The 121,896-nt window shown below is 36.4% G+C and overlaps 1 protein-coding gene and 1 long non-coding RNA gene across 2 annotated transcripts; one reads left to right on the forward strand and one right to left on the reverse strand.

Annotated features, from left to right (window-relative positions):
• The first annotated feature begins 4,125 nt into the window (after positions 1 to 4,125).
• CPS1 (carbamoyl-phosphate synthase 1) lies at positions 4,126 to 120,883 on the forward strand. The gene is made up of 38 exons (XM_077154986.1): positions 4,126 to 4,453; positions 20,922 to 21,031; positions 24,338 to 24,482; positions 25,793 to 25,882; positions 27,718 to 27,774; positions 30,599 to 30,691; positions 36,522 to 36,611; positions 38,315 to 38,443; positions 39,009 to 39,115; positions 39,959 to 40,097; positions 40,882 to 40,959; positions 42,777 to 42,875; positions 43,763 to 43,858; positions 46,109 to 46,298; positions 47,347 to 47,504; positions 49,161 to 49,289; positions 51,897 to 52,041; positions 53,589 to 53,799; positions 55,196 to 55,394; positions 58,771 to 58,947; positions 62,441 to 62,559; positions 79,864 to 80,005; positions 81,321 to 81,386; positions 81,848 to 81,911; positions 84,261 to 84,442; positions 91,346 to 91,540; positions 91,952 to 92,019; positions 93,684 to 93,759; positions 98,202 to 98,279; positions 100,725 to 100,832; positions 102,461 to 102,550; positions 103,884 to 104,054; positions 106,068 to 106,142; positions 108,783 to 108,881; positions 116,641 to 116,700; positions 117,380 to 117,492; positions 118,883 to 119,012; positions 119,728 to 120,883. Exons 1-38 carry the CDS (start codon positions 4,328 to 4,330, stop codon positions 119,824 to 119,826), a joined length of 4,503 nt encoding a protein of 1,500 aa, XP_077011101.1. The 5' UTR covers positions 4,126 to 4,327; the 3' UTR covers positions 119,827 to 120,883.
• Positions 92,746 to 101,663, reverse strand: LOC143678052 (uncharacterized). The gene is made up of 4 exons (XR_013173026.1): positions 101,633 to 101,663; positions 99,941 to 100,050; positions 98,793 to 99,255; positions 92,746 to 93,311 (listed from the first exon to the last, which is right to left on the reverse strand). It is a non-coding gene; the product is annotated as an uncharacterized LOC143678052 (long non-coding RNA).
• Positions 120,884 to 121,896: the final 1,013 nt, after the last annotated feature.

Here is a 121,896-nt window from a genome sequence, read left to right on the forward strand (position 1 = left end):
TGATCAGGAATTCGGTACACAGGAGTCCCTTCATTCATTCACTCAGTTTTTCCAGCAGCATCTCTTGAATACTTGCAGTATTAAAGACATTTTGATAGATGTATCACTTTCACAGAGTTATTTCTGATTCATTACTGAGCAAAACACTTCTAGAGGGCAGTTGACAGTTCTGTAACTTTTTAAGAAAGAATTACTCACTAACATCAGTATCTTCTCTTCATTCCAAAACCTGAGGCCTTTATTCTCCAGGAAGATTTGGTCCAATTTCCCTCAATTGGTATTGGGCCTCCTCTTAGTTGTATCAATGGACTTTCCCTAAGAAGAGGATATTTGGTATCAGTACATGTACAGGCTGTCAATCAGTGTTACTTTCTATCCCTTTGAAGAGGTTTTCTTCAGCATTAATTTAAATACATTAATGGGGACAAAAGTAGGTAAACAACAATTGACAAAAGAAGAAATAAGACCAATTAAAAACATGTGAAAGTGTTCAGCTTCACTAATAATTTAAAATGTAAATGAAAGCCGAATACCATTTTCTGCTCTCAAATAAGCAAATAAAACATGATACAAGTTGGTAAGGATCTATATATGGCAACTCGTATATTGCAATTGGTATGCGGATGGGTACAAAGGAAATTTGGTAATGTTGATCAAAATGGTAATATTGATGTGCATTGTAGCAAAAACAATGAAAATGGAATGTTTTGCAGACATTCTAATTACAGATTTTAAAGAAGAGGTAATGACATTGAACAGACTTTCAATATAATGTTAACTGACAAAAGCATAGTGCAAGCTGATCACAGTTTTCAAAACTATGACCTGTGTATAGAAATAAATGCTCAAAGAAAATGCACTATTATTATCAGACATTATGTTTGAAGTATGGGCTGAAGGTGGTTACTGTTTCTTATCTGATTTTTTTCTATTTTCCAAATTTCTTTAAATATCCAGTAAAAATAAATTCCACTAAGTACTTGATATATTACTGTTTTCCATACCAGAGACCCCAATGACAAATTTATCAAATTAAGTGCTCTGAGGGACATAGAAGGCTAAATGCTTCAATTCCTCTTAAGAAGCAGTGAATAATTGTATGATTTAAGAATATCTTTATCTGTTTATCTGATCATCTCTATATCCATCTATACTTATATTCAAACATCTTTCCAATTGGTAGAGGAAAGAAAATACTTTCTCAGCATTAAATTAAAAAGTACTAAAATGTTGCTCACTTCATCAAAATTATAGCTTTTAGTTTTAAGTTCTCTATATAAGACTGTAGAGAGGGAAATAGCACAGTGCTGTAAACATTGATAATTGTGATAAACGTACCTAATTGGAAAAGAAGGGCTAAATCTGTATAAAATATTTTGTTTTAATTAGTGAGAGACTTATTGGATTGGAGGACGCTTAATGAAATGGTTCACGCAAATTACATTTTCCAATTCAGATTCCGCCTGGCAAACATGCATGCCTGTTGCTCTGCTCAGTGTGTGCAGAGAGTTTATGTAAGGAGAGGATCCTGTAAATGTGCTCTTAGAGGGGAAAAAAAATCATTCCAAACTGAAAAACACTCTCTTTAAAATGTTTTGGAAAATAAATACCTCTCATAAAAGTGTGACATTTCCACTAAGTTTTTCACATCTGACTTTTATGGTTTCTACCAATCATGTCTTATCACCTCCCCCCTTTGATTGATCCTAATGCAAACTCCCTCCCTAATGTAATATTTTTTTTTCAGTTCGGTTGTACATTTCAGTCTATCTTGAGCACTCAAGTCTCTGAAACTCTGCACCACTTTATTTATTGACCTTTACAATCTCCAATATGATTGTGGAATCAGAAAGGATGAATTTCCCAAGTCTTTAATATAGAACATTTAACCAAATTTTCCAAATCTTATGCTCTCTTTCCCTTATTCTGGTGACAAGAAACATGTATCATAGCCTGCAATACAGGACAATTTAATGACAAAAATAAAAGCCCTTTACAGCTCTTGTGCCTGCATTTCTTTTTAGGTTTTAAAGTCATAGAATGATAAGAGTTGTTGACCTCTCTCTGGAAAACCACGTGTGGCTCATCATGTTCTTTGGCAGCTTCTGGAAATGGTTATGAAGTCACTCACTAATGTCTTTTGCTTGTTCAAGTTCTGAACTCCTCCATACTTTAACCACCATCGTTAATTAAAACACAAGGAATGAAGAGAATGAATATATAAAGTAGTTATTGCATGGCTACCCTTGGATAATGGGATGATGACTGATTTAAATTTATTTTGCATTTTAAAAATTTGCTGTAATGAACATGTCATTTTATTCTGATTAGAAAAATACGACCTTAACTGTATATTACACACACACACATATAGACAAGGGAAAGAGACCAAGGCCTAAGCTAAATGTGGACCAAGGCCACTAGCCAGTAAACACTGCTTCCAGGTCTCTAAGTTGGAAACTTCACCCCCTCAAGGTTCATTCTCCTATTCATCTTCCATGAGCTTTCTTTAACACAAATTTCACATTTATTTCTTCCTTAAAACACTTCCTGAATACCATGAATACCATTCACAGGTTAAGGCTAAACTTTTGAAGGCCCCCAGGCTGATATTTTTCCTGCTCACCGTCCCACCCTGTCCTCTGCATTCTAATCTTTTCCTGACTGTTTCTTTAAAACACACACACACATATTAGACTGTGATGTTTATAATACATATAAAAGTCTACATATATTTGTATACTTTAATTTTATACTACAATATTTATACTATATAATTTCATACCTCTGTGCCATTGTACGTGCTGTCCCTTCTGTGTTATAGTTTTCCCTCCATCTACCTGATGAGCTGTTTCTTATACATCCTTCAGCATATCATGAGTCAACATAATCCCATACTTAAATTTTATGGCACATGCAAAGGTGGAATTTAAGTTTCTTTACTTATTTTAACTTGTTTGTTCATTTGTTTTGCCATTGTGTTAATTAATTAAATACAATGGACACACTACTGTGACATTGCTCATTTTACTAATTACTTATCTACCCTGGACTCTTGTTCAGCTTTCTGTCACCATGAGCCATGCAGTAGTAGTTTGATCTCAGAAAATGTCTATACATGAATACGTTAAGTAAGATAGTAAAAGATCCAGTTTAAACTTCCTTCCTTTTTAAAAAAGTCCCTTTCTCCCTCCCATACTCCATCCAATTTTGGTCCATGTCAGAGAGATTTACAATCTCTGCGCCATTTTGTCATCTTTCCTGTTATGGGAAGCCCTTGAATAGAGACTTTGTTTCTTGGCCTCCTTTGCAAGGACATCAAAAGAGAACCACAAGACTCCCTGTCGTCATAGACTGTGACTTAAATGAGAGCTTCTACCCACCAATGGGGCCCTTTGGTCGCCTGATTAAACATGTCGAATTGAACGGTTAAGTGAGTCCATTTCAGTGCAGATTGAAACACAAATGCTCAGATTTGGGGAACTTTATATATAATACTTTAATAACTAAGTTTTAGGAATAGATTTAGGCATAATCCTTATATTAAAGTCAGTGCTTGCCATTGTTCATCTTATAAATTTTAAGAGAATTAAGAGGGATATAATAAGCCACTTTGCTACGGTTTTGTTTTACTTGATATTACAGATTTCTTTAAAACTTGGAGTGCAAAAACAAAGCAATATCTAGTGAAAATGTAATATACTGCTTTAGTAACCCAGAAAAAATAGCGTAGCTAGATCTACTCTGAATTTGTGGAAAAAAGTTTCCTTTAATGTCCTGTTTTACTCTGTGTGGTTTCCAGTGTCTTGGCACTGCTTCACGGTTCTTTGTGGACCCCAAATCTCTTTTGAGGCAAAGTAGGCATCACATCTAATGCAAGTAAGGACTTTGCTTCTTACCATTATTAGCAAGTTGCTACTCTTTATTGTAAGTGATAATCCTAAGAGTGCCCACTGAGTCTAGGTCATTCTATTCAGTTGCATAAGCAATTCCTTTGATGGATGACTGGTTTTCTACAACACTAGCATTATTTCAGCAGGAGTAGGTAATATTTGATATGTTGCAACTTGTATTACATGTCCATGGAACATCTCTGGACATTACCTCAGGAGGATGGGTTAAAGAGAAGGAGGAGCCATGGTTGGAGAATTTAATGACAGAATGAATGGAAATTCAAAGACCTCTGTGCAGTCAGCCTTAAACACCCGACTGTACCTCCTCCCCCACCCCTGGCTTTCTTTCACATTACTTAAAAGATCTTATAACAAAAACTTCATCAAGTATATGTGATTTTATTTAATTTTAGTTGCAAACCAACATCTTCAAAATGACGAGGATTTTGACAGCTTGCAAAGTGGTGAGAACACTCAAGGCTGGTTTTGGCTTCACCAGTGCAACTGCACATGGTCAATGGAAATTTTCGAGACCTGGCGTCAGGCTCCTTTCTGTCAAGGTAATATTCCCATATTCACTGCTTTTGATAAAATTATATGGGGTACCATTTAGTAGTGTAGCAATGATAACACTTACCACAAAACAAATATAGATTTGAAGGTGGCTCTGAAGTGCTAATTTATTAATACTTGCTTTCCTATGGAATTTACTGATTTAGCAAATGTTCATTCTGACTTACAATCAATCGCAGCAATTTTCATCCAACATAAAGAAGATTAATGATATATATATACAATAGAAGTGTACTGTTCAGAGTACAAGTACTTTAATAAGCTCTCAGGGCCCTTTCAGTGCCCAGACACTATTGCTCACAGTTTGGGTTAGAAATGAAGTTGCTTATACTTGTGTGAGCCACAGAACAGTCTCTAGCATAAGTTCCTGTTCTGTGTTGGTTCACTGGAAAAGTTTCTCTTTTGAAATTGGCAGTTTTTTGAAAAAAAAAACTACATTATTTTGATATTTCTAGGTCATATTGGAGATCCTACCTTACTTTTCCCTTCTCCTTCTTGTAATCCCCCACTGATAGGAGTACAGAAGGAATGAGGAGTAAAAGGAAAGGAAAAGGTTGGGGAGAGAAGGGGAGAAACAAAGACAGAGAGGGAGAGGGAGAGCAGGAGAGGGTGCTAGTTCAAGGCCCCTGAGATAGGAGAGAACACACATGGTAGCATTAGCGGCTGGGACGTTTAAAACTTCAGCTTTTCACATTCAGATGAACCTAACAGGAGCCCTGGAGATGACTATTTTAATTTAAGACACTCAGAAACAACCATTTTCTTGGATTCAGTTCAATTGTAACAAGAGAGCTCAAAAGCTGATGTTTTCTATACTATCATTAAAGTTACTGTGGTAGAGCGAAACTATGAGGGTGACTCTTTAGTTTAAATTTAATGCTAGTCATATTTCGGTGATACTCACACATCACCTCAGAGAAAATAAATAGTCATGGAAATAATATTACTTAGGGTTAGATGTGTCTTCTAAGGCTTCCAAGTTGTGTCACTTGGAATATGTGTTTCTTCACATTAAATTGTCTAGAGAAGGTAGGGATAGGGGTATCTCCGTTAGATACCAGAAACAGAGACATTGAGTGACTACTTAAGGTGTGACTGAGAGTAGAAGCTAAGACTTCAAGAGCATAGTCGGTGCCTGGTACAACAAACACAACTACAACCACCACAAAAAAGGTCTAATTATGAGGATGAACCACACTGAAAGTAATTCTTCCATCTCAGAGTGGTCGATCTGCTTTAAGGGTCTGCCACAGTGCACAGAGAAGACTGACAAATATGAAGAAGGAATAAGCCATCATCGTGGGGTGGAAAAGCCATTACTCATACCCAGTCATTACTGGCCAGAGATTTGGGGGAATGCCTGTCATGAAAAATAGAAGCTGGAACTTAACTGTAGTGAATTAAAATTCTAGACAGCAGTCCAAGGGAGTTTATGTTATTATTCACTTATTTTGAAACCACCCTCTACCTAGTTTTCTTCCTGCCTTCATTTTAGAAACTCAACTCTCTCAGAAAGATATATCCAAAGGTACTCTTTTTACATGGGCGTCTTAGTTAAAATCATTAGGATGCAGTTACATAATGGTCAGTGAGGGGCAGGGCGAACAGTCACTAAAGGTTGTTAGCATTATAGCTAGTTAGAGATAGTGCATGGATTGTGAAAGACACCCAGTGATCTGATCTATAAGCGTTGCCCTGTAAATCAGTTTACTTTTTCAAAGTCTTTGGAGGTCACTCTTCCTCTCCCTTTGGCGACAGATAGAGAGGGTAGGCTTGACTCTATTGGTGACGCACTTATACTTTTGTGGTCCTTTCTTGTGTATTTGTTTGTGGTTAATATTTATAGAGTGCACTGGCAAATGGACTCAGTTGTTCACTTTATAAGAATGAAATCAAGCTTGGTACTCGAAAGTTTATATCGAGCGTATAAATGATCAAGAATAATAAAATATGGAAGTTGCAGAGGCTGTAATCTTTTCCTGTTAGTATTGAAAAGAGGGCTCACCATTATGCCTCGTCAATTGGATTTGTGTTATGGGAAATAATCTGGACTGGGAATAAAAAGTTCCGGAGTCTAACCATTTTTCTACATTTACTCATGCTCTGACCTTTGGCAAGTCAGATCTTCTCTCTGCATCTCCAAATTGCCATCTGGAGTGAGGAAATAATTCTCGATTTACTCAAATCGTCATATGTGATTGATGCTTAGAAACTTACAAGACACTTTAAAAGCATAAACTGAATACTTTAAAAAATTTCCTTTCTAGACATTTTAGTCAAGAAAGATTTAGGTGAAGGGTTGGATTAGAGTTTCCTCAGGTTTTCATGGACTACAGTGTTAAAATATCTGATCAGAATTTTCAAGTATCTATAATGGTGATTCTTTCACTTTTGCCCTATTATTAAGCCTATATCTAGGAAGATACTTCTTCTAATGAATTAGACTCAAGAACCATGAAGTAAATAATCCTTTTTACCATGGTGAATTCAATTCCAAAAGTCAGACTGTACACCTCAATAGCTTATTTTATTCATGCAGTCATTTATTTATTCATTCACTAGATTCAACAAATCAATATTGAAACTCTAGAAGGGAGTATATAGGGAGACTGATAAATGGAAATAAGTGGATAAAGAGAGGATATCTCTGAATTTGAGAAACTTAGATTTAAAAATTCTGAGTTCACAAGTCTTGGAAAGTCACCAAGACTAAATAGTTTTATTTTACTTCCAAATGGACTTGAAAATCAAAGGTATTAAATTGAAAAGGTTAAGTTCCCTATGAATAGGAATGGTTCAATAAGTACTCCTTTTAACATTAATTCACTCATTTTAAAAAATAGTAACCTGTGTTACAATTAAGCCAGTAACCTAACAGCCCAAGAGGACTTTCTTTGGTACTTCAGATGCTAGTGAGCCCCAGGGGGTCATTATTCTCTGAAAGGTTTTTATTTTTTAAGATTTTATATTCTGATTCCAACATAGAAGCATCTATCTAGCTGAATCTTGAGGAGCTATTGTCATTTGATTAGTAATTGGCAAGTACGAAAACTCCTGCGATTAGAATCATTAGGTGTAGGAATTAGAAATCATTATTATCATGGCGTTTCTTTGTACATATTAGAGGTGGGAGCAGAAATAGGGTCATTGCACACTCTTAAGTATACTGCATTAGACTTTTACTGCCTAAGGAAGTGTTTTAAGACGGGGTTTTATCCATGGTAATCTAAATTTTTCAAGTAATGAATTATGTTCCAATCCCAAATAAACTGCCACTGAGTTGGTTAGGATGATTGACAGCTCAACATATTTTTGGTGGACGAAATTTCTCTAACGAGAGGTAACATCTCTTTTGAATATTTTTGTTGCTTTTTCTCTACTTTTTATATCCTCCCCTTTTTAAAGTATAGACTCATTTCCTTGTCATGAACAGTGCCTTGAGATTATGAGCTACTTGACATAAAACCCTTGAAAAACCTAAAGGTCAAATAGGGCCATGAGTGGGTGAGGTAAGTGAGAAATCTAGAGTTCAAATTTTAAGAAAGCACAAACCAGGGTTGTGGTTTGCTCCCTTAAAATTTGCACCCTGGGTGCCCTCACTTACCTCTCCCTAATCCAGACCCTGGATTAAAAAGGTAGGAAATGCCTAGGAAAGTCCCAAAAGAATTGGTCCTGTTCTTGGCTTCATGCATCCTTCTCCCTCTAATGGCCAATGGAGGTCCAGTTGGCCCCTATTTAGCCAGATTTTCTGATGGTTTAGGGGTGAGATTAGGTCCCAGTGTGGTGGAAATGGAGAACATTCTCTAACCTCACATTTTTGGTAGACTTTCCTTCATATTTCAGAGTCATACGAAGGGGGAGTGTAGGAGAGAGTTTTCAGTATACCTTATGCAATGTTTGAAAACAGTGTTCATGCTAGATTTTGCCTTAAGGTTTCAGGAGGATTTTCCTCTGAGGGTTGACTGTTTTGATGTAACTGGTATTTCCTAGGATCTTTACAATGACAGGGGATTGAAGAAGGCTGCAGGGGCCAGGGTCAAATATGGCTCAGATATCCAGGGCCCCAGTGATGCCTAGTTTACACCTGATTTTCTCCATCTGATCTAAGATGTTCAACTCATGCAAATATTTTCAGGAATACTTTTTTTGTGTCATTAAATGCCATGTATAGATCTTTTCAATTGATAGGGAGGTTACTGACTACATGAAGTCTTTACAAATAAATGGATAGTGTTGCTAGATCATTAATGATTTTATTTAGTGAATGTCTTCTATGATCTAGAAATAAGTATAAGACCGTATTAATTTTTCACCATAAAGTACGAGTTAGCTCAGAGATGGTAGCTCACTCCCAGACTCAGAGAAGTATTCCATGGGCAGCAGATGCTCAGTAAGTGCTTGTTAATAAATCTATACCTGATGAACATATTTTGTAATGGAATTTTAAAAAATTTTATATTTTATTCCTAATAAGAAACCTAACTAGAATCAAGATTTCTCATGAATCTGATTCTTTTGTTTATTCATGTCTAGAATAGAAGCATTCATGTAAATTAACCTTGTGATTTTTCCACCCCCCCCCACCATTGGCTAATGTTTAATCAGAGGCAGATGACTTAATATTAACTTAGGATGTTGTAAAGCTTAATTGATGACTGCTGTTACAGTCCTTGAAAATCTTGAAATGTCAAACATTGTAACTACAGGGGAGTTGTTAGAGAATGTTCTAAAGACATCACAAATTGTGATATAATTCTGAATTTTACATATCTATAACTCCAAGAATGAAAATAAAATTTCATATAATTATTAGTAAAAAACATTCCAACTTTTTCTCATGCTATCTCTGTAATCGTTATCTGAACTAAGTTCTGGCTTTAAGCTTCCAATTTTTCAAAGTTTGTTTCAGATTTATTTTATTTCTTAAGAGGGTGAGTACTGAGGTAGGCAGGAAATCAAGTATATTATATAGCTTTAGGCCCTGGTGAAAATGGAACTAAAGGCATAGGGCCTCTATTTTTTCTGATATGCAAATAATTTACGTAGATAAATGGTTTAACAGCAATACTGACAAATTCCCAGAGTAAATCATTTTCATTTCTGCTACCTAGCTTAAGGGGATTATTGTAGCAATACTTATATTCAAATCTTTTATGAAACTTATTGCTACGTTACCTTGAGGCGTTACATTCAGAACATTTTATTGGTAATGACACCAGGAGAAGAAATAAAGCTGTTCTTCCCATTTCATAGATGGGTAAGTGCTACAGCTGACATACAAAGTGAAATGTCCATGTAGCAAATTTGTTTAGAATTTAATTAGGCCTTAAATACCAGACAGATTTTTAAATTTGGTGTGTTGTTCTTGGTTCACATAGCGAAGCCAGTCATTGTTGAATCTGGCTTCATGATGTCTTAAATTTCGTCTCCTGCTGAATTTTATTGCTTACTTGGGGGCCCATTTATATGTTTATACCTCACCCTTCATCTTAATACATTATAAATTAAAGTTCTTTTTTTCCTACTTTAAGAATCGGTTGCTTAAATCAAGAATCACTAAGGATTCATGCTTAATATGACTTAGTAATTCTCTAAGTAGGATATTGTAGACAATTCTTGCTTCTAGTTGATGTAATTCTTCTGCTTCAACAAAAATATTGTCATGTGTTTGTAACAAAACATGATGTTTTTCAACTTGTCTCTTTCTCATGTATTCTTTTAAGCTCCAAATATGCAAAAGGTTACCATGGTAGGTGTACACCAGAAGCAGTTTTAGACTACAGGAAAAGTCTCATTTTGCCTTGTTTCCTGTGTCTTGAAATAAAAGATTCCTCCCCCAAAATTGGTTCAAAGTAAAGTATCAATATCCTTACAGCACTGAATGGTGTGGGGATGTGGAACCATAAATGAACCATGAGCTGATGAATTTTAAGGACACGTACGGATATGAAAAAAGCCTAAATCAGTAGCAAAACACTAGGCTGTTTCAAAGACTTCTATAGGTTAAATTATAAATTATGTCTGAATTTTGGTTTCTTAGTTCCTAAAACCAAGCCTTCTAAATCATCTTAGCATAGCACCAGGGACACGCTTTGAAAGCTTTTCGAGGGGAAATTTAGCTGATGACTCCATTAGTAGTTGTTGCATTGTTTTTACCCTGGGAAACGCTTTGAAATATTTACTCTTTTTAACTTGGTCTTAGACTGAGAGTATTACAGTGTAAAATTCGGGCCATTTACTTGTGGTCCTATAAAGCTAATCAATAATCTTACTAAAAATGAAAACAGATCTGTAAATGTATGTTTATGAGGAATTTTAAATTTCAGGGAAATGAAAAACCCTAAAGAGATTAGCTGTTTGGGAGAAAATATCATATCTGCTTGCAGTGTCACATTTTTGTAATGTCATTAGAGGATAAAAAATATTTTATGATATAGCAAAATAGAAATAGCAATGCCTATAATAGACAAACCAACAAATAACCATCAAGAAATTATTGGGATTTCCATTTGTCTGTAAAACCTCCTTATAAAAAATGCAGTTTCATCAATGATTACTTACCTTTTGTAAAATAAACTCAGTTTTTACAAATATTGGAAAGCATTGCATCCAAAGAGTGTCCAGTTTATGAAAGTCTGTTTAAAATAAAATGCCCATTTTAAGAGTAGTATAAAAATGGAATCAGACTTATGTGATTTAATTTAATTTAATTTAGAGAATAGAATATTAACATAGTAGAATAGAAGATTAAAAAATAAAGTAATTACGTTTACATAGGAAAATTCGGTTTTAATCCCTACCTTCTATTGATATGAATGTGTGTGTAGAATCTACAATCTTATGGATAGTTCTCCTATAAATTTGCTGGTAAAAGTGACATTTAGTATTCCTGGGCCATGGAGACTACTCATTTCAATCTTTAATTCTCACAATTATGTATAGTAACTAGGAAACAAAATTTTTGACTACTTATTTTATAATCTAACTGGCTTCTAGTATCACAATGTGCTAATGTTCCAGGCTAGAAGAAGTAAACATATGAGTATAAACCAGCTTTAATGCATTTTCCTTTGTATTCTTATTGACTACAGACCTTTGGTTTTTTGTTGTCGTTGTAGCTTGTTCGAATGCTTTGAAAACATAATTACAAGTGTTGGTGAAGACAGATATAATTCCGAAGAGATGGAGATAACATTCGATATTAAAAAAATGTGTGTGTGTGTGAGCTTGTGAGTGAATTTCATTTTAGGTTGTTGTGTGCTAGACTCATGCTTAGTGGCTCAAGTTAAATAAGTGGCCTATGTGGCATCCACTTTTGAACAAATGGGAACTTGATTATAGCATTAATTAGCTTTGACCGAAGTACCTTCACTGACGTCAGCCACTGTGTCAAATACACCCAGAGTCTGGTCCATTTAGTAGAAAGAGAATGCTAATCACAGCGTTACGTTTTAGGGGCACCCAAAGGAAGGGGCCGTCCAGGTGCCCCACGGTGTTCTACTTACATCTAGTAGTCTTTGAGCCAGAACTTCATTTCTTGAGGCTCTCCAAGGCCTTTGGATTCTGATCCAGGTTTGTTTGGTATAAACACCTGTCATGAGTTGTGTTCTCTGAAAGTAGACACTAGGATGGCATTTGGAGGGCAAAATATCTAGTTAGGATCAACCTCTGAGAAGGGAGGGTTTAGGAAGGGAACAAGTCAAACTGCAGTGCAGGCTTGACAAAGCCTCGTTCAATCTGCAGTGGGGGTGGAGCTCTGGCCATCAGAGTGCCCAGTGTTGGGCCCAAAATGGCGAGTCAGGGCTATAACTGGCTTAGTTGCCATCTGCGGGTTACCCCAGGAAGAGAATGAGGCCAAGCATCACCCGGCAGCTGAGGAGACCTGAAGGCCTTGGCATCTGCAGCTGTCTGCTGAGTTAACTCCAAGCATCTGGGCAGCGAGTCCTTCCTGGAGGGGTGCTGAGCGGTACATTGCCATGTTTGTGACAGCAGCCACCGGCTCTAGTTTTGTATAGATAAGTATTTTTGTAATTATAAGGCTGCACCAGTGAATGAAAACAAATTGACCGTTGACACAGAGTAAAATTTGGCAAGCACTTTATGTGAATTGTAAAGGCAGAAAAGAAAATGACTGGGTTATATACACTGAGCTGAGTTTATTCCTTTTCCCCAGGGATGGAGGGTTAGATCTCTGTTAGGGTAAGATAATTATTGATATTACTAATCGAAACAATTCATGAGGAAAACAAAGAATGGAGATTAGAGATAAGCTTCTAGACCCCTCTTCTGCAGACATTAGCTAAATGATACTTGGTTGGTCTGGAAAGTTGAGGGTATCATTAGGCAGTCATCATTCTCTAGCCTCAATTCAATCTTTACCTTCATCTTCCATCCTATGGCAGGAACTTCACCCATCTAGAATGTCTGTGATTGCTTTCAAAGAGAGAGGGTGAAAATTAATTAAAGAAAAAATAAGCAAAAGCCAGCGGGCATCAAAGAATCATTTTGTAGCACCATAGTGTCAGCATTGTGGACAACTTTCTAACACCCACCATGGCCCATATTCACCAGTTTACTATGTGAACGACTGTAGGCTATTTGGGTGGGGATACAAAGTTGAATTAGCATCAGGCCTTCTGTTCCACAGATCACAATCTGGGAGGGTAGAAGAATAGCTTAAGCAAGTAACACACAGGTAACATTAAAAGTACACACTGAATGCAGTGGGAGCTAAGCAAAAGCAGCAATTAATTCTGATTAACTCAGCAATTAATTCTCACTAATCTGTGAAAGCATATCATGATACTATGAGAAGGAGCAGGAAGGGTGGCTGGGACATAAACAGGCAAAGAAGAGGACACATGCGCAGAGATGCAGGGAGTTGGAGGTGTTTCACATAAACAGAGAGTGGCCCAGATGAGGGACCTTGAGCACTGATTGAAGATTGAGGGAATTAGTGTTGTCCAGTAAGTCTTTTAAAAAGAGCTTGAACTGCACTGCATGGGATGGATGGAAATGGAGGCAGAGCAGCCAATAGGAGACAATAACAAAGACTTAAGTTAAGTTTTCTTTGGAGTGGTGGCATAAATTGATAAAACAGAGCAAATTCTAGAAGCAAATAGATGACTATTAATTATTAGTAATAATTAGATTTGTGTAATGAGATAGAAATATTATATTGGAAGGAATAAGTATTTAGGTAACTTTATTATCTAGCCAGTATGACCAGATGTGACTGGAAAGTCTTTCCTTCTTCTTAGATGTTAGGAAAGGATGCCAAAGAAAGAGAATGTAAACCTCCAAAGAATTTCGTATCTTAGGGTTTGAAATATCTGTAGTACTTACACTGATAGAGAGCTATTCAACTGGATATCTACCTTTTAGAAAGCATGTAGTGAAAAAATAAGGCAAACGAATTGATTATTAGTAATTAATATTATTAGTAATCATTATTTAAGAATTTTAAATTAAGAACTTAAAATGTTTAAAATAAAAATGATATCAAGTATAAAATGAAAATTAAATGTTTAATAGTTTCAGAAATAATGGGAGGTTAGAGATGGAATAGGAGAGCATATGCTTATGTTTTTCTTTCTAGTAACTTCCTTTTTTATTGAATTCATTATTTTATCATTTAGGAGTACTCTGTTACACAGTAGATTATCTGATTAACATGATTTCACTAAAGTGTGAATAAAGCTTAATTATGATGCAGTGGCTTTACAGAAAGGAATTGCTCCACCCACTTACGTCTGTATCTGGTGGAATATGGAAGAGAAAAATATTATTGAAAGAGCTGTTCTTTATCCTCTTATTCAGTCTTCCAGGAAATCAGCTACATGGAATTAGATTTGGAGCTATAAATTGCCCATTGCTTCTCACCTTCGTGAGCAGAGCCTAAGAGGAGCCGTCAAAGAGTGACTTGGAACAAAGCAGGAGTGGGATTTGCAAGTCTGTCTATTGTATCCCAGAGAAACACAAGTAGAATTATACAGCATCTTTGTGTCTTTACAGCATTCATTCATTCATTCATTCAACCAGTTTTTTCTAGGTATCCACTACTGGTAGAGCTTCAGAGGTAATAATCATATCTTCTCTCCAACCTCTGATTTTATAATCAATTGAGAAATAAGACTTAGGAGACAATTAGAGAGATCTAAGCATCAATTTTATTACTGTTAAAAACTGTTTGGAAAACAGGCACTAGATTTATAACTAACTTCTTAGAATGGCTTCCCCCGCTCCACTACTTTCTGACCCCACCATAAATTTAGCTACCTCACCCCAATGTACAATTGAGAATAGGAGGGATGAGCCAGGCTGGTCCAATCCCTTTTGCCAAAGTCATCAATCTCTCATGTTACTTCCCTCCTTGTGGAGGGAAAACAGGGGTTGACCTTTCCAATATACCTGAAAACTTACTTCCTAGGCCAATGTATGAATTCAAGGAGATGCAAAAGTAGTTCCCCAATCATCCACTATGTACTAGACATTGTTATGTCCTGATGATGCCATGTTGGACAGAGCAGGCAGGCCTTCTGTTCTTGATGTTGTTTTGTATACCTTATGATCTAATTGGAGAAATTAGTCATACATCTGGATATGGGGTAGGGCAATAAATTAAACATACCAATTTTCGTTTAACCTTAATTTTGGAAGGAAGATGCTCCTTATTGCTTATTTTGGTTAATATACAAGGTGATCAAGCTTGGGTTTATAACAGAGGTAGGATTTAGATAGGTGGAGTGAAGAGAGGGGCTTAAGAAGGATAAGAACTTGGACATCCCTGGGTCATTATACCTCGTGGCGCCGCATGGGCTTTTTATTTTTTTAACCCCCAAGGTCTCCAAAGTCACCTGCAGAATTTATTTTTAATAGCTCACATTTGTGCGAGATTATAAACTCAAAACCCAAAGTAAACAAAGAAAGAACCAACTAGACAAAAAAACGAGTGAGATCCATGTTTTACTAATAATGGGAGGGAAAGAGAAAGCCAAATGGCAAAGGGCAGATGGAATGGTCAAAAATTCCTTTCTGTCCATCCCAACCCTATTTATCCTGTCTCTTCTTACTTTCCACAGAGCAGGTTGTCAAACCGTTCCCAATGGATAGGGCTATGCGTGGATTGGTTTGGAGGCAGGGTAGAGGAAATGATTGGCCACAGGCTATGAATTCTCATTTCTCCAGAAAGCATCTGCTCTTCTCACAGCTTTTCTCTGGAGGTCTGCCTGTCCATACTTACAAAGTTCCTGAAGGTTGGGTGAAAAATTAGGCTCTGCTCTTATCCTCAAAAGTTTTTCTAAACTGGTTTGCAAGTTAGATAATGTGCATGTAAGCCAATTTGCAAAATAGTTATTTTAGGGACAGTGTAAAATATAATTTTTTTCCCCAGAGACTTATTTTGCCTTTCAAAATCTGCGATCTAAACATTTGCTAAAACCAATGTGTTTGACCTTATTAAAATGAGGTTTCCAGATAGAAGCTTCATGTTCTGCTGACTTTTGTGGTAAGGCTCCCCACTACTTTACTTTTTTGTGAACTATGTGTATTTGGGTTGATAAATAATATTGAGTGGAGAAAAAGCCTTGATAACATTTGATTAATATGAGCAATTTAAATATATATTAACATGTTGAAGACTAATGTAAATACAGCCTAAAATTTTGTTATATTTCACATTTTATCATCATCTTGGTTGAGTCAATACAAATAAAAGGTAAAAGCAGTAACAACAACAACAATAAAATCTAAGTAGTCCTTTGACTTTGAGGCAATTAAATCTAACATAGTTAATGAATTAAAAGTTAAAAGTTTTTTATTGGTAAAATCTCAAGAGTTGAAAAAAGTTCTTGTCATTTCATATCCCATGCAATTGTTGATCAAGAATTGTAGTGTAATGAAAATGAATGTTTAATTTAAATTAGGCCACGAAATGGATTCTGTCCCGCACGGAGTTTAATATTCATGAAGGTTTTACTAAGAAAAGTTATTGGAATATTAGTAAAAGACCCCGAGCGTGAAAAGTAAAATGAAGAACTGTAAGGAAGTATTAAAAGAATTGAGACTGTTTATCTCAGGTCAAGAAAAAGAATGAAAAGTGATTCAGTAGTCTTCTGCAAGTAATGCTCATATAAGAAGTCATATCCTGGAAGGAGAACAATTTTTCTCCATGTCCAGTGAGAACAAACCAAACTGAAATCCTTCTCAATTCTACCAAGAGGGAGTCAGATTAAACTCACTTTAGAATTTTTGGTTTCTAGTAATTCTCTGTGATGGCTAAGAGACAGGGAGCAGCTACTCGCACTCAAATTTCAAATTCAGGAAGGTGAATGATAGATCACATGCATTCAGCAAATTTCGGTGATTAAGTAAATAGTTTTCAGGATTTGAAATAATTTTTGATCTTTTTAAATTCAACTTAGACCTTTTAGTTGAATTTGCCGTGGCAAAAATTTTTCAGAATAATTTGAGAGACATACAATAATTTTCCTACAAGATTCATTTATGGAAGTCATTCCAAAGCTAAATAGAAAAATACAGTATTTTCTTTCCAGACACTGGTTTTAGAATGCATGGGATAACGAGAGCTTTCTCATTCTTGTCTATATTTTCAAATTGAAATAAGGACTGAGATGGTTTGCTATATAATTCAGGAACAGGTCCGCTCTCTTCCATGTGAAATGTTTAGTAAGTTCTTGTGAATGAGCTTTGCTTAAACTTTGTATTTTGAAACAATGTCAAAGTTACATGAGAATTGCAAAAATAATGCAAAACTAATTCTAGTGAATCTCCTACCCAGATACCCCCATTTACCAACTTTTAACATTTTGTCACATTTTTATAACTATCTATGTTTCTATTTGAATTATTATGATATTTGTCTTAATTCTACCAAATATGTATTTGAACACTCAGATACTGCACACCCAAGGTGCATATTTTGGTGTAACCTTTCTCTTCTTCACCACTTCTCACCCACTCATATTCCTTCCCTGTATGAGACCATAAGATATTAAAGAAAGGCACTACTGGTTCAACATACAGAAAAGACAAATCGGTTACTTGCTTATTTTTAAATTCATGTCTAAAGAAATCTACAAACTGCATGTAAAGTAATGCTTTACAGTATTTCTTTTTTATAAGTTATCTTCTTCAGATTAACATTCAATGTATTCGTTTATTCATCCAACAAAAAGTATTGAACTTTCCATTCTGTGCCAGTCACTATTCTAGGTGGTGGGGACACCTCAGTGAATAAAACAGACTCAATTCTCTGCCTTCATGATATTTATTTTCTAGTAGGATAAGGTAGATAATAAAGAAGACTTTATATAATACGTTAGAAGGCAATGAGTGCTTGGGGGGGGGCTGCATATTGCAATTTTAAATTGATCTGGGGGCAGTCATCATAGACCTTGCCTAGAAGATGACATTTGAGCAAAGATGTGAAGAAGTCTTCAAATTTTGGATTTTAAGTTCAAAATTTGACTTGAGTTATTTAAAATTTTAACCTTTCTACTTGAAGCACATATGGAAAAGATGCGGCAAGTCATTTAATGAAAGAACAAGGGCCCAAAGGAAAGGATGATGTCTTATTTATCTATGTATCCTAGGGTGTTTCAGAGATGCTTAAATGACGCTCTTTAAGTCTCCTTAAATGTATTTTACAATACATGCACATATCTAGCATCTTTACGAAACAGGACTGGAAACATTTACCCATTTATCTTCAGAACCCAGAAAGGTGCGTGGCACATGGTAGGAGCTCAAGGATGTTCATGACTTGACTGTCTAAAATTTCCTATTACCACATATCTATTTTTAAGCACAGAGGACCCATCATTCACGATAGAGGTCTTGTATTGAGTAGAGCTCACATTGATATAAAACTTTAGTTACTTTTCCTGGCACTCTATAAAGTATACACACTTCTCTTCATTATGGCTTCCTTTGCACGCTCAGGTCTGAAAGTACCAAAGTGTTCTGGAAGCAGGCCCTTAAATTGTAACTTAATGTTGTAATCTAATTCCTAGTCTATGGACCACTTTCTCTATAACTGAGGCTACTTAAATATCTTAAGATGATAACAAGGTGATTTCTTTTGGACTATCGAACGAAATGGCATTTGGGGAACTGTTAGCTCCAAGAGGGTATTCCAAATAATAGCTCTTTGTTCAGAGCTCCTCCATTATTTCATAGATAAGTCAATTGGCCTCATCATTTTAAACTCATCGGAGGCCAATGTAGTTAAAAGGAATATAAAGGGTAGTATAGACAATAAACAGAAGCCTTGTAACAATATAATGTGTTGTGGGAAAGAGAATTGGAAGATCTATAAAAGCTGCCAAAAAGAACAAAAAAAAATAATTAAAGGAAAAAAAAGACATATTGAACACAAGCTCAGGGACTATTTCAGGCAACAGTAAATGCTTCTCAAGTATATATTTCAAAGACAGAAAGCAAAGTACAAAACTAGTTCCATGAAGAGAGGGAGAAAAATACCAAATAGAATTGTAGGAGTAGGCTAATAATAATTGGATTTGTTTATGTTAGTTTTTACCTTTCTTTAAAATAATTACATTGTGTTTAATGCAGAGATCAGACAAATTGAAATTCCTACACGAGAAGAGAATAGAGAAAAATCAAAAGAAGATAGAAACTAAGATGATATTTTAGGCAGGTATGGCATAGAGTAGGATAGGTAAACTGATGTACAGAAAACAACTGAAGTTTTCAGTTCACATCCAAGTTTTCCAACTAAATATAGTTATTTTAGATTCTATCACAGTTACATATTATCTTAAGAAGATACTTCCTTCCTTTCGTTTTATCAAAACATATAGGTTACACATGACTCCCTCAAGAACAGAAAATAATACGTTCAGTAAAAAATATTTTGTTGACAGTGTCTTTTCATTATTTGGACAAAGGAGTTTCAACTAGTGAGACTTGACAGAATTATGTAGTGAGTTTTTCCAGCAAGCACATCACTTTTGAGAACTGTCAACACAGGTATGTGAATAATATACGATAATCTTTGGAAATACACCTAACATGATTACTCTTATTTCCTAAAGTCTGTGATCTCTTGATGAATGACATGTAGATGAATAATGTACAAATTAAAATACCAGGTTATTAGAAGAAGTGACATGCAAAGGTCACTGGAATTAGGAGCAGAATTCAGAACTTGGCTGTTGAGTCAAGTTCTGCCAGGGAAACTTTGTCTTCAGTCATATTCAATTAATGAATTGTGAGTTCCTTTGTGCTGAGTGATTCCAAAAGATTTGTAATTTAATGGCTAAGAAGACAAATACTAACTTCTTTTTTTTGCATGGGCAGGCACCGGGGATCGAACCCGGGTCCCTGGCATGGCAGGTGAGAGCTCTGCCTGTTGAGCCACCATGGCCCACCCACAAGTAGCAACTTCTAAAAATAGTCTCAAGCTTGAAATCTCAAATACTGGTTCCAAGGCTATAGTTAAAATAAAACTTAACCTTAAGGATAATTTGATAAGCCAAGTAAAGAGGCAAATTATTTTGGTTAACCCTGTCCATGGAAAACACACAAACACACATACACACACAAAATGCAGTAAAAGACTATGTTTAATCTTTTTCAGAAAGGTAGATCTAAATAGTTTTTTCTATAGAATTTAGAGAATTTATGAAGAGTACAAGATGCCTGCTTCTTAAGTAAATTCCTGTAATTGTCCCTTTTCTCAGCCAAGACTCTTATAGAAGCTGGCCCAAAGATTAATATTGCAAAGTAATTGAACTCAGAATGCCTGTAGTCTAAAGCAGGAGCCAGACGTGGAAATAATTAACCACAATAAAAAGCTTTTAGAGTGTTACACAGTGCTTGCTTTTGTATCAGTATTAATAGAGTGATAAAATTTCAGTTTCCTCATGATCGTAAAGCTGGTGTGGAGAGGGCAGCCTTTGGGACAGCGCTATCAAACAGAACAATTCTGTGGAACACAATTTGATAGATAATCTTGAAGATTTCTTCTAGCTCTAAACCTCAGAGTGGTGATGAGTTGTATGGTACAATTCACAGTGTTTTTGCAAACTCATGACCTTCCCTTAAAGCTATACTTGAGCAAAGCTATGGAATATTATGGGGGAGGAAAGCCAGACACAGCATTTTCAGCTAAATTGATGTATTTGGAGCTTGTCAATAACTCTACAATAGACTTAAAATAGATAATGTATTGATATACTTCAGTTCCTCTCTCAAGCAAAGCAAAACAAAATACTTTCCAGGATGAAAGCTATTCTTTGGAAGAAAAGTGACATGTAACAGGAAAGTGACTCTAAATTTGGACATTATGGTTTCATTAAATATACTGCATATTATTTAATATGCCTGTGATTTGTACATTTGAGATTTTTTTTCAGGTAGCACTGCTTCATATTTCATATTCTGCTAAGATTCATGCAACTTCTTCTTTAGGCACAGACAGCACACATTGTCCTGGAAGATGGAACTAAGATGAAAGGTTATTCCTTTGGCCATCCATCCTCTGTGGCTGGTGAAGTGGTTTTTAATACTGGCCTGGGAGGGTGAGTAATACTTCTATTCCAAGATTATCTGCTTCTTCTCTAGAGAATAACTGGATGATATTACTGCAGCTGAAATCACCCAAACATAATATGACTCCATATTGGCCTACAATTGCACATGCTTTGAGTATAGACTAATGCAGTTTTCCCAGAAAGGGGGCACAGACATGACTTCCTGATGCTACAAATGAAGAAAACATGGCAGTCTAATGGGTCTCTGAAAAAAAGAACATAATTCTTGAAACATGTTGAAATTGCCAACTGGCTTTTGCAAAGGAGGGGTGGTGAGCAGGTTAAGTTAAAAATTGGAGCAAGGGAAGGATGGTGTTCTGGTTTGCTAAGCTGCTCAAAGCAGATACCGTGAAATGCATTGGCTTTTGCAGTGGGAATTTATTAGCTTGCAAGCTTACATTTCTGAGGCCATGAAAATGTCCAAATGAAGGTATCATCAAGACGATCCCTTCTTCCTGAAGATTGGTTGCTGGCGATCCTGGACTCCTCTGTCTCATGGCAAGACACATAGAGGTGTCTGTTGGTCTCTCCCTTCTTCTGGGTTTGGTTGCTTTCAGCTTCTTGCTTCCATGGCTTTCTCTCTCTCTATGTCTGAATTTTATTCTCTTATAAAGGACTCTAGTGGGAGGATTAAGATGCCCCCTGAATGAGGTGGGTCACATCTTAATGTAAGCTGAGATCCTACTCACCAAAAGATCCTACTCACCAAAAGATACTATTTACAATGGGTTCACACCCACAGGAATGGATTAACTTTAAGAACATGCTTTTCTGGGGTGCATACAACTTCAAACCATCATAAATAAGTAGCACTTTCTAGTGCCAGTCCATTAGTAATCCATCAGACTTGTCCATCTGATTTGAAATACCATAAGGAGATAAAACATCATTGCCTACTTGTATAATTTGCACTCTGATAAGAAAGGGGAAATAACAAATAACCTTATTGTCTTAACATAATCAATGGAAGAGAAGTTACGTAGATCTGATGTTTTCAATATTTGTCATTGTGACCTAACTTGGTATTTAAGATCTGTTAATAAATGTAGAACAACTAAGACGAGAGTCGCTACAGAAATTTTGCATCAGGTTTTACCCAGTCAACACATTTCTGTTCATCTGGGAAGCTGGAGGCTGAAGTTCTGTTCTCATTTCTAATGATACCTGATTATGTGATATTGAGAAAGTCGTTTAACCTCTCTGAGTCCTAGTTTCCCCATTTAAAAAGTGAAGGAGCTGGATTGGATAGTACTTTACAGCTGGGGATGTAAAACATTATGAGTCTTTAAAAAACAGCTAAATTAAGTGTTTCAAGGGGTTTCAACTAGTTATTCAATGAAACTCCTTGCCTACAAGTTATTGGATGGGTTCTTTAGGGAATTCAAGTTCGCCTTGTAAAAACATGAAGGCTGGCGTTGAAGATATTGATTGAACAAACCTCTATATATTATTCATGTACAAACTTCTCTAAACTCTTGGCTCTCTGTGTGAAATGAAGAATATTAGATGTTTTAAAAAATAGTTCCACTGGGGAGAACATTAAATTACAGTGTATGAAACCTGTTTGCAAAGTTTTGCTTCACCAGGCAATTATTTAAGCTTTTCGACAGCACTAATTACTAGCTGTGTTAATATACCTGCCAACAAACAACTGTTTAATATAGATCAGAATGATGGAGGGCACTAGAGTTTTCTTCCCTGTGATAGATGACGGGTAATAAATCTTGTCACATCACAAAAGTCAAACAGGACCTGATGGATTAATTTGCCTTCAACACTGCAGTTCTCTAGGACAAGCTGTATTTATTCATTTCCTGGAGAGAGTATTATGAGCATATGTTGAAAAGGACGACCAGTTCTTTTATGAAGATAAAGAAGAAAGAGAACTAAAGTTAAATTAATTAAAGATAGTTTTTGATGTAGAAAAAGGCATTCATTTATTAGATTAGCCCATAGACGCTGTTTTCCACGGAGAAATATTGCTTTCATTCATTGTACAACTCAGCCAGTAAGGGAATTGATAATTAAGGGGGTCATCTTGTTTTTCATCGTCAAGAAGTGCATTTATATTGTGTTTCAGATGGTAAAAAAATGATGTTCCTGACAGGTGAGAGGCATCTGAGAAATTAGCTGGTGGAGACTGTGGATAAATACTACAGCACTTTAGTTACCTTAGGGAGAGCTGAGCTGAGAGACTTAGTATTCTATTGACAAATTTAGTTCTTTTGTAGGAGCTCATCTGGAAAGGGTAGGAGAATTTACGTTGACTACTGCCCGAGCTGAATGTTATTGGTTTCAAGGTTGTCGATTTTGTCTCCCTCAGCACTTAATTCACTTCCAGCAGAAATCCACCAGAAAAGAGTTGGTTTAATTCATTCTGCAGAATTTGAATTGTAAGAGGAGATAAAAACTCACTTGAAATCTATTCCAGTGTATGGAATATATGTAGATAGCTCCTGGTAATTATGGAAATGTTTCATAAATTTATAAACTAAAATTTTTTTCTAAACAATAAAGCCCTTCTGGATTCCTCCCTGGTTCTGTATCATTACTTTTTTTTTTTTTTTTTGTATCATTACTTTAAAATAGCTATTCAGAATCTTTTAATTTTGAAGTTAGAAATGTGTCTGGTCATATTTGCTGGGGTGAATTTTTTTCTAAATTGCTAATAACTCCCAGACCTATATACTGCTTTCTAAAATGAAAATATTTTAAAATTCAACTTTATTGGGGTGTATTTTTATATAATTTAACTCACCTATTTTAAATGTTCAGTGAATTTTGAATGTATGCATATACTCATGCAATTACTGCCACCACAATCAGATATTCCTCAGTATCCTAAAGGATATTTTTTTCTAAAAAACAACTTTCCTATTTTTGACAGACTATTTTGGTGAAAATGTAACTCTTGACAGACCCATCAGTTTGGATTCACTGATGATTGGTAGACCAGGGGAAACTCCTGGTCTGTAATCTGAGTAATAATTTAAAAAGTATGACCCTATGAAAGATGTTTTGAAGGGCTTAAAAAATTTAAAGAAATTGAGAAAATAGAAAATCTATGGGAATAGGGCCAAATACAGTCATATCTTCATATCAGTCATAGCATGAGATAAGTTTCCACGTTCTATCATAAGATTTTCTAGTTTGTTAAAATCTGGAGAAAGACTTGTAGGATTTTAACCAACTACTCTCTTATTTGCAAGGGTCTAATAATTTGGAGCATGCCCATAGATTATAGTTTTGTATTTAAATAAATTTTTGTGATGATTATTTGCCATCTTTCCCCAGGTACCCCGAAGCTCTCACTGACCCCGCCTACAAGGGACAGATTCTCACAATGGCCAACCCTATCATTGGGAATGGTGGAGTCCCTGACACTACTGCACGGGACGAACTTGGGCTTAGCAAGTACTTGGAGTCTGATGGCATTCAGGTAGTAATAGTGATGACAATTTTTTTTTATTAATTAAAGAATAAAAAGAAATTAACACAACATTTAGAAATCATTCCATTCTACATATGCAATCAGTAATTCTTAACATTAGTGATGACAATTTAAATAGCATGTTTCAATTTTGGGATGATATTGTTGATGCAGATTTTTTTAAAAAATTAGAAACATTGTGCATTTACCAAAAAATCATGCCTAAAACCTAGGGAAGCCTGCATTAGTGTGGTACATTTGTTACATTTGGTGATAGCACATTTTTATAACTGCACTGTTAATAATAGTGTGTGATTTTCCTTAGAGTTCACTGTTTGTGTTATACCATCCCATGGTTTTTTTGTTTAAAAAGTCTTTATTCTAGGCACATGTACCCTTTTAACTACATTCAAATATATAACTCAGTGCTGTTAGTTATGCACACCATTGTGCTACCATCAGAATCTAGGATGGGAAAATTTTCTCCCTTGATATTGTAGTTCAAATCATTAAATTCATGTTTTCCACATCATTCCCGGCTCTACAAGGATAGTATTTAATCTGACAATATTTTGAGACGAATTTCTCAATGTACTTGCATTTGTTCCTAATGCCTTCGAAGAAATTTGATTTAATCTGTAGAAATGAAATAACTGTGCTATAGGAATTTGGTGATGGATCACCTTTTGTTCAGTGATGAATCCTGTATCAATTATTTGCCTTTGGATGGAATCTTTATTGAATGAATAAAACATAGTTAAATGAAGGTCTAAAAGTAAACATATTAAGTTTTCCTAGTCAAGATACATTTGAGTACTATCTTAAGAATGTGAGCCAAATAGCAATTTTGGAAATTTACACTCAAATTCACTGCTATTTTTTCACCCATCTTTTTTTGAGTGACTTGGATTGATCATTCAGCTTAGCTCTCTCTCAGTATTTCCCCCAATTTTTCCAAGTTGCTCAGATTTTTAATTAAGTGTAGATTTTAAATTTTGTTATTTATGCATATTAAATAAATATTTTTCCATTATATTACTGACAAATTCCATGAAGGGAAAGTACAGGGTGCCAAGAAAGGGGATCTACCCTACTTAGTTGGGGAACTGACAAGTCATGTAAGCCTGCTCCCTCACATGATAACATAATAATTAAGGGAGCAATTGATCACTTTTTTTTCCCTCAAGTCTCCCAAATTTTAAGCCTCATGTCAGCGGATGAAATAAAGATTTTTGAAAAAACGCAAATAGATTCTTAAAATGTTGCAAGAATGGGCTGTTTTGTGATCATCTCTTTGAAATGATTGCCTATCTTTGTAGGTTGCAGGTTTGCTGGTGCTGAATTATAGTGGTGACTACAACCACTGGCTGGCAACCAAGAGTCTAGGGCAATGGCTACAAGAAGAAAAGGTGAGAGCCACTAAGGACAGGTCGACGGAAAGTTGGAAAGATGAATATAGACTCAAAAAGATGAAGCAGATGAGTCAGATTGTGCAGCTTTTGAGTCAAAGTTGTTAAATTCAGATGATAGGTTTTACTTTATTATTTTCATTTGGATGTCTCTTTTTCAGAGAGATTTACGTTCTCTTATTCCAGGCTGAACTGTCCAGACTTTTCTTACAAATGTTCAGGACCCCATGGTCTCAGTTTGACCACTAGGTGGCACTCTTACACACTTGGTAACATTTCTCATCTGGGAAAGGGGGTAGAGAGCATTTTAGAATCATGAAATTATTTGCTTGAGCGACTTAAACCCTCCCGCACATTACCCAGGATCTATTTATGTACCTTGCTTCATGGGTTCCAGTACCAGCTCTACTGTTAACAAGCGTGTGACTTTGTGCAGGTCATGTAACAGTGTCATACTGTATGGATATAAGCAGATTACACTGAGTCTCTTTGGGCTCGAACATTATGATTCTATGATAAACAATTAGCTAAAATTTTATCTGTTAAAACCTTATACCTTCCTTAGTATTATTTTCTCATCAAATAAAGATTTCTCCTGGTTTGAATGGTAGAAGTACTTGGAGTTAACTGACATACTGTATTTGGGTTTACCTCCGGTGTCGTTGTAGCTGCTATTTGTTGCATTGCTGTTGGGTCAGTAACTGAAAGGATATTATTCAAATAATTTTCTGCTTCTCCAATGAGTATCGATGTACATTGCATCTAAATATTTTCTCTTCCTGCCAAATTAAATAAAAAGTCTTGATCTTGGATTCCTAATTCTTACTCTCTATACATTTTAAAAAGGAGAAAAAGGCATCTTTATCTTCTCCTGAGAAATTACTATTTTCTTCTCAATCACCATCTGAATTTATCCCCAAGAGCCTAATTTCTATGGTGTTAATTTAGGACACTCCTATTTTTTTCTTTTTAATGTTCCCTTTGTGCTATTTAAGGCATCTAATGCTATAGCTGCTCCATGTGAGACCTACTAGCCTTAGTGAGCCCCACCCAGTTTTTTCTTTATTCATAAACCTTTTGTTGTTAGTTTTCTTTGAAAACGTGCGTTGAATCTTCATCCATATTCATAGAGGCATAGAGTGGAAAAGGGTCTAAGATATTAAACAGTTCACCTCCCTCTATTTAAAGGTGAGGATAAACAACTTGCTCAAACATCACTCATGTAATGGGGGCTGAACACAAATTAGAACTTAGTTTTCTGACTCCTAACCCATTGCTCTTTCACTATATTGCATCTGTCTTTACCTAACCTAGTTAAATAAAACATTGGTGCCACCTGATTGACTAGTAGGATGGGCAAGCTTTAGTATTGCTGGATTGCTTGACGAGGTCCTTTGGAAAAATTTGCTGAGTACTTACTATATGCCAAGAACATTTGGTTCAAATCATTGATTTGCATATGATTTACATAGCATAGCTTATGAAGTTCATTTTAAATGTATGTATGTATAATATGTAATATTATATAATATTATATTACGATATTACTTACTTAAAATCCTGGGTTAAAAGTAACCAAATTGTAGCAGAAGATTGATGATCAGAGTTTCTCATTTTTCATTCTCAGAAAGGGTCTGAGTATAAAGAGTACCCTGCCCAATTGAGCAGCAATTTCCCATACTCTGAAACACAGTCATTCTGGGTTAGAGAAAAGAAGGAGTGGGGAAATTATTTACTGCTCAAGAAGATAGATGAGGCTAAGTTTAAAACTTGAAAACAATATGCTGAATTTAATTTCCTCCAATTGCACTGTCACTATAATTTTTTTCTTGTAGGTTCCTGCAATTTATGGAGTGGATACAAGAATGCTGACTAAAATAATTCGGGACAAGGTATGATCATCATTGTTGGCCAAATCTATGTGTCTTCATGTATGTTTTTCCTCCATATCTGAGAGATCCATTAGTAAGTAGAGGAATGGATTGCATCAGTTTCTGCCACAGTGTTCTCTGTCATTTTGCTTTACTATTTCCAACGTAACTTTCCAGACTGAATTTTTGATTAATAGGTTCATTGCTGGATAGACTTGCAATTTATTCACACTGTAGGAGTTTACTGAATACCCACGATGTGTTCACTATTCCAGCCAGCTCAGACCCAGGGAAATAGAATACATGGTCATGGCATATTTAAGTCAGCTCATGTGACAGGACTTACTTTAATGAAACTAGTGGTAGAGGTGATTAAGTGCATAACAACCTTGCATAAATTGAAGCCCTACATGCTGTGAAAGCAAACCAGGAACTGTATAACATTGGTGCCATTATTTGCTTTGTCTCTCTTGGAGGAGTTAGCTGTGAAATTAGTGAGTTATATTTTGTGAGTACGTCAAATGAGCACTGAGTGGGTTCCCTCCATGACAGATTTTTTTGAGGCTGTACCAACGACCAATGACTGAGGTATAAAAAGAGAGTTTACTTTTGCTTTCGTATCCGATTGCTGCAACATCTGAGCCCTCATCAGAAAATATCCCATCAGCTTCTACTTGCTTGCTTGTTTCATTATAATATGACAGTATTTTTTTTTCTCACTTGAAGCCTTCATATCCCAAATGAGAAAGAAACTTTTACCACTCTGATGTTAAATTCCCCAAATGCACCCAAAGTTTTCTCATGGAATTATATCACATGAGAAAAAAGAACAAATGATATGATTTGAAAGTACCTATGTGAACCATTCTTGAAAAAAAATCTGTCATAGATTCCTCGTTAGAACATATACTGATGCAGGGTGTTTGTAAAGAGAAAGAACAGCTTTGAAAATAAAGAGTGGCCACATGCCCATGACCAGAAGAAAGACACTGAATGTTTATGAAAACGTTCTTATTCCGCTTCTGCTTTTATTCTTTTTCCCATGATTTTCCTTAAAATAGAAAGAGTGAGGAAAAAAGAATAGAAGTAGTCAGAATATTTATCTAGTAATTTATCCATCATTATTTATCTTTGCCTAATGATGTGTTGGGAGAAATAAAAAATGATGAGACTTCCTGGATGGACAGGTAATGAAATTGGAAAATTAAATTCAGATTGCGGATTTGGCAGGCTGAATGGAGTGTAGTTACACGTAGCGATATGAGAGAACTCTTTTTTTTTTTTTTTTTTAGAGAGAGGGAGGAAGGGAAGGAAAGAAAGACAGAGAAGGAAGGAAGGAAGGGAAACATCTTTAAACATTTTCGTATTTTTTATTATATTTTGTTTGTTTGTTTTTTTTACATGGGCTGGGGCCGGGAATCGAACCGGGGTCCTCCGGCATGGCAGGCAAGCACTCTTGCCCGCTGAGCCACCGCGGCCCGCCTATGAGAGAACTCTTTACAAGACCACACTGTGTCCTTTCATGTGATATGTCAGTTTAATATGAACCTCTACTTATCAGAGGCAATTAGGTTTTCAATATTTGGCCGAACAGATTAGCACAGACAAAAGAGAAGTATTGCCTATTATATTTGATTATGAGTGATGCTGGTTCACATTAAAAAATATAGTGGCTTTCACTTCTCTTAATCTTATGTTGAAAGAGTAATATCGTATTTCTGTCACCCGCTTTAATGAAAAGAGTATGAGTACTGGGAGCCAAATTTCAAAACTAGGGATCCATAAATACGGTCATAGGGATTCTGTGCCTTGGATTCTAAAAGTAAGCAGAGACTACCATGAAATTTAGCAATTTAGTGTGGAGGTGAAAGGTGTTTTTAGTTCAGTTTCCCAGAATTCGAGGCAGCCCTAAAGTTTTAATAATACACTTACATAACCATCATGTCTGAATGACATTCTGGAACTTTTTACCCTCACTTACTGCATCCCAAGCTACTACTCCCCTGAGGAACAAGTTTAAAAAGGAAATGAAGCCTTCTTTCAATTTCCTTCAATGCAGAAAGGGAAATCAATGAATTGTTTTAACTTTTCCCTCAGTAAAGTCTTCATTACTAAATATAACATGACATTTTCTTAAATAGATCAAAATAGAATTACTAACAAATAAGTAAATCTCAAGACGTAGCTGATTAAAACAAAAACAAAACAAAACAAAACAAAAACATTTAGAGTGTTTAAGCTAACAAGGCTAATTTGTGAAAACTTCACAAAGAGCAAAACATTCTTTAAAGTTCAGGTCTTTCAGAGAACCTGGACAGTTTCATGTAAACAGTGATTATTTTCATTGCCACATTTCACACTACTTGACTTATGTAGTATTTTACATTTTTGTGAATTAATTTTACTGTCATAATATACTGAGTTCCCATTCTTTTCAACCTCTTTAAATTTTTACATATTTTTTCTTCTCAATGGATTGTTGTGTCTACCTCTCTCATGAAATATCTTTAGGTCAAATGTATTAAGACATGGATACCTAAATGCTCCGATTTGCACCAACCTAGAATCTGGAGACCTAACTTCTGATGTCTTTTGACTTTTCTTACCCCATGCAATTGTCTCAGCCCTAAAAAAAATACTGATTATATTTCCCAAAGTGTTTCCCAGAATGTACTGTGCAAATTACTTTGTCTTTCTAGTTTAAGATGAAGTTCTTCTGCTGATGATTATGAGTAGATAGAAAGACATCTAAATTTTTGAGCAGCTGTTTAAGTCCCTGTGAGTTTATTCTGTCAGCACCTTCGTCATTACTCCCTTTGTCTAATTTTTTTCTTTAATTTAATAGGGTACCATGCTAGGGAAGATTGAATTTGAAGGTCAGTCGGTAGATTTTGTGGATCCAAACAAACAGAATCTGATTGCTGAGGTTTCAACCAAGGTGAGAGATTTTCCTTCAATTTTTGCATTTTTTATTTTATTCCCTTTAGATTTTCCTTTCTACGAATAGCAAAATCTTCATTTAGGCAGAGATCACTTTCCAAAAACACCAGAGTCGAAGAAGAAAGGAAAAGGTCTCATTGCAGTTAAAATATGTATTGCAAAATCAATGCATTTTAACTTAGTAACTTTTACTTACAGGTAAATCATCATGCTCTGATCTAGCTTTTTTTCTGGTACCCCAGCTTAAGGCTTTAACAACATCAAGGGGGCATTAAATTGCCAGAGGTGAGCACAGGAATCAGTAGTCAGAGCTAATAGTCTGTCAGAGAGTGAAGAGACTGACACGTTATAGAAATCCAGCACAGTAATCAGAATCTGGGATCATTTTGTGCAGGGAAAAGTATTCCTACACCCACACAGAAGATGTATTGCATTGTAGCTCAGCTCAAGAATTAACATTCATGATGATGACAGTGTCACCCCAAAGTGAAATATGTTTAGTGTATGTGTGTAGGAAGGTGTAGAATACATTTAGAAAATATCCATTGGTTTTGATTGAATATCTAGGAATGTGGCCTGTGTTTTTGGGCTATTGTTCCTGTCCTTGAGGAAGATACAGCCTGGCGGGTCCAGCACACAAGTCAGTCATCAAGTACTGACTCCTGTGATAAATGCAGTCCTTGGAGAGTGTTCAGGTGCCTCAACGGCACACATGGGGCAGCATCAGAATGGGATGGGTTGACCAGGGAAGGTGCTGCAGAGGAGGTATAGGCTTGTTCTGAGACTGAAAGGTCAGGTAGTACTTCAGTAGCGAGAAAGCTAGGGGAACTGTGTTCCAGGCAGGAACAGCAAGTGTTGAGAGACATCAACATGTGAAACCTCATGACATGTTTGAAGAGTTATGAGGGTTTGAGATGGCTGAACCAAAGGGCTCACAAAGATGAATCCAGAGAGATGTACTGGGGCTAGATCTAGAGGGTTTACTATGATTAGCCAGTCAACAACATTGGAAATTATTGGGAACTCATCCCCTGTCACTTTGGAGCAAAATATAACTGGATGAAAGAGAAGTAACTATGAGGTGATTGCCACTAATCAGGACAGAACTCATGAGAGGCTGAAGTGAGGCACTGACAGTGGGAAAAGAGACAATGAGGCAGGTTGGAGAAATGGGAACAGGTGCTAGATGTGACAGGTAAAAGATTGTCCTATTTCCTTAGGTAGAGATTTCAACTAGTTTGTGTATGTGGGAGTCTGAGATGCCAACGGGATATGGCTATGGGTGTTTTGTTTGCTTGTTTTTTACAAAAAGCTTTTAATGCTCTCTGAACTTTGAAGGGTAGATTTTAACTTTTGCTTTTACTACACAAATGTAGATAAAACAGTTTTCTTTTCCTAGGGTCTATATTTGACAACCATAGTGCTTTAAATGTGGAGAATATGGGCCTGTTGTAATTTATTTGAGTCATTGCTAATGGTTGTCTCCAGTATGGGTGTTATTTTCGTTGTAGGAGAGCTGGATGCAAACTTCTGTCATCGGTTGGCAACCACAGACTCTCTCAAAGGAACTCTATACAAGTAGAAAGTGAATGTCATTTCTACAAAGGTGCTGGATGTAATTGGAAAGGAAAGATTAGAAAAATTACTTGTGGATGCAGAATTTGATTTTAAATATATTGATTCACCACAAAATGCTATTCCTACATATAACAGACACCTTCTTGGCTAAGATGGTTTATGGTCATCACGATCAATTCAAAGCAGCAGCTCTCTTCTTGGGGGAAAATAATAATAGTGAATCTTCTTTTGAACATTCAGTTAATTTTCATGAAAAATTCCATTTCATAACTGAGGAAACTGAGGCTTAGCAAAAAAGTCTATTGAAAAGAATTCGTAATTTGCCCAATTTGTCAGAATATCATCTCACATTTTTCCTCTGCCTGGGACACCTCTCTCTTCCTTTCCTTCTTGCCTTCTGGAAGTCAGATTCAAGAGTCAGCTCATTGTTTCTCTATAAACCTTCCCTGACCTACCTCACCTTTATATTCTGTTAGTTTTAAATAGCTTTATCATAACAAGGTTCAAATTGTATTTAACTCCTTGGAAGGATATCTAACTAGTCTGTGGTTAGCCCTTTTAGAGAGGCCATGTGAACTTATGATAGGGCATGTCATATAGTGCATGCTCAATAGATACTGAATAAATGGATAAAGGAATGGACAAAGCCAGTATTAGAGTTGGTAGGAAAAAAGTTTCAGATTGCTTAATCCCCTTCAAATCCTGATTATTTTAGTTGATGTTTCTGATGGTTCTATCTCCATTAATAATTTAAAAAAACATTATTACCAATAAATATTATGAGTTATAGTAATAAAAATAATAATAGAGGAGATGCATTGAGTACTTACTATGTACTACATTTTTTTTTCTTGGAGACTTCCAGGTTGCCATGGTATTTCTTTTTTTTTTTTTTTTAACTTTTTTTAAATTGTGAAATATAACATATATATAAAAAAAGCAATAAATTTCCAAGTACATTTTAACAATAGTTATAGAACAGATTTTAAAGTTTAGTATGGGTTACAGTTCCACACTGTTCGTTTTTTCTTCTAGTTTGTCCAAGACACTGGAGACCAACAGAAATATCAATGTAATGATTCAGCAGTCATACTTATTTGTTAAATCCTACTTCTCTGTTACATTCCTCCTTCTCTTTAAATAACATATATACATAAAAGCAATAAATTTCAGAGTACATGACAACAATTAGTTGTAGAGCAGATTTCGGTTTGGTATGGGTTACAATTCCACAATTTTAGGTTTTTATTTCTAGCTGCTCTAAGGTACTGGAGGCTAAAAGAAATGTGAACATAATGATTTAGCAATCATACTCATTTAATAAACCCCACCTTCTCTGTATAACTCCACCATCACTTTTGTTCTTTCTCCCACTCTTTAGGGGTATTTGGGCTATGCCTATTCTAATTTTTTCCTGTTGAAAGGGGCTGTTGATATTATGGGGTAGGGGGATGGAAATAGTTGATGTTCTGGAAAGACTGGCCCTTCTGCATTTCAGAACTTATCTGGTTCAGGGACCCATCTAGAGGTTACAGGTTTCTGTAAAGTTACCCTAGTGCATGGAACCTTTGTAGAATCTATTATGCCCTAGGTGTTCTTTAGGATTGACAGGATATGTGCTAGATTTTATTCTAAATATTTTATCCTGATTAACTTATTCAATCCTCATAGCCATCCTATGAATTAGATATCCTATGAAATAGATATTAATATCTCCATTTTCTCAAAGAGGTAATTGAAATATGAGGAGATTAAATAAGTTTCTCAGGGTGAACAGCTACTAGGAATTACATTTGGAAAGTTTGGCTCCAGTGTGCTCTTCTTAATCATCATCTCATACAACCTTCCAACATGATAACAGTAATTACTATTAGTAACTGTGGCCCTTATTATTATGTAATGGCATTCAAATAAGTTTAAAGTTGTGGTACTGTGTCTACTTTTTGCATTATCAAAGTGTGGATGCAAGATTTTATAATCAGAAGCAATGTAATGTTTGATGAGGCAGAGGGTGAAGGTACTTGAAACTTGGCTCAGGTGCATTGAGTACTCCACTCCCTTCTGTGATAATGCTGCCTCATTGAGGGGCTTTGGAAAGGAAGCTTCCCCCTTCTCTGATCACTGTTCGTCTATGAAATGATTCATGTTGCAATCTAGCACTAACCAGAACGAGTATGGAGAACATTTCATTAGGAAGGGTTTCACTGGGAGAGCTTTGTTGTGCCAGGGCATCATTTTTTAGAAAAGTGTTATTAAAAGAGTAAAGCAACCTGATTAGTAGCATGTCAGACTCGGGAGAAAGCGCATATGGTTAATGGAAAATGATCATCTCGGTATTTGGCTCCAGTCACATGGAAACACCAGCACGAGGATTTTGGGTTCCTTGGAATCAGTACTAAGTCTTGATGTTTGTGCTGGGAATAAACATGCATTCATATGTGCTAAAGCTCATGAATTGTGTGTTATTAAAGGAAATTTTAAGTTAGAGATGTAATTATTTCTGTCTCTGGAATTTGATCATGTTATACCCAACATCCACTTCTGATTTTTACTTTTAAAGAAAATGTCTATTCTATGTAAGACTATTTTCCCTTTTTTTTTTTTTTTTTTTTTGGTTTCTACCTATTTCTCTTTTCAGGTGATCTAGTTTGAGCACTGTTTTCTCTTCCCCTTTCAGAATTGTAGAATTTTAGAATTCAGAACTTACCTTAGAGATCTAGTCTAGCCTTTTCAAAACGTGAGAAACTTTGTTTTGAGAGATTCAGATTTAAGGAATTCTGTGGTCAAATAAGATTGAAAAAACACTGCATATTATATTCTTCTCTTTGAGAGTCCTGCTGCAAATTTTTATATTCAAGCGTCTGTGAGATCTTATGATGTGCTTGAGTGAAGACCAGCATAAAGGAATATATGTGTATTTTTATCTATATCAAATCAAAGGAGAGAGTGTAATGGTGAAAGCTGGCTCTGTCTCTTAATGACAGTGCAATTGGGTAATTTCAGTATAGCTGTGATAGTCTGTGTATTTCTATAAGGAGGTTATATATATTGTGTAATTTTTGATAGGTTATATCTGTTGGAAAAAGTGATAACTGAATTCATTGACTTGTAACTGCAATTTTATATAGCCACAACTAGATGGTGACATTGCTTTGTTTTACAGCAGAAGCCTAAAGCTAAGAATAAATCTCTGTATGGAGTTTTCAAGTTAGTTAATGAGTGAGATTACTGTAGCATTCATGGATCAAATCAGCAATAGTTCTCCCCAAATCATGGGAGGACTAGCGTATTTTTTTTCACCAGACTAGACAGCAGGAGAAAAACACAACCAATCCTTTTTACCAATTTTTTCCTCAAATACAGTCAAAGAGTTGGGTTTTACATTTTATAGACTTATAGAGAGGTACACATTTCAGTTAAAATAAAACACTCTTTTGGATATCCAGACTGCAGCTTTCATCCAAAACTATAAAATCAGCCTAAATTCAGTACGTGCTAGCTTACTCTCAAAATAGGAACAAGTGTTGTGCCCAGCTCTCTAGGTTTTCTCTCTCTTCGTATTTCTATTATTTCTTCTGGGGAACTGCTTCTTGGGTAAAAGCCTGTGAAAATGGATCTGCCTCCAAACAGTGCTTAAAGATATAGGTAATGATTATGTGCTCTGAGATCCTCTTAGGAAATCTACTATTGAAATGCAAATGATTGCATGGGAACCTAAAAGGACCAGTGATCTATAATAGTTTAGTAATTCCCAGGGCTCCTACACAGATTTTATCCATTAGGACCCACTGACTAAACCTAATGCTCAGTAATTCAGCTCTACCCCATTTGATCTTTATCGTAAGTTGAGGATCAAGTGGTATTTAAAGCGCGGTGTATCTATGACCACATCTGTCTAGTGCTGTATCAGGCAATAATGAGTGAAAATTCCAATGCTACAGGTTGTTAATGAGACAAAACATGGGGAAGATGGTGGCTCACTATGGAGACAACCAATTTTGTAAGGATCATTGTTATTACTGTAATCAACTGTACATAAAGAACAGCAAATTACTTTTTTTCCTGAAAAAAAATACAGTCTGTGGTACTTGCTATGCCTTTCTCACAAATTAACTGCCAGTCGCTCCCTAGTAGTTAGCAATCAATCTGTTGCCAATCTAAGTGCAAAGCACCCTCAGATGTGTTTATGATCCTGATGTGGCGCTCACAGCTGCAACTTCCCTCTCACGCTCTGGATTTTGCAATGGCAGGATGTCAAGGTATATGGCAAAGGAAACCCCACAAGAGTGGTGGCCGTGGACTGTGGAATAAAGAACAATGTCATCCGCCTACTAGTAAAGGTAAGTGATTTGTTCCATATCAAAGGTAAGCGTCCATGATATTGACCGTTAGTGTTAAGCCGATCTCCTCTATCTGTTTCACAGAAAACTTGTGCATCTCTCAGACCGTCAGGGGACCTTTTCTCTCCCTGTTGTCTTTGATTAAAAAAATACATTTGTCTCTGTTCAAATTAGCGACGTGGAGTATTATATTTTAAAAAACAAAGCAGAAAAACTCAATGGCCACTAAAAATAGGAAGAAGGTGATGCCTGTTTTTTCCACTTGTCACTGATGTTCTGAGATCTGCCAGTCACTTTCTTTCAGGACTAGAGATGACCAAGAAGCTAGAGCCCATCTATTAATTCTTCCATTGGGCTACATTTATTATGTACCATATGTTTGCAGGGATCATACCCTGACATGGCATCATTTATACAACTGCTTTATGTTAACTCTATTAGACCCAGTAAAATTAAACCTTAAAAATCCTTAGGAGAGTTTGACCATCATAACGATGTTTTTTAAAGCTTGTTTTGTTGGGATTTCTCTTTTTCTCCCTCTCTCCAATCTTTCTCTCTCTTTGCTTCTATCTTTGTCTTTCTCAGTCATGCATACATACAGATACATTCAGATTTGCGTAACATCAAAGAGGAGGAATTCTGCAATTCTTCTCCTTGTTAGAGAATATCAGCACTATCCAAATTTGTGTCCATTTTATTAACATGAGTTTGCATGGACCCTTCTGTAGCAGATGCTGTGGGTAGCCTAGCTGCACCTCCCCCGCTCTCCCCAGTTTTACCATTTTAGTGCATGTTGCCTATTTTCAGACTGCAAATATCTGCATCTCTTTGCTTGTGGGCCTTCTTTGGTTGGCTGTAGCCTTGCTAGACACAGGAAATGACACAGAATTAATGATCCCTGGTAGCAGCCCTGAGCCAATGCCTAGTGAGAGTCATGACATGCATAGCCCAGCTTCTTTGTTCTGTGGTGGGCTGTCTTAAAGTCAGCGTTCTGCATTTGCATTTATGGTTTTCCAGTGGGCTTAGCTCCTGTAGTTTATGAAGATAATTGCTTGATAATGCATGCTTTATGAATATTCTCCCTTTATCCTATGGGTATTTCCTAGAAATGCCTTCCAAATAAACTTTTCTCTCCCAAATTCTTGTCTCAGGTATGTTTCTAGAAAAACCTTGAATGACAGCTTCCTAACCACTTTTATCTAGAAGAGTTCATATTTTCCTATCAGAATATCAACATTATAGATAATGCAAGAACACTAGGAAAGAAGATTGATTGATATTTAGAGAAGTAGGATTGGCTAGAACAAAAGACAAAGCTGAGAAAGGTGAGTGGTGGACCAACTTTAATTTTGCAAGAAGATGGATTTCTCTTCCTTTGGCAACTCTCACTCCCGTAGCCAGTGAAGCTAACCCATATTCCTGTGAGTGCAATTAGGAGGTCTTAGGTCCATCACTCTCCTGAAGTGAAGAAGACTCTATCTCTTTTTCAGGATAGAAACTCTAATGGAGTTTCTTCCCCATCTTCTATTAACCATTGTTTTTATTTATAGCATACAAAATACAGTGAGACACTAAAGAACTTTTTGGTCACCATTATTCGTGTGACGTACTATTTTTCCTTCCCTTTAGGAAGAGGTTAGTCAATAGAAGTTCCAGCAAAAGAAGGTGTCATTAAATTGTTCGTTGTTGCGTTTCTTTTCCAGCGAGGAGCAGAAGTGCATCTAGTTCCCTGGAATCATGATTTCACCAAGATGGAGTACGATGGGCTTTTAATCGCCGGAGGACCTGGAAATCCAGCTCTTGCACAACCACTAATTCAGAATGTCAAGCAGGTGCAGTGAGCCTGGAATGGTCTGTGTCTGTGGGGGAGGGGGGGAGGCTGCTCTGTCCTGCTGAAAGGGCTGTAATACATTTCGTGTGTCCAGGGATATTTTAGCACTCATCTTCATGACCTCGGAGGCCATGTCGCCCCAGATATTCAGTAGAGACTCAATAGTGGACCCAAAAAGGAGAGAATACCAAAGAAAAATAACCCCTTTTCAGGCAAAGTAGCTTTGAGGTTATGCCTTTGAGGTGAAAGGGCTAAATTCTAATCTTGAAAAGTATCATCCTTACAACTATAAAAAGACAACTGATGTCCCCAACTATCACCCTGGATGGAACCTAGAAGATCTCCCAGTTTTTAAGAAAATGTTAAATTATTATTGGTTTAGCCGAATGTTCAGTATATTTTATTGAATTTTAATGCTATGAGTTGGTCAGTCATGTTTTTATGCAGTTACTATTCTCTCACCATGTTGATTAAGAAAATGAGTGCTTTATTGTTATTCCTTCAGGGGCCACAGGTCTTGGAACTATTCCACTAAAATGGTTTAATGACATTTTCCCCTGATTTAGGTCTTGGAGAGTGATCGCCAGGAGCCACTGTTTGGAATCAGCACAGGAAATGTAGTAACAGGACTGGCCGCTGGTGCCAAATCCTACAAAATGCCCATGGCCAACAGGTAAGGCAGTTACGCCTTCTGTATACAGGTCAAACTAGATCTGAAATATTATTGGGAAGTAAACACATGGACTTAGACAAGTCACATGCTGTTTTCTTCAGAATCAGTAGCTTACTGTGCTATGTTACATGGTTCATAGTTGTATGACTGCCTGATACCATTTTTATTGCATTTTTGAAAGGCAACCTTCTTTAATGATAACTTTACTATAAAAAGTTTGTTATTTTCCTCCGCTTGGTATAAACTGAGGTCATCAATACTCAATCGAGTGATATTATAAGGGAAATTGTTCTGATTTTAAGCTTGATTTCAGAGCATCGATAACATTTTAAGAACCTAGAGTGACTTAAGATCCAAGGAATCTTTAGATCCTTTCAGTTTCACTTCTTTGCCTTCAGTGATGTTAATTTATTCAACATTGAGCTTTCCCCCGCAGCTTACCCTCTACATAAAGCATAATTCAGAATTATTCATCTCTTTATTATCTCCCAAGAGCTATCCTCTGGCTTTGAAAGGACTGTGGCTCCCTTAAAATAAATTGCTTATTTGTTTCTTTGAAGTTACTAAATAACCCTTTAAGCTTTTTGTTATGAATGCAATTCCCCCTTTTCTAAAACCAGTAGTACAAGCTTAATAGACCCTATATTTAACACAAAACAAAGCTTCCTGAATTGAGTTTTTGTTACTAAAATTATTGGGATTAACAATCTGTGACTTTTCTTACCGAGTGATTTTTCACTAAGCAGTTGAAACTCTCGAAGTTTAATAGTCTTGTTCACTACTTATATTTGTCTCTTCCCTTTTCCTTTTTCCCCTTATTTCTTTCTCTCCTTTTCTCTCCAGGGGGCAGAATCAGCCTGTTTTGAATATCACAAACAGACAGGCTTTCATCACGGCTCAAAATCATGGTTACGCTCTGGAGAACACTCTTCCTGCTGGCTGGAAACCACTTTTTGTGAATGTCAATGATCAAACAAATGAGGTAACACTCTCCATAAACCTGTTCAGCTGGATATGAGAAATGCAGGCCTTTTTAATACTCTACTCTACACACATCCTTCCCTAGTTTATGTGGGAATTGTGTGTGTATGTGTGGCATGGGGACTTTTTTGCAGGTCATTTTCATAGCCCTCTGCTCTTTTTTTCTTTTTTTTATTCCACATGGGCAGGCTCCGGGAATCAAACCCAGGTCTCCAGCATGGCAAGCGAGAACTCTGCCACTGTGCCACCGTGGCCTGCCCCTGCCCTCTGCTCTTAAAAGTCATTTCTCTCATTACTCAACTCATGAGAAGATGCTATTTGGGTCATTACTCAATGGACCCAAAGGCTGTCTCACGCATTCAGTGTAACTGGATGGCAAGTCCAGGCCTGTGTGAGCACTCAGTGGTAGTCCCAGTGTAGACGGGTCTCAGGAACTCACACAGGGCTGGGGTAACCTTTCAGAAGACTCTGGGTCATGGAGGTCAGGAGCCAGAGCTAAGGATTTAGAGTTTAATCTGAAGAGAGCCCAGAGAGGCCCAAGGCTGGAGAAGAAATCAGATGTTTTTTCTTAAAGGTACAACATTCTGCTGGACCTTCTTTGCTGTATTTTCTTTTCTTATGTCAGTCCTTATGATCTCCAGTCATATTATTTGACTATATTCCAGAATGTTCTTAAGCTTCTAACTCAGTTTTTTATCTAAACCTTATTACCCACTGATAATGCATAGCCACACTTGAGCTTCATTGTTACAGAAGGAGTTTCTTCCTGTTTCTGATTCCTCCAGGGGATTATGCATGAGAGCAAACCCTTCTTTGCTGTGCAGTTTCACCCAGAGGTCAGCCCAGGGCCAACAGACACTGAGGTATGTCGGAAAGATGAGGCCCATTCTATGCGTTTTTGTTGTTGTTATCAGAGATAGATTTATGTGAAAACTAGAGAAATCAAAATAATTATGCCAGATGATCTTGATATAGAACATTCTCAAGAAGAATGGTTAGTAACATATATTATGCATTAAAACTTTCCTGTGAATATCATAGAGGAAATTCTCTATCTTGTTAAAAATTTAAAGTGAGAAAGCCCTTAAGAAACCTGATGTGTTGCTATTTTTTTTTTTTTTTTTTTTTTTTAAAGGAAAGACAGAGAGAAGGAAGGAAGGATAGAAGGAAGGAAGGAAGGAAGAAAGGGAAACATTTTTAAACATTTTCTTGTTTTATTGTATTCTGTTTCTCCGTTTTTGTTACATGGGCTGGGGCCGGGAATCGAACCGAGGTCCTCCGGCATAGCAGGCAAGCACTTTGCCCGCTGAGCCACCACGGCCCGCCGTGTTGCTATTTTTATTTAAGTCCATTATCATTCTATTATATTTAGTTCTGAAATTTACAATTGTTGTACTATGCAAATGAATTCCTTCTTGCTTGCTCTCCTTCTCAAAACGGAAATGAAATTTTAATCCCCCATCTGTGACTTCACAAAAATCCCTATGGCAACTGGTTGTGTAGCCACCGTGGAGAATAAACAGCAGCAAGAGAAAGAAGGGGACAGGAGCTTGAGGGAGGAGAGAGGACAAGCGTGCACATACATATGATTCAGATGGCTTAAGAAAGGAACCATACGGAATGCTTAGGGGAGATTTTTTTCAATTCAGTATTTTTGCTTTTTTCTGCGTGAGCTGTTGGTTCAATGTTCGAGCACATTTTTCCAAACGAGAGTTCCCAGTGAGACCCAGAAAAGTTTGGGATGCCCTGATGACTCTCTGTCTCTCACACCCTAGGGTCTTTTGTGGTTTTGCTGACAGTTCTTCCTTGTCAATAGATGCTTATTTTTTCAGAAGAAACATCTAGAAAACCAAGGAGGATAAGAATTTCCCTATGAAAATTCTGTGTTCTCATCTCTGAATTGCTTTTTCAGACATTTGTATTTCATTCATGTTTTAATATTGTTGGGAAATATTGCTTCTTAATAGACAATGTTATTGTAGTATTACCTATTTCCAGTGAAGCTCATACAATTTAGTTACATATATTATCCAATGCATGCTAAGTACTTTTTTAATTTAAAATTTAGCCATATTAGTACTTCAGATTAGGAACATTGCAATTAAGATCTGTAATAACATCCACTGTCACTTAATCCTTTTTTTGTCCTGCCAGATAGTTGCAAAATGAGCAACCCTTCTTGAAATTGATCATGTCTGGTAAAAAAAAAAAAAAAAAACAAGTAAATTCATCAGTAAAACTTAATAATAAGCTTTAGAGATTTTTTTTTAGAGATGATATAACTGTCAAAAATCCCTTTCTTTTGAACTGTAGAATACATGAATGATATATCTTCAATTTTTTATATAACTAGATTTTGATTTAGAAGAAGAAAATGATAGATAATTAGGAGTTGATAACTTCTTGCCATGCTCAGAAGGTGCTATCTGAAATGTTTCTTGTCTCTTGAAAAACTTTCTTTTTGTAGAACTTGAGGTAAACAGAAGTGTTTATCTGCTCTAATTCCTATATTGGCAGGTAATTAATTTTGCCAGGTTTGGCAAAAACAGTCAAATCTTCTATGGGAATACTTACCAAAAAAATTGTTTATCTGAAGTTCATACTTACTGAGTATCCTGTATTTTATGTGGCAAACTTATAGACTTTGAATCTTCTAACTAGTTGTTTATTTTTTCTCTAGTACCTTTTTGATTCCTTCTTCTCACTGATGAAGAAGGGAAAAGGTGCCACTATTACGTCAGTTCTACCAAAGCCAGCACTAGTTGCATCTCGAGTTGAGGTTAGTATATGTGGACTTGTTTTGGATTGATGTATTTTGGATTTTCTCTATCACATGTTGATTTATTTTGAGTGGATATTGTCAACATCTGTGGAATATGAATGTCCATTTTGTAATCATCCTTCACTTTAGCATCCGATAGTTGGGTTTGCTCTTGAGGATGCTCATTGGAACATTCGTATTTTAATTTAAAATCATATCTTTCATTTGTTCTAGAACAGTTTCAATAAAATAATTCAATAAACAATAGAATCTAATTTAGTTTACAATTTGATACATTTCCTCTAACCCAATAAGTTAGAGCCCCATGTATGCTTGAAATATAATTCAAACTACAGAATCTGAGATGATAGAATTCTTTTCTGTTTCAACTAGAAGAATTATTATTCAGCATCATGAACTGAATTTATTATTTTACTTCTCAAGAGCAAATGGATAAGGCTTAATGTCACATAAGACTGGAATCCTCATATGTTAATGTGATAAGGTTCTACCCATCACCTTCATAGTTAAATCATGCACACACACATGCCCCTGTTATATAAAATTTTAGAAGGATGTGTGTGTATATTCAAATATACATATCTATTCATGAACTTGTATATATTTACATGGAAATTTTAGATATCTATATATGTTTGAAATGTAGATCTCTTGCAAGATTTCTTTGTTTGAAAAACTTTGTAAGCTTCAGAAATTTACACTGAAATGAGAGATGTTTAAATTCTTAGCTTTTTCTCCTAAATATATTATATATATTTTAAGTATTATATTTTAAATCACCTCATAAACTCAGACAATTAAGTTTGTTTTCTCCACTCTCGTAAATGTCTTATTTGCACCACCTTAAAAATAAAAAGCAATGCATTTTTCTTATCGCTTGTTAGGTTTCCAAAGTCCTTATCCTAGGATCTGGAGGGCTGTCCATTGGTCAGGCAGGGGAATTTGATTACTCTGGATCTCAAGCTGTAAAAGCCATGAAGGTGAGAGAATATGGTTTTGCTGTAATTAATATGCTCCCTTTATGAGTCTAGTCTAATTAGTATTTTATAATTTATATTTCTGACACTGCCTCTTTTCAAATTTATCACAATTATTTTTCTTAACTATTGTTTCTACATGTTACATTAAAAGAAGTTTGATCACAGACAAGATTTTTAACTTCCTTAAGTGTGCATACCTGCAAATTAAGAAGGTTAGCCCGGTCTCCAAAATTATCTGTTATAGCCAATTTATATTGAAGACATATAAAGCCACATATATAGATGATGTTTATTCCTTTTGAGGCAGTGGACTTTTAAAATATATTGATCTTTTGTGTGAAAGAGGAAATAGGAAACATCCTTGTTGTTCTAAAGTAGTTCAAACACTTGACAGATCTGTTTAGGCATCTCAGGTTGAATGAAATGAGAGGCTCCAGTATGGGAAGCAAGGGCAGCAATGCGTTTTATTCAAGCCTTGGAAGTTATTACTTGCCACTAAAGAACGATGTGCCCTCACTGGCGACTTTGACACCCGGGTGATTTTGTTGGATTTCCAAGTGGAAAAGAGAATTTGAACCCAAGTTGGGAAAAATGCCCTGTTTCTTTGAACTCTCTTGAGGCCTCCCCAACCCTTACCATATTAAAATAAATCTTAAAAAAAAAAAAATTCCACCGTATTTTTCAATAGCAGTGTTAACTTGGTCACTCTTTGGTATCCTTATTTTCCTGGATTGTCCCCCATGTTGATACCTAATCAGGCTGTCAGGAGACAAAGTGAGCTCTCTGCAACCTTGCTTTGGGCTGCACAGCCTGAAGCCCTTGACCAGACTGTCTAAGAAAAAGCAGGGACAGTTTGGTGGGAGACCAGGACAGAAAACTGAGAAAAGAGTTTTCTTTTTATGTTTTTCTTCAGCATCCAATAGTCAAATTGTTATTAGAAAAAATGACATAGAATCTAATGAAACCTTCAAAGACTTTTGTGGATGTGATGTTTTGGATTCAATTATTTAAATTCCAATCCATAGTTTAAATGCATTTGTTTATCTGCATGCACCTTGTCAGTATGTTAGTACTAACAACACTCTTATTCCAAATAATTCCTTAAAACCTTGAGAGGTGACTTGTGTTGAGGAAGGGACTGAGGACTCGAGTCCTAAGACTTGAATGACAGTCCTAATTTTGCCACTTGTCAGCCATATAACATTTGGCAAGGGGTGTGACAATTGACACTTAATTTTTTCATCTGAAAGGTGAAAACCTTTCTTATAGTCTTGGTATACAAGCCAAATAAATTAATATAAAATCACATTACACTGTTTGAATTTGAAGTAGTATTAAAAGATATTTATTTTTTCATTCATTTCCTCCCTTAAGGGTATGCAAGGCATTCAGGGATGATTTCTATACTTTTATCTGAATAATTTGTTGACTTTCAGAAGAGTTTAGAATTGACATGCTAATCTGTGAAATAATAAGAACCATCTGGCCATGTTTCATGTTTTATAATAATTATTTTGCCAAGAGTCACCCTCATCCTGGTTTTTGAACTATTATCCTTAGTATCTTACATAAAGAATTATTTTGAAGTTCTCTCCAGATGTTGGGAATGAGATAGGGCTATGAACTTTTGTGTGTATGTGTATATGATTTTTTTTTTTTTTTGCCATATGGTCATTTTATTTTTAGATAATGTGTATAAAGATTTGTATACTGCTCTTTCTTAAAGCACTTCAGCAGGCAGGAAAATCTAGATAAATAGAAACCAGGAATAGATTTTCAGTGCTTCCAGCAATAAGGAAACACCTTATCCTGCATTTTAATTATACATTCTATCTTGTTCTCTGACAAACAACAGAAAGGAAAATAGCTTGTATGTTACCGCTAGTTTCATTTTCTGCCTTACCCATTTTTAAATTTTGGAATATTTATTTCTGTTAAAGCAGATCAAGCTATAAAAGTTAAGTAGTATTTGCACTCCTCTAGAGTAAAATTCTATAGTGGCAAGGAATTTATGTTGAGTCTTATGAAACAGCCCATTCTTTTGGATAATTTTACTTTCATATAATTTCTTCCTTGTTTTGAGCAAATGGTTGTGTTCCTTTAACTTCCATTCACTAGTCCTACTGCTGATCTATCTCTGCAGTCCATAGAATAATCTAATTGTTTTCTTATCTAATAACCCTACATTTGAATGTGATTATTCTCTCCTTCAGACCATATTCTGAGCCATGAGCCTTTTGTTTCTTTCAGGAAGAAAATGTCAAAACTGTCCTGATGAACCCAAACATTGCTTCGGTCCAGACCAATGAGGTGGGCTTAAAACAAGCAGACACTGTCTACTTCCTTCCTATTACCCCTCAATTTGTCACAGAGGTCATCAAGGCAGAACGGCCAGATGGGTTAATTCTAGGCATGGGTGGCCAGACAGCTCTGAACTGTGGTGAGTTTTTTGAAGTTTAATTGTAGAGTTTTGATCCACGTACCTATGTATGATATTTTTTTGTTTAAACCCATTTAGCAAATGTGCTCTGCATGTTCATAAACCTTTCTTCTAATATGTGAAGAAGCAGTTAGCCAACCACCAGCTAAAAATGGCATGGAGCAGTACTGGTTTGTTTTACAGACCAGCAGGAGGATAGAACAAGTGTTTAGCTTTAATGCCCCAGGTTGGCCAACTAGGGTCTCAGGTCTCCCTCCTCTATTTCAGGCTATTGCTCTTCTCTGCTCCACTAAAGCTCTGAGAACTCTTTATGAATACAAATATGAGCTTTAGCATTTATTAAATGCTCTTTCTTCCATGTATATTTTTATAACACAGATTAGTTTCTCTGCCATTTCTTCGTGCATCTGCTGAGTATGCTACTCTATTTTCTTTATCATGCTTCGAACATTTGGAACTAGATTATGGAGGAAAATCTCGTTAGCTAGTTGTGATAAGTCATTGGTGATAATAATTTATACACCAAATATAAAAGATTTAGTCAAAGTTGTATGACAGGTCAGTGAAACACAAACAATTTTGATGATTATTAACCCAGACAGCTACCTGTATCTCTGGGTTATTTAAATAATAGAATCTCAGTGTAGAAATGGACCTTTGAAGATAAGGGAATATTATTGGAATCTTAAGGAAAAGAATAGTCCTAAAATTTTGATTAAGAAGGATAATAAAAATGACTGCAGAAGATAGAAATACAAGTAAAAATATCATGGTGGTGTATTTTTATTTAATTTTTTTCCCCTAAGTGCAAGGGATTTGTAGACTTTGCCACCTTCTTGGATTTATGAATTTATTTATTTTGGCATGGGCAGGCACCGGGAAACGAACCCGGGTCTCCAACATGGCAGGTGAGAACTCTGCCACTGAGCCACCGTGGCCCACCCTGAATTTAATTTTGCAGTTAAAAAAAGCATTGTATTCAAGTATATGCTAAGGAAGACACAAAAGTTTGAGACTTTAAAAATGATGGTATTTGGTTCTTTTGTAGGAGTGGAACTGTTCAGGAGAGGGGTCCTCAAGGAGTATGGTGTGAAAGTACTGGGCACCTCAGTGGAATCCATCATGGCTACGGAAGACAGACAGCTGTTCTCAGACAAACTTAATGAGATTAATGAAAAGATTGCTCCAAGCTTTGCAGTGGAATCGGTATGGAATCTGTGTTCTGGAAAACAAGGCTATTGTTTGTCTTAGGTTTGTGGGGAGAATGATCTGTCATGCCTAATAATAATTTGTAAAATTCTTATACTTGCATGCATTTTCTTTCATAAATGTATAAATACCTGGGAAACATTTTTCTCTCAATTGCAGCATTCATGGGTGAAATTTTAGTGATTAAGTTATTAAGATTTTATTTTATGAAAAGAGAAACGTAGGCCCTGAGATGAAGTGGTTATGAATGGTTGAAATGCCACTAAATCTCAAATCTCTTGGATTGAAAATAAAAACCATACCTATTTGCAATGCCAAGTAATTTTTATCTTCTTTCTGGTTTCAGTCACATATTGTGCCTATGCGAATGCTCAGCAAATGGCAAATGATTGGTTTTTAATTTGTCTTCGAATGGAATAAACATTTTAGGGTAGAATTATCTAGAAAGAGAAGCCATTGAATCCAGCGAGCAGGACTCATGACTGAGAAACCTGTGGCTTAGATATTTAAAGTGAACAAAATGTTATACTTTTCAATTACTCATTTTCTGTAGGATCCCCAAGCCTATCGATCTGCTATCATAGTTAACAGGAGAAAGTCAATTTGCTGTCCACCTATTTTCACCCCTGACTTCAGACATTTAGGAGTGGAGGTGCTGGAGGCAGTTTTTTTTTTTTTTTTTTTTTTTTTTGCATAGGCAGGCACTGGGAATCGAACCCAGGTCTCTGGCATGGCAGATGAGAACTCTGCCACTGAGCCAATGTGGCCCACCCTGGAGGCAGTTTTTAAAGGCAATTTCCCCATTGTAGAATTAAGCAAATCCTCAGAGATGAGGTGAGTACTGCTGGGACAACTAAAATGGGCTTTGTACTTTTCAGAAAAGAATGCTACCAAGTGCATTACATGCTACAAAACTGTCAGTCAGGAGTAATCCCGGGATAGCTCTGCTGAGCACTTCGGGAAGCTCCTGCCATACATTTATTCTTTCATTGCCAGATTTAATTATGTCCTTGCTTCCTCACGATGAGAAATAGGCATATGGGAAAGGTGTAATTACATTCCCATTGGTAGTGTAATAATATTCCATGACGGAAAAATATAGCCACCATATGTTGTATTCTGTAAGTTAAAAAAAAAAAAAAACCACAACCCAAGCTTCTGGGACTACTCTCTGACTGAACTTGAAAAGAGAAAAACCTCTTTCTATATGCTGTTCCTAGTAGCTTTTTATAATAAGACCAAGTTAGCTTCAAGCCGTAGAAAACTTTGTTTCATTTAAGAGATGATGACTTTTTAAACGGAAATTAAAATTTCAATATGCATCCCATTCTCAAATTAATTGCGATTATTTCTGATTTGGCCATGGTTTTCTTTTTGGATGACAAGATAAAACTTATCACAAAAGATGGAAAAAAAGTCTTTCCTGCATATTAAAACACACACACATACACACACACATAACTCCCCTAGAGTTTTAATTAAAATGTATAAAACTTTTTTTTTTTCAAGAAGGAGACAAGGAAATAACAGAACTTTTCCATGCTCACTCTCCCCGATTAAACTGATTTACCCCAATTTCCAGACCCTTGGTGGGGTCTTTTTCTGCTGGAGTGGTCAGCTTTTAACACCTTGATTCTTTGTTCTTGTTGGCAGATTGAGGATGCGCTGAAGGCAGCAGACAAAATTGGCTACCCGGTGATGATCCGTTCTGCCTATGCGCTGGGCGGGTTAGGCTCGGGCATCTGCCCTAATAAGGAGACCTTGCTGGACCTCAGCACAAAGGTATGTTTCACAGACAAACTTCTTACCAACCAAGATTGGCTAATACTTGATATACTCTCACCATGTGAGAAAGTTAAGCAGAAGAGAAAGTGTCACCTTTGTTCTATTTGTTAAATCGCTCTCATAGCTGATCCAAGAGGTGATGCTATTAAGAGGAAAATGTGCTGCAATTACTTATGCCTGGATGCAGGCGTTAACCCAGACCATCCTGGGTATGGTGATGGCCACTCTCCCTAAAAGTCCATCTTCATTGTTCTGTCTAACGACTTCAATTTATGCATTTAATCCAGTAACATCTTCATCTGCCCCCAACTCTGTTTCAAGACACTTATGATGTTAAAATATTTTTAGTGGTTAAAAAAGATAAAATGAGATGTAATGTTCCATTTTTCCATCATGTTTTGAAATAATGTGACCTGGTCAATATTTAGCAAGTGTAACAAAACACATTGAGTAGTTTAGTTTCACGCCAAACTCAGGTTATAGTATATATATATATATATATATATACTATAGTAGAAACCTCTCGGTATCATAAATGAGTAAACTCTGCCAACTGCCATACACACATATAAACAAAAGTGAGATTTGAGTATTTAGCATAAATTTTCTATCAAAATGACTTTAACGTGTTACTAAATACTTCTTAAGTATTAAGAGAGAAACATCTTGTGAAAATGAATATATGCTCCAAACAATAATAACATAGAAGCTATGCTCCGAAAGGGCTAGAGTTTTTCCCCACTCTGGTTCCCACAGCCTAAAGCAGTGCCTGGTGGTCATCTGGGCTCAATAACTGATTGAATGAATGAATGACCATGTAGGCCACCAGGAAGTCCCGGTTCTTGCAGGCATGGAAGTGAATCCGACGGAATTATTGTGAGGATTATTTTGGCGAGTGCTTATGAAATAGCTCAAGCACAGCTAATAGCTTTCTCATTACTTTTTGGAGTGAAACAAAATGAGGCCTTTGAATTAGAGACAGGATTTCAGAAGAGACAAATACAATGAAACATATTTAAATAACTATAATAGGCTTATCTGTCAGCTAGTCGGATTTACTTTTTTGAAAGTTGCAAAAGAAGAAAAAAGAAAACATTGAATATATTTCTTGTTTCTTTCCTGGACTTCAAAACATCAAGTGTGTTTAAAATAAAAACCATGTTCATAAAGATATAAAAATGTATTTCCTCTAGCATATTAGATGTTCTAAATGTTTTAAATATTAGCAACCTCATTATTGCAGCCAGCAATGCCAATGTATACTTACTTTCTATCCAAAATATATTTTCACTGAAAAATCTACTCAGAATACTAAATTTTTAATCTGAAAGGGTGCACTTTATAATGAAGACAATTTCAGAATGTGACAACTTTCAATTATTTATATTCCACTAAAAATAAAAAGAAAACAAAAAGCCAAGGAAACATGTAAAGATGATCTCAATTGTCCTTCTACCCAAATATCTATTCTACTCCTTTAGAATACAAAGAGCTCTCCAGAATTCGTACCCTCTGCTTCTCATATTTTTCTTTTAGCAGGCAATCCTAATGACAAATTAATCACTATTAAATTCTGAACACTGCCTAAAGAGTTTCCTAGTCACTTTGAAAACCTCATAATGGGCAGCTGTGGGGACAAATATGTTGCATTTTCAGCTGCACCTGCTGTAGCCTCCTGGTCTGAAGTGATGACGGAAGCTAAAAAAAAGTGTGTTGAGACACATCATGGAAGAACTTATACTGAGTCAGTATTCTCTTACACTGCCTGCTATTCATTTGGAAAAATCAAACTGCTTTGCCCAGTAGCTTTCCCTTCCATTTACTGTCACCTCAAACCTAATGTATTAGAAGACAGAGACATATATGTCTTGAATTTTCAGCCACTAAATGTCCCAAGGTCAGAGACTTCCTGCATCATATTTTGGTTTCAGTGTTCTACCCATCATGGGTACTCAGTAAATATAGAATGATAATTATACTAATTCATAGCTGCCTAATCAAGCATATGTGATATATGACTCAGAGTATTTAAGCACTTAGGCAGTGATTAACCATAATAATAGTTGCATATGATTCTTATAATTCCCAAGTTTCCTATGCCATCTTGGCTAACTGTTTACAACTATCATCATCTCCTTTCTTCTCCTCATCAAGACCAACTAACTTTTATTGTGTGTGTTACTGTACAAAATACCCTCCGCTATTTTAGAGACAGCCAGAGTCTTTAGACTTATTTTTCTACATTTATCCACACTTATCACATTTTCTGGTTTTACAGAAGCCTCGCTGCTGAAATAATTTCATTTCCCTCTGCCTGATTGCTCAATTATTTTCTCTTTTTCCTAAATTAGTTTGATTTAATGTCATATCAGCACTTTGAATGGCAAGTCTCAATAATGTAAATCAAGCATATTCATGCAGGCTGCTATTCCTAGCGCCCTACTGATTTCCTGACACATTGTGCCTTCTGGAGTGTAGAGGATGATTGAGATTGAGCTTGAGACTTCTGTGACCAGGATACAAGTTGGGGCATTTTGCCAAATATCCACGCTTCAATCAGTGCTCTTCCTTACTCTTTGGATATTGTTTGTCCCCCATTTCCAGGCCTTTGCAATGACCAACCAAATTCTGGTGGAGAAGTCAGTGACAGGTTGGAAGGAAATAGAGTATGAAGTGGTTCGAGATGCCAATGACAATTGTGTCACTGTCTGTAATATGGAAAATGTTGATGCCATGGGCGTTCATACAGGTAGGCAATACCTTCTCGCTATAAAATACTCAAGATGAATGGCAACACCTTCCACTCTCGGCTCTGGTGGCCATAGTAGTCTTTATGAAGTTCTTTTCTTCAGATTCCTACTTTTAGCTGACAGATGAGTGATGTCATTTTACTCAGATACAGTATTTATGGTATTGAAAGTACTGTCATAAATATTTAATTTAATTTCACAAAAATCCCATGAAGTAGTACAAGTATTATTCTCCTGATTTTATTTGCAGGAAGTGGTCAAACATAAGTGATACAGTGGAGGCAAAACCTGTAAGGCTTGGGATTGAGAAGTAAAAAGTCAGATCAAGGAAGGCCTTTAGCAAACTGAGGTGTTAGTTATCGAGTGAGTGAGAAAGTAGCTCACACGATAGAAATAGGTCTCTCAGGAGGGGAATTCATTAGAGGAAGGGGCAAAGATGATAATTTAGGTTTCAGAAATGTTAAATTTGAAGTATGGATGGAACTCTAAAGGAGACAGTTGAAAACATTGGACTGGAATCCAGGAAATGAGAGACAAATAAATAAATTAGTACAAACTATTGGCAGTCCCTGATGCAAAGAAAATAATTGAGTAATTGAAAATAGAGGCATTGACAAAGTATTTGAAGCCACAGGTAGAGAAAGAAGAGAATAGGTTCAAGGGCTCAACTTTGGGTAACATTTAGTTTTACAGGGCAGGAAAAAGATGAAGCATTCGTGTTGAATAATAAGAAGGGACTGATAGAGAGGAAGAAAACTAGAGTAATAAAGAGCCAAATATGTAAATACAAGAAAATATTTTATAAAGCACCTTTGATTTTGGCTGCATCAAATGCTGTGAGAGGTCAACAATGAGTTTAACCCAGAGTTTTTGGATGTCCAAGAGGGCAGTTCAAGGCAAAGTTGGTTGTGTGAATCAGATATGAAGGAATTATATGGTAAGGAGGGATGAACCAGGAGTGGCAAATTTTCAAGAAGTGTGGTCATGCAAAGGATGTGAGAGAAGGTTTGTATGAATGTTTAGCAGTGTTAAGGGAAGGGCTTCTTGTATCAATAGAGTTTTGAGTATGTTTCATAGGCAGGAAGGACAAAATTTGAAGGTGTAAGAGCTCTGATTGGAAAGGGGTGAGGAAATGGGAAGGAACGAGGTCCAGAGAAGAGGTGGATGAGCCAGTCAAGGCTAAGAGATGATATTCTGTGGTAGGAAGAACTCAAAAGAGAGAGGTAACTTGAGATGACGAAAAGGGAAGTTGAAGAAGTTTATGTCAATCCAGTAAGTAGATGACCGAAGCCTTCATTGCCACACGAACCTAGGAAGGGCAGAGGGATTTCTGTAGGTAATGTGTTATTATAATAAATGCAAAAGAAGAATCCAGGCAAATAATACGTGATGTGCCTTATATAGGTTGCCCTGAGATGATCCTTTTCCCCAATGAAACCCCCAGAGTGTTCTGTGTCTGCCTCATGTCATGTGAATAGATTTTTAAGTCATCGAAGCCTGTTATTGAGCGTTAGTACCAAGTAACAAGTGCTGCTCGGCTGTCCAGGTGATTCGGTCGTCGTGGCCCCTGCTCAGACGCTCTCCAATGAGGAGTTCCAGATGTTGCGGCGTTCTTCAATCAATGTCGTCCGCCACTTGGGCATTGTGGGGGAATGCAACATTCAGTTTGCCCTTCACCCTACCTCAATGGAGTACTGCATTATTGAAGTGAATGCCAGGCTGTCACGAAGCTCTGCCCTGGCCTCAAAGGCCACGGGGTAAGACCAGGGTCATTTGTTATGGGTTTGCGGATAGAAATGGAAAATTGACAGCTAGTGGAAGTCTGTGCTGTATTTACCAACTGTATTCCCCATTTCTATATGCTGGCTCCAAAAATCATTTGTGAGGCCCTGAGGATGTGGTTATAAATGAGCTTGTTGCCAGATTAAGGCAAATGGTATTGCTGGATGACTTTGTTTGCTGGCTAATCGTAAACTCGTCAAAACGTGGGTAGTCAAAATAGGTTGTAAAAAATTTACTTCTTAATTGCACCTTGCAGATGTGGTTAAAAAGTGCAAATTAATCTTTAATTTTAGTTCTCAAATGGCTTTTTCAGTTGTGTAGCCCTGTAGCGAACTATAGACAAATAATAGTTCAGTCAACTCAAGCACTCAATATACTTGATTCTTATTTTAATAACTCCGCAAGACTAAACAACATAATATATTTCCACAGTAAATGTTGCAGCCAAATAAATAAATCAGCTATCCCTTTTAAGAAATGCCAGCAAGCATAGAGAAAAAAATGAATAACTTTTGTTTCTATTACTATATTTAGCACCTGACACTTAAATTATGTGGCACTTAAATTAACAAAATGTTAACCTTCATAGATATTTTATGTAGCTGCAAACTGCTGCATGGAGTTGTGTAAGGGGTACCTCCCTAAGCAGGAAACTGGAGCCCTGAATTCTCGTTCTGGTTCTTTCACTGTCTCTGTGACTTTGGACAAATCACTTCTTGCTTCTATCAGTTTTCTCGCCTGTACCATGGAGGGAGTTGAACTCAGAGGACTCAGATGCAATTCTACAGTTCTGTAAATTATTTCTCAACTACCAGTAGGAGCAATGACATCTTCTGAGGAGAATAGTCAAATTCTCAGAATGCAAGTTTTGTGAGGAACTCAAAGTTAGATAATTTGAACCCAGGGTAAAGATCCAAACTTTCAATGTCCGTGTTTTCTGACCATTGCGTGCACCATTAATACCAGCTAACTCCTCTGTCTTCCTAGGCAAAGCCATGCAAATATTTTTTCAAAATAGTATTTGTAGATTCTCATCTTAGTGGAGGTTAAACACAGGTGAACACTTTCTTTATCCAAGTGGCTATTGATTTGGTGTTGAAGAGGCAGCAGGCTGGGAGTTGCAACAATGTACATCAGGTGTGGAGAGTAGATGCTTCTGTGACCTATGCCTCCATACTTTATCATGACTCATATAGTATAAGGGGTATTAAATGTTTTTACAATACAGAAAATCAGGTGTGTCATAGACCCTGAAGTTGGAATAAAACCAAAATTTCTATGAAAGGCCAATTTGTGTGAGGCTGTTTTCAATACTTCTTGCTCAAAAAAATAAAAATAAAAATAAAAATAAATTTGCATCCTCCTTTACAGGTATCCACTAGCATTCATTGCTGCAAAGATTGCACTAGGCATCCCACTGCCAGAAATCAAGAACGTTGTATCGGGGAAGACATCTGCTTGCTTTGAACCTAGCCTGGATTACATGGTTACTAAGATTCCTCGCTGGGATCTTGACCGCTTTCATGGAACCTCTAGCAAAATTGGTAGCTCTATGAAAAGTGTAGGAGAGGTGAGTCTCCAATTTATTCCTCTTTTTAGTCCTTGTTCTCAGTTTATTTTGTCAAACTCTTAATGCTATTAAGAGTTTTAAGTTTACCTGGACAACAGATGCTTGCTTAGAGGGTTACTATTCATTTCATTCTCTCCTGGAGTTTACAGCATGTGTACTACATGACCATTTTACTGGATTCTCAGAGCTTCTGTTCAAAAGGAGAGGCTGTGTATGTGGGTATATTATACCGATATATGGAGATACATATTCATATAAATATAACTGAATTATAATGAGTTTTTAAAACAATAATCAAAAAAGTAAGACAATGTAGAAGACAAACAACATAGCATACTGAAAAGACTACTGAATTCAGGTTAAGAATTCAATTTTAGTCCCTTCAGACAAGCTGTGGTTTTAACTTCTTTGGTCCTTACTCTCCAAATCTATAAAAGAGAATTGCTAGTCTAGAAGATTTCTCAAGGTCCTTCTACTTTAAAAGTATAAATTGAAAAGAGCACAATGGAATATTAATCCCCCTTTCATTGCATTGAGAAATTCTAAGCATTTATCATCTTTAGGAGATTTTTCACAGTTTCATTTCCTATTACTTGAAATTAAAGTTAGCTTTTGACCAATCCAACTTCAAAGATTCAGTGTTCCTCTAATGGGAGGAAAAATAAGTTTAGCTTCTTGCCTCTGAGATTCACTCCCCTTTCTTCCCATGTCAAGGGGCTTCTCTCTTTTTGCACTGAGGTGCTTTAGCATGATGGAGAGAGCATTGGATTTGGATGGACTTGGGTTTAATACATGACTTTGCCACTTACTATCTGGGAACTCTTAGGAAAGACACTGAGCCTCAGATTCCCCAAGATAAAATGGAGATAATAGTATCAATTGTGAGGTGTTCTTGTAAGTTTAGGGTGGATACATATAAATAGTTTAGTAGTATCTTTAAGCATATTCATGTTATACCCCAATAAGTGAAATTAATTATTATTATTGTTATTATATTACTATTGATAAATGTGATTTACGAATAGAGATTTTAAATATGATCAGTATTAATGTATCCCAGTCTCTCTTCTCTCTCTCGACCATCTATACATCTATCATCAATCTGTCTGTCTGTCTATCTATCTGTCTACCTATTTATCATCCATCTATTCGTCTATCATCTATCTTACTCTCGGTCTCAGCTGTCTCTATAATGACCATTATAGGAGCTCTCAGTGTATGTCTAGGTATCGAAGTTGGTTAGAGCACAGAGCAAAAAGTATTCATGGTTCAGCCTCCCTTCTGGCCTTCATTTGACCCATGGCACAAATAATAGCCTAAACCCAGACCAGCCATTTCAGGAATGCATGCCACTAATCACAGGAAATACAACTTAAATCCATCACCAGAAAGAAAAAGAAAAGGCATTTATTTACTGATCGTCAATCATATTCGTACAAGAAGGCCAGAATTATTACTATATTGGTTCCCCTGGTAGCTACCTATTAATGAAAGATTTTAGAGTAATGACAGTTAAGGAACATCTTGACCTTTTAAATTATAATGTCTTACTAGATTAAAATACCAAGTAGAATTTTTTTCCTTTGTGGTTATTTAAATCTAAATTTTTCTTTCATGGTTTTTAGGGCATTATAGAATTAAAACTCAATTATTACTAAAAAGCTGTGTTGGTAGTTTTTCAGCCACATAAGCAACTGTTGCTTTGTTTGGTTGCATTTCATGGGAAGTGTCCCTTTTTATAATTTAAACAGAAATTTTGTAGGCCAAAGAATATGATAAAATTTTGTAATGGTTTCATTTAGGGCTTATTATCTGAGGGCTTTTTTTTTTTTTGGTCAATGACCATTCAACACCTTATATGCCGTTTAACTCAAGTTAGCAAACATTTTCTGATTTTTGTAAAACAATGAATAAAATACATTTAATTGTGATGGATTATCTGCAGATGGTAAATTCAGAATATATAAACAGAATGAAATATAATAGAAATTTAACTATGGTAAAACTTAAAACACAGTATTTAGATACAGATACTATGTGAATATGCTATAATAGACCCAGGGAAGGTCATGATAGTAATTCCACTGAAAATGGTGAAAACCATCTGTGAATTTAAATAACATAAAGTATTGAAAAGCAAACATTTTAAGCAAACACTTGCAGTTTTATATTCCTTTATATGTTTACTTCTCTTTGATTGAATTGACCCCTTGCTAGTATGTACAGTGTGCTTAAAAATAATAAAAATTTATGGTGATTTACTTATAGACTCAGTTACTTTAGGACCAACTTTTACATACGTACCATGTACAAATTGTATTATATATTTAATAAATGTTTTCTTAATTGTATGGCACCATGAAATATCTTTCCTCTAGAAGTCTTCTCCCTGCCTAGGCTAGAAAAATCTGTGAAACGTTACCTGACTTTTTAAGATACCACCATGCTTTAAATATTGCACATCTGATTTGCATTTTGTTTATTCCTGCTCTTATGAATCTTTCCTTATTTCTAATTAAATTTGGATCAGTGTAAAAAGGTTATCTGTTTAGAGTTAGTGATCTTTGAATAGGCATCATGTCACACGATTAACACGAAGATTTCCTAAACTGACATTAATGGGAATTCAGATCTGTCTATTTGAGGAATCGTGGAAGTTTGAGACCAAGACTATAGAGCAATCTATTATTTCACAAAAGTATTCAAACCCAGACAGAAAGTCAGTGTTTATGCAATGAAAAGAACTGACCAGACTGCAAGGTCAATCCAAGTTTTAGTTCTGACTTAGACGTTGTCTAAACGAAATCATCACAAGTTTTTCTAATTGATTGATGCACAGTCAGCTGTAAAATTTCTGAGAGGACACATCAAATTTGTCATGAGGAATTTAGTCTCCACCTCCATTCAAAATCTGAATCTGTTAGTATTTGTTATGATTCTCATGGTTCTATTAATATTAATGCTTCGCTATAAATATATGTCTGGTTTCTCTTCATTTGCTTTCTATTCTGAAGGACATCTGCATAAATGCAAGATCTTATTAAAAGAGATTCTATTTGCTCTGGCCACATCTTCCTTAATTTAATGCTATGATCCAGAGCAAGTACAGGTGATTTCCTCATCCATCTCAGAAAAGACAGCTGAATTCCTTAAGTGGTAAAAGAATGGCCTAATGTTAATTACCCTCATTACACTAAAACCATGGATGGAGGGAGAGTAGGGGAAGAAAACAACACTATATTTGAATATAGAAGTCTCCAAATATATATATGTATTCTTAAGTCTTTTCTAAAAATATCGACTCCTTGTTCTTTTAAAATTTTGTAAAATTAAAAAGCCCTTTCTTAAAATAAGAGGTTTTAAATGTGTGTTATAGGTCATGGCTATAGGTCGCAACTTTGAGGAGAGTTTCCAGAAGGCTTTACGGATGTGTCATCCATCAGTAGATGGTTTCACCCCCCGTCTGCCAATGAACAAAGACTGGCCATCCAACCTCGATCTCAGAAAAGAATTGGCCGAACCATCCAGCACCCGCATCTATGCCATCGCCAAGGTAATGTACGACAAGGGGCCCAGAGCTACCAGGTTTTCTAGAATATAGTCAGCCTGGACTTGAGTAAAATTGAATCAGAAAGTAATCTTTAATTCAAGGCTTTTTTGAAATTTGCTCATTCTCTTCAATGGAATTGAACTGCAGACATCTGTGCACTCCATCAGATATTTCTAGACTTAATGAAAAATCATCTTTTTTAAATTTGACTTTTAGCCTGGCCTTAAAGACACATCACAGTTGTAAAGAATGATCACATAGGTAAAATTCCCCTCCCCTTTTAGTAAATGTAGTGTTAATACTGCTAAGCAGACTTGCTGACATAGGCTTGATTTCCTATTGCTCTCATGACTTGCTCCTTGAAATATTAAACATGTTTTAAAAAGAGAGATCCATAAAGTAGTATCGTTTATTATGTGCTACCTAAGATCCTAGAACAATCTTTATTTGCTTCTTTCTCTTGTTTGAAACCACAAAAGACTATAAAGAGCTCTATGATTGCTGGCCTTTTCATGTAATTATTTTACTGGTCTTTTAGAACAAAAAAGCCCTAAATTTCTCACTTCCACCCACTCGTTCCTTTTTATGCAAATTAAATGCCATATTAATCTCTTTTCATGTTTACTGTGCTTAGAGTTTTGAAGTTTCAGCTCATCTGATTTTATAAGAGGCAACTTGGGCAGCTGGGATCTGTCTGGTCAGAAATCCCTGAATGGCTTTTGACATTTCAGAAGGCACAGGCATTAATCCTCCGACAGCGTCACACCTCACTGGGGCTACAAAGCCCTGCTGACCATTTTTTGTGTGTGTGCTCGTGGGATGAGTTGATGAAAATGGGAGTTTTATCTTTAAAGAGAGGTGCCGTCTTTGTAATTTACCTTTGTAGCAGCAGAAAAATGCCATTCGTGATTTTGAACTCCCTGTAACTTTCATGTCTCTGTGTTGGAGGGTCCTGGAGCCGGGAAAGGAGGAGAAGAGATGTTGCCTTCATTACCTCTAATGTAGACGCTCCTCACCTTTCAGGTTTCTCAATGTAAATCACTTAAGTCCCATTGGAATTCTGGGAGATACTAGTAGTATCTTTTGATGGACATTTCTAAATGTTGAATTTCAAAGTAATAGAGAATTAACATATTTCAGTAGGTGTGTGTGGCAGGAATGACAAGTTATTCTAGAAAGTCATTTTACCTTCTTTGTTTATTACTCCTATTTTTAGGCTTTTATTTAAAGAGCAATATGCATCATTCATTCATATATATATATAATATAATTATGTATCATTTGTATTATATAAATATAAATACATGTATTATATATAATTGTATATTACATGTAAGTATATATATCAATATATATACATGCTTATATATAAATACACACACACACACAGACACAACTGTGTATTTCTTTTTCTAGGCAATGAGCAGTAAATGGATTTTTTTCCCCTAAAGTCTGGCAATCATGTTTTTGCCATACTGAGGAGCATGAGAAAGGGAAGCATTTCCAAGTTCCCAGCTAGGCTGTAAAACTCAGGCGAATCTCTCATTCTTTTCTAACAGACTTATAAAGGATGGGAATTCAGGGGACACATGTGGAGGCTCTTCCCTGACAGAGTACCATATGTACAAGGGGGAAGAGCAGCGTCTGAGATATAAATTATTGTCTGCCAGGGTACCAGGAGAAGGAGCTGATTTCTATCAGAGGTCATCATTACTGTTCATTTCCACAGCAACCAGGACTGTGGTGATTTTGACAAAGAATATAAGGACTGTGGAGGGCTGAGGGGGTAAAAGAATGAAGGGCCTGTGTAAATCTTCACTCGCTTTAGTGACTCAGAAAAGTGCAACTTGCTCTGAGGTCTGATTCTGTCGGCAGCATTTCAGAGGGACTGGATCTTCACCTCTTTTGATTTGGGGGTGAACGAAGGACATTAGTTTTGATTTGGGGAACATTAAAGTAACTTCAGGCTTGTTTGGGTCATTAGGAACTTCACGACAGTGATGTGACATGGCCAAGTTGCCATGTTTGAAGAAGCCCTAAGGTTCTGGCAAGCTCTTGCTTTCTATTAGAAGCTGTGGATTAGACACTAGTTCCCTTTCCTCCCATTGAAATGACTGTGGGATTCTAGGCCATGCCCAGTCGCGGGGTGATTACTGTGTGTGACTGTGTGAAAACATCATTTGGTCTGTCAAAAATATCACTAGCTCAAGGTTCTTTCTATCCACCTCACAGGTTTGATGACCGACATCCAATTGGGCCTTTAATCGCTCGGAAAATAGAACAGAATATTAAGTTCTTGGGAATCTGACTATAATTATGGGGAGAATTAAATAAAAGAAACATGAATAGACTTATGAAATGAACATAGCTTTGACGTTTCTGTTAGATATAATTTTATTCTGATGGACAGAATTACGCTGTATCGTTTCTCTGATATTCATAATAAGAACATCATGAAAAGACATACACATGCAGGCACGATATCCAGGGTTCTAAATTTAAAAATGAAATGAGAATCCTGAAAAGCGAGCTTGAAGAAAATTAAATGCTCTAGGTTGAAATATAACAACAGTTTCTAGATACAAAAATTTCTAAATTCGATTTACAGGTATATATTCCAAAAAACGCTGCTTTGGAATATTTTCTGATTTTTATTTTTCACTGGGTATAAATGTATATTTAAAAATGATAAGGAATATAAATACAGACTTTCCGTTTAGAATGTTTATCTCTTCTTTCAGTTGCCTTTCTACTCAGCTTAATGACCCATAGGTATAATTTTACCTTTGAGAAATTGTTAAAGCAAGCTTGAGGAAAGGGCTGAGCTACCTATCAGAACAGAAAGTATTACTACACTGTTTTGGAATATATTAGGATTTTGTAAGAGGCCCTATCTTAGCACAAAAGTCGTAAAAACTAATTCCAAATTATTTACTGTTTTGAAGTTCTCTTTGAGGAAATATTTTGGAGTAATAACACCATGCCAAATTTGACCTATAAATTCCCATTGTCTATTGTTTGTGTGAATATGGAAGGAGTCCAGAAAAATATGCTATTTGCTTAAAGATAATCTTATCCAAAATATAAACTAAATGATCATTATACTATTTGTTCTAAATTTTCATACCAAGTTGGCTTAGCTGTAGTTTTAAGAGATTCTCTTTAATTTCACAGAGATGTACCAAATTCGGGATACAATTGGTATTATGGCTAAATGTAAACCAGGGAGACAGAGCCTGTTAGGGGTATTTTTCAGAGCACACGCCACTCTGAGTAACTCACTGCACTGCCTGTGGATGCCATTTATGGATATAGGTCACAGTATCTTCCCTTTAATAGAAGAAACTCCAATCATGTCAATTTCATATTTAATATCTCAGTCTCTAGCCTCAAGCTATTTGGACAATATGGAGTTGGATGGCTGCTATATGTTTTCAGCCAAATAGGACATTTATAAAATGTTTGTCAAAGAAAGTATCTCATCTCCTTTTGGCAGGCCTTGGAAAACAATATGTCCCTTGATGAAATTGAGAAGCTCACATTCATTGATAAGTGGTTTTTGTATAAAATGCGTGATATTTTAACCATGGAACAGACACTGAAAAGGCTCAACAGGTAAGACAATATTGCTCTGATTTCTGTATCCTCTTTTTGCATTTTTTAGTAGCCTTCCTCTCACGCATAAGCATTTGGTCAAAATTCTGCCTCATTAAGGTAAATAGTGCTGAGGTTGGAGAACAGGAGGCTAACCAAAAGATAAGTGGCAGTTTTTAGATATTACTTCTATGAATAAAGTTGATTCATATTTTTACCATCTTCTACCACTCACCAATCATCAGTCGTGATGATTTTTATTAGAACTGTCTTTTGAATTTATGAAGATGTGTACGTTTATACATACATACATTATTTGATTACCAAAATTTTACGAACTGATATTCAGATGAGTGCTATTCCTGTTTTATGTAAATTTTCTTTTAAGTTCTGATGCCTGTTTTTCTTTTTTTCATATCAATTTACACATTACCATATAATGAGGAGGAAATACCTTCTTCTGGCATTCTACGGATATGTTTAACATTGGCACTTCCAGTTCAGCATACAAATAAGCCACCTTCAAGTTTCTGTTAATAGACTCTACCTCTAATTCATTTACCTTTTTGTCTCCTTCATGGACAATTATTTTAAAATTTCATTTTGTGTTCAGAATATTCCAATGGTATCTGTCCTTTAAAATCTACTTTATGAATTTCCATGGGGAGACCGTCTGTTGGGACATCTCAGGTTTGTGAAATCACAGATAGGCTTTGCACAGATGTCTTTGATAGTAGGAGCAATTATTATTAATTTGAGGAGCCTTCTTTGAGCTTCTTCCCTCAAAGAGGGCTTGGAAACACATTGCCATTGAAAAATGTTTCTCCTACAAGCCTAGGGATATGTTTAGGAAGGGAAATAATTTTGTTTGCATGAATTGTTGTCAGATGATTTGAGGAAGTGTAAGGAAATTGCTTAAAATGTTGTTAGAACAGTGAAAAAGATCCTAAAGCCTGAATTTCTTAATTACTTGGTAAGATATAATTGGGAGGCTGTATTTGCCTAGTCAAGATATGCACAAATGGGAACATAAAAACACCTGATTTTCTTTTTGAGCAGAATTATGTTCTTTCAAATTACTTAATAATTACTCAGGTCAAAAGCTTGGCCTTAAACAGTGGGTACCCCTCCCTGCCAAGTTTGAACTAAGGGTGGTTGTCTGTGAGTCATTCTTTCTAGTGTTGACATAAAATGAACGGTAGAGAGCAGTAATTTTGGGATTGAGCCTATACATTCGTCTTAGAATTTTGCTGACCTGAGGTTTCCTTTCTTGGTTTATGATGCCAGCAGAACTTTGGTGTTGAATTATAATCTGTTTCATTGTTTTGGGTTTCAGGCAACTGTTTTGAAATGTCTCTGAAAGCGCTCCAATTAAACCACATGAGGGTGCTAGAAACTTACAGTATGTCAAATGTAGCAGTGGAAGAGACCTGGGGTGAAAAATAGCAGATGTTATTATGATTTAAATTTCCACTTGATATATATTTTGGGCTTCAGATAAATTCAATGTTTTAATTTAATAGCTGTTTTTTTTTTTTTAAAGAACTGGAGGCAGGTTGAGATTCTAACTGAGCAGAAATGAGTGTATATTGATAGTAAAAAAGGTCCTTAGAGGATTGGAACAACTCATTGTTATAGATCACTTATAGGATCTTTCTGACTTCCACCTTCTGTTGCATTTATTTGCTGATAGTTTGACATTTTACATCTCCATTTTATGGTATAAGCATATTGGTAAATAGAGATATTTTCTGTTATTTATAGTCATCTCCATTAAAATAACCCTTTACATAAAGCGTTTAATATTTTAAAGATTCTAAAAAAATTATACCTCTAATTATATTTTTTCCATATAAATTTGCTTTGGTCCAGGGATGTTAAAGTACCTATTATAGAACAAAACTAAAGTAAACGCAGAATGAAACTTTTACTGGAAAATCCATCTTGTTAGTAAACCTGAACCCTGAACTCATTGTTCTGTCTGAGTGATATTTTACTGTTTTATTCATTTCTTTTTTGGAGCATCATCAACAGAAACATAGCAACCCAATAATGATTGCATACAGAGGTGTCAAGTAAATAGAATAAAGGCTAGAGAAAGAATAGGCTACTGAAACTCTCTATCTCAGTCATTCTCCGGTATATAAGATTTTAAAGTCAAAACAATATCACAGCTGATGGGGTGCAAATGTGCAGAACTTGGGTTTCCTTCTTTCTTTTTATTCCCTCTCTATTAGCCTGAGCCATGAAGTCTTCTGCTTTTTCTCAACATGGTCATGAAGGTGTCTAGATGGACTGCTACAAAAGTAATAGGTGCTTCCTATTCACAGCTGGTATTATATAGCTGAATTGTGCATTGTCAGTTTGGGGAAAGGTTAAGGTCAGTTGTTCTTTTCAAGTACATTTGTTTGTGTTTCACTTTGTTTCAAGATCTCAGCAGCTCCAATGTTGGAAATATTGGCTTTAGATGCATGCCCAGGAGGTAGCTATTTCTTTGCTGTGATTTTTGAGAGGATACCCAAACTCCCCAGCCTCAACATATATACCTCTGGTAGCAAAATGCCCCAGTCCCCTTGTGCTTTTCACATAGGTCCTTGAGGGAAATAGGGACAAGAAGAGAAACTTAAGGGGAGAATAGGTATGGAATGTTAGGTATGGTTCAAGTTTCACCTGGATCCTTCTTTGTACGTTGATAGGAGCAGAGGCTATGGGGCTAGATAGGTTTGCTTGATAGTCTTACCTACCATGGAATTATGGGCATGTTACCTGCCTCACTCTCCAGCCTCATAGTTTACCTGGTAGTGTCTAATTTATGGTTTTGTAAATTTATAATTTATAAATGATACAAGTATAAAACACGTGGTGTGTGCTCAAGAAGATTTGCTCTTCCCCCTGAAAATTGACATGCCACTTATTATAATAAAGGATGTTTCTTAATTGTAGATAAAAAACATATAGACTCATTTTCAGAGCCACATTTGGCATGTGCTTATAAATTTTGCAGTTTCTCATTTCTTAATTTTCTTCATGATGCATTGTCACTTATTTTAATACTAGGCTTACTTTTTTTTATGAAAAGAAGCAATTCTAGTTAGTGATAGAAATGATGTTCTTATCAAAAGATCAATAGCACACTGTTTTTCTAATGAACAAAAATTTTCACTTCTACAGTTGTTAATCATGCTAAGTTATTCTAAAATCTAACAAATCTATTCACTAGTAGAAGATCACTCAAACTGATGACCAGTCCATGAGTTATATTTATATGTATGAAATGAAATCCAGGATTTGACTCCCAAATGGAATATACCCACATATTTAGTATATGTGAATATCCACAAGTTGAGATGGGGCAAAACGAATGCAGCAGTCATTATGATAACGGTTGAGTTTTTCAGGTTTGTGAGAAAGTGAAAATTTTATTAAAAATCTCTTTCCTTGAAGAGTAGACATAAACATGTATCATGATCAGGATGATAAGAAATCCCAGCTTTCTGGAGAGTGAAGAGACAAACAGACCAATGTTAGAATAACTGACTCAGCATCCTGGGGCTGGCTGCTTTCTCCCATCACAGCTCAGTCTGCAGTCTCCGCTACATGAGCCTAGCAATGGCTGTTCTCACAATACTTCTGGAGCAATATCTAGGCTAACCAATGTAGTGATAACCATTATTCAGACAGCTTCAGCAAAAAATCTTTCTTCCTCACTTGAGTTCACTGGCTTTCTCCTTTTCTTCTTAAATTGTTTATTGCTTCCCAAGGGCATGCTAGGGAAGGGGACCTTTCTGGGCATAAGCTGGTGTAGTGGCATTGATGGATCTGGGATGATAAAACATATTACAGTAGATTTCTTAAGGTTCTGAAAAGTTTTTCTTCACTCAAATGCTAAGTAAATTGTATCATATAGGATTCCAATGCCTGTTATGCATATGCTTTGGATGTTAGCTGCTTGGGGGCCACTCAAGATCTCTTAACTTCAGATTACCTAATCACCCTGCAAAGAATTTGAGAGAATTTATAACTGTCAAAATTTGCACATGCTCTATCCATAGGTCTTTGCTACTGAGCTACCCAGATTTTAGTATCTGTGCATCCCCAAACAAACTCATCCAATAAACACCAGCTGTTTTGCATATTATGTTCCTCTTAGTACAGCATTTCAAGAATGCCCATTAAAACAAGGAGACCTTTATTTTGATTTGATGTATTAAACATTCCAAATCTCACTTGTTTTCCTTTCCTTCAGTAGTACATGGACAAATTCAATCTTGATCACACAAAGAAATCTGGTCTGGAGGAGGAAAGTGCAAGTATATACATCAAATGTCCTTATAATTAGAATCTCCTAATATAGCTGATTCCCTTAAAGTAACAAAAGAATGTATTTACCACTCTGTTAATATAGAGATTTGAATTTGGATTCAATTCCATAATACTGAGTATCTTCCAAGTGTAAGATTATAATCACCAATTTTTTTTACTATATATTAGGCACTGTTCTAAGCACATTATTTAATTTAATCCTCACCATAACCCGAGGAAGTCAGTACTATTATTATCCTGGTTTTATAGATAATAAACAGAGGCACTGAGAGATTTAGTGACTTACTTGATATCACACGCTAATGAACAGTAAAATTAAGCTGAGATTCAAACCTAGACAGGATTCAAAAGCCCAGCATTGGGCAGGCCACGGTGGCTCAGCAGGCAGGAATGCTTGCCTGCCATGCCAGAGGACCCGGGTTCGATTCCTGGTGCCTGCCCATGTGAAAACGAGAAAAAAAAAAAAAGCCCAGCATTTAACCTCTCTATATACACATAATGTATATATATTTAACCTTTATGCTCTCTCTATCTCAACATATACATATGTATGTACATATATATAGCTATGTTTAGGGATAGAAAAGGTGATTTATATAACGTCTGGAGTTTAAATAAGACTAGATTTCGGTATAGCAGTGGAAGTTAAGGTAGTAAATAGTCCTACTCAATAAAGATTTCAACTACATTAGTAATTAATATATAGCACAGATACAAGGATCATCTGTTGAATTCTTTTTGCTATAAATAAGGAAGGCAATCAACTATAATAGGACTTGTTTATGATCAGAAACTATTTCAGGATACTACACCCTAAATATTTTTATATGTAATATCAATTTGGATTAGCAATTTTGGATGGAAAACAACCATGATAGTAGGAGAAAAAAAGAAATATGAACAGTCAAGAACATATGTGAGAGTACTAATTTCCAGCTTTGAGCATCTGTTTATCCTCTACTTGAAAGTCTTTTCAAGTTTTTATTTCTTTATTTTGGTTTTGGGGTTCTTTTGCTATTTCCATCTGACATAGCCATCTCAAGGGTTTTATTATACCTGCCTAATTTATATAATTCTTTTCTTTTATTGGCTAAACTAAGCTGAATTAAGTTTAAAATTCTCCTTTCAATGGATAAGCTTAAAGTAGACAGCCAGCCTCGGCTTGTATTATACCAAGTTGAATTACCATATGGAAGGCTCTCCACCATTTGTGATGATTGCTTGTTCTTTTGCATTTCATCCAGTTTGGGCTATTTTCCTGGAATGATCCATTTTGTTTCCTGGTTTTTATTCACATTGCTGCTATTTATGTTAGCAACATTGTGGAAGACTGTTTAAAAAGAATCTGTTTTCATCCATTTTAGATGTTCAAAAAGAAGATATGACCATTGTGATACAGCTTATAGCATATAAACGGAGGAAGTTAGAATTTGGATCTATTTCTCTATTAATTGTTGGCATACCCTTAATTTACTCTGAATCTATTTAAAAATTATCCAGAAATTTTTGTGCCTGGTATTCTAAAGTCTTTATGTAGTTTTTTGCTTTCTTAATTTTGATAATACTAATAATATTCTCTTCCTCCTTCACTGCCACTTACTGCTATAGTCAATATAAAAAAAAAGCTAAGTGCACTTTTGAAGGGTCCAATTTCCATCTGAACATCACTATATTCAGTGTGATAAACTATATACATTGGTGAGTGCTGAAATTATAGGTGTGTCTTTTGCTTAGTAAAACCATCTAGGGCAAGGTGGGTGAGTTCTGTGTGAGCATTGCAGTGCTAAATTGAGCTCAGTGAACTTTATTTCCCTGCAGCTATAAACTTTTAGAAGATGTAAAAATGCAGGTGTCACCTCAGCTAGAACACTTCCTCTAAATGTGTTCTTTTACACATGTTCATTTTCAGAGATTTTTGTTGTTGTTGTTGGCATGGGCAGGATCCGTTCACTGACTTTATTTAATTTTCTCATGAGTCATGGCAAAACTAGAACAGAACTTTTTGTGCTTATAGTTGATTGAAGTTTTCTAGAGAAAAGTGTCACCTAAAAATTGTTAGAACTTAAATATAAGAAAGGAAGGAGTCGGGATTTTATTTTCTGATGCTAATTTATACCTTTTGGTATGAACAAAATGAGTAACTTCAGCCTTAAAATATTAAATATAGGCGTGACTTAGGAAAAGAAATGTATATGATTATAAAATGTAAACATGTTGTATTTATGATACTTTACTATGATGTGTTTATCATACCATTCATTATTTTATATGTAGAAAGAGAATGGAGATGGTTAGGCAGTTTAGAGGACTCCATTGATTTGATCTGCAGAAAATAGTATTATGTCCTAAACATACCAATTTACACTAAATTTCTGAGTCTCAGTTTCACTCTAGTTAAAAGCCACAAACCTCTATCTTGCTTTACTAGGCAGCCATGCAATTAAATGGATATATAATATATTATGTGTGAATTAACTCTGGAGGAAAACAATTGTACAAATTACTACCTATTACTATCCAATGGTTTAGTCTTCATACCTCAAACCAGTTATTTTATAAACCTCTTCATGAATAGTCAAAATCCAGGCTTACGTGAAAAAAATTATTTTTTTCTCTGTCAAAGGAGAATGTTACTCTGGGAATTTCCGTTCCTCTGTGGACTAATGCCAAAAATACATTTGATTTTTAATTTGCCTTTACATTCCATGTGAAAAGATAGGCTATTTTAGTTGATGTCATAGATTTGACATTATGCCATTATTTTTTTGACTAATGACTTATTGAATTTGAGATAATGTAAAATTTTGCATAAAATATGTAATGTTCTGGAAACCTTCATTTGATTTGCTATTTAAATGATGTTTTCATATTTTGATAAACAATTGTGCAGTGAGAGAGAATATGTGAAAGAACAACTCATAATTCTGGCATGAGAAAGATGAATGTTTTACTTTAAAGGTTTACAAAGTGATTTTCAAACCGTTCATAAAATGAATATTTTATTTTATATTTTCTGTATATTAATTCTGTTTGCTCCAAAAATCTTAAATACATTTAAATAACATATACACAGGCTTTGTTTTTATGTATACATTAAAGAGTCAAGATTTAATAGCTTATCCCTATGTCAATCTCGCTGTTCCTAGCACACAGAATTATGTATTTGTTGGGATTTCTTTTTATTAGGGGCTGTCATTAGACCAAATGGTGTTTATTCATCTAATCAGTTGTTATATATTTATTGAGTACCTACTATGTGCAAAGCATTGTGTTAGGTCCAGTGCCATTGTTGTTGAATAATTTCTAGTCATTAAACTGCTTTCAGTGGGTTTGCAGTTCATTTTTGGATATGAAATAAATACAAATAACCATACATAGTTCAGAATGCTTTGAAACCATTCAAGTTCAAAGCATGCTAAAAAGAAAAGCTGTAAGACTTTTGCTTATTCTATGTCACATTAGTTTCAATATAAGAGTTCCTAGAAGGTAGGTGTCCCTACTACATATTATACAGAGGAAGAAACTATGGCTGAGAATGTTCAAGTGACTTTTCCAGAACTATGGACATAGGATGGTATATGTTACTGGGGCCAGGATTTGAGTTCAGGATTTTCTGAGACCAAGGACAGTGTTCTTTGCTTCAATATTTCCCAATGTTGTGGGAGCCAAGGGAAGAGAGAAATTAAAACTAAATAAATAAAATAGGGAGATACTGTGAACCGTACTGTATGATTTAGGAAGAGCAGAAATAAAGAATATTGAATACATCCACCAGGCTTGATGATAGCATGTTAGAAATGGAAGCTAAACTCTAAGGACCAAATTCACAATGAAAAAGAGGAAGTAGATAAATATATGAATTATATTAAGAAACGATACGTTATGTTTGATCTTATTTTGTCATGTTTTTACTGTTTCATAAGTGTGAGAATCTTACCAAAAAGGAATTAAGGCAGTCTGAGGAATAGAAATTAATGTGAATATGACCTTCGTATTTGCTCATTGTATGTGATAGCTGGAGTCACCCACTGTCACTTCCTTGTTCTGTATTTGTGACATGTTTGGAATTATTCCCCAAATAAATGAGAAGTTCTATTAGGGCACATACCAAATGCCATAATGTGTTAATAGTATTTTATTGCATGCCTCTCTTAGAACTTTTGTTGATTTGTGTGAGTGTAGAATAAGTTTACTATTCTAAGGTATTATATCAATTATAAAACAGATGCAAGTGTCTTCAATTCTTTATTTACCATTTATTTATTTATCATGTTTTTCCTGAATTGGCTTTGCATAGAGTAAACACTCACCAATTAAATAAAGAGATGCTCTTGATAAGTGGTAATAAGAATTCCAAAGTCATGGCAAAGGAGGGGGAAGAAGGGTGGAAATGCACTGATTCTTGTTGCTCAAAGGAACTTGCAATATTGCTAATTGGAAAATATACAGTCCAATATACAAACCTGCTCTGAATTGGAGGATGTGAACCAGCATCTCTAGGTTTTAATTTTTTTGGTAAGAGGCCATATATCTACTAATTAGCTAAGACAGCTAAGAGTACATGCCTTTATGATAAAAAAGAGATTTTTCTAATTGTTTTGTACTGCTAAGTGGAGATTACGTACAGTGTAAATATTTTATTACTTACATGGGTAATATAACAACTCTATTGTCCATTGAAAACAAGATGAAATTTGTGTACTTTTGATAAAAATTTATTCAGTTTTAGAAAGCTATACATTTTCTGAAAAGTTTTCATGAGACCTATTCATAAATATTTACAGATGTGGTGTAGGATGTGACAAGTAATCCGGAAGAAGGTTAAATAAAAGAAAATACAGTATTTATAAAGCAGATGTCTGTGGTGACCTTAAAGTGCATTCCTATTATAATCCAGGTAGAAAATATCATTATTTTATCTTTATAGGTGGTGAAACTGAGTCACACCAAGGTGTGTGTCACGTTTTATTTCACACCTGTCAAAGGAAAGCAGGGAATCTAGCCTAGGGCTTTTGCCTTCGATTCTAGTCCTATCCCTTTTCAAAAGCTTCTTTTTAGAGATACAACGTTTAAATCAGACAGCTGGAGATCAGTTCCTCCATAGCTGTCAAGTTGTGAGCGGTGTGTTTTCCTGGCTGCGTCGTTGACCTCACTAGAGCTGAAGCATCGTAGGGAATGTGCCCTTCTCTAGAACCCTTGTGGGGAGAACACGAGGGCCTGGCAGGGAGAAAGCCCTGGCCGGTCACCTTTAAAAATATGAACAGAATTTTCAAAGGTATCAAGACCTAGGAAAAGGAGTTTCTTTATAAATTCAGCTTTATTTATAGCAAAAGACAGTGTGTGTGTGGTTGCAAGCATGCATGTATGTTTTTTCTTTAACTAAAACATGAATACCTTAGTTCCATGTCAATGCAAGCATAAGTAAAATGTGACTTCTGAATATGGAATTGAAATTAAATTTGGATGCAGTAGGCCGTGTGAGCTAGATAATCAGTTGCTGGCCCTCAGAAAAATTTACACATGCTAATTCATACCATACTAGGGCAGAAAGCCACTGTGTCTACCTTTAGAGATGAAGAGGTGTATCATGTCTATCCCTAGGTAAGACAGTGGCCGTAACTCCCCAGCGCGGTGTAAACACCTGACAGCGTGTTCTTTACAGAAGAGCAGCTCTGATTTGCAGGTGTGGGTACAGGTGCACCATGGAGGTGAGGGAAGAGCCTGAGAGGAGCTGAGATGCTGATGACGTGCCCATTTCATTTTTCTTCTCCTGTTCTTCCCTCTTCTGCTGTCCTTGCTTCTCTCCTTCCTTTCCCCCTGGTATTTGCACTAATGAAATACTTATTACCACCTGGCAATGTGCTAAACATGTTACACATTTATCATTTCATCGTATTGATGATTTGTTTTTACAGGGTGGTTAGAGCCTGAGTCTAGGTTTTAGTGTGTGACTTATTTGCCTGTCTAACCTCAAAATAGGCAGTTTGGCATCTATCTGCTCAGGTAAATATAACAATCATGCTATGGCCATCACACCGATATCACATGACAATATTGATATCGCATGTTCTGTTTCCTGCCCCCATCCTACTTCCTAATCTTTGACTTGTGAACTGATTTAATTGTCCATCCTTTCCCCTAGGCAGCTTGAAAGGTGAGCTACTCAGTTTGTCCTTCGTGTTTATAGTCATTATTGTCAAGTCAATGAAAGTTCTTGCTATCACAGGTATTAATATGCATTTATATATCTTCTTCAGTAAAACCCCAGTTAATTAAGATATTTGATTTTCATGTAGGTAGCAATACTCATCGAAACATAGATCTAAAGTGACATGTCTCTAAATATTTAATTCCAGATTTTATCCACATCCTCTGAGAAATGACTTCTCATTTTTCAGCTTTCTAGAAAAAGCTTACATTTTGAAAAATTAAAATTAAAATTATTCTTTATATGTTACATTTAGCAGAAAACAAAACTGTGCATTAGTTATCAGTAGATATGCTTCAATTAATAAGGTCCTAACTAATAGTTTCCAGAAGTCAAAGAAAGTTGTATATTTAAAATTATATATTCATTGCTTGGGACACTATGAAAGCATGATTTGCTTTAACACAAAGATAATGGAGAAATTTTAAAATATAAGGCTTTTAAGTAAACTTATTTGTGAAATAACAGACTATAAAATATCAGAGAATCTAATTCAATTTCAATTTTCTACTGAGGCATTATAAAGTGTTTCTATTAAACTCTGGATGTGACAAACCTATGCACCTGAGAAACAGCCAGGGTGTGACTACCAAATACTGCCTCTTTATTTTTCCACTAATTAGGAATAACAGAAGCAATATTCCACAGTACGGACTTTGACCTTTATTTCAGTCTGATCAGATGAAAGCTATTTGATTAACAGAAGCAAAAAAAAAAAAAAATCTTTTTGAAATGGAAGAGAACCCTTTCTTATACTCTAGTAGACATGACTTACTATTTGGTTAGTAGTTTTCCCTTTATAGGTGATTTCTGCTTGTCTTTCATTTTTACCAAATCAAAGACAGAGAAAGAGAGAGTATTTTTAATCGAGTGACTGGTGAAATATAATTAATAAAGGCTCAAAAATTGCCATTAACCTATATTAGTTTATTTTTTCCATTATTATTACTTGGTATTTATAGAACATTATATTCAATTATATTTGAATGGCCTTACCAGACTCGGGTCTCTTTTGTATTAAAGCAGGTGTCATTACTGAACGTCAGGCTTAGTGTTTTTTTCAGCTTCTGCCTTGTGGGGGTTTTTCTTTATTTTTATGTTTTTAAAGACAATAATAAAATTGCAAGCCCATTCCATAATTGTGCAAGCCCATTCCACAATTATGGAATGTAGTGCTCATTTTCACATTAATGAAATGTAGTGCTCATTTTCACATTAGAGCTTGTGCAATCTGGAGGGAAATTTGTTTAGTATGACTTGTGAGTTGGTGGATCATATAAAAGCCAGTCAAGTGGAAGAGAGCCCGTGTGAAGTGCCCGGGCTCCCTTGGTAATTGCGATGCTGCCGGCGTTCCCCGTGTCCGCTAATAGATTTCCCCAGCTCCTCTGTGCCAGGTGAAAATGTCCTCATTAAGGGGCATTTATTCCATTTCCTTTTATCATGTATTATTGAAGACTTGATGTGAGTGGAGGAAGTTTCAGAGATGACAGGGTAGAATTTTAAACAACAGTGTCTACATTGGAAGTCGCAGAAAGAGAGGGGAGCACGGCTGGTACTGTTTATAAACCCGAGAACACGGGGGCATGAGAGCCTCCGGCCGTAGACGCTGAGCAGTGCTGTCTAACCACTAAAACATTACGGCGGACTGCGTAAACGTCTGATTGTCTGGTTTAAAGATGCTTCCCCCCCCCTCTAAAATTTCAGACTGTCATTTTGTGCTGCTAAGGCTAGAGAAACTGGAGATTCTGAGAAAGCCAGCATCATAGCCGTGTGGTGTTTCTTTGTTTTACGGTTCAGATTCTGTTATGAAAAGATGAAAATGTAACCTTAGAAGTTTGCCCTTGAAATTTGAAAGCGAGAAAACCTGGTAGGGGGAAGAAAAGTTGTATACATAGTATATTTTAGAGGGTATAGCCATGAATTATGTATTTAATGTGTACATGTTCGAAGAGTAGAGTCGTATGAGTACACAGAAGTTCACATCAAATAACAGAAGGATAACTTACCTTATTATATTGTGAGCTGTGGTGCAATGTGCTCCATTCAGCTGATGACATTTCTCGCTTGGTGTAATTTTTTCCTTGATTTACAATGTAATATAAATGGAACATTCCCAATCGAGGCTTCAAAAGGAAGTTCTGAATTACAAATCCAGCATATATATTTCTTTCAGTAATTATTCTGTTTTGAATTTGTTCCAAAATAAGGCTTTTGTTTTCCTTTGGAAGAGTAGAAATATTATAGCCTTGTTTCTGAGATAAGCTTTTACCTAACTTGATTTTTTTTAAAAAAAAAACTAACCATGATAGACATTCTTGTGAGTAGAGAAAATGGAGAGCAGCCCAATATGGGCAGGTAAAGATGAGAAGCATGTATCTGGATCTCCAATTGTTAAATGAGCTTTATGCTCATTTAGGATTATTCATCTTGTATTTGATTCTGAAGAGGTTTAACCTTATCTAAATCACTGGCCCAAAACTAATGAATCGTGTCTTTAAACTGTCTCTTCTTTTATTTTATTATAATGGAATACAAAATAAAAATTTTTATCCGAACAAGTTGGGAATAAAGTCAGCTTTCTTCTGAGTGCATTGGCATGTTACTAGCCTCATTTTAATGGAGAAGCAGAAGACAGAATGAAGGAGATGTAAAGACAGGCAGCCTGCTCCCTGTCTTGCATTTAGGGGGACTCTAGAGACTTAGATAACACAATGTGGAAAGGGATCTAACTTGTCCATGTCTTTGCTGCCATGGGTTAGCATCAACATCTACTTTTTCTAGGGAGGAGGATTTTAAAGTGCTTTGTATTATTTCAGGAACATGTCTACGATCTAGTTGTTTGAACAATGGCAAAACTTAAGGTAGATTTTGGATCACCAGAAAAATGTTTGAGAATCAGCTAGTGAGCTTAAGGCATACACTTTGAAAGTCTAGCTTGAAGCATCTGTTTCAAAACTCTCACATGCTATGACTTGCGGAGGTCCTAGGTGGAAATAGCTTTCACCCCACCAGTCTGAAATTCTGTCATTCATGATACATTATTTTGTTTAAATGTTGCTTTTCTCAGGCATCTCTTTTAAACAATGAAAACTCTCAGAAGTGGGGGATTGCTCTGACAGATGGCTATTCTTTTGCCACCAGAGCTGATAATAAAATTAATTCGCTTCATTTTTTTATGCACAAGGAGAACTATATCAATCAGCCTTTCTTTCTTTTTATTTGTGGGTAATAATCCAATTTAATTTGTCTATACTCCACTGCACTCTTTTTGGTGAAAAAGAAGAATAGAGTATATTCTGGTAGTAGAAGAGACTCGACTCCATGGCTGAATGTAGACAAGAAAAGCACAAATGTCTTGCATCCTTAATAGAAATGTTAGGATTCTGAATGGTTTCTTCTGTTTGTTTAGAACCATTTTTTATAATTTTCATTTAAAACAACATGGCAACCTTTAAAGAATTGACTGGTATTGTATCTGGGAAGGAACAAAAGTAAATCATTTTAGGCAATAAAGGAAAAACCTAATCAAATAGCTAAAAATAAGTGCATGATTTCCACTTAGTTTTGGACTTGAAACACTTAACATTTATATTACTGCTAGTCCAAACTCTCAAGTATAGATATGATGGTTCATTTTGAGGCATGTTTTTTATTTCTATTGTGGAAGATGATATATATACAAAAAAAAAAAAGCAGTAATTTCAAAGCACACCACAACGATTAGTTATAGAAACAGATTTCAGAGTTTAGCATGGGTTATAGTTTCACAGTTTTAGGTTTTTTCCTTCTGGCTGCTCCAAGACACTGGAGACTAAGAGAAATATCAATATAATGATTCATGGGTCAAGCACATTTGTTGAAACCTATCTTCTCCTTTATAACTTAACCTTCTTCTTTGATCTTTTTTTTTTAATTATTTTTATTGATATGTATTATATGTTCACATGCCATGGATGTAATCCTCCAAGGTGTACAATCTAGTGGTTCACAATATCATCATATAGCATTTATCATGGCAATCGACTTTTTTTTCTTTTTTTGTGAAAAATAACATATGTGCAAAAAAGCAATAAATTTCAAAGAACATTGCAACAATTAGCTGTAGAACAGAGTCCAGAGTTTGGCATGGGTTGCAATTCCACAATTGAGGCATGTTTTCTTAAGTATGACTTGATTACTGGGGTTCAGAGTTAGGGGTTAGTCAACTTAAGTTAATGTGATTGTCCATACACATTATGGGCTTTGCCTGATGGTTTTGTACTAACAAAGGAATGCCTTATTGAAGCTCTGCTTTTCATTTCTCTTTTTGTTTACTGCTATGCTATGATGAGGGGAAAATGTTCTAGCAAGTAGAATTGTTCTATGGGTAAGAGTTTGCTCATTGTTAGATGTAGTGTATTTCTCCATCTAACTCAAGTTTTATATGTATGTGTTCATTAAATTATAGGTCACAGAGAAAATCCATAGTCTGCCCTCAGACATTTAAGCATTAATACAATTTGAAATATTCCACAAAATTCATGATTATTTATTTTAAAAGAACATCATCCAAAATTCCAATATAGAAAAATAGCTCGTTGTTAAGCCCTTCCATTTTGAGGCTAAATACATCCTTATACAGAAACAAATGAGCAATTGGTTTTGGAGGATATTCTTGGCAAGGAATGTGGGAACATACATTTCCAAAACAAATAGCAACAGCAACAACAAAATCTTCCTCCACTTTCTTTCTGGAAAATAAAACATATTTTCGCAAAATGAAAGGTAAACACAAAGTTGGGTGTTTCAAAGTCCTCCATGTACTCAGAAGTCACCTCTTGGGTAAAATCTTTTCAGACTCATGAGAACTGGGGGTCCCTCTTCTAAGCCACTGCCTTAGGTACTTCATACATTTCTCTCATAGTGCCTCTCATAGGATGGACACTTCAGTGAGTGATTGCCTTGTATTCTAATTTGGCCTCTTTGAATGTGGGGATTTGATATTGTGTCTCTCCACCATTAATGTAGGAAGCACAGGGCCTGACACAGTACATGATCACTAAATGTTAAAGCACTTATGAAACAGTGGCAATGGATGCTGCCCAGCCCCTAACCTCCCCAGATTTCCATGAACACTTTCCAACTACAAATCTTCAGCGTGTTTCCTATGCGTGCTGCACCCATTACTGTCGTCAAATTACTGCAAATGCGGTTAGTTGCCCATGCCTAAAGTATAGCTCTCAACTCCTTCATCTGTGTAATGCTGAACTTTCTTTATAGCTCTGTTCTTGTCCCTCTGTTGCTCTAGTATTTCTTAACTACTACTTTTATCTCTCTTCTCTGACCTTGTGTTGTCCTCTTCATCACTGCCACAAAGTATAGCCCCCATGAACTTCTTTAAGTCACTCTCTGTCCTCTGTCATTCCGTGAATGTATGACTTGTCTCAAATATTGTTTCGTGTCTTCTGGAGTAGCACTGTCCTGTAGAAATTTCTTCAGTGATGGAACTATTCTATAATCTTCACTGTCCAGTACAGTAACCATAACCGCGTGCAACTATTGAGCATTTGAATTGTGGCTGGTGCGAATGTGGATCTAAATTTTTATTTTTAAAAAATTATAATTAACACTTGAATTTAAATAGCTATGTGTGGCAAAGGCTACCATATCGGATGGACAGCGCAGTTCTTGAGCATGTTGCTTAGAGCTTGGCACACAGTAAGCAGTTAGTAATATGTGGTGATCAGCTTGCATTCAAGAATTTGACAGAGAAATGTGTTGCTCTGATGGAGAGCTAGCAGAATACTTGGAGAATACAAGTTCAAAATGGGATTTAAAAAGAAGAAATTGAATATACTGGGAGAATCAACACATTGATGTGAGATGCAGAAGGGAATTTAGGTGTAATAGGAAAAGTAACTTGATCAGGAAGATCAGTAGTTGAAAAAATCCAAACTAATGCTAAAATCATAAAACCAGAGCGATAGCTATTATAGACCTTGTCTTAATTTCTCTCTTCTCCAAACTCATGGGAATTAATTAAAGAAGGAAGATTGAAGCTTAGGATGAACAAAATGCAGTAGATTTCATTTATTTACATTCTATTATCAGGATTTCAATGAAAATGCTTTATTTAGTATAAGTTAGATCTTCTGACAACACACTGTTATACTTTAATTTCATTGTATTGACTATCAAATAGTTATAATTGAATTTTACTGAATTGACTACTGTTTGAAGTAGTTAGCCCCCCGGCTTGGTTAGAGATGCTTTTACAGTAATATTTTATTTTCCTGTACCTTTGCTCTTTACAAATTATTTTTGTATTTTCAGTTCTAGTTACAAGCTGATTTCAGTAATTGCTTGTTCTTTTCTATAAAAAGGCACTAGAGAATTATAGGTTCATCTAATTATTTAATAAATATTTATTGAGTGTTGTCTGTGGACCAGATGATGTGTAAGGCTTTGGGGATATCCTGGTAAATCAGCCAAATGTGTTCAAGAAAAGACTCATGGAAGTATCTTATTATTTTTGAAAGAGTGCATTCATTAGACCAGTACATGCCGAAGCCTTTCGTCAGTAAATAAGAAGGAGAGGGGTACAGAGGGCATAGGTTTGAGAAGCTCAGCATTATCAAAGGTAGACTTTATAAAGGCTAAAGGATTTAGTTGATTATTTGTGTATTTTAAAAAGATACCTAAACATGTTTGAAGATGGAAAATAAGGAGCCTTTGGTGTTTTTGAAATTGAGCAGTTCACTGCCTCTTACTGTGTTTGATTTAACCTTGAATATCTCTTTTCCATTACATTCTAGTGAGTCCATTACGGAAGAAACCTTGAGAAAGGCTAAGGAGATTGGGTTTTCAGACAAGCAGATTTCAAAATGCCTTGGACTGACTGAGGCTCAGACAAGGGAGCTGAGGTTGAAGAAAAACATCCATCCTTGGGTTAAACAGGTAAAGGAACTCCCTTTCTTCCCAAGATTCCTTGGGAAAATGTAGCGCCAATTTAAAAATCCATTGTCAATAAGGGGAGGGATGGAATTAGAAAGTAACTCTACTTGTCCCGTTGATGTACATAATGTCATCAATTTTATTCAGCACAGGATTGATTAGGCTTAAAAGAGAATGATGTTGGGCACTGGGAGGTAGAGAGTAGAGTGAGTACCTGATTTCCTTGGCCTAAATAGGGGGAAAAATCAAAATGACCTCTTCTCTGATTTTTGACCTGTGTCCAAATATATCTGTAATAAGAGAAATCCTTGGTATAACACAAGGACTTGAAATATCCTGGTGTTGTGGCTGACCCTCCTGAAAAGAATAGTTACCTTCTTTAGTACTAACTTTTTACAGGGTAATACTTTATTTTAAGTGTCCTATCATTATGGTTCATTTAGTATTCATTGTGATAGGACTAGGCATAATGAGCTCATCTAGTATTCATGACAATCACACTAGAACTTTCAAAGGTATGCCGTGGTAATTTTTTTTTTCCTTTAGTGTGAGGGTTGTTGGCTTAAAGTACCACCAGCTGGGTTTTGTCCTTTAAAATCATCGATTTTTCTCTGTGTACTCAGGGGGCACACCTCTAAGTCCCAGGCTTGATACTGAATATTTTCTACTCAGCAATTATTTCCTTTCTTCCTTCTCATCTGACTTGTACCAGCTTGCCCTGTCAGCCTCACATTCTTGCTCACTAAGCTCAGCTCCTGGCCCTGGAGAGCTGAATTGATTTATTTTTCCCAAATATTGTTCAATGAAACCTCCCTTGCCACCCCTCTCTGCCCATACTTTATGGTATGTGTCATCCCATAGCTCAGTGCCATAGATAACTTACATCCTACATATTCATTTGCAAACCAAAGATGCCCTTTTGTCTAGGTCACTTTGCTCCAAATTTATATGCAGCTTCTTTAAACAACTGACTGGGGTATCTTCCTAGTCACCAGCTGACTACATGACCAATCTGCAGTGTTCTTGAGAGGTTACTGAGGTGCTCCTCAGTGATGCCTTGGACTGTTTTGACCATTTATTGCTCAGGTGGTAACTGGATCATATCATTGTTTTGTTTTGTTTATCCCCTCCCATTTTTAGAATTAGAAAGCAGTTGTACTGTACATGTTTTTTCCCCTAGCTTTATATCTGACAGAATAGGCATTAAAGTAAGTAATATCAATACACTCACAGAATTACACAATCAGTCTTGAAATAAATTATAATAGAGATAGGGAGTAAAATCCCAATATATTCATGTATTTATTTTCTCTTGCAGATTGATACACTAGCAGCAGAATACCCATCAATAACAAACTACCTCTATGTCACCTACAATGGTCAGGTAGGAACTGTCAACCTGCCATATGTAGAAAGAGCTGCACTTATATAGATGGCCCACTTTAGGGAATGTTTATATATTTTGTATGTCTTTGGTTATCCAGTTATATTGGTAATACATGTGGGTCAGATGTGGTGATATGTTTCTGTACTCAGTTCTTTAAGAACTGTCTTAAGATGATAAAAATGAACAAGTGAAAAGATAGTAAGGACAGTGGTTGTATGAAAATTCACTTATGGTGTAGTCTCATGACTGTTTAATTAAAAATATTGAACTAGATCCACTTTCATCAAATAAGTAGAGCTTGTATGACACTTTACACTTAAGAGTTCCCAGAGACAAAGAGAGGATGCATGTCAACAAGCGGAAGAATTAGAAAGACATACTCAAAGATTGGACAGATAATTTTACTAGAAAGAAGAATTACACATAATAATTTCCACATCTTCATTTTTTCCCCTCAGGAGCATGATATCAAGTTTGATGATCATGGGATGATGGTGCTGGGCTGTGGACCATATCATATTGGTAAAGTGATAACTGATATTTACACATTCCTTTACAGTTTATATAGCACATTTCACATGTTCATTTATTTCCTCCAAGAACTCTGCAAAATAGGTGCCATTGTAATATTTGCAAATTAGGAGCTGCCATTCAGAGAGATAAAGCCCAAACTCACATAGGTCTTAAGTGGTAGAAATGGAACTCATGCTTGGGTCTCATCTACAAATTCTGTCACCTTCCGTTTCACCATGTCATCCCTTCGTCATTTTTATCCTCATGAACTAAATTGAAACTGGAGCTGGAGAATGAATTAGACTTTGACTTTTTTGCTTCTAACCTCATTTTTCATATAGATCAACATTTGCACATGGACTTTATAGATCAGCCCAAAATTGCATTTGCAGATATAATCTCTGACCTAACATGATGACTTCTGTTCACATCAAATGCAAAGAGCCTGTCTTATCGGTGCTTAGGCAAAGCATTATATAATTTAAACATACTCACCAGAAATTATAAGGACATTCCCCTCTAGTCACTTAAAACTTAGGTATTCAATAAAGAATCAAGATCTATTATAGTCACAAAGTATATATTTAAATGGGCAATGACATTGGCCAGGAAGAATATTTAATATTTAGTCTCTACAAGGTATTCTACTAAGGAAATGCTAAAATATATTATTTAATATATTAAGTTTTTCTCTGTTGCATTAAAGCATAGTTTATTTTAGTTTTTACAATTTTACCAGTCCTTGGTCAAATCTTGAAATTGGGCCAAGTGTTTATACCTTTTGTTTTAAGCTGTCAGAATGTAACATACCAGAAATGGGATGGCTTTTAAAAAGGGGAATTTTTTAAGTTGCAACTTTACAGTTCTAAGGCCATGGAAATGTCCTATTTAAGGCAAATCTATAAAAGTGTCCAAATTAAGGCATCCAGGGAAAGATACCTTGGTTGAAGAAGGCCGGTGATGTTCAGGGTTTCTCTCTCAGCTGGAAAGGCACATGGCAATGTCTCCCAGCTTTCTCTCCAGGCTTCTTCAATGGCTTCCCCTGGGGTGTCATCTTTCTTCACCTCCAGCAGTCTCTGGCTGTGTGGACTCTGTTGGCCATGGTACCTGTGTCGTTTCTGTCATCTCTGACTCTCTCCAAAGTATTTCTTCTTTTAAAGGACTCTAGTAGACTAATCAAGACCCACCCAGAATGGGTGGCGTCACATCTCCATCTAATCAAAATGTCACACCCACAATTGGGCGTCACATCTCCCCGGAGATAGATAATCTAATCAAAAGTTCCCAACCTACAGTGTTGAATTAGGATTAAAAGAAATGGCTGCCTACCAAAAGATTGGGTAAGAATTAAAACATGGCTTTTCTGGGGTACATAATGCTTTCAAACTGGCATACCTTTACTACCTACCACCTTAGTTATTTTATGCTTAAATGCCCTGAAAACCTTCACCAATGCCTACCCTTTTCTTCTCTGGAGTTTCTTCTTTCCTCTTCAAATTTTACCTAATTTATAGGTATTTGTATTTGTAATTGTATACACAATTTTGCTTACTTTAGTGCACCTGGAGGGTTAGTTGAGCTGATGATCAAGTGTGTACTTACTTGATAATGGAAATTAACATGCTATGTTTGGATAAAATATTATTTTGACATGAACTTTTAAGAGACAGTGTCCTAATGCAAAAGATCAATACAATTTCCAAGACTTTTGGTCACTATGGCATCCCAAAAGAGGTGGTATTTTTGAGACATTTAGGCAGTTATTGTGCTCCAAATTGCTTTACAGAAGGGTACTCACTCTGCATAGGGTGACCTTGCCAAGCTTACCAGGATCTGCTTGGAAAGGACAGGGCTTTCCAGTCAATCAGGTTATGGCAAAGCTTCCAGGTCTCTGAGGAATCATTTGGTTTAGGTGTCAGACAGCAGCAGAGTAAGTGGAAGGACTGAAACAAGAACTCAGTTATTCTGATCACTATCTTTAACTTGTTTTGTGTACTTAGATCAATGTGTTACCTTTGAGTTTCTTTTCAATAAATGAAGATTATTTTATCATTAAAATCATCTCCCATTAACTTTGAGGTTCCAAATGCTTTAAAAATGTACATGACTAATGGCAGAACCTAATTAAAATATACAACTAGCCAACACTTCATTGTTGTTTAATCAGTCCCAATTTTTCCTCCTTTTAGTGGAGTGTGCATTATGGGTCTGAAATGTATATTTCGGCGCTTTAAAAATGGAACTGACGGGGGCATTAGCTTCCTTAGCCTAGACTGATGGGTGATATATTTCTGCCACTCTTTGTGCTGTAACTTCGGGCTTCTCTTACCCCCTTTCTCCAATCTTGTTGCTCTGCAGGCAGCAGTGTGGAATTTGATTGGTGTGCTGTCTCCAGTATCCGCACACTGCGCCAACTTGGCAAGAAGACGGTGGTGGTGAATTGCAACCCTGAGACCGTGAGCACAGACTTTGATGAGTGTGACAAACTGTACTTTGAAGAGTTGTCTTTGGAGAGAATCTTAGACATCTACCATCAGGAGGTAAAGGAAAAAAAAAAAAAGAAAAAAGAAAAAAGGGAAAGAGAAAACAAAAGAAGAAGTATTTTTCTTCTTGTTGCAGTGCATGTGTTACACATGTGTGTTTATGTATGTAGATTTATATTCCAATTCTTCTTAAGAGAAAGAATTGCCAGTATTTTCCATTTTCTAATTTTGTGGTGAAATTCTAAAACACATATCCACCCTCACATTTTTGATGTCTTGGCATAATGTGTGGTGATTTTTCTTATGAAATTCACTTTTCCTTTTAAGCATTCTGGCTATAATGAAAACTTGATAACATGTGCCAGACACATGTTAATACAAGATGGTACCTCAAAATTTTTTCACAGAATACTTTAATTGGTCATCTAAACATAAACAAATAGCTTTTAAAAAAATGTGATATTGCTAATTAATGATCACCAATTCCCAGAGGAGAGAAGTTAATTTTCTCCCAAAGGATCCTTAACTTTTTGTTCCAACAGCTGAAGCCATTATCCTGCAACTTAAGATCAATGAGTCCATTCTGAATGATTTTGGTTCCTTTGTAGCCTTCTCCTACAGTTGCTCCTCTGTCCCCCCTCCAATATTATTGAAGTATATTCACTGTAAATTCATGTCATCATATGCTACTCTAAATCTGCAGGACACATTAAATTATCTCACCATTAAAAAAACTATTGGAAAACTTCAGAGTAATGTCCAGCAGTATTGCCTTTGATATCACTGCAATGAATTCCATACTACAAAAGAATCATCCTTATGGTCATTTGAGGGGCAAAAATAAATAAAAAACATACTGACTTGGAGTCATAATACTTAAGTTCCAGTTTTGCCCAAAAAACTCATTGACCTGGGCAACTTATGTAAATTCTCCATACTTCATTAAAAAAAAAAAAACCATATGAGTATAATAGCACCCTGCATGCAAGTACTGTGAATGTAAAATGAGATTTGTGGTTGAAATCACATAGTCAAGCATAAAGTTAGTGCTAGAACATGTGATTTTTTTATTATAGTAAAGAAAAAATAGGTATATTTATAATGGACATATAAATCATAATTCTATATTTAGGCCTGACCTGCTAATCTTTCAGAAAATGAAATTGTTCCATTAGGTAGAATACACCCATTTTAAAATTCTCTGACATGCTTTTCCTAATGACTTTCTTTAATAATTCATTTCAATTAGATAGGGATCAAAACAAATATATTCTACAAATATTTCTTGAGCACCTTGTAAATGTCAGGCTTATCAAGATAAAGTCCAGTATAACCACATACTATAAGGAAGTCCCTTCCTTCAAAACACTAACAATACCAGGGTTCATGACATAAATATGTGAAAAACAAGAAAATTGTTTAAAAATACTAATGAACATTGCAGGCAAACAGCTGCAGGGATTTTACACATAATTAACATTTTCCCATGAACTAATTTAAGGAAAGATTAAAAACTTTTCTGGTTGCTTGTGATTGCAGTTGCCTATGGACATTGAGATTCTTTTACTAAAACTGAATTCATTATGATAGAAAAAATTAAGTTGGCTCTTTTTAGAAGTGAATTGGTATTTAAAGTGTAGTATTGCTCTACATTATGATGTAATTTAAATGGTATGTTGCAGAACATAAACACAATCTTCACTGATGTTTTCTTTGGATGATCCCACAAAAATATTATATAACATATCGTCTACACATATGCATATATGTGTGTCTGTATTTCCCCTTTCAAAAGTAGGCAGTTGTGCATCTTAGCAGGCTCCACAGTTGCTGCTCCATTGCCTGTGATAATGTGCTTGCCTCAACCCACAGGAGACTGCTTTATCCTACCTTGGATGCCCCTAGTGATGCTGGAGGCACTCGGCATTCAGTAGTAAATTTGCAGAAAACTGGAAGCATGTCTTCACTTATTCAAAGCCCAAGTTTAAATCACTTAGAAGGGCAATTTGCTTTCCCAAGGAAACATAGCTACAAGGGATGGAATTCAGATCTCCTGAACCAAGGCTGTTTCCATGACCTCAGAGGAGGACCTCTCAAGAAAACATTAAGGGGGGAACTCAAAAAGTAACATGCTGTGGAGGTATAGGAGGTGGCTTTGGTGAGAGGTCTTGATCAGAGGTTGAAAGGAAGGGCTGCTATCTCTTTCCTATTAGTTATTATTTTTTAATAGAAAATGTGAATGCGATGCATTCCTTTGGCTGCAAATTACTTTAAACTTTGGAAAAGGTGATCATTTATGATGATGATTTATGTTTTGTAATTATTTTCATGTGTTCTTATCACTGAGACATATGTATGTATGCTTGGGAAAAGATCAAGAAAGCCAGAAGTTCATGCCATCAATATCATTGATGATATTTTGCCTTGTTTACAGTTTCACTTAGGACAGGCTCCATAAGAGAAGGTATTCTTAAATTATTTTTAAGTGTAGGTTGAAAAGGTTTTCTTCCTTATGGAATTTGTACTACCATCCTTCTGTGTTTTACTAGATCTATTTCTGGGGGATGAATGATGCAGTAATCTTTATGAGCTATAATAATGAATGAGAATTATATAGAGCTGGTCTTAACTTCGCATTTCCCTTTTTTTCCTTTGGAGACTGAATAGTTTGAGTATAAACAACAACATTAATTTTCTTTTACATCCAAGCCCAACTAGGATCCATTTCTCAATTCTTCTTGTATTTGCTCATTAAAAATCAGATTGAGTCTAGAAATACCAGGCACCATATCTAACACCTGACAATGTGTTTGGTTTAAGTCCTGCTTGAATAATTTTTTTTCTTACTTTTACAGCATGTAATTTGATTAACTCCTTTAAAAAAGGTATTCTGTTTATAGTTTGATTGTCCTGTTTACATACTTAATATTATATATAATATGTATATACCTCTGAAACAAGCAAGAATGTGTAGAGTTAGCTTAAGATTAGACATTTGTATCTTAAACACTTCAAAATTTGTAGAATTGAGTTCAAATACTGGCACTATGTTTGTTAGATAAGAAATTGGGGAAGCCATTTCACCTGTACTGAGCCTCAGTTTCTGTAGCTATAAAATAAGGACAGTAATAACCACCTGATAGGGATACTATGAAGGTCAAAACAGATTGTCCAGGGCACATAATAAAGTCCCCAATAAATAGTATAAGTACTCTGTCTCTCTCTATATATGATACTTCTGTGATGCAACAACTGAGTTAAATGAATAAATGAGTAATAGACATTAATTTGTAGCAGGCAAAATCCATTAGGGAATGCATGACACCAAACTAGAAATTTTGGGTTCATTTTTAGCAATTGGTATTACTATTTGATATAATCCTAGGTGCTGTCCAAAATGTGAAACATGCTGTTTTAGTTTGCTAAGACTGCTGGAATGCAATACACCAGAAATGGACTAGCTTTTAACTTTTTTTTTTTTTTCCCTGGGCAGGCTCTGGGAATAGAATCCAGGTCTCTGGCATGGCAGGCGAGAATTCTGCCACTGAGTCACTGTTGCACCGCCCGGTGGACTGGCTTTTATACAGGGAATTTACTTAGTTACAAATTTACAGTTCTTCAGAGGAAAAGCAGATAGCTTTCATCTGAGTTTTGCCATCACATGGGAAGGCACATGGCGATGTCTGTTGGCCTTCTCTCTGGTTTCTGGGTTCCAGTGGCTTTCCACAGGATGTGTCCTTTCTGCAGCTCCAAACACCTGGGTCTGAGCTCACCCTCTCTCTCTTCTGACCTCCCTCTTTTAAGCCTCCTGCTAATTAAACTAAACATTACTCATTTGAAGAAAGGCACTCTTCTTAGCTGACAGCAGATATAATCAGCTAAACATGAATTTCACGTGCTGATGATTTAAGTTCACAGCAGTAGAACAATTGGGCACCATTACCTGGACAAATTGACATCTGAACCTAACGAGTATACATGCTATATTGTAAAACATGATCTCTTTCATTGTCAGGTTTATTAATAGAGGAATTTTGTGAATTTGAGATAATAGATAGAATTGTAAAAGTAGGGCCATTTTTAATGAAGCAAGAGCTGTTTCTTTTTCATCTTTAAGAACAGTTTTCTCACACTTCGTTCTGTCTAAGATGAACATAAGGACTGACCAAAATTATTAGTTTCTGGGAGAAATTAAGGTGTTATCAAATAAATTGAAAACATTTCATTTAACTCCTTATTGCTAGAAACAAATTTGTGCTATGAATTCAAAAATTGTTTCAGAAATATTCTCATGCTATGTTAGCTTAGTGATATTGGGCTTAAAAAATAAGTAACTAAGATAGGAAAAAATATGAACAATCTGTAAGGTCAATGGAAATTTGGGAACCTAATGGAATTTTTCTTTTAGGCCTAAAGATTTTAGAAATCTATAAAACAATATGTGATATAATTTATTTCAAGAGATTAACTGAAACACTAGCCATAATTGATTATGATAATGATGATGATTTACCTTCCTTGTGACCCTAGAAATCCTGTACTTGCAGTTGGGGCCAATTTAAGATGGAATCTTCCATGACACAGTCCTAAGTTAACTTCATTCCACAAACATTTCCTACTATATTGGATTCCCACTTCCACCTGGGGAAAACCTGCACTGCACCATCACACTGTTGCTCTAAAACTTTCCTGTGCTCATTGTATGTAGATACATACATTCCCTGAGATGGTGTATTTATTTCTGAAGGTCAATGATGAGAATGTGGGTTTTGCAGGTGAAAGTTTTTCTACCTACCACTTTCAGAAAGAATAATTTAGAAATAGCTCTTCTCTTTTTCTATAACGTTCTTTTATACTCTGAAACTGTCAAGAATATGTAGAGTTAGTTCAAGATGAGAACATCTGTATATTAGTTAAACACTTTAAAATTTGTAGAATTGAGTTCAAATACTGGCACTGTGTTAGATAAATAATTGGGGAAGTCGTTTCACCTTTACTGAGCCTCAGTTTCCCTAGTTATAAAATAAGGACAGTAATAACCACCTGATTGGGATACTTTGAAGGTTGAAACAGATTGTCCAGGGCACATAGTAAAGTTCTCAATAAATAGTAGAAGGTATTATATTATTATTATATTGAAAGCTGTTAAAGTTTTAAAAAATAAAAAATCAGTTTCATAGAGCTATTTTTGAAAAATATTAATGTATTCATTAATTAAAATCTTTTTATTCAACTTTAAACTCCTATTTAGTGTTACTCCAATTATTTCTTATAAATTGCTACCTCTCCCTTGATATTTAAAAATTATTTTGAAGTCTTTCACATAGGAGACTTTTTATATATGTTTAGTTACATAATTTGTTTTTAAACCTGTAAAATACAAACACTGCTAATAAAATTAAAATAGGCAATTAAAACATTTCTGTAAACAGAATAATGATTTTTCAAGATTTTCCAAAATAGTATGTTGAACACGTTTTCAAATTATGGCCAAAGTAGTATAAGTGCACTTAAGAAATTTATAACATGAGCTATTATTTTCAAGGCTACTTACAACACATTTAAACATTCAATTGCAGGGTATATATTTAGATAGTACTATAATTTCTCTCATCAAAGATGAATTTTTGTTAGCTTCATCCCTTATAAGAGTATTTGAGAATGATTTCAAATAATAATAAAGTACATTTGACACATGTCAATCAGTTTGTGTTATTAGGGCAAACGCAAATTATACCAAGATCCATGGCCTAGCAGATATTTCTAATATAATAAGAAATAGTACAATATTTCCTAATGTCCTATTTGTATACTATATATTACCTTTTATATTTATTATCTTATTAAATCTATATATAGCGACCTTGTGAAGTAGGCAGGTATAATTGAACTAATTTACAGATAAGAAGGCTCGACTTTAGGGGGTTTCACAGAGGGAACCAAGATAAGAAGGGATTTTTTAAATTCTAAATGCAGAGCTTTCCTGGCATTCCAAACTGGCTTACCCCCGCTACCATAAGGCCAGTCTCAAGAGACTTTGAGATTTGTTGGTTTTTTTTTTTAGTCTTGAAGCTTTGACTGCTAATAGTAGATGCAGTTTTGAGTAAGGACATCTTATAGCAATCAAATATCCAAATTAAGGCTGATTTACTGGGCACTGTACACAAGTGTTGAAGAGGCAGTAAAGAATAGAGAACTATGGACTAGATTGCCAAAATGGAAGGTGAGATTTAAATTGGACCTTAGTTCAGGAGTCCATAGAGTTTAGGCAAGGGAAAAGAGAAGCAGAGCAGGGAAATGATGGTGGCAGTAAGTTAAGGATGGGGACAGAAAGCTTGCTAGAGGGAATATACATTGCTGGGGACAGGGAGTACCTTTGTGGGTTTTCCTGGGGCTGAGAGGGTGATGGCAATTGATAAGGCTGGAAAGTCTTAATTGCCCATAAAGTAAAGAACTTAAACTTTATGGTTTAGGCAGTTGGGGCCTTTGGAGAACCCTGAATACAGGAGGAACTTGGTGGAACCGTTTTGTAGGATGATTATTCTGAATACGAAGTGCTAGGGTGTAAGGGGACAGGAGAGAGTGTTGGGAGGACAGAGCTCTATTCATTTAGGAACTTACAATGGTAGTCCAGAAATTAATTGATTCTAGTGTAGAGTACATGGTAAAAATATTAATGGGCTTGATTTTATTTTTCTAAATGACACATCTGTGAATATGACAAATAGTATGTGTGTGTAGTTATGGAAACCTTGCAAGGATTTTAGCATAAATGCCTAGGAAGCCAGAACTCAATCTGTTGATCTCTTTGTGGCATAAATTAGTGTTATCCATTAATGGAAGAGATGAAAATATCACAATCATGCCAGTCATGATCAGAAAGGAAATGGAGGTGATATTAGCACAGTTGTCCATTGATGACAAAGTTACTCCAACGGCTGATACTGTTGTATTTTCCAGGCATGTGGCGGCTGCATCATATCAGTTGGGGGACAAATCCCAAATAACCTGGCTGTTCCTCTATACAAGAATGGTGTCAAGATCATGGGCACGAGCCCTCTGCAGATTGACAGGGCTGAGGATCGTTCCATGTTCTCGGCTGTCTTGGATGAGCTGAAGGTGGCTCAGGCACCATGGAAGGCTGTTAATACTTTGGTAAGGAGAGAAACACGTGTCCGTTTGTGGTGTTCTCTTTTGAATAGCAGAATCCTGAATGTTAACTCCTGGGAATGTGAACTACAGGGCAGCTAGAGTGCACTATGCTTAGTGAATTCACTTAAAAATTGCTGTATTTCCATGATCGCAGTTGAATGCCGGTAATGAATTGATAGGAGAATCCTCATTAAGATTCGGACAATGTAAAGAAGTTCAAACAACTTTTGAACTAGATTTAGAAGTAGAAACTAGGAATTTTATGCATTTCAATGTCCAATTTACCTTTTAATGGTGTCTTGAGAGAGAGAGAGTAAAAAGAATTGGGCTACCAATTGATCTAATGATAGCATTCTGCATTTTATTGCATATTTTAAGCTATTCACATATTTTGTTGTTATTTTTCTGAATTAGAATGATGCACTGGAATTTGCAAAATCTGCGGGCTACCCTTGCCTGTTGAGACCTTCCTATGTTCTGAGGTAATATATTTGTTTTCAGAACAGTGACTAAAAAATCCAGATATTTAGAAATATACGGTGTATGCTTCTCGCACTAGGTTTGATGGGTAGTAATATGAAAATCCACCTGACAATCCCTAAGTCATCACAGCCAGATCAAGGACCCCCACAAGGTCCTCCAGCCTAAAGCTTTTCCATCAGGGAGTGGCGAAGTGAAGAGATGTCAGCAGCAATATGAACAGGCTAAGGGCTTCTTGCCAAACTGAGGGTGGGTGGTTTTACATTACAGAACAGGTCAATTAAAGCAACCAAGCTACACCAAGGACAAATCTCTTGTCAGTATCTGTTTTCTGATATCCAGAAATGACAACTTCTCTTTGATTGTTGTCAGCACCTTCTGATAGTGCCTTTGGTTTGAAATCTGTAGTTTCTGAGGTTGCATTTTTTAAATAGATGCATTGTAATAGTGGGGACCATGGACAGTGAGGATCTTTTATATAAAACTTTGAAACTAGGTTGTAACTTCAAAGGGGAAGTTGTGAATTATCACTTACTTTCTTCAGATGTTACCACATGTAAGGAACTACTTCACTGAACAGAGGATAATAAGGCAAACACGATTTGCTGTGCACAATTTGGAAGTGTAAATGGAATTTGAGATGGAATCCTTTAAAATAATGAAAAATTTCAAATGAGGTAGAAAACGCCTTTTTATTTAAATGACATTTTGTGTAAACCACAGTCTAATCATACCACTTCTTTGAGGTACTAATGTAAGTTAATTTCAACAACACACACATTTAAGGGAGGATTGAATATGACAGATTAGACTATTGAGCTTCTTTTCTCATCTTTGCAATCTATATCTTTTTTCTGATTTCCTGTATTTTGAATTATCAATATTCTGTCTCTGGCTTCCCTCTCTTAAACAGATGAAACAATTGAAAGCACTTTATGCAGAACTTGGTAATAAAGTAGAAAAGGCAAAGAAAATACTCCTTTTTAAAATGAAGTGGAAAGTAATATTATCTGCCATATTTCTTCCCCTCATCTTCTTCTTTTATTGTTTCTCTTTTCTTCCCCTCCCAACTCATTTTGTAACAGTTAGAATTTAGGGTAAGTTGATACCAGATCGCATTTTTTCTCAAGGACTTCAAAGGAAGAACACAATTGAATTTCAGTCAGATACTTTACATTTCATTTCCAAATATTATTGAAGAAAAAATATATTCTTCTGTAACCCAATTGAGGCAGTTGAATGAACTTCTTTGACAGCTTACTGGTGGGTAAAGATCAGCTATTGGTAATGAATTCTGAAGAAAAAGGGTTAGAGAAAACTAAGACCTTGGCTGAATGCTATTAAGGTTTAAGAATTACCTGGAGCTAGCAGAGATTGAAACAGTAAATCAGAAAGGGCAAACATGGGGAAAGCATCATCTCTAGAGTTACCGGGTTTACCTGTCCTCCATCTCCAACTCAGGTGACTTGTTACTTAGGCTGGTTGTCTCGTGATTAAGTGGAATACATTATCAATTTAGAGAAAGGTACCCTCTTTGCAACCCCAACTGGGAATAGAAATTGTCTGGAACCCTTCTGCGAATTAATCACATTTATCAGGTTTTCCTTCTGAAGTGGTAAAAGAAACTGACCTGCTTTTTCCATTTTTGTCTTCCCTGTTTTCCCAGTGGATCTGCCATGAATGTGGTATTCTCTGAGGATGAGATGAAAAAATTCCTAGAGGAGGCCACCAGAGTCTCTCAGGTAGTGTCTGATTTAATCCTGGGGTGACTTTTACCTCTTCTCTTAATTGCGACCTTAATTTGTGGGCTCTCTGTTTTTGGTTTGTGTGTGTGTTTGTTTGTTTGTTTTTCTCTCACATGGTATTGTTAGGGCAGTTTTCCTTTTTGTCTTCTACCCACTTGGCTCTTACACAATGGTAATGCAAAAATTCAAAAGCATTTCATTACATTGAAAGAGTCTTTGGGAAAGAGAAAGATCAAAGCAGAGGTATATACATTTTTAGACTCCAGGAGGAACATCCTTGCTCTGCTCATGAGTGAGACACTGGCCCCAGTTATCCTGGGGCTTCCCAGCTGGATGGCTGCACAACCACACTCATCCTTAGCCAGTGAAAGCTTTTGATTGTCACACCTGGGGACTTTGCCTTAGTAAAACATGCAACTTTAATACTAAATCTCCTTGCTCAGCTATTGATTCTTTTTTTTCTCCATTCCAATTGTGAATTAATAAAAATGTTTATAATTTTGTGGTGACTTAACCACCTTTCTCCACTGCCCCCAGCTTTTATTTTCTCCTTTGGTATTACCTCCGTGTGGTCCATTTAAGATTTACCCAGTGGGGTTATCGATCCACAGGCCTTATACTATAGAGGATGAAAGTAATGCTTTCCTTTTAAAAGCTTTCAAAAGCTAGTCAGGGTTAAAAAAAAAAAAAAGGAAACAGAACAACTCATAGAGAAGAGTTTGATCTTAGGCAAGTGGAATTTGGAGGGAGCTGAAGAGTGAAATTAGAGGCATTTCAAAGAGGAATAAAGGGCATGGATTGTTCCCATATACATGAAGCCAGAACCCTTTCTGTATGGTTGTTCTCCCCACTGAGTTTTGGGCAGGGAAGAGGGTGGATAAAGATACAGACTGAGAAAAGGCAAAGAGTATAAAAAAAAAAAAAGCCAAGTAGGGCATACGAGGGTAGTTCAGTGGTAGAGTTCCCACCTGCCATGCAAGAGACCTGGGTTCAATTCCCAGCCCATGCATGTCTCAAAAACAAACAAACAAACGAACAAAATTCAATAAATGGTACTGCAATAAGGGGATAATCACATGGAAAAAGAATGAACTATGGCCACCACCATACAACATACAAAGAAAAAAATAATAAATAAAACCAAGTAGTTTAAAAGTAAATTTACATTTATTTGGAAGTCAGTTAACTCAAGAGGGAATCTCTCCAATAGGCCAGTTTTCATTTCAGCCCTTCTGGAATGAGATGCTGACAATGCTCTCCACTATCTTATTGCTTGCCAGGGGTCCTGCAGTGCTCCCATTTGAGAAGCCAGCAGCTAGACCCAACTGGACCTATTTGAGTGATGGAGCAGGTTTCCTCTCTTTTAAACTGCCTGAAACAACTCATAGGGCCTCTATTCGGTCGAATTTAGAAAATGTATATTCTAAAACATTTTCTTTTCTAGCATATGGGTAGATCTCATATAGGATCAAGGTTTTACAATAGCGATATCCTGATTGAATACTTTCTGATTAAGTTTCCCATCTAACTAGAGCTCAATCTGGGATACTAAATTCAATGAACCCAGAATAAAACCAGCTCCCATCAATCACTCATCTATGTAGTCACCAACATTTAGCACTTGCCATATAGCATACTTGGTACTAGTACTTATTACTTATTCTTGATACCAGGTTATATTCATGAAAAATTAGATACAGTCTCTGTTCTTACAGAACTATTTTATTGGTAGGTACATCAGAAATCAAATAATCACAATTAAGTATGATGAGAATTGCAATAGAGAAAATATAAGATGCTGAGGGGGAGCATAAAAGCCTTGGGGCTCAGTCCCTGAAGAAGGGACTTATAAATTGATTTCTGATGGGTTGATTCAGAATTAATTAGATGAAAGGCTTACATCATGCTTGTGAGTAAGAAGAAAGTACAGCTTGTTGAAAGGCCTGAAGGTAAGAAAGAGAATGGAGTTTCTAGGCACTGATGAAGAGCTCAGTATGGCTAGGGCATCAAACACGGTAGTGAGGGCTGCCTATGTTTATGGTGGAGGAGGTAAAGTAGAAAGGGATCAATTATAGGAGGGCCTTGTCAATTATTATAATGACCTTGGGTTTCAATCACATTTTCTATTTTTAAAAAGTTCACTCTGATGTAGTAGGGAGAGTGAGCTATGGGATTAGACTAGATACATAGAAAGAGGTTGGAGGTGGTTGCTACAGCCCAGGGTAGAGATGACAATGCCTTGGATGAGATAATGACAGGGAAGATAGAAGTACGTGAGTTCTAGAGATATTGAATATGTTAATTGAAGGTAATAGTGAATGAATGAAAGCATATGGAGAGGAAAGAATCTGAACCAATAAAAAGGCAGAAAAAAGGATAAAGGATGACTTCTGAGTTTCTGCTGTAAACAATGGAATGAATTTTGGTGCCATTAATTGGACCAGGGAACTCTGGAGAAGGATAAAGTTTTGGAGGGAGAAATAATATATTTAGTTGACCTTTTGAAGGTGCCTGTGAAGAGTCCAAGTGAAGATGCTTTGAAGGAAAAGGATTAAATAGATCTGAAATTGAAGATCAAGATCATAAATAGAGATAGATGTAAATAAAGACTTGGAGGTAAACAGCATATCATTTTAATTGAAGCTTTGAGAAATGAAATAATCACTAAGGAAGAGAGTATAGAAGAAAAGGAACAACTAAGGCAGAGGCCAGAGGAAAGCTAGTATTTAAGGATAAACAGAGAATAAGGAGCCCTATAGGGGTCTGAGAAAAAAGAGCCCAAATATTTAGGAATGAAAGCATTAAAATCTGATTTACAGCTGCTAAAGGGAGAAAGTATTTTAAGAAGGATGGGACTGACCATATGTAATGTTGCTAAAAGTTTGAAATCTATTGAGATGTCTTTCCTTACCATAGTAGGGATTATTTCATAAATGTATCCAATTGGCCAAGATGGTAGATGCTGTTGATGCTGCATCCAGATTCCTTTACTTGGGGGAGTGCCCTTCCCCCAGTTTCTGTGATAGCTGGCAGTATCTCATAGCCGAACTTCTGGGTAACTGTTCTTAGCTAAATGAGAGGCTCTTCAATCAGGAGGCAATGGGATCCTCTTCAGTCACCTCACTGCCACCCTCCACACCCCAGTCAATGACTGACCTTTAGCTTCAAGATGTGTCTAACTAACTCTCTGGTACAGTTCATGCTCCAGAGATCACCATGGGATCAGACTAAAGCAGCTCTCCATCTGAGACCACAGCCTTGCTAGCTTTTCCCCACTGCCCTACTCTGCTTCTCCAAATCACTCAAACCAAGGATCCCCATCTTAGTCTTGGCTACGGAAACAAATGAAGACAGTTGGTAAACTTTACCTCTTTTTGAAGCTATATACTTTTATCTTCATGATATAGAAAACCTGTAGACATATGCTGATATAGAAAACATATAGATATATGCTCATCTCCATTAGAGTGGCCAAAAATGTATTCAGAGAAAAGAAGATGACCAGAGAAGACTTCAGGGAAGAGGTATAATTTGAACTAGGCCTTGAAGGATGAGTTAAGATTTGAAAGAAGAAGCAGGGGAGTAAAAGTGGAATACACATGGGGAAGAGAGACATATAGATGGGTAAATGTAGGGCCTTGTCAGAAGACAGCAAGTGGTTCAGGTTGCTGGAACCTACAGCAGAGAGAAGAGAGATGTAAACCCTGGAGATCCTCAGTCAACCTCTACATTTAATTTGGGAAAAGAAAGTGGCCAGATTGTAGAGGGCTGCACAGCACAGTCATGAAGAAATTAAGCATGGAAAAACACTTCGAATATGATAGGGAATCTGAAAAAGCAAAGAAAGGGAGAATGTTGTAAAATTAATAAAGAAATATGCTTGATTATACAGTTTCAAATGTCATACTCCATTAGCATGACATACTACATATACATTCTAGATAAAGGATTTCAGTTTTGGCCTAATGGAAACAAAATGCTACTCTCTTTCTAAGATCTTTCACAATTCTCATATATAGAACTTTCTAAAGAAATTGTAGTGCTCTGAAATGATGAGGGTAGGAAGAAAGATCCTGAACCAATAATAATAATACTAATAATAAAATTGTAAAGTAGAGAGATTTTGGTGATCTTAGAAGCAGGGAAGGAATCAAAATTCTGCCCTCTCCTTAGCCTTTTCTTTTCTCTAGCCAGCCAAGACTTTTTTTTTCAGAATTCATGTTTAATTCACCAAACACTTAAGGAACTTAAGTTCCTGAAGTTGAGGACACACCCTCTGCCTCACTGTAAGCAGAAAATGATCTTGTTCTTACAAAACAGGTTGACTAATGAGTTACGTCATATGTTTAGCATTAAGAATGTTCCAATTTTTACTTAATTAAAGTATGCAGCATAGAATTTCAACTAAATGTTCCTCCCTTCTGTTTCCTTGGTGGCAGGAACACCCAGTGGTGCTGACAAAATTTATTGAGGGGGCCCGGGAAGTAGAAATGGATGCTGTTGGCAAAGATGGAAGGGTAAGCCCCTTATCCTCATCTTCTCCCTACCCGCTTTTATTTTCTTAGCAACTTTGAAGAAACTAGAATTAGAATTAGAATTAGACTAGAATTAGAATTCATGATTCTATAAAATAGATCTGTAGTCATAATGGTGAAGCTGTTCAGTAAAAAAAAAAAAAAACCAAAAAACAAACTCACTGACAATTCAGTTGGTGTGTCCCAGGCATCGCATTTCCTGTGTTTCATACGGTTAGAATTTCTCTTTGATGATATTCAAAATTAATTATCATCCTGTACCGATCATTCTTTTTAAATAGATTTTTCTCCCTCATTTTCTTTTGTTCATGGTTTTCCTTTTATGTTTCAATGGATATTATAAAAACATCCAATACTTTTCTTTCTGAAGTTCCTAATTGAATCCCTGGTTTTTCTTCTCCCTAGATTCCCCACTCTCCCCCCTTTTATTGGGTTAACAAAGGCAAAACCAAACAGAGTAGAGTGGATATGAGTAATAACTTAAAATTGGCTTACCATATCACATCTTGAACTGCCAATACAATGCATGCCTCCAACTTCAGTGAGAAAGAAAAAATGTGAAGGATGCTTTCCTTTAGATTGCTAGTTGTGTTAATGAGGCATTTATCATTTATCTTGAACTATGGAAAGTTATGTTTTAGGGAGTCCATGCTGTTTTATCTCCTTTAAGGGAAAAGAAAATAGCCTTCATCTTCTACTTTGCAAATACTTCAAAACGTAACTGAAAATGTGAAATCTTTAAAAACAATTTTTGAGGGCTTTCACATTAGCTGTTTGAAGTAGGTTGTGGTTTTTTTTTTAATTTAAAAAATTTTTTTTAAGCAATGATGTCTTCTTACTGCAGAATCTTGAGTTGAAGTATCCTTAGAGATCATTTATTCCAATCCTCCCTGTCCTCGATACAAGAATTTTCTTTGCCGTATCTCTGCAGTGTGGTTATCTGTTTTCTGTTTAAACTCTAGGTGATAAAGAGCACAAAAAGTTGTAAGATTATGCATTGTTTTGTTTTTTTGCCTTTCTTTACATCTCAGGTATTTCTTATTTTGAACTAAGGTTTGAGTCCCTGAAACTCTCATCCCCTGACCTCCAGAGTCACAGAGCATAAATTTAATCCCTCATCTTTTTAATAGTTTAAGAGGAATGTGATCATATCTATGTAACTGGAGAATGTCAGACTAGCCTGAAGATATTCATATATATTTTTTCAAATATTATGTGGGCAAAGGACAGCTAGTCTGCTAGGCAGATCTGGGTCCAGGTTGACTGGATAAGCTCTTGTCCTAATCTTTTCTCAGACATGGGCCATGCTTCTCACCTGGACTCCTTTTAGAAATGCTCCAAGTTATCACAATTTCTTTGTGGTCACGTTAAAAAAAATGGACATAGTACTCCAGGTATATTATGATTGGTCCAGAGCTCAATGGAAATACTGTTTCCCTTTTTCTAGAGAGTATGCCAAAATAAGTGAGCTCTATGTGCTAAGTATCAGGCCAGACACTTTGTGTTCTTATTTATTCCTATAAACTTTCTATGAGGTAGGTACTATTGTTATTCTCCTCCTACTGGAAATCAAGGCTAAGGAGGTAAAGTGCCCTCCCCGGGTTACAGAGCTCATTAGTAACAGTAGGAGGTCTGGGACTCACATGTCACTCGGCTTTAAGTCACCTGTAAATCTAACAAGACAGTCTTCTATGCAATTTGAGTATTTTATGTCCACCGATTATTCTTCTTCAGTCTCAGTTTCATGCATTTCCTAAAGATAATGAATTTTGTTAACATGTTGCTTATAGTCTTTGAAATCTGACAGATGAGGTTACAAACTCCTGAGTCAGCAGCATGCTACTCACATAAACTCAGGTTATTTGTTCTTATATCACCTTTGTGTCCTCTCCCTGAACTGCAAAAGAGGCGAATGATAGTTTCTTCTTGTTTCTTTCCTCTAAAACTTCTATTTAACAATCTCTTGATCAGATCCTCAGGTCTTCTTTCCAGCCTACTAGCTTATGCCATTTGCCTAGCTAGGTATTGGACTCTCCCATCCTCTTTTCCAATATCATAAACTTAACCTGGAGAAGGTAAAGATATCTCCCCACTGCCTCTCCCAATGCTTTAGTTTCCTATCCTATTTTTACAACTCAATCAGAGTTGGTTTAGTTGTCTTTTTTTCCTATTATTCATTCCCATTTTAATCAGTAGAAGAAGGAGGCAAGCTCTCAGCTGCTCTCAGTTGCCCTTAGAGACAATCAGCCCCTGTACAGTGAGACTTGGTGAATCTGTACACAGCACTTTCTACTTCTCGCATGAGGGACTCGGCAAAGAATCTGGTCAATGCTTAGGGCAGATGTTAGAATCAAAGGACCAGGCAAGGTAGTAGCTTCTTTCAAATAGGTGCCTGACAACTCTTTGTAAAACTTTTCTTTGGGCCAGGTTATCTCTCATGCCATCTCTGAACACGTGGAAGATGCAGGTGTCCACTCGGGAGATGCTACTCTAATGCTGCCCACGCAGACCGTCAGCCAAGGAGCCATTGAAAAGGTTATCATTTATAACTATAAATGAAAGGGGAAACAGTAAAAGTTGAAAAAGAAGCACCCTATTTTATTCAAAGTAGGTAACCATGTAGGACATGCTCCGGGTAATTTAATAACAAAGGGAACTTCTTTGATCTCTGTCAGATGGGTATTTTAAAGACAGTAATTTCCTTTTTAAGGCCTGTCTGGTTGTTTGCTAGTGCAATGATTCTCAAACTTTAATGTGCATCAGACCTACCTGGGGAGCTTGTTAAAATACATGTCGTGGGGCTCTAATCCCAGTTTTTTATTCCGTACTTCTTGGTGGGTTCTAAGAATTGGCATTTTTTCGAGTCCCCAGGTGATGTTGTTGCTGCTAGTCTGGGATCACATTTGGGAAACTACTGCTGCAGGTGATTCTGATGTCTGAGACCCACTCATAGGCGAGGATATAGAAAGCCATGTTTCTCAGGAGCGGTGAACAGGTGTGCAGCAGTTACTGGGGACTTTTCAGAAACTTGCTTACACTGTCCACCTCTACCTTCACCTCAAACCAGCCAGCACTTTCTAATATGTCGTTTTCTGTCCCTCTTTGAGAACCATTGTTTTGAAGATTTTCCTGAGGGTGATGGTTCTGTCTCAATACTCAATACTGCACAGTGCTAGGCATATACTTACAGACCCTAAGAGAATATAAAATGTTAAAGACTATCATCTTAGATAACTGCAGTGGGTATTCCTTTAGTCTTCAATAAGTTAGGTCAGGTTTGGCATATTTAGTGAGCCTTTCCAATAATTCTGCCATCAGAAATCATGCAGACCCACCTGTCTGGCTGCAGATAGGATTGGATTCTAGAATGCGGAGGTAGCAGAATGCTTTATGATACCATCAGCATAAAAAAACAATGTTCCTGAATTTCACATGTGCTGCCACTTCTCATGTTAAGATAAATGACCTCGTAAACTCAGGTTTTTGCAAATCTCTCAGAGTCCAGTGTGCCACAGATACCACTTCCTTTTATAACCAATTAAGTTGCTGAACACTCTTGTAAGGGTAATGCAGGAGTTCTTATTTCTCTTAATTAGTGCCCCCTTTTGGCATGGGTAACTTCTGTCTCTGGTTGGATACAGGAATTCTTATATGTGACATGCAGGGCTTCATAGCAGGGAAACTGTTCCCTTCTGATCATAATATCTACCCTTATAGAGTCCAGGACAACAGAAAAGCAACCTAAAAGAGATCTGTAAGTCCTCTTTGCAGTACCATGTAATTTCAGGGCCTGCGCCTCTCAGCAAGTAGATCATTAGATTGATAGATGGTTTGAAGTATAGTTTCTGAAGCTACTAGACCAAAAGGATTCCATTTAGTCCTTAAAGGAAAACAAGAGTTTAGAATTGTCAGTAGATAGGAATATTTGGCAGAGATAATCCTGTAAAATTGTGTTCTTTCTGCTGCTCAACTACTGTGAATATTTAGTACATAGAATTATTCTGTTAATAGAAATCTAATAGTGGGGAAGAGAAGCAATTTTAATAGAGGTGCGGCTCAATGTAAAAGAAGATTTTAAAAATCAACACTTAAGATGCTGTATATCTTTTTTAAGAAAACTGAGATATGCTTTTTAACTTTATATTATTGCCCTCTTGCTCTAGGTGAAGGATGCTACCCGCAAGATTGCAAAGGCTTTTGCCATCTCTGGCCCATTCAATGTCCAGTTTCTTGTCCGAGGAAATGATGTCCTGGTAAGAACTGCCAGAGTGTTTGATAGGATGCCTGCTGTGTTAGGCCATGTTGCTTTGGGTTCTTCTGATAATTTCACTTTTTGTGAACACCAGGAACGGGCACCAGAGACCCCTGTGGTTATTGATGTTGGAGTGTGAGATATTGCATAGCATGTAATGCCTGCCTTATTGGCAGGCACAGGCCCTTTGTGCCCCTGATGAGACAGTCACAGCTTTGTACAGCACTCTGATACACAGGAAAGAAGATCACTATATACCATCCATAGTGTAGAATCGATGGATGCAGTAGCTACCATCAAATAACCTAATGTGTAGAGAAGTCATAAATTTTGTGCACTAAAGTTTTGCTTTACTCGTTTCCCTTAGAAGAGAGCTATTTCAGAGAGCATTTAAAATACAATGTATTAAATGAGATAGGTTAGTCTTGATTAAATTAGTCCATTTAGTTAAAAAATTGATAACCAGTACTGATTCAGTACCTACTATGCAAACACATATGGTGACTTCAAAGACATATGTCATCCCTGCTCTCAAAGAGCTTATGATTTAGTGAGGACAGGGAACAAAATGAGTGTGTGGATAACTGTAACATGAGGTAGAATATAATAGCTTCTAGAAGACATGTACAACTAAGACAGTATTGGAGTCACAGAACAGAGAAACATACCTCCGTGTGTGTGTGTGTGTGTGTGTGCTGGACATGAGCATGTGTGTGAATGTCAAATGCTGGTTTGAGTTGGACCTTTAAGTATGGTCAGAATTTTGTTAAGTACAGTAAGGTAGAGAGAACATTACATGTAGTGAGAACATCATCAACCAGGGGAAGAAAACTCAGCATGTCTTAGGAGGCAGTGAATAGTTCGGTGTAATGAGGTCATTTTTCTAGAAGACCACCGAAAGGTAGCTTTGCAAAGGAAGGTTGGGGCCAGAAAAGTGGTATAAAATCAAACTAGAGTTAGGTTGAGGCAAGAGAAACAGAAGGCCTTTGAGGGCTAGGCTTTAATCTGATGGCCATTGGAAATCCAATAAAGGCTTTTCAGTAGAGGTGGGGGTACTGTCTGAAATCTGCATTAAAATAAACCTGTCAAAAGTATGTTGGAATGGATGTGGGGGGGGGGAGGGATGAAAGAAAAGCAGGGTTCAGAGATATTGGCTGAAAGGAAACCAGTTAGAAAAATCTAGGCAGTTGGAAGAAAAGGGAAAAGATGAACCCAAACAAGAGCCTATCCCCAGTTGGCAATAGCTGGAAATGAAGGGGCAGAGAGAACATCAATATTATCATCATTGGCTCTCAATATCCTCTTTCTCTTTCTAAATTTTATTATCTCTTCAGGTGATCGAGTGCAACCTGAGAGCTTCTCGATCCTTCCCCTTTGTTTCCAAGACTCTCGGGGTAGACTTCATTGATGTGGCCACCAAGGTGATGATTGGAGAGAACATTGATGAGAAACCTCTTCCAACATTGGATCACCCCATAATTCCTGCTGACTATGTTGCAATCAAGGTAACGATTCAAAAATCAATTCATCATTTTGTGAATGGCAAGGAAATGAAAGGAAGGATTTGTCACCATAAGTAATGTTGATATTTCATGAAACATTTAATTAAAAAGCTGGACTTGGGATTTATGTCGTTTCCTTTCAAATGATCAAGGTGGTTGCACTACATGAAAAATTGAATACTATGCATTTGAATTAAGTACAAAACAAGCTATTAACAAAGTATCACTTTATGACCAAATTATGAACTATTGTGGACTTAATTTTTTTGATGTATCTAGAATTACATAGCTTCAAAACTGGCTAGCTGAGGATAGTGTGAGTTATCTTTATGCAGTTGGCACATGATGGTGCCAGTTTAGTTGGTAATCAGAAATCCTAGGCATACTTCATTAGGATAAGGCTTGAATTATGGCACTTAAATTTTGCCACGTCTTTGGGAATCTTTGACTCTCATAAAAGTGATCAATCTCTGTTGTTAGTTGAATTCTTATCACACGGGCCACCTTTACTTGATTCCTATTTCCCTTAGTGACACAGCTTTTCCACTAGGAAAATTGAAAGAGAAATTGTAGTTCACAGTGGTAGTATGAAGGTGATGAATTTGATGACACCTTTAGGAAGAGTGAATGGGAAAACTTAAGGTTCATTCAATAATTCAACTGAGGTAATTATGACCCTTAATTCATTGCATAGAGATGAGGATTAATGAGACAGTTAAAAATATATCTGAATTTCTTAGATGAAGTGCCCAATAACATTAATTTACATTTTGTGATATATTTGTGTAACACATATCTTGGATACCTTCAAAAGGTTTCCATTCCTATATGTACTAGTGACCTCAACTATAATTGTGCTTCAGCTGAGACTCTGACTTCTGACTTTTTATGGATGGAAGTTATGTGGGAACTATAAATCAAAATATATTTAAAAATCTTTAGTAATTCAGGAATCATAATTTAGGATGACTTAGATTTCATAATGCATTGAGAATGCGGGTCACTTTTTATGTTGGCTGAGGGGTGGCATTTTGTTCCTGTAGACAGTGACACAGACACAAGTTGCTAAAACTCCCAGTGGGAATATATGTAGAATTTTCTTGTTTGAAATCAACAAGTTGCAAACCCAGCTTACTTCTCTCATTGGTATCATTGAGGTTTTTCAAATGATTTATTCATAAAAAATATGAATTATTTATTCATATTATTGATAACTACCCCAAGGATGGGTAGTTATCAACGTAAGGAAGAAGGAGTGCAGGAATATGTGAAAACTTGATTAAGATGACCTAGTGAAGTGACCTCAAGCGAGGCTTCCTAAAATAACAAGGAGGGGTGCCAGAATCAAATCAGGAATCGTCTAGACTAGATAAATGGATATACACAAGAAATAAGAACTTCATTCTTAGTAAACTTCTTTTTATCGATAAAAATAAATGGAAAGGAAGCACTCAGATGTTCCAGTTCATATGAAAGTTCTTGGCAACAGTGTTTCCAAGCAGAATGTTTTCCAAAGCTTTTTAAGAGGTGTCAACAACAGTTTAATGTCTCAGAAGTCAGCTTACAGACAACCGTTTCTGGCAAGGTGGCTTGATGCAAGTTCAAATGATCAGAACAAGAAGAGGACTGTTTCAAAAGCCTACCAAGAAAGAAAATGCGTTTGAACTCTGTGTTTTGGGGACCAATGCCCAGTAGACTTTGTTTGAAATTGGTCCATAAGAATGTGTTTAGGCCAGATTAGAAACACTGTCCTGGATTGGTCACAGGGGCCCTTTTTACAGTAATAATTTGTGATTATTTAACCCAACTTTTTGGCGGACCGCTTAAGGAATTCTTGGAACAGAGTTTTAAAGCTATTTTTTCAAGTCAGATGCTTGGACCAAAGAGATTTTTTTTTTACATATCTACCCCTGACTAAATGAATCCCGTGAGAGGTGATTCACTAAGTATTTTTATCCATGCTTAGTCCTTTATACCTTTCTCTCACATATTTTTCTTGCTTGTTATTTGTGATAGGCGCCAATGTTTTCCTGGCCCCGACTGAGGGATGCTGACCCCATCCTGCGCTGTGAGATGGCTTCCACTGGAGAGGTAACTGGATAATGATCCATGAACTCTTAGATTAAATCTACTTTGAAATATATTGTTTCAGGATCTGCATATAGTAACATAAATAAGTAAGTCGCTAAGTAGTAAGGGGGACACAAACCTCTTATGTTATCAGAGTAAGTCTCAAAGGTCTACTAAAGAAAAAAAAAAGTTTTTTACTTTTTTGGACCAGTGTCTGTTTTCTACTAGTTTAGCATGTGAATAGAATGCTTATGTCCCTAATTCATTTCCACATTATATATGAGAATATCCTTGCAAATTTCTCCAGACCTCTAAATAAATATCTTCTGAGTCTTCCTTTATATTTTAAGGTTCTTAGGTTGTTCTGCATCAGCCCCACTCCCCAACCCCCCATTTGCCTCTGACTACCCTTTACTACCATGAAACTAGATCCTTGGACTTTTAGTAGCAATTAGTAGAATAACAGTGTTAGGAAAACCATGGACCGAACCATGGAAACTGTAGCAGATACATGCAAATCTCAAGGCCACTTTGAAAAATAACTGTAACCTCCTGGGGATACCTAAAAACTATAATGGGACTGGCCACTGGATGTCCCTCTTCACTTGTGTTGGGATTCGGTCAGCTGAAGGTTTCTTTAAGAATGTAAACTGTGTTTCTTGTCAAGATCTGTCAGATTCTGGAAAGTTCTCTACATGTCAATGTCAGGACATTTTATGAATCACCTAGCCCTTTGACAGACTTACTAGAAACAACCTTCAGATTTGCGTCAGTGCGTATCGGAGTGGCAACATCAAACTGTGAGATATCAGTGTTTCCTCTTGGTACGAAGGAAAACCTGAAAAGGGAAAATATTTAATTTCAGCAAATACGTGATGGCTTCTGTGGTTGCTTGGTTACAAGCAAGGTCTGTGATGAGAAGCCAGGTGAGAAAGGGAGGCAGGCAGTGAGGAATAAATGGCTAGCCTGTTTATTTCTGGGCTGATGTGATGGTTGCCTTCTTTTAGCCCATTTGCTGCTCCTTTTAATTTCATAGGAGGGGAAACCAAACTTTGAAATTAAGGCACTACGTCACATTTCCAGTCTCCCTGATGCTGTTCAGGTTCATTTTGATCCCATGCTTACTGCAGTATCAGGGCTGCTTTCACTCAGTCTAGAGTTCAGAGCAGGGAGAGATTCTAGTTTCTCTCATGCTCTTTTATCTATTGTGGCAAATCTGTTTTCAGCTCATGTCTGCTCTGCCTCCACACATGTATTATTGGGGTTGTTGACATAGGAAAATATGAAATAATTTGAAATGCAGCTCCCTCTTTATTGCATCTATTCCTGAAGTATAGAGCTAATTTTTCCATTATTAGAAAGTCATATTCCGAGGTATCATAAAGTGGGTTGTTACAAGGTTTGTTTTGTAATTGAAATCAGAATAATTATTCTAGCTTGGTGAAGTCTCAGGTAGGCTTCAAAGAGACATGGTCAGTGTCCAGATGGATAGTTCTGGGGTTGAATCAACTTCTGACTCTTGAACTAAGTCAAAACGATTTTATTTTCCTAGAAGTGAAATAGGGATGTTAGTTCTCATCTCTACTGGAATATGTGACGGCTTTGTGTGCTTTTCATAGAAACTTTGTGAAACCCCTTATGTATTTTTCTCTCTGCACTTATAATGAGATTTCCCAGTTTCTCTGAATAGAATTTGGGCCCCGTTAATGTAAGTTGACCTCAGTAACTTAGCTGGCCAGTACTTACTGATTAAAATGCTCACTGCGGAGTGAAACAGCGTGTGCTGACGGCTGACTAAAGGTCATAGGCATGAGAACTTTCCTTTCACAGTAAGGGAGTCATTTGCTTAAAGAATGAATTTAGCCATCAGTGCTATTTATAATAACAGTGGTTTTATATCTGCATCAAATGATGATGTGCGTGGCAGAGCCTGCTCCCATCCTCTCAAATATACCACTTTTTCCATGATTATGGTAAGCATTTGACTCGTTATATTGTAGGACAATTCCTCTGGATGAAGCTTTTGTTTATCCTAATATTATTTATTGGTTTGGAATTATTTTTTACATATGGCTGCAGTTTTCAAGACGAGTAACAGGGTATTTTAATTCACTTGATAAAAATGATTTTTGAAAAAAAACTCCAACAATAAGCTTTGCGATTTTCATGGAGTTATTGAATTTCTCAGAAGTATATCTTATAAGGTGTATGAAATGACTCCTAAGTGATTGATCAGCAATTATGCATTGCTGCTACTGACCTATGTATTCATACATTGCTGCATAGCATACAGCACATACAATGTTATTTAAACATTAAGTCATATTAACATGTGGTAACTTCTCACATTGTGGGCCAGAAGCTGTGATTTGTATCCAAATAACTCACAGTAGAATCCAGTTATGTTGCTCCATGGAGCATTGTTGGATAGAATAAGAATTGCTTATTCACTCATTATGCTTAATTAAAAACATAAGATACTTCTGCCTTGGCCAACCTTGTAATCCCTGGATTCAGATTGTTTTGTCTTTGGGCATCATTGATAAAACCTACGAAAGGAGTCTGGGTAAAGTGCTTTCCATTTGTATTTGTCTTTCTTATAAGGGTGGTTGATTATTATTAGCTTTCCTTTATTTTACCTTTTCGTTTATTTCTAAACAGGTGGCTTGCTTTGGTGAAAGTATTCATACAGCCTTCCTGAAGGCAATGCTTTCTACAGGCTTTAAGTTACCCCAGAAAGGCATCCTGATTGGCATCCAGGTAAGTGGTGTGTGGCTGTGTACCTGTGTCTTGTGTATGTGCTAGCAGTAGCTGGGGGACGAGACATTTGTTGTGGAACAGAAGAGGGGGTTTGCTTTATGTTCCACTAAAGAAAAAAAGTAACTTATATAAGAACAGACATTTATTTTCTATTTGTTCCCTGATTCTTGCTTTCTTCCATTTCATCAGCTGATACAAAAAATTCAAACAGAAAGACAGAAGTCTAGAGAATGGGGCATTTTTCTGAGAGAGATTCAGTGTACCTTGAAAGGAATTTCTTCTATTCCCTGGTTAGGTCTTTTGTATGCACTCTGCTATTAGCTCTTATTCCTTAGCCCCTGAACATCCTCTTCTCTCTTACTTTTTTCCCTCTCACTCCTTCTCTGTCTATTTTCCCTGCATACCTATGGTATCCACTATATTCATCTCCTTTAAGTTTTATCCTTAGCTATCTCTTATTTCCAGCATTCCATGCGTAATTCTGCAGGATGCCAAAACCATCAAGTCTCAAAGAGAAGTGATATCTGTCCCCCTCCTGATTTCTGGTCCTTGTTTTCAGCCATACCGTTATTTCTTCAAATTTCAATCTCTGCTAAGTGTCAAGGATTCAAAGTTGAAGAAGACGTAGGTGTTGTTTGAGAAAGCTTCTCTACCTAACACTCCATAACTAATTTAAAATTACTGAAGTACAGTGACTTATTAACCTAAGAAAGCCAGCATGTCCCACAGTATTCCAGGGAGGTCATTGAATTTTATTCTTTGGCCAGCCTTCCAGGTCAAATTAGGGTGAGATAATTTTTAGAATATCTTAATAAAATGAAAAGGGCATTATTGGTTTATTATTGCAAATCAAATGTAAATCTAGGGTGAATGATAGCCAAGAAACTTCTCCTACTATTTGGAATAATGATTTCAAGAGTGCATAAACTATTCTATTTATACATTTCCTTAAAAAAAATCCTAGATGCTTCCCAGATGGTCATTCACCTTCATTTGAGATTAGTAATTCTTGAGTCCTGTAGAAACAGTGGATGATCTTCCATAAAACCCCTACTGTGCTTTTAATAAGCTCAAGCCCTGCATGTTACATAAAAATCAATAAAAATATAATTAGAACAGTGCCAGGTATTCTCAAGTCAGTGGGTGATTATTATAGATACCATTTCATTAGAGGGCTTTTAATATTAGCAACTTTGTCTCTGGAGACCAGATGAGTTAGTGTCTTTGGAGAAGTTTCTGCAGAGAGTAGCTGAGGATTTTGCATCGTAAAGGTGCCAGAAGGGTGATGGTGAACAGATAGAGCAGACGCCAACAAGATGACTTGCAATTGCATAGCTTAATGGCAGTTTAGAGACAAGTCACACCTTACGAGAGACTCATCACATTATAAATGGGTCTTAAGTATTAGGAAGTCCCAAGTAGGAGAGTATTTGCCCAACTTCTGGTTATGACTTAAAGTTTAATGTGAGACCTGGGGGCATTCAGAGGAGACCATGCCCTTAGTCTTCATCTTCACAGCTAATCACACTCGTGCTAACATTTTAAAATATCAGTTTAAGAAGGCAGTGATGTATAAAATTGGGCCTGTTTGGCTCCAGTGCTGCAGGGGAATGTGAAGCAAAAATTAATTTGATCCTTATGAAGTATTTGCGTGATTTTGGCCCCAGTGAACAGAATTTTGCTTTTAAGAAGAGAAAGGGTGATGTTTTCTTAAACTCCAAAGAGCAATGGGGTTAGCCCATTGAAGTTTTACCTTTCAGTCCATTCTTTTATGAACAACTACGTGAGTTATTGCAAAGAACCTTCTCCCTGTGTGTGAATGTACAATGTTAGGGATTTTAAAGAGCGTTAGCTGAAAGAGCGTATTTAGAAAAATATTTCATAAAATTAGTTGTAGTGAAAGTATACTTAATAAAATATTTGCAGCTGTGGCAAAATTGATCAGCAGGACTCTAAGCCTCCAGGGAGAGATAATCATGATTTTCTTACCTACTCTGAATGCCTGCCTTCATCAAAAGTAATAATATTCTCTTGATTATTTTATGGAGAATTTTCATACACAGTGATTTTTAAAACAACACTTAGTCTTATAAATCAAACTCACAAATACAACAGAATATACTAAGAGTTAATAGTTACTAAACTCACTGGAGATCGTCTTAGCTAGAATGGGACCAAATCTAATCTCAACTTTCTACCCAAGCCTGATAGCAATTGAAAGTCTACAAATTCATATTTTAGGATACATTATACTTTTTATCATTTTATTCAACATGATCCCATTTGGTCAGAAGAATTCACATAAAATAACTTGAATATGTAATGTCAGAACTGAAAAATACATAAAATAATACTGCTTTAAATAGAAATTAACGTCGGGGTCAGTAACTACCATGGAGGGCATTTTAGTTTTCTGGACTGCCAAAGCAAGTACTATGTAATGAGTAGGCTTAAACAATAGGAATTTATTTGCTCACAATTTTGAAGCTAAAAGAAAGTACAAATCAAGGAATCATCAAGGCGATCCTTTGTTCCTGAAGGCTGCTATTCGGGTGCTGGGTGCTAGCAGCCCTTGGTTCATAGCTTGTCACATGGTGATATCTCCTGGTCTCCCTTCTCCTCTACATTCCATTGATGGGCAGCCTCTGGCTGCTCATTCCATGACTTTCTCTCTCTGAGCTTCATTCTGTTTATAAAGGATTCCAGTAGTAGGATTAAGATCATCCTGACTGAGGTGGAAACATTTTAACTGTAGTAACCTCATGAAAATGTCCTACTCACAATGCATTCACATCCACTGACATGGGTTAAATTTAAGACCTAGTTTTTCTCAGGGTACCTACAGAAAACCATCACACAGACATCTAAATGAAGATGGATTCTATGATGAATTTCTAAGAGAGAAGATCCACGATTGCACTTTGATTTCTTAAAATATTCATTTAGTATGGTGTAATGTAGACTTCACTCAAAGAGCCTTGGTAGCCAGCGCTGCTGCAGTTGATTTGCTTTATTATTCTTCTATGTATAAATGGGGAGAATGGTCAGAATATTTCCTGTTTATTTGAGGCAGTGAGGTAGTCTTTTCTCTTCATCTCCCCACTTCAACCTAACTGCCTGCTAACAATCTAATGAAACCACCTTGGCTCATTAATATTGCACCACAGGTTGCAAGAGAAAAATGGGGAAAAAGAGAAATGTAGAGTAAGGGTAAAAGTGACTCTGAGCCAGGAAACAATTTTTCTTATTGTCAGTAGTTTCATACATATCTTACATAGACACTTTTATTATTTGCAAGTTTCAGCCACTTCTCAATATGTAGTGTGTGTGAATGTGTATGTGCATTGATTTTATTGCAGTCTTTCTCACCTTTTATTTCGCCTCTCTTCCCCACTTCACCTTTTTACACATGCACAGAAACTGCTGTCTTTCCACAGAAACCTCTGTTTCTGCCCTCCCAAAGTAAAATCCTATGGGCCAAATTACCTGGGAAGTTTGAAATATTCACAACCTCAACCTTGTGTAACTAGGATGTAGGAAAAAGCAATCACAGTTTAGATTTTCGGAAGGGTCCTTGTCAACCTAATCATCAATGCACTGTCTCTACCTAGAGGCTTTGCGTATTCCAGAACATAGATCCTACTACAAGAAAAAGCATGATGCAGGCTTATATAGCCACTAAATCCACTTTGATTTTCCTGCGATATTTCCAGCCACCTTTCGTCCCATCAGGATTTATTTTTAGTTGCTATGAGTAGACATTCTGCTTTGTTTTAAAGTTTTCTCTAACATTCTTCTTCTTCTTTTTTTTTTTTTGGCATAGGCAGGCACCAGGAAACGAATCTCTAACATTCTTTAACAATAAGTCATTTACTCTAGGGTAGACCAGGAGCTCTTGCAGTTTCCCCCCTTTGATTGGGCTATTCAGTGATGTTTGTGAAGTGGCAAGCACTATCCTGACATCTGTGCTTCAGCATTGCACAGAAACAGAAAGCAAGCATTTTATTTGAAAAAGACAACTCCGAGTGACATGAGTAACCTTTTCTCTACAGCACAGAATCATTAGGAACAACCACAGAGTTGTCAGTCCAGACTACTCAGAAGTATCCACAAGCATTGCACGGTATTAACTTGGCTTTCTTTTCTGCAGCCAGAAGGTATATTAATGTGAAAACGATGACTGGTGGGAAAATATATTCATTTTTAAAGGACTTGCTTCCTTGTAAACATTTCCTAGAAAATGAATCAGCTTGTACTTTTCACCTTTAGTAACAAATGGTTTCTTACACAGGTATTTTCAATCAGCTTTTATATCTGGGCCTACTCAGATGCAATCTGACAGCTGTAATTTCTTTTTGTAGAGAGGCTGTTTTATGTGTCACAAGTGTTCAATACATGTTTGATAGAAGTTTATAATGTGACTATGAAAGCCAACACCCCAGACCACAAGGTAGAGTGGTTCCCTGGCTGGGAACTGCCAATACTGTCATGTTGGATATTTATCTTTTCCACTTGGGGGACAGCACTGAAACAGCTCCGTAATGAGATTCTGGCTGGTGTCTGCAGGTCTTAGGGGACTTGCTGACTTATTTTACTTCAAAATGACAAAGAAAAAAATTACGTTCCAGTCTCCCCCTCAACATTTTTCATTGTGACTATGGTTCAGGTCAATGCAGTTCAAATTATACAATGAGTAAAGGGTTGACCTCCTGTTCCCTATTCCTTCCTAATCCTAAATCTGAGTACATCCCAGAGGGCTTGCTAAAACATGGATTCCTGGGATCGTTCCCACAATTCCTAACTCAGTAGATCTTGGGTAGAGTCCCAGATATGTTTTTAACAACTTTCCAGATGCAGCTGCTAGTCTGAGAAATACACTTTGAGACCCACTTTACTAACGAAATGGTATTTGAGAAACCTGGTTAAAAGTTTTGTCATCACATGGCCATTATATTATCAGTGACTTTTATGCTAGAGGAAAGTTTTAGAGATTGACAGTAGTTAGTTCAGTACATGATTAATGTATCAATTGGTGTTTGCTGGATCTGCTCTTTATGTTAAGCATTCTAATGCGATTTGGTGTTTACTTAATCCTGTTCTGTTTACCGAGAGGTCACGATGCAATGTTCTATAGTGGGAGGGATTTAACAAAATTCTTAAGCTATTTTGAATATTTCATATATATTTGCTATTTACAAAGAACCTTCAAACATGAAGAAATTCTAATATGACATCCAATTCAGCTCATTGCTTTCCTAGTAGAATCAAACTTGAACAAATGATTGTCCTATTCTTCTCACTGATCTATTCTAAAAGAGACTGCCATATACATCATTAAATTGTCACTAAAAGTTACTCTCTGAGTTTCAAAATTTATTTTATCATACTATTTTGTGTCTAACCGTGAGCTTCTTGCATCTAAGCTTATTTCTTCCTGTTTCAGTCTAAGCAGGAATGGAAAGCTACTGAGAATGGTTACAATTCATGTACTAGGAACTGTCATGAATACCCCCTGAGCCTTCCTTAGTTGGGTTTCATCCAGTTGCATTTATCTTTTCTATTTGCCAATAGTTTCTTCTCATAAAGCTACAGTCTTGGATTGAGAGGGCCAGAACCTGAAATAATTTTATATTTGAACATGGTCTTAGGGATCTTTTCCTAGGATATAGATCTGTTCTCAGAAAGGCTCTGCAAGTAAATATTAGAAAGTTTTATGTTCTGAATGTTATCAAAATTGTCTAAGGGTGTTGATATGTTTTATCACAATTCTTAGCTTTTGACATGAAATAACATTATAGCTATGCTATTTTTCAACTATTACTAATATGGTTTTCTAAACAGAAAGGTTATAAAACATTGACCAAAATAACCAAATTAGGTCATCTATTTACAAATTTTTCACAAGGGTAACCAACAACAATGGTCCCATTTAAAGAAAAAAGGATGTTTTCAACTGTGTATTGCGGCGTGGGGCTTGCCTTGCCCGACCGCACTGGGGTCTCGTCCTCGGATGCGGTTTGACTGGAGAGCGGCGTCAGCCGAAACCACGGGGCTCGAAGGTCTGGAGGGCGCGCGAACACAATAAACCCAGAGCAAAGAATATTTGCAGCAGTTTATTGCAGGGGTAGCTCGCGGGACCTAGCTGGCTGGCAAGGCTTACAGGCTAGGCTCCCGAGAGGGGGAAGCACGGGGTATATATAGGGTTGGTGAAGGGGAGGTAACATAGGCGGGGAAACTTTGACGGACGGCTAGTATGGAGTATGTGGATTGGTTAGGGGGTGTGTACATGCTCCAATGAAAAGGAGGTGAAAAGGTGGGGTGGTATATGCTCAGGAGTTGCTAGGCAGAGGGTTAGATTAACAGGGCTTGCAAGAATGGGAGATGTTTGGCCATGTCAGGGCATGTCAAGGCAAATAAGAGGAGGCAGTTTTGAATATATGCAGCAGTGTATGATTTTACACACTTTATTTAGCTCAGGTACTTAGGCACACATGTTAATGGGGTCAAAATCAGGGATATAAACCCTGGTAGAAGGACTAGCTTTGTTTTCCTTTATCCTGACCACTGTCTTGCAAATAATGGCTTTTGGCCAAGGAGGTATGTTCAGAACTGCATAACCCAGAAAAAAATGGTCAGGAGTCCAGAGAAGGTAGCACCTGGAGACCAGATGGGTTTGGCTGGCCCTTGGAAGGTGACAACAATGGGCTGTAAGAAAATAGCCTGTCCAGAAGTACAATGCATATATGTAAGCATGAAGTTGGTTTGCGTTGGAAGTGTGACAGCTGCAGAGGAACCCAGGTTTGGAAACTAGTGTGCAGGAATCTAGTCTCTGGAAGGGTGAAAATCATTATTTTAATAATATTCATATTTTTTGTGAACTATGAATGGGCCAATAACTAAGTTAAGGTACTTCACTAAATCTTAAATAGTGCTTACTTATAAATTATCTCATTGAATTCTCGTAAGGGCCCTCTGATGCAGGTAGTTATTCTAAATGTAACTGATGAAGACATTGCATCCTAGGTTAAGCAAATTGCCCAAGGTCACGTAGTTAAATAAGTGGGCAAGCCCAAGAAGTGGATACCGCTATTACCCTCACTGCTGTCCTAAAAAGAAAGAAATGGAAACTCAATGACATGAACATTCCAAGCACATGAAACTAGTGAATGATAAAGTCAGAGTTTGAAATGCAGCTCAGTGAGTCCGGACCCTTTCTTTTATCCACGACCCTTTATTGCCATATAATAAATGCAAAATTGTTTTCCAGAAGATTGACTTATTGTAGGAGCTACTAAGACAGGGGTCTAGTTATTGAAGGGCAGTTCAAAGTTGGAACTCAGCAAATTAGAGCAGGTAGAACAGGCACAAAAGCCGGGAAGGCTGACTTGCTGTGAAGTTCCTTAACTGGGTGTCTTTAAAATCTCCTTGACGGGCTGAAGGATCCGTGCAGAACCTGGGGTGGACAGAGACGAGGCAAACTACATAGGGAATGAAGGAATTTGGGGTAGGGTAAAAAGTAAGGCGTCCTAAGCAGAGGGCAAGGCAATTATGCATTTCATGTTCATTTTTATTGGAAATAACCTAAGAATGCATAATCACAATATAAAGATAGAACCTGTCGTCTTTGAATATAAAGTACTCGGCAACACGTCATTGGTTTTTATGGCTTTTAGGGTGATATAAGGGAAAACCATATTGCATATGACTACATAAAGAGGATGCATATCTAGACAGTAAATTCCATTAAATTCCTTTTCAGCAATCATTCCGTCCAAAATTCCTTGGTGTGGCTGAACAATTACACAATGAAGGTTTTAAGGTATGTATGTTGTTATTAATTTTTTTCACGTTTCCATCAGCATTGAAATCTGTCCACGAGACAGAATATTGAAGAATCTTAGGGAAAGTAATAGCTCATAATATTCATTTCAATCCAAAAGGCATAACCAATGGGGTAGGCTTAAAACCTAAATGGAATAAAATATTAAACTATTTTAAGTTTTAACAAAAATTACCGCAAACTCAATGGAAGCTGCCAGTTAAAAACTTAGAAGGTTTTATTTAAGCATAATTGAGACAAAGTTCCAGTGCATTTCCATGTTTTTTCTTTTTCCTTTTCCTGTTTCTATGTGAAGTTGTGGTTTCCAGCTGTCACAGTTACAGGAAAAATTTCTTTGCTGTGAATGCCTCCACATGAAACCTGATTCAGTAAAACAAAATGATTCCCAAGTCTCAGGATGGACGTGTGGCCACGGGGCACGGTTAACTTGATAACAATGAACTTTCAGCCTGAATAAGTCTACAATTTTCTTGTCTACAGATGCATTTGTAATTGAGGTTCTTGGATGTTTCCTCACAGCAAATATTTTGAAAGTATTCAAAGTGCCCATGCCATCAATCCCTCTGGACTTTGTTTATCTTCTTCTTTGTCCCTTTATGCTTTCTTGTTCCTGAAAGACTTCCCTGTGATGTAACCGATTTTTCCATTCCAAATGCAGCTCTTTGCCACAGAAGCCACGTCAGACTGGCTCAATGCCAACAACGTACCCGCCACCCCAGTGGCATGGCCATCCCAGGAAGGACAGAACCCCAGCCTCTCTTCCATCAGAAAGTAAGAGTTGGGCAGACTGTTTTCTGAGGAAACAAACTAGTATGATATCAATGCTCCACCTCCCTCCATTGGAAGACTTTTTAAAAGTCCTTTAAGTCAAGCAATTTTAAATGAATAAATTTGTGGATGATACTACAGTTTCATTCTCATAAACTTGCCATTATTATAGAACACACCATGGCATGTATACTTGGTGCCATGTAACATCATTCAAACAGTGTCCTAGTAAGGGTGCTTTCCTTGATGTATCCCAGGAGCTGCATGAGGGCATGGAGAGTGTGATGCAGCACTTTATATTTTAATGTCAAATTTATAGAGTATATATAAGTGTCTATCAAGTATAAGATTATCAGCTGCATCTCCCTGATTTTGTGTACCATAAGTTAGACAATTTACTGAGCACCTGACACATGCAGGAGACTATGGTAATACTGTGATAATGTCATATACTGGATTACGTAATTTGTCCTTCTTTGATCAGATGATCAGATGGATTATTTGATCAGATGGATTATTATGCCTTAGGCCATTTCCACATTAAATTTTGAAAGACATGATTTCATCCAATGTGTGATCCTTCAGGAACATAATTGCACCAACACTTACAGAACTATATGGTATGTGTGCAGGGCAACTAGGAGAGAATTCTTGGTTGCTTCAGGGTATTACACCCTACTAAGTGGTTAAGTCATACTAAACTGTACATGATGTTATTTGTCAAGGCTCTTAAGAAGTCAGTCTGTAAATCATTATGAAATTAACAAAACAATAACATTGTTTTCAGACCTTAGCGGGATTCCAGAGATCCCGCTAAGGATCTGAAACCGTTCTCCCGTGCTTGGTGCTTTCTAAAACAATAATAAGCATTTCCTTCATACCATTTGACATTTAAACATCGTCTAGTTTGTGTAACAGCCCAGCAGTAGAATGTGAAATGGCATGATTCTAAATCAGGTGACCTACATTCTCATACCATCTTCTGAGAAGCACTGGGAAGTAGGCAATGAAGTAAAGTTCTTGTGGGAACTCAGGGGTGGGGGTGGAATGGTCTTAATGCTGGAGTAATCACCTTCTTATGAAATAAGTATCTATTCAATTACTAATTCTAACTATGGATTGAACACATTTGAAAGAGAAAACAAACTTTTCCATGCTATTAGTCCCAACCTTTATCAGAATGCTTTTAAGAGCATCGTAAATTATAATCCCCAAATGAGTGTAATTTGAACATCAGCTTTGGAATAGAGAAGGCAGTCAATCCAGAGTGGGGTGGCAATCAGTTCAGGGTGAAATTGATTTTGAATGACTAAGAGAATGAATTATGTTAGTCTTTTCAAAATTAATAATACGATGTACAGAGTCACCTGAACATTTTTGTGTGTTTTCCCAGGTTGATTAGAGATGGAAGCATTGACCTAGTGATTAACCTCCCCAATAACAACACTAAGTTTGTCCATGATAATTATGTGATTCGGAGGACAGCAATTGACAGTGGGATTGCTCTCCTTACAAATTTCCAGGTATGTGCTCTTCCTCAGCTTTAGGCTACGTGGGACTTTTATTTCTGTGCCTCCCTTAAGAATATTCTTCAGTATACGTGCACTTCTCTTTCCCCCTCTTCTTAACATGCCAAGTTGAGAGGAGTTCTTAAATAGAACCCAAAATAATGGTGCTAACTGGCAGGTCATGGCATAAATGGAGCAGCTGATAATCAAGCACTGAGATAATAAGAAGCCAATGATAGCCATGGCTCTCTCCTTGTCCATACAATTACATAAAAAGTGATAGTGTGGTATGGAATGGAGATGGAAATTTTATTCCATTGTTTCTAAATGAAAGCCACACATAAAAGCAAGAGGTTAATGATAATTGAAGGTCCAGATACATGCAAGCACTTGTGCAATTCACAGAAAATAACTGCATGAGTTCAGTTTCACTTGGACATAGTCCACTGAATTCATCATGGGGCAAATTATTCTTTGAGACTGATTAACTTGCTGCCCATAATATTTTTACCCTGAGTCATTTTTAGCCTCTCTTGCGGATTGAAATAAGCTTATTCTTGATGAGGTCTGAAATTTAGGAGAAAGTCCTCACGAAATAAATTTTTTCATGCTTTCATCCCCTGTCCCTTTAAAAACTGGGATCAGAAACCCCAACTTCTCAATCCTGCTTCATTAAGCATTCACTTGCCTGTCACGTGGATTACTAAGGTTCCTACCATTTTATTTTCAGGTGACCAAACTTTTTGCTGAAGCTGTGCAGAAATCTCGCAGTGTGGACTCCAAGAGTCTTTTCCACTACAGACAGTACAGTGGTGGGAAAGCAGCATAGAGACGCAGAGTCCCTTCAGCTCCCATTCTTAAATCAACCTGTCATGTTTTCACTAAAAGAACTGATTCCCATCTTTGTTTCTCAGAGACGAATATTGATGCCAAACGTTACCCCTGTTTACCCCGTTACTCTTCATATTTCTCTATCTTTCACCAGGAATTTGTCATCAGTCACTCTTTCAAAAACTCATTTAGAGGTCCTTCCTGCGTGACTTGTTTTTTATGAGAAGTCATCCATGTACTTATGACTTATTTTTGGTGGACAGAGCTTGCCTACATGGTTATTTGCAGCTAACATTTTATGGTGCTGTTTGCTGATGATCAAGATAGAAAAAGCGGCTGCTCTATCTTCTAAACTTTCTCTTTACATGCTTTAAGGACACTACTGTCTTTTTTTTTTTTTTTTAAATAGCATCTGTCACGCTTAGGGCAATTTTAAAAAGCAGAATACTACATACTTTCTTAAAATGAAATACAGAGTCCCATCACAAGGTTTGGATATTGCTTCTTTTTCATAGTCATCCTCACCTACCTGGTGAATCCAGGAATATAATTATCATATATCCTACCCCAAGCTACTGCATTTCAAGAGTGTGACAAACGTTTTTAAAATATGGATTTTTTAAAAAAGAACAATGACTTGCAGGATTTTTGTTTTTCTTTTGTGTGTGTGTGTGGTTTTTTTTGGGGGGGGGTGGGGGGAGTATGACAGCGAATGGTAGACATAGAGCCACTGTAATTTTTTTGTGTGTTGCACATTGTTTTTTAACCTAGACCAAGGGAAAACTTTGGATTTATGCCATTCTCCCTTCCCTCCAACTTTGGAATAATTTGGAAGTTATGTTTACTCCTTTCAAAGTATGGATTTTGTTTATATATTGAGCCCCTTACTGCGGTATGAATTCCTCATATTTTAAGCATAAGGCTTCTATTCCTTCTCCATGCAAGAAAATATTTGTATGCCTTCCTGCATGGCAGTCTTTGTCACTTTTAAACTTTTCAAGTTATTACAAGTACTTTAATTTTGAACTTTTCAATAAAATATTATTGTGACAATACAGTTATGTTCTTGCATTTGTTTTTGACCTTGATGTTCATAAATCAGTTCACTGCTCTGATGAAACAGGGTTTGGGGCCAAGATCACATAACTTATTTTTTTCTAGATCAATTCATATAGGATATAAGCAAATTAATGGTTAAAATAATGAAGTTATAGCTGCTGTATTCTTCATATTTCCTTTTTTTCTTGCTCCCCATTTCTCATGAATCTCATTATAATATTGACTGTGTGTTTACATGGTTATATACTCTTGGATACCTTTGATCTGTATCCTTTCAAAGCATATACCTACAATTACACACTTGGTAAAGATTGCTACAAACATACGACGATGTAAATTTTAAGCAAATATCTTGCAAACACATAACAAATAATTGAGCCCAATCAAAGGCTAATCTATACTGTGGAAATGTAGCTTTGTGACAGCCATAAGATCACAGCACTATCATACCATTTTTTCCCTCTTGCCTCCTCCTAGCCCAGTCAATTGATTATCACTTTGTTTGGACCTACATGAAAGTCTTATAAATTCACTTCCTTCATTTCTCTCCCTTCTTACCACTATTGTTGAGGCCTTCATTATGTTTTTCTTGCAGTGATTTAGTGTCCTTTCTGGTCATTCATTCATTTATATGCAAATATCTAATGAGTTTCTGTTATGTTTGATGCTGGACATACCGCCATCATTCCTATTTCTATACTACTTTTTAACTATACTCATCACAATCTGTACCGTGATCACCACAAATATCATAAATAATATTATGGAGCACCTACTACTCAGGCAATTCTAACTATTTTTATATGAATTAACCCATGCAATCCTCGAAACAACCCCATGAGTAGGTACTGTTATCTCAGTATTATACTATGGCAATTGGTGAGAGTGAAGGTAATGTGGCAGAAGGAAGAAATTAAGGAATATGCCCAAAGTCACAAAAAATGCAGTCTCTTTTTTTTCTTTTTTTGCATGAGCAGGCACCAGGAATTGAGCCCGGGCCTCTGGCATG

Source organism: Tamandua tetradactyla, chromosome 3 (genome assembly GCF_023851605.1).
Source record: "Tamandua tetradactyla isolate mTamTet1 chromosome 3, mTamTet1.pri, whole genome shotgun sequence".
Lineage (NCBI taxonomy): Eukaryota > Metazoa > Chordata > Mammalia > Pilosa > Myrmecophagidae > Tamandua > Tamandua tetradactyla.

What these genes read in the sequence shown, in the direction of transcription:
- CPS1 (XM_077154986.1), top strand. Translation starts at nt 4,328, where the DNA reads ATGACGAGGATTTTGACAGCTTGCAAAGTGGTGAGAACACTCAAGGCT. An exon ending in TCAATGATCAAACAAATGAG is followed by an intron (nt 40,098 to 40,881) that starts GTAACACTCTCC and finishes TGATTCCTCCAG; the next exon opens with GGGATTATGCATGAGAGCAA. An exon ending in CAGGGCCAACAGACACTGAG is followed by an intron (nt 40,960 to 42,776) that starts GTATGTCGGAAA and finishes TTTTTTCTCTAG; the next exon opens with TACCTTTTTGATTCCTTCTT.